A 144,179-nucleotide genomic window follows, 5' to 3' on the forward strand; every position below is an offset into this window, starting at 1 on the left:
ATGGTTTTACGTCGCCTTTAGCAATATTCCAGCAATACCACTGCGGGAAATGGGCTTCACACATTGTACCCATGTCGGGAATCGAACCCAGGTCTTCGGCGTGACGAGCGAACGAGTTAACCACGAGGGTACACGATCTTGTTTTGGCCTTTATGTATTAGTTCCTGATATTGATAATGATATGATATTGTATTGTATTTTTATATCAGTTTACAGATTCCGTGACCTGGAAATACTAGTTTATAAAGAAAACCCCATGGAGAACAAAAGTTCTCAGCCGATGACATGTGCACAAAAGAAAGGGAAACTATCAAGACCTGAAGTTCTGACCTGCAAACCTTCGACAACGGGTCGATTTGTGTTGTTGCGTTACATTCCACCAAGAGAGGAAATTTTCACAGTCTGCGAAGTTGAGGTCCGTGGAAAGCTCGCCAAAGGTAGGAATTGTAAACAACCCGTCACTTATATTGTTCTTTGTACAAACATTTGAATCATGTAAATGAGGCCACACACAAAGCTGTGCTGTAAATGTATATTGATGTGATATCAGAAATACATATCATCCAAACTTGTTTCCTTTCAGGTTAACTACCAAGCTGTGGCGACATTCAAAAAAGTGTCACATAATCTGATGTAATAAAAAGTCTATTGAGGTCCTGTGTCCTGTTATTCCATTATTCAAGGAACGAATGGTTAGGTTGTGTGACCAGTGGATATTATTGTTTCATCAGCCGTACCAAGTAGGAAACTAGCAAGAACTGTTAATAGTTAACATATTTTCTATTCAGTTTCTCTGAACGCAGTTCTTGATGACCTGACTAAAAGTGCCTTTGTCTCGTTTTTCGTCGCCCATCGTCCTGAAACATTTTCAACTCAAACGTTACCTTGTAATTGAAACTAAAATTTATCATCTTGTTCCCACATGAATGTCCATGTGCCTCGCAACATTCATGTTCTGTTCTTTGGTGATATTTAGAATAGTGACGTTTGATATTGTGACCATGCCCTTATAATTACATTCGCCAATCTTCGTCTCTAGGAACGTGACATCTCCAACTCAGAATCAGAGTCACGTCATCCGATCAAGTGATTGCTCGTTGCCTAAACATCATCATCTAGGTCACATGGGTATATATTCTATTTAGTTTATATTGTGAACATTTGCAAGAAACATATTTCATCAACCGCAATGAGGTGAGGTGAGGTGAGTGCGGTTTAACGTCGTGTCCAAGATTATTGCACTTATAAAGCGACGTGCATGTACATGTGTGTGCTTGTTTGGCTGCCTGTACTAGTCGGGACTGATGCCGATTTATAGTGCTAGCTCACTGAGATACCCTGCCGCAGTTTAACATGAATACCCCCAGTATACTGACTCCGAGTCGACCAGTCCTTGCTTTAGCCCCTTAATGCCGAGCGCCAGACAGGGTAACAATAAGTACTATTTTTTACGTCTTTTGGTATGATGCGGTCGGGGATCGAACCTCGGAACCTCCGCACTTGGGGCGGACGCTTTACCACCAGACCACGGAGGCGGTCTCAACTGCAGTGAAATGGCATGTGATACATAATAGGAAATGGCACATTTTCTTTTCTTCTAGGCATCATGATGGCGCATACAACTTCATTGCTGTGGACGATAACTAAGGACATATGTAACTAAGGACATATGCAACTAAGGACATGTAACTAAGGACATGTAACTGAGGACATAGAAGTTTTAGTTTTAGAAAGGCACCTAACTATGGAAGGTCAACACCATATAGTTGAAACCTTGTGTGAATTGAACAGTGTGTTTGATTGTTTTACAATATGACATACTACATTGATTAATACATTACTGCATTTGGTTGAAATGGTATTGCTTGTTCCATATATAACAGTTCATTTTTTTTCTATCTGACCATAAACTATTATTTCAGAAAATGCTTGAAAAAACAGTTATGCTTCAGGCAGCTGAAATATAAAGAACTTGTCTGTAAAAATGATGCCATTGCTGCAAGGTGTTCTTTAAACTAGTTATATTTAAACTCCAAGTTTTCATTAATAAATCTCAGGCCGTTTCCATTGCCTAATATCAAACTGTCAGCCCCTGAGGAGAAGTGGATGTTTTTGTAGACATTTTTAACTGTTGACTTAATTTCGAGATGTGCTACAGTGACGTAACAAATTCTGCATCTGTATATCTTGAGATATTGAAAATATCCATGAAATGGAGTGCAAAGGAAGACAAAAACTAATGTGTAAACGTTTTGTTTCTGTTACTTGTTTCTTAACGAATGAATGAATGACTTTATTTCGTAAGGGGGCCACCGGCCCATTTTACATTATTCATTAATCGGTATCCATTGTAACGATAGAGCACCAGATGATAACAGAGTATATAAAACTAACAATAGTAAAAATATAGAGCAGATCATACTAAAAAGATCATTTCTTGTCCACAGGGGTTTGTCCCAACCGATTACTTTATATGGAATTGTTTACAGTGCATAAATAAACAATGAAGCTTTGGAAAGTATCAGTACTTAAAGTACAAAAGAGTTTGTCACAGGAGATAGGTACATCAATTCTGTTAACAGTGTATATATGAGCAATACAGTTTGAAAAGTAGAGCAGAAAAGTAAATCCTACAAGAAGCATCAGTTCTTGTTTACAAAGCGTCTATTTCACCCGACCACTGGGGACTGCATTACTGAAAGCCATTATTAAATATGTAGTGAGTATCAACCCAAATACATGTGGTTTCCTCTTAATACGTGTTCATATTAATCATTGGTTAAGAACTTTTCCCTTTTCTTAAATGTAAGAAAAATGTTTCTTAACTGTAGGTTGGGTATCAAATTGGTCAAAGAATTCGCTCCTCCTGTCGAAGGCCCGGGCGTCGCCGTCGTGATATTGATGGAATATTGCAAATGGAGGTGTAAAACCATACTTACTCACACACTCACTCGTGGCTCTTATCTCGTGTTGGTGGACACCAAATTGCTCACTCGCTCAAAAACACTAGTTTTTAATGCAGTCGGCATGGGCTTAACAGATAAATTTACATGAGCAAGCATCAGTTCAAATATATTCATGATTCCTTTTCACGCTTTCGTTTGATGGTAGTTTTAGATTGTAACAGTTACTGGATGTCAAGGAATGTCTGGAAGTAGCTGCGTACTTCTTCTTCTTCTTCTTCTTCCTTCTCCTCTCTCATTCTCTCCATTCTTATCAAATGTTCTTAATTCACTCAATCCAATATCCCCACTGTTACGGTAAACCGCAAATATGTGTATATATGTACAAATTACTTAGAATAGATTTTATCTTTTGAAACACGGGATTGAAATTGGGTTTAACCTTGCCTCCAAGGTTATTGCACGTTTACACAGTATACTGACTCCGAGCTGACCAGACCTTGTTTGAGCCTAATAATTCCGAGCGCAAGGCGAGTAACAAGTCTTTTAACGTCAATTGGTATGACGCGGCCGGGTATCGAACCCCGGAGGTTCGGGTCACTGGGCGGGCGCTCTACCTCTAGACCGTGGAGGCAGTCACAACAGTAAGTGAGTGGGTTAAATTTAACGTCGCATTGTCATTATTTCAGCCATAAAGCGACGACAAGACCAAGTTGATACATATACAGTTTGTTCATGAATACAACGTTATATTTAACAACAAGTGAGTGAGTGAGTTGGGTTGTACGCCGCTTTTAACATTATTCCAGTTATATCACGGCGTGTCAGCTTAATGTGGGATGAAAGCCCGAAGTGATGCAGGTTTCAGACGTTTACCACTTCGGTGAAACCAACGAGCACGGGTATGGTGCTGACAAACCTAGAAACATAATCGGAGCGAACCGGGATTCGAACCCACAATCATAGGTTTCTGGCGTGCCGAAGGGACGCAACTTTAACTTTGCCCCTTAACAACAACAAAGTAGGCATAGACAGTACAACATTTGAGATCGTGTTTTCGGTATGTGACGTACTTTCGTGTTGCCGTTTAATAGAGATGTCCCAAAATGTCTCCTCGAGACAATGCAGTATGGGACAACATCACATTACCTGTAGGTTTAAGATACATGTTTATGACGGCTGTCTGTATATAGTCGTGTCTCGACCAGAAAAGCCAGTAAATGACAAGTCAGCGAGCCTGACCACCCGATCCGTTAGTCGCCTCTTACGACAAGCATAGTGGCCTTTTACGGCAAGCATGGGTTGCTGAAGACCTATTCTATCCCGGATCTTCACGGCACCCACGTGTGCAATTGGGAAACAATGACATACATCAACCAAGTCAGCAATCCTTACCACCCGATCCGTTTGTCACTTCTTACGACAAGCATAGTTGCCCTTTACGGCAAGCATGGGTTGCTGAACTTCACGGGTCTTTAAGGCGCATGTAGTCTTCACTTGCATATGTGTCCCCTTGCTGTCTAGGAAACGATATGGACGAAATGAATGGATACCAGTCATATCATGTATAATTATTTTATTGTTCACTTAGGCGTGGTTCAACATTTACAGAGGTATGAAATAATCTATTCCAGAAATTTGTTACTTTTCCTCTATCAATGGGGTAGGGCGGAAGGTCCGGGGTTCGATCGCCGGCCGTGTCATACCAAAAGACGTTAAAAGATGGTACTTGTTTTTACCCTGGCGCTCGGCATTAAGGGCTCAACAAGGACTGGTCGGCTCGGAGTCAGTATACTGTGTCTGTGTGGGGTATGGCATGGTATCTCAGTGGGCTAGCACTATAAATCGGCTTCAGTCCCGACCAGCACCAGCAGCCACACCCAGACACGTACATGCACTTCGCTATATAAGTGCAAAAATCTTGGACGTGACGTTAAACCCAATTTCACCTCACCTCTATATGACAGTATCCCCTTTATGTAAAATATAATGTGACACAATATTATCTCTTCCGAGACGTTATCTACAGCAACACTCATGACTTGCCACGGACCTTTCGCCCACATATGTCACCACCTGATCATGAACAATACAAGCATATTCGGTTGGTTCATCTGCAGAAGCAATACAAATTTACCACATTAACAGCATAGGCAATACCTGGCTTCAGGCGATTTAGTGGAAGAACTGTAGGCAACAAGAGAGCACAACATCCAGTGATATGCCCAGTTTTGCTTCCACATAACCGTCAGGTACGTCTTGTTTGGTCCAGCAAGGGCCTATCGCTGTCCAGGAGATCGTTTCAGCGAAGCTTGCGTCAATTTTGAGTTGGACGGGTAATATTTGTTTTCTTTGTTTGTTTGTTGTTTGACGCCACACTTAGCTGACGATGAGGTTCGTAATGAAGTAGTTGAATGTGTTATAGTATCAGTGACAAATTTCCCGGATCAAAATGATTACAAGGACATTCAAACCATTAGTCGGGAAACACGTACGATTCGGAAAAACGCACCCAGGGCATCAACAAAAGGGCCATGGAGCTGCACGTGCATCGGCATTATAAAAGGGATTAAAGTGCAGGGTTTGTGATTGCCTGGCTTCTGCGTCAATCGAACAGTGGCGGTTCAAACAACATCCCGATATTAACAGAAGTGCAAAGAAACCACATCATAGGCTGCTTGCAGGCAGGGGAATTACGCGTTATTGATGGTAGCTGGCTTTCACCTTGGACTTTTTCCTACGCACCGATAACAGAGATGACTACAATCACCAAGCGTTCTCTCCACAACATTTTGGCTCAATACCTTGTACGGTTCATCGTATAAATACCTCATACACATCTGGCTTTGCGTTTCTTTTTTTGAAGAGTATATATTCAGATATTTTTAATTTGTAACTTCAGGAGTTCAAGTAAAACAAAAAATGTAACTTCCAATAGGTAGTCTGATGTACGACACAATCTTCGAATTGGACTCCCTGTACTTCCCCAGTTGAAGTGTGATTCGAAGAGGTCTGCCAAAGAAAACAGCAGAGAGAAACCAAACTGTGGAATATGTACACCCATCAAATAGAAGTGTCTACTCAAATGACACACAAGACACAATCTCAATAAAATACACATCATCATGATTAAAACCCGGTACCTTTTGAATGGAATGATTTACTGTTTTGGTACCGTTGACAATGTATACATTTTTTTATGTGTGTGTACACATTCCAGAGTTTGAATGAGTCCAGAGTCTCTGCGGGTTTCTTTGATAGGCCAGTCTAATGAGTCGTTCAACATCAGTTCAGGAGACATGGAATATTGCACGCCTAAGCTCCACCGGAGAACTTGCCGATGAAGAGGTTGGCTTTGGAGACGTTGTCTCTGATGATGAACAGGAACGGATGATCACAGCGAATCTCAGGTGGTGGGTGGAGACTGGCGGATTCGATATCTAGAGTAAATAATTAAAAATGGTAGACTTTCTAACTGATGCTTTCGGCACGACATGTCACTGAAATGAAAAGCATGTCTTAAGACAGTTCATGAAAAATATTCTGTCTCCAACAAAATCCATACACTTTTTTGGAATAACAAGTGAGCGGTGATTAGCGGCAACTAAACATTTGAGCAAAAGAAAGTATTTACCCATGTTTGATGGTGGCCTAACACGAAATTATTTTCGGTGTTTTTTGATACGCGTATCATAGTTGTGTTTCTTAAGTTTGCCGTGTTTCGGTGACTGTACTGGGCCTTATGACGAACCAACAATAACTTGGGCGAATCTGGGATCAGACCCACATGTATGGTGTTAGTGATATTTGTGACGCCTTAACCAACTGAGTAGAGAACATACAAATATTTTCGAGCAGAACGTCACAAATGGATGGTGTAGGAATATAGTTAAACCTGTACAAGAGTGAAATTGTGAATATTGCTCTGCATGTCTTGTAAAGCACTGACGTACTGGAGCCGTGAAATCTGAAGGTGGTAACATGGTAAAGCTATGTTTAAGCCTATGATACAGTACACGAGATTAAGATACATCAGGATACACTGGAATGATTTTCACCGAATAAGGTCATTCTTCAATAGTAATGATGCCAAGAGTTCGTTCCACCGATAGTATCATCATAAACAAATGCAAAGGCAACTAAATTATATAATCAGCACATACTTATATTTTAAACAGAGTCGTAAAATGGACTCTGCTTTTAAATTTGTGTGACCATTTACACGTGGGTTTGTCGCTCTTATTGCATTAAATACTTACTAACAATAACTGCCGTGGCTCCTGCCGCCTCACTGCCTATTTCGTTGACGTCAACAACAGCTTTGTGAATGACATCAGAGATGTAAAGTTGGCCAGTGCTGACGATGCCGGTGAAGTCTGCTGTCCCTTCCATGAATGGCTTGGTCATCCCCATGTTTTGTAAAGATTCTTTTACCGACACTGATGTTTCCAGTTTGAATCTGGGAAGAAATACCTTTATGGTTGAGGCTACGACTGTGTCCAGCCTGCTGGTTAGAATATCTGCCGACAGACTGTTCTCCAATGTGGGTAGATTGTCGACGTCATCAGGAAGCAACACGAGCATACTGAAGCGCTCACCTTCGTATGCCAACTCTAATATTCTCGCACCCTGACCAGGGACAGTACCTACCTTGAACATCCCTTCTACTTGCATCATCTGAACGGGCACCTGCTCAGTACGTGACTTTCTGAACATCTGCTGAGTTGTGAGGTGTAGTGGAAATGGTGTCTTCCACGTTGCCTTGAAGTAGATTGCGTTGACTAGAATCAGAGCTGTCAAATCTGTGATGGTGTCAGGGGCCAGTAGGTCTGGGATGAGATTGTTCGTCTGTGCAGAGACCCATTCATTAATTGGACCTTCTGGGCCATCTGGGTGTTCCCAGTCAAACAAGGAGATATTAGCTTGGTAGAATACATCCAGTCTATCTGAGAAATCATCCACAATGTTCAATCCAGCTTTCACATATATGCCATTCGCCGTCTTTAGCGTAGCATTGCCAGATTGTCTGATGACTTCGTTCAGTTTCTTCGCTGCCCGGGCTGTACGTCTTCCTAGTCCCTGTAAAGCGAGTGTTCTCTTCATTTCATATGCAGTATCACCATTAGCCCCCATGTAGGTCATGGTCAACGCTTGATGGATGCTAAACGGAGAGTACACAACGTCTGTAACAGGTTGGCCTATTTCCCTGTGGAGGTTGACTGTGAAACTGTTCTGCGCACCAACCAACGCTGTGATGAGTCGCTGTGTTCTTTGAGGCATGTCGGATAAATCTGTAGCACTTCCTACCCTACGACATTGACCTCTTCTCCCGGGTCTCCCACCAGGTCGACGGCCTCGTCCAGGCCTGCCCCTGCGCCCGGGACGTCTTCCCCTACCATGCTGAAGGTTGTAATCTCTATCACTGCTTTCGTCATCCTCACCTCCTCTATGTCCCCTGTGGCGATGGTGACGGTTCCCTCTTAGCCCTCGTTTCTCTCTAATCATCTCCTTAGCCGCCTCGCTGTCGGGGTTGCCATTGGCCTCAAGTGTAGCATACACCACTGTAATATGTTTGGTAAAATATTTCAGTGAAGTAAACAAACATTATCCCGACAATGTCTACATTATATATTAATAGTGTACAAAATCACAATCAAGTCGAAATAATTAATATCTAATGAATGCTTATCTACGACAATGTACATCGTTGCAAAGTTTCTTTCGCCTGAGAGAGGGGCGGTCGGGTTGCCTAATGGTTAAAACGTCCGCTCGTCACGCCGGAGACCCGGGTTCGAATCCCGACATGGATACAATGTATATAGCCCATATCTGATGTCCGTCGGCGTGATATTGCTGGAATATTGCTAAAAGCGGCGTAAAACCATACTCACTCACTCACTCGCCTGAGAGAATATTGATTGTTTTCAAGATAGACAATCCCTCATACATATTGTGCACAATTGTCAGGCTCCCAACAACCTGCGTATCTGTGGTCTAGTGATCGAACAATATCCTGATAAACCACACTATGTTTCATTTGTTTGTTTTGTTTGTTTGTTGTTTAACGTCGCACTCAACAATATTCCAGCTATATCACGACGGTCTGTAAATAACCGAGTCTGGACCAGACAATCCAGTGATTGATATCATGAGCATCGATCCATGCAATTGGGATCGATGACATGCATCAACCAAGTCAGCAAGCCTGACCACCCGATCCCGTTAGTCGCCTCTTACGACAAGCATAGTCACTTTTTACGGCAAGCATGGGTTGCTGAAGACCTATTCTACCCCGGATCTTCACGGCCCAATATGTTTGAAGAATCTCGTTTTCAAGTACACATTTGCCAGCAAGAGATATTTTACGTCCGTGTCCTAAGGTTCATGGAAAGAGTGTTTGAAAGATGCAATTGTTGCTTTAGATTTTATTTTAGTTTATAAGTAAAACAAAACACTTCCTCTCGAGGTTTCATGAGATTAAAACCCCCGATCCTCGGGAAATACGTCGGGGTAACGCCCCTCGGATGATGGTTCTTACTCTCATCAATGGTACTTGGAAATGTTTCATCCTACACATATAACAACTCATCAATAGTACTTGGAAATGTTTCATCCTATACATATAACAACTCATCAATGGTACTTGGAAATGTTTCATCCTACACATATAACAACTCATCAATAGTACTTGGAAATGTTTCATCCTACACATATAACAACTCATCAATAGTACTTGGAAATGTTTCATCCAACACATATATCAACTCATCATATATATATGATATTGATTTTTTCCATCACAAGGGATAAATATTTCAGTGTAAAAACCGTGAAGGACCTTTTTAGTAAAGTTCATTCTCATTTAATACTATGTTTTTCAAAGGAAATAGACCTTATTCATGAATGTTGATGTATTTACTGTATTGTTTTAAACTTTGGTAGAGCAAAATTCATAACTTAGATTGTTTGTGGCTGTACCCTCGAGGGGGGTTGCAGTAGCGTAAAATTATTGTCCCCCCTAAGAGGGTATGTAAGTCCAATAACATTTGAAGTATTTTTCTGCATGCCAGGCTTTTAAGCGTAGAATATTCGTCTTTTTAATCTTTGGCTTAATTGGTACACTGTCGCCAGTGACTGAAGGGATGATATAAATCCTGCTGGGGTCCACACAGGAAGCAAAGGCACCGTAAGTAAGACCATGGTCCCTGGTATGGTGATCTCCCTTTAGTTACTGACGATCTCGAGCCCATTTTTATATTGTGTTGTTCACTAATACTCGTGACTGTTATATATTCTCAACTAGTTTTAAATCTAATCTGTGATATTCTAGTTATTTTACTGTCCATCGTTGACAGCTTTTTATATTGTCTAAAATATGTATTATTAATATACTTCTCGTCACGATTTGGCTGAAATATTACAGATGTGACGTTAAATCTTAACTCACTCACTCACTCCTACACATATAACAACTCATCAATAGTACTTGGAAATGTTTCATCCTACACATATAACAACTCATCAATAGTACTTGGAAATGTTTCATCCTACACATATAACAACTCATCAATAGTACTTGGAAACGTTTCATCCAACACATATAACAAAGTCAGTGAAACATATATACACATATATAACATACATACACACGCAATAAAGGGTATCTTACCAGCTAACAGCAGGGCACAAGAGCATATGATAAACATGGAACCAGACGTCATTCTGTCGTGTATGTTGTTTCTTGCACGGAGGAGTGGCACTGTCACTTGAAGGGATGCTCCTATGTTCCCCTGCTCCACTGCAGTGTTTGTGCGAATGTAACCGGTACAATGAGTTTGTCACTAGCAGACTTGCTTGTTTCGAACGGGGTTTGGTTTTTGCTTGTTGTTTGAGGCCGAACACAGCTATATTCGGATCACAGTATTCCAAATATATGACAGCGGCCTGTAAGTACATGAAGCCCTTTCAGACCAGCGATTGATATTGTAATCAATGATGCTGATTTAAAAACCGAAGCTAGTGAGTGAGTGAGTATGGTTTTACTCCGCTTTTAGCAATATCCCAGCAATATCACGGCGGGGGACACCAGAAATGGGCTTCACACATTGTACCCATGTCGGGATTCGAACCCGGGTCTCCGGCGTGACGAGCCAACGCTTTAACCACTAGGCTAGGAAAAGAAACCCATCTGATGCGGTAATATACCATGCCCAGTGAATAAATGAGGACGGGGACACGCCGTAAATATTACCAATTAAGTGAAAGACAAAAGGAACGCACAACTTGTCGGGGAACCTTAAACATGGCTCGCGAAAACACACCACTTTGTTCAGCATCACGAGATACGTTCCAAGATATCAGCCAGGGAGTGAGAGAGGGTCATGTGTCTTGTGATAGTTCTGGTGTGTAGAGGGAGATCGAATGTCATGTCTCACGAGGGCAGTCTTGTCACTTGAGCCATTCTCGTGATGTCATCTGATACATGTTACGATATGATCACAAACAGAGTGCTTAAAGAGAACGTATATGTGTATGTTTACTTCATCATTACTTAACGTGGAGGTGACACTGTTAATGATATGTCAATAATCATGTATCAGTCTGTTATAACATTAATGTTATGCACTATCTGCAACGTTTACTCTGTTTTCTGCTCTGATGATTAGTACAAAGGCGAACATGTGTTTATGTAAATATTTTCTTATCTAATTCTGTTTTTCAATATCGCTCTTATGTGCCATCTCTGTAGTACGTTTAGTATGTATTATAACGATGTACGGGTGGAAGATTACTGAGTTCAGCGTTCAACAACAAACTTCAATCAACGAATGTTTAAGAGTGTCATGTCCACCTGATCCGGATAACCTTCATTCCCGAAGAATGAAACAGTTGATACAATCTCACTAGCACCTGATGCACGCCGACACAATAAATCAAGCATTCATTCCTCGAAAATACCAGCGAGTTTTGAAAGTAGCAGTGACATCATTACGTTTGATATTTCCTTTTATATACAAAGGTGATATTGATATTTTGTGGTGATATTGCTAGAATATTGCTGAAATTGAGTGTTCACATATTGTACTCATGTGGGGAATCGAACCTGGGTTTTCGGCGTGACGAGCGAATGCTTTAACAACTAGACTACCCCACCGCCCCTGATGACGTTTGGGACAACAGGGATAATTTCCTCGATAATCGAGGACGGTGAAAGACAAGATCATACTGGAAACGAATGAATGATATTTTAAGGCTATATCTCTGATACCAGATATAATCTCTCTGGGTCAGCATGTTGTCTAATCAGTCACTACCTCCTGATCATCATAAGCACAGAGAGCAGGGGCCCCACGATGAAATGAGTGAGTGAGTGAGTATGGTTTTACGCCGTTTTTAGCAATATTCCAGCAATATCACGGCAGGGGACACCATAAATGGGCTTTACACATTGTACCCATGTCGGGAATCGAACCCGGGTCTTCAGCGTGAAGAGCGAACGCTTTAACCACTAGGCTACCCCACCGCCCCCATGATGAAATGAATGTAGGACATCAAACAGTCGTTCCACAGCATTGTTTGATAGGCAGTATTTATAAGTTGGCGGATGAAAAAGTAGACACAATATATGGATAACAACTTCTTTATTTAAGGTAAAGGCGACGTTTCGGTATAGATCATAATACCATTATCTCCCCTTTACGGTAAACAAAGAAGGTGTCATCCATCAAATGTGTCTATATTGTGATATTCCATAGAGGTGACCTTATAATACCAATATTACTTCAGTGACTGTTGTGTGGAATATAACAGGGGAAAAGGTTTCAAAAAATACCTTTATTGACATACGCACAACAGTGCCAACATGAATCACCAGGTATAAGTTGCCAAGATGACACAGATAATATTCTTGGTGGCAAGAGTTCCAAAACCGTGCAGTGTTACTGTAAAACAAAAGTTATAGTCCATGTGAGCGTATTTTTCTTCTATGTGAGTGAGTTTGTAATTTTGTGTTCCTGGCCCATTGAGATATATCTTCTTTCTAAACACTCCTCTGACTGCAACTCCTGATACTACAACTATTGATAATATGTCCATTTATATTGTGGTCGATTTCATTCCCCACGTGAATGCTCCAGGTGCTATTGATTATTACGGTCAGTCAATCTGTGAGCTCGATAGTCATTCTCGGCTCCATGGAGTGAAAACAAACCATGTTGCCTGTGAGTCCCTGGACGGTTAACAGTGACATTACCATCTTATTCCACGAACATTCACTGCTTGGAGACACTGATTGCCACATGTGCTTCATTGAGGGCAGGACCGAAGACCAAGAGTGAGTGAGTGAGTTAAAATTAAACGTCGCATCGGCATTATTTCAGCCATATAGCGACGAGACCAAGTTAATATATTTACAATTTAGTTTTGTTATGCAAAATGTTGTTAAACAACAAGTTGTGAAACAATTTATGAGCAATATTTGAGCATAACAATATTACACATAGAGTTTTAAAACACGGGTCATAGACCACCAGTAACCAAGCCGATGACCAAGAAACACAATCACAATCCAGTCATAATCCAGCTAATCTCCGCGAACAGCCTTGCTATGTTAACGGACCTGGTGTGTTACTCGGCGCTGGTGTCATCGACCCCAATTGCGTGGATCGAGGTTCATGTTGCCAATCACTGGATTGTACGGTCCAGACTCGATTATTTACATACCGCCGTCATATAGCTGGACTATTGCTGAGTGCAGCGTTAAATAAACAAACAAACAAACTCGGCGCTGGACACGGTACCACGTGCAGCCACATTGTCAGCTGCAGTTGAATGGCATCAACAGGCAATGTCTAGTTCTTTAAACTTCCCCGACCTTAAAAGACGTTAAAAGATGGTACTTGTTGTTACTTCTGTCTGGCGCTAAAACAAGGACTGGTCGGCCCGGAGTCAGTATACTGTGTCTGAGTGGGGTATTCATGTTAAACTGCGGCATGGTATCTCAGTGAGCTAGCACTATAACTCGGCGTCAGTCCGGACTAGTACAAGCAGCCACACAAACACACACACACGTGCATGCACATCGCATCATACAAGTGCAATAATCTTGGACGCGACGTTATACCCCATTTCACCTCACCTCACTCTAAAACTAGACCACCTCAAACAAGTCAGCTGCAATCCTTTAGGTATTTATGGCAATGCTGCCTTGTCACCTGCTTTTGAAAAAAGTGTCAGTACGAAAAGCCATCCTTTAGCAAAGTTTAGCACAAGGCTCTTCGTATTGTCGTGACCTACTGCACACATCACATCACTACCTACACTGGCGGTTGTACCCTAGGTAAACGTGAACACTTGATTAATGTCCTGCACAAGCAGTTGTAGATATAGTGACATGACTATTTTTAATAGACAATTCAGATATTTTCCAGAATATATAATCTCCGATCAATAGCTTTAAGCTGTTTCACAAACATGCAGTTGTAAGAACCTCAATTATATATTGGACACAGGTTGCTCAGTGATCTAAAAAGCGTGTATTCCCCCATGAACTGGGATATTTCTCGATTCTGATTGGTCACTCAGAGGCTATTGAATCACAATAAACCCTCTCCGATTGAAACAACTGGTATGGCGGCCGCATCACCGCGGAAGCTAGACATATCTAAATAATTATATTTACAATTACAGGTTAGAAAATGCTTTTTTTTCAGTCATATACACAGGATACAGATGTATTCGAAAAACAGTACAGATTCATGTATAAAGGTAATTCGCAAAAGGATGTGGTACGGAGGAGGCCTAAGGCATAATCCACAGCATAGTACAGATGAAGACATATTTATGTATACAATTAAGAAGATGCGGTATTTATGGTATTATGTTGCAAGCATCAAATGAATAAGTTAGTTTGTAGTTTGAGTTAACAAAGCCCATTTTCTATTAAAGGCAGAGAAGTAGTTACTTCTACGTGCAATATGATATTCAACGTCATAGATACTTCTTATTGTGTTCTTAAAAGCGACAAAGTCAACATTTTCAACCTTATACACTGGACAAAGATAATTATTTTAGCAGCTTCAATCAAATGGTTATTTAATACATCAGAGGTACCAAAGAGGAGCTCGTTGTCAGTTATATGGATTTTTCTATGCAAAATATGAGCCAAGTAAATACAGAAATCTGCCCAAAAATTCTTAACAACATGACATTCGATATAAACACGAAAAACGTTTTCTTTGTGAGTATGACACATAGAACACTCATCGTTATCAATAAGTTTCATTCTTAATAAATCACGTTTAGTAAATATTACTTCATGAACAAATCTAAACTGAAAATCCCTGAGTTTTGTGTCCCTTAACCCATGGCAATATACACTGAATATTTGTTTCTATGGAAAAGAACATCCTAGCTGATATTCCCATGTCAAACAAGATTTAGGGAGAGGGAGGGAATTCCCTATCAGTTTATTATTAAAAAAACTTTTGTTCCTTTAATAGAACGTGAAGATCATAAATCCAAGGAGATACTGTGAGGTTAGAGGAGGAATGTATATTTTTATCAATATTTTGTCTCCAACCTCTTGGAATATTAAAATACATACGGTTATAGTAGAGAAAAGTTCCTTTAAGATCATAAAGATGTTGTAAACGTGGGAAAGGGAAAGTCGTAGAAAAAGCACAGTTTCGGTTACTCCAATATTCAAAGGATGTGTGACAATACATTTAGACGATAGAAATCTACAAAGAGAATGTATTTACGTTTTGGAGACAACAGAGGGCTTGGAATTTGGCGCCTTTCTACATACGACTGTGACGTCATTTCCTTTGCGTCATAATGATCGTCTTTACGTCATAATGGAGACGTGCGGTGTAGAAGAAACGTCTTGGAAAGCTTGCTTAGTTTTCTTTGGGGATGCCCACCTCGTGTTAGCTTACCAAGTTGCCGTGCTTATATGCTTTCAATGACTGTCATATGTTCGAGTGAAGTATTACGGTGTAAACAAACTGCTTGAGCATATACAGCGCCACATTTTGCTTACAAGCTGTTGTCGTCGATTCCGTAATTCAGATCAACAACCCACTCAAGCACTTGCCCTATGCCGCTTCACTCAATATATTGTCTAACACCAAAGAGTTTGCTTTTTATTTAGTCATGGCAGAGTGGAGATAAACATACCGGTTCCAAATTCAATTTAGCGCCATGTCATTAAAATCAGATCTTAGTTCTCGCTACCGCTAAACAAAGATCTGGGGACATCCCATTAGGGTTCACGTCAGAACGACCTTTCATCCGACCAATCAGAGCGTCGCTTACTAGATCAAAGTGACGGTCGGAATGTGATTTCTAATCATGCAGCCTCGAAAACGTTAAAACAGGGTATTCCGAACGACAGTTACGGGCTTAACGACATAATCTATACAATCTAGACCATATATTAGCCATTCTAGAACTTTCTTTTGTTCAGGTTTCAAATTTGTAAGAGAGAATTTGTCACAATATGTTTCGAAGCGTAGTCGCCAATTTGAAATTTGTGCCGTAAAGCACGAGAAAGCTGCCTTCTGATTGGCTAATGTCGACTTCTTGTCAGTAATTCCATTGGTCAGTCAGAGTTTGCGAAAGGTCGGTCTGACGTGACCCGTAATGGGATGTCCTCAGATCTTTATTTAGCGGCAGCGAGAACTAAGATCTGATTTTAATGAGATTGAATTTAGCGCGGTTACACTGCGGGTAACCAAGCCCTACATTGAAAAACACAGTAAGTTTATTTCCTAATTAGCTGCGCTGAGATGCGACCCAGAATCAGGACTATCATAGATGCCGATCTGCAAATACCCGACACCCTAATCTAAAGTGCCGCTGGCAGTTCACTCCCCTGCGTGGTACAAGCCAAAGAAATTTGATGGCGGATATCGATAGACATATGACATGTTGCTGACAGTGACAGACACGTGATCATCCTGCCTCAGTCTGACTGTAGCGGACAGATAACTCGTGACGAACCTCTCGCTGACTTCCGGTAAGGTCTTCTTGGCCAGAAGAACAGTGCGCCCCAAATTCGGCAGATGGGCGTTGTCTCTTCTGATTGTATGTAAGACGTTGTCAGGATGTTGACGTGGTTGGTGAGTTTTGAACGTGAAGAAGGAGTAGACGTGATATAGGCCAGGTTTTGTAATGTGAAGATTCTGTCCATCACTTTTGATGTCGATGCCTTTGTAAGCTGAGCCATAGCCGTAGTCCTGATTCCATTGTAAGGACGGCGCTGCAAATGAAATGAGTGACGGAAATTGAATATAACATGTGCTACTTATACACATGACTTATATGAAATTTGGATTGTACTCGATCTGAAGAGTTAAAACGTTATACTAAATTACTATTGTGCTCTTCCGAGATTTACTCGTGGTGAATACCTGTAAAGATACAGGTTAGAATTGGTCTTCATCAACCCTTGATTGTCGTAAGAGTTAACAAACGGAACTTGTACTGAGTCTAATTATAAATTGGAATTTATTTTACACTCCCGATAAGTGGGCAATTTCAAACCCCCTATCAGTATTGCATTTGATTTACAGGCAACGGGTATAGTCTGAACTGAACATGGTAGTTTATCATCTAATTCACGGATATCCAAACATGTTAACGTACGTACAATCAGACTTCAGGGCATCGCTGTCCAGGTAAAGATGGGCTCCAGTGCCTTCGTCAATTCCTGGTTGTTTGTGCTTGTACAGCCTGTTCGTGAACTAAACCGATAAAAATTCTCAATAATTGGTTGCAGTTGGCCGATTACGGAAATGTGTTCCGTGTTTCCGCACACGTTTAAAATCTAGTCCAAGTCCAAGTTCATTATCTTAAACCTATTTACATATGTATATTAAGACACAGTCATTGTCCATAACATGCATATTAATAATAAAAGTCATTAGTGACGTCTGTGTGTTTATACGTGTAACTATGACGCAAGAAGACGTTTACCTGTTTTACAAACGCAAGGGGCGGTGGGGTAGGCTAGTGGTTAAAGCGTTCGCTCGTCACGCCGAAGACCCGGGTTCGATTCCTGACATGGGCACAATGTATGAAGCCCATTTCTGGTGTCCCCCGCTTGATATTGCTGGAATAATGCTAAAAGCAGGGTAAAACCATACTCACTGACTCACTACAAACGCAAATTTATATCATAGTTTCTGAATCATAAATATCAATTATAAGTAACAAAAAATGTATTTTTCCAGTTTATAGAGAGGACGATGGCAATAATAGCTAATATTATACAATTAAACGTAATTTCACTGACAAATAAACTATTGCTTCCACCACGTGCATGTTTCTCAGATCTTGGAAACCCATTAAAAGTGGGTTGTGATATCGATGTGATAACTGGATACGTAAACTTGTCATCACGATCTGGTAATTTCTGAATGGATGCCACACTAAGTAAGAACTACTTTAATATTCTCCATACAACGATGCAATGTCTATTTGTTCAATAATATTTGAGACGCTGATATAGCCTAATGTTTAAAGCGTTCGCTTGTCACGCCAAAGGCCCGGGTTCGCCTCCATTTCTGGTGCATACTGCCGTGATATTGCTGAAAAACGCTGAAAGCGGTGTAAAACCATACTTACTCACTCACTCACCTTTAGATTAGCTGTCCAATATGTGTAGCTTTATTTTCCGACCTGGGGACGGTTGCCTCAAGAATTTAAGCAGAGGATACCGTCAGAATTACCCGACATTGGGTTGTCATTACAGTAATATAATTTTAAAACGAGGCAGAAATAATCTTCTCTTAGTGTTGGTAATTAATCGCACTGAAAAGATACCAACTCCCAAAGATACAGGAACTTATCGCCATACTACATTTCTGTATTTATTTATTTCTGACACCCTTACCAATACTTCAATATAATACAATTGTTACTGGTATACAAAATTAACCCAAATGTATATATATTTAAAACAGAGTAGTTAATATAGATAGTTATTGATTCTTACGACAAAAATATATTTTTCTTAAATATGATGTTTTATGAGTAAGTGAGTGAGTTAGGTTTAACGCCGCTTTTAACAGTACTCCAGTTTCCGCACGGCGTGTCAGATTAATGTGGGAGGAAAGCCCGAAGTGGTGCAGGTCTTATGTATTTACCAGTTCGTTGAAACTCACCAGCACGGGTATGGTGCTGACAAGCCTTGAAACGTATTCAGGGAGAACCGGGATTCGAACCCACAATCATAGGTTTCTGGCGTGTCCGAGGGACGCAACTTTGCACAGCGAATTCCGGACCCTCAGACCAGTGGCCCACCCGTCCCTCCGATCTTGCATGAAACTTTACACTACTTTACAATATTGAAACAAAATTCAGACTTCAACATATTTTCAAACTTTTACAGGCCAGTGTAGCAACATCCGGTAAACAAAACGTGATTGCTGGTCTCGCTCCAAATTCCTGAAGGTTTTCATTTTGCAAAAACAATCAAATATAAACAAAAATATATAGAACCGTACCAATTACATTCTTGCAATATGTCTGTTTCAAATACACACCCCGAATCGTTCACAGTCTTTCTTGATTGTGTTCACTCACCACTGACGGGGCGGTCGGGTAGCCTAGTGGTTAAGCGTTGGCTCGTCACGCCGAAGACCCGGGTTCGATTCCCGACATGGGTACAATGTGTGAAGCCCATTTCTGGTGTTCCCCGCCGTGATAATGCTGGAATATTGCTAAAAGCGGCGTAGAAGCATACTCACTCACTCACTACTCACCACTGACGCGAGTCTCCATAATCCTTCCGCATTTTGTAAACAACACAAATAGGATAATCCCGTCACACGACGCACGTAAAGCCCGTGCAAGTCAGACTTGTAAGTGCCCGGCTGAACACCCAGTGACCCGCAGTCCGTGCAAACCGTGCCCTCATCGTGCAACAGCGACACAAGAGCCTCTGCTCGCGGGCTGTCATCCGTGTCGCGCCGAACAGCTCTCCAGAAGTACACTACGCCCATGATATTGACCGCCAGTGACACAAACAGCAGAGCTACACCGAAGTACAGCTTCGCCCTGCGTGAGTCTCCGTCGCAGTGTCCTGCAGTAGCGTCCCTTTGGTGTGGACGGTGTTCCACAACACAGCAACTGGTCCCCGAGTTTTCCAACGTACCAGATGCATCATCACACAGCTTGTATTTTGCCTTGCGAGGTTCAGTGTGCACGGTCAGAACCGCCATTTTAATCTTGCAAGGCTATCTTCTTCCTGGTAAGCTACGCTTTCCTGGAAATGTAGGTGAAAGGTCAACCAAGCTTGCTGATTGAGCCGACATGAAGGCGACAGGCGCACTCGCGCATTGTGCTTGGGTACAATCCGATTGTCGGGACCGCCATTGTAATTGGGCGACGCTATCTTCTTCCTGGTATGGGAGGCACGGGTGGCCCAGTCATCTAAGGCGCCGCGATTCGCTGTGCAGAGTTGCGTCCCTTGGGCACGCCAGAAACCTATGATTGTGGGTTCGAATCCCGGTTCGCCCCGATTATGTTTCTAGGTTTGTCAGCACCATACCCGTGCTCGTTGGTTTCACCGAAAAGGTAACGTCTGAGACCTGCATCACTTCGGGCTTACCTCCCACATTAAGCTGACACGCCGTGATATAACTGGAATAATGTTAAAAGCGGCGTAAAACCCAACTCACTCACTCACTCACTCTTTATTGTCAGTATTACTATGAAATATTAACAAAGGAAAGAAAGCATACACTGCACCCTGGAACTATGGAGACACGCTTGTGCAAAAATACGAACAAAATAACATATGTATGGCTGTTCGTGCCAGGACTCACTGCTGGTTGGTTTGAAATACCAGATTCGCCTTTGATAACACGTGATTATTTTTCTTTTATTGACCTGTCAAGTAATAAATATTGACTCTCGCCTTCTAGAAAACAAGATGGCGTCTGGTCGTAACGTTTCACGGTTCGCCGGTTACTATAATGAAACGAGGGCAGTTAAAACTTTTCATAATGTCCGGTCGGCCACCTCATGGGTCGGGGCCTCGGTTCTTGTTTTCGCATATTGGCCTCGTTAAGAGTAACATATTTATTCGAATCATATATATTCGGACCCCCTCCTTGTCTAGTGGACGGAGCATCTATCCAGAGAACACACAAACACAAACACCCTCTCACACGCACACCCGTACATACACACACACACGTGCATGTTTCACACATTGTACCTACAAAGGGAATCGAACTCGGGCTTTCAGCGTTTAACAACACGGCTCCCCACCGGTCTGATAGATGACAGAGGAAAATAGGGAGATGGAGCAACTTTCCAGCTATCTATTGCATGGCCTAAGAGGATACGCAATTGGACCTTGTGGTCAGGTTCGGTGATTTGACTGCTGTGTTTTATACCGATGTTATGAGACGTTGCTCATGATCTGAACCACTTGTATGCATTCATAAGATTCATTTATGTACAGGGCGCTGTAACATATTCATGACTGCGGCGTAAAACAACAAACAATCAAAAGCAAACGCACCGGAGGCACGACTTCTGCTATGTTATAGTGTTCACTGTAACTCTTGAGTGGCTAGGGTGGCCGAGTCGTCTGAGGCGCCGCGATTCGCTGTGCAGAGTTGCGTCCCTTGGGCACGCCAGAAACCTATGATTGTGGTTTCGAATCCCGGTTCGCCCCGATAATGTTTCTAGGTTTGTCAGCACCATACCCGTGCTCGTTGGTTTCACCGAAGTGGTAAACGTCTGAAACCTGCATCACTTCGGGCTTTCCTCCCACATTAAGTTGACATATATAACTGGAATACTGTTAAAAGCGGCGTTAAACCCAACTCACTTACTCACTGTAACTATGTACAGTGGTGACGTCAACAGACTGAAATGTCCACAATATGATTACAATACATTGTGCCACAACATTGCCTCATAATATAATATGTCTTCGCAATGTCTTTTCTGATCTTAGCAGGGTTTTATTCCGTAGTATAGATGACTTTTTTTAAAGCGTAGATTATCATGAAGTAACCAGATAGTTAATGTCTAAGACCTGCTTCTCCCAAGACTATCCTGCCATGCTCGATGTACCCTGTAATACACTCTTCAAAAAAAGAAACGCACAGGTAGTATGTTGTTGAACTTGACTACAAAAAAAAATCCGCTATATAAATTGGATATATGTCATTGGACATTGTTGGTGGCCTGATATTCGACAACCGGTGGGTCAGAACGCAGCCATTCTCGATTTGCAATGTCTTAAAGTGCATTGATTTTACACTTGTTAAAAATTGGAATGGAGTAAAACAGTAAAGCAAAATGCACGCGCAAGTTATGGCATTCGTTACTCGTGGTAGTTGCAAGCATGAGCCAGTAATTTGTCATTCAATTGTCAACGTCCACCACAGCACCATTTGCCGCCTTTGCGACCGATACACACAGTTCAATTCCACTGCAGCCCGTCCGAGAACCGTCCGACAAAGAGTTACCACCCCTGCACATGATCACTGCATTCGACTGTTCCACCTTCGTCATCGCAATGCCACAGCTACGGGGACTACAGGACGCATCCTTGGTTTGGGGAGTATATGGGACCAGACTGTCAGGAACCATCTTCGCGAGGCTGGAATCCGACCCGGAAAACCAGGATGTGAGTGAGTATGTGTGGTAACCCCAGACTACATACAATCATTTAATAAACAAGACAACCCGGTATTACAGGGATAGTCAAGATGTACATGTATTTACTCTTCTTGAGTGTTTACATTCATGGCGGAAACAGCCGTCACGAGGGTTCCCAGAATTCCCTGCTAAGGGAGCAGTTATTATGCTTAAGTGGAAATCACGGGGAGTGGCTTATTGTTTAAACTGTTACTCTATGACACTCCTCCCCCATAGTTTTGTTGCACTTTAAACATAACTACCATAATGAATCTACACATGTTGAAAGAACTGACAATTGCTCCAGAAGATGTAAAGTGTCTCTTCACACATCTCATTGGAACATTTTAAATGAAATTTAACCAATATTGATCCAGATGTTATTTAGAGTCTCTCATGTCACACAATAACTGGAACACTTTAACTGAATATGCACTTGCATTAATGATTAAAGATAACTGGATATGCATCTGCTTATGTCTGAATAAGGGAACCAATAACAAGATCCAAAACTATCAATCACTGATGGTTCACTTATGTGACAAATAGTGTGAAATACATCACATTCTCATTACAGTTCATAACTCAGCAGCAATCTTTAGATTAAGTCTATCCGGCGCTTTCCGGATTCTGGAAGAACGACGAAATTCTTGCGCACCACAAGAATCTGACTGAGTAGGAGATAGTGCCTCTGGTAAGACCTGCTGTGGCTCGGGCCTTGTAGAAGTAACTTCATCTTGCAAGTGAGGGGTACCCGGAAGTACTGGAATGTTGCCAGGTTCAGGCAACATAGGTAACTTGTCGGGTAGTTCTGGTAGAACTGATTGTTCATGTGTTGATGGAACTGATTTATCATGTTGGCTTTCATGCTTCAGAACATGGCGCAAACGCAGGTGATCAATATGGCGCTTGACAACACCACCATTGTCAAGACGAACATGGAACGACACTGGACCGGTTCTCTCTGTTATGATTCCTGACAACCATTTGTCACCAGGACGAAAGTTTAAAACATACACAAGATCTCCAACTTGCAAGTGACGGTCCTTTGCATGTGCATCATGTACTGACTTTTGCTGTTCTTGTTTGTTCCTAACTTTACAGCTCATATCTGGATGAAGAAGATTGAGATGAGACTTTGGTCTTCTTCGAAGAAGTAATTCTGCTGGAGATAACCCCGTTGTAGTCTGCGGGGTAAGTCTGTATCTGAACAAAAACCGTGCGAGTTTTGTGTCCAATGTGCCCCCTGTCATACGTTTAATGCCAGATTTAAAGGTTTGTACAGCTCGTTCTGCTAACCCATTAGAGGCAGGGTGATACGGTGCCACACATGTATGAGTGATGCCATTACGTTTCATAAAGACAGAGAATTCCTCACTTGTAAAACAAGTGCCATTGTCAGTGACCACTTGGTCTGACAGTCCATGAGTTGCAAACATATGTCTGAGACAATCAATTGTAGCAGTGGATGTGGCACTGTTCACTGGAAACACTTCCAACCATTTAGAATGTGCGTCAATACACACAAGGAACATTTTACCCAGGAAAGGTCCGGCATAGTCTAAATGCAAACGACTCCATGGATGTTCAGGCCATTCCCAAAAGTGAAGCGAAGCCTCGGCTTGTACTGGACGAGATGTTGACACACAGAACAGGTTTTCACCTTGAGTTCCAATTCATCATCCATCTTTGGCCACCATACGAATCCACGCGCTACAGACTTCATGCGCGAGATACCTGGATGAGCTTCATGCAACATGTTTAACAACAATCTCTCGACCTTGTGGCGGCACAACAATACGATTGCCCCACAAAACACAGCCATCAAGGACACTCAATTCATGTTTCCTTTTCACAAAAGGAGTGAAAGACTCCTCTAGATTTATGCTTGGCCATCCAGAAAGAAGGAAATTTCTTACTCTGGAAAGGGTTGGATCTCTGTCCGTCCATTGTTTAATTTGCCATGATTTCACAGGAGAAGCATCCATTGCTTCCAGTAAGAGGATTGTGTCCCCTGGTAGAGGTGGATTTGGTGGTGTGTATGGTAAGGGAAGACGACTCATGCAGTCGGCATTCGCAAGGGAAGTACCTTTTCTGTACTCGATTGTATAGTTATATGCAGAGAGGGTTAATGCCCAACGTTGAATTCTGCTGGATGCCATCTGTGAAATGCCCTTGTCCCGACTGAAGATGCTCTCGAGGGGTTTGTGATCTGACAACAGAGTAAAGGAACGCCCGTAGATATACTGATGGAACTTCTTAGTTCCGAAGATAATTGCTAGAGCTTCACGATCCAATTGAGAGTAATTCTTTTCTGCTTGCGACAGAGACCTGGATGCGCAAGCTATTGGTTTCTCTACACCATCATCAGACTGATGTGAGAGGACGGCACCTACCCCATAGGGAGATGCATCACACGCCAATACAAGTTTCTTATGGGGATCATAATGCGTCAAGAGATCACAGGAAGACAAATGTCCTTTCACCATGTTGAAAGCTTTTTTCTGTTGAGCTCCCCATGACCAGGTAACTTCTTTCCTGAGAAGCCGATGCAAGGGTGCCAAGGTAGTGGCGAGATTAGGCAAGAAACGCTGATAATACTGCACGAGTCCAAGGAAGGATTTAAGTTCAGCAACATTGCGTGGAGCTGGAGCCGACACTATAGCCTTCACCTTTTCGTCAAGGGGATGCAAACCCTGCGCATCTATTTTGTGACCCAAATACTCTACTGAGCCGACCATGAATTTGCACTTCTGTGCGTTCAATCTGAGACCAGCCTTGCTAAGTCTGGATAGGACTTCCTTCATGTTTTCCAAATGTTCCTGTTCAGAGGCCCCGGTGACGAGAATATCATCCAAGTAGACACAGACATGGGGAATGTCTTTGAGCAAGCACTCCATAGTTCGCTGGAATACAGCTGGAGCTGCCGATATGCCAAAGGGTAAGCGCTGGTACTGATAGAGGCCACGATGAGTGTATATAGTCGTGAGCTTTTGCGACTCCTCGTCAAGGGTTAACTGTTGGTAGGCTTGACTTAAATCCAGTTTCGTGAAAGTCTTTCCACCTGACAAAGATGCGAACAGATCTTCGATCCGTGGAATGGGGTAAACATTAGTACGAGCGACCTTGTTGACAGTTAATTTGTAGTCTCCGCAAATTCGTATGTTCCCATTGGATTTAACCACTGGTACGATTGGAGCAGCCCAATCAGAATACTGCACTGGCTTGATAATACCCTGTTTTTCAAGGCGTTCAAGTTCATCGTCAACTTTCTGACGAAGAGCATAAGCAACATTCCTGTGCTTATAAAATCTTGGCACATTTGAGGTGATCTCAATAGTGACCTTTTGATCCTTGAATTCCCCTATATCATCTTGGAACACATCAGAATAAGAGTTCAAAATGTCTTGTAACCCTTCATTTCTCACATTCAAAATTTTCCCCCAATCTAATCTGATGGCCTGAAGCCAATCTCTGCCAAGCAAGTTCTCGCCATCACCTTCCACCACTGTCAGCGGGAGAGTAGCGGACTGATTTCCATAATTTACTTGAACGTCTGTAGTGCCTACTATCGGTATTCTCTCTCTGTTGTAGGACCGAAGAATAGCATTGGTCTCACTTAACTTGGGCCTGTCATCACCCTCCTTCCACACTGAATGGAAAGTACTTGAACTGATCACGGAAGTTGCTGCGCCAGTGTCTATCTCCATAGTTAGCTTTTTACCATTAACTAACACTTCAATGAGATAGGGCTCCACTCTGTGTCGCTTACCACTTAATCCGTTTTGAGCATGTTGAGTTTCTACCTTAAAAAGTCCATATTCATTGTTCTCGTCTTCCTGAGATACATCGTCAATACGATTAGCATGATTAGTGGAAGATCTGTTGTCCTTGTAATGGGTACCACGACCATGACCACGGCCCGAGTCGCGACCACGACCACGGCTGTGACCACGACCTGAAGATCTATCATTCATGGCGCTTCGAGAGCGACAAGCACGCTGGATATGACCAATCTTATTACAATTGTTACACACAGCGTTTTTGTAATAGCACTGACTACTGACATGATTTGAGCCCCCACAGCGATCACACTTCCTGCCTGCATTATTTCTCCTGTTATCCTCTCTAATCTTGTGCACTGGCCTTGGCATCTGATCTCCCCCTTTAATATCACGCACTTCCTTAGCAGCCATTTCCATTCCTAAACACAAGGAGTAAGCCTTAGCAAAGTCCAATGTTTTCTCAGTTAACAGTCTTTTTTGCATTGCTTCATTGTTGATACCACACACTAGACGATCCCTTAACTGAGTCTCTAAATCAGTGTATTCACATGTCGATGCCAAACGACGTAGCTCAGCCACATATTCCGATACAGTTTCATTAGGCTGTCTATCACGCATATTGTACCTTCTCCTTTCCATCATAATAGTGGGTTTCGGGTGTAAATGTGACTTCATCAGGTGTACTAACGCATCATAAGAATGATCGCCAGGTTTCTGTGGCGTAGACAAGTTCCGTATTAACTTGTATGACTTCGCACCAATCACACTCAATAGAATAGCACGCTTCCTACCCTGATCTGTAATTTCGTTTGCTTCGAAATAATGTCCAAGTCTCTCGACATATTCATTCCAGTCATCAGTCTGAGAATCATATTCATCTATTTTGCCGAAGGTAGCCATGTTGTTTTGAATACCGGGCGAACGCACGTTGTCTGAACAAGATCGTTGTTACTACACGCCGGCACGACAAACGCACTAAATTGACCTCGTCGCCAATATATGTGGTAACCCCAGACTACAAACAATCATTTAATAAACAAGACAACCCGGTATTAGAGGGATAGTCAAGATGTACATGTATTTACTCTTCTTGAGTGTTTACATTCATGGCGGAAACAGCCGTCGCGAGGGTTCCCAGAATTCCCTGCTAAGGGAGCAGTTATTATGCTTAAGTGGAAATCACGGGGAGTGGCTTATTGTTTAAACTGTTACTCTATGACAGTATGATTTTATACCACACTATTATAAATACTCCAGCAATACAGTGCTTTGGACAACAGAAAAGGACTTTTCATTGTACTCATTCGGGAAATCGAGCCCGGAGATTCTTCGAACAGTATTTCAGTGGAAGGAAAGCCGGACATGACGCGGATATATGAGGGTCGTGTCGTTACAATGTTCGGCCAATCAAGCCCCAACGACTGCTCTAACCGCCTCAATTCCTGCCCGATATAACGGTACATGTTGCCTCACCACAGATGTAAGGCTTTTCCTGGGGAATCGTGACTATATTGACTTGGCCCCACGGTGTACTGTGTACATTTGGCTTCTCACGTTGTTATAGTCCAGTTCCTCGGGAATGAATATTACCTGGTTACAAAGTAATTTCCCGTTTGTCTCGGGTTACCAAATTGTATATAAACATCCGGTGATATCACAGGGTCATATTTAGAACATGATCACTGGAGAATAAATTGAATATTTCATTTGACCCGTGGAGATCCGGGTTAGAAAAGGTCTTCAGCAATTCATGCTTGCCGCAAAAGGCGAGTATGCTTGTCGTAAGGGGCGACTAACGGGATCGGGTGGTCAGGCTCGCTGACTTGGATGATGATGCATGTCATCGTATCGCAATTGTTTGGTCCAGACTCGATTATTTACAAACCGCCGTCATATAGCTGGAGTGAGTGAGTGAGTATGGTTTTACGCCGCTTTTAGCAATATTCCAGCAATATCACGGCGGGGGACACCAGAAATTGGCTTCACACATTGTACCCATGTCGGGAATCGAACCCGGGTCTTCGGCGTGACGAGCGAACGCTTTAACCACTACCCGACCGCCCCTCATATAGCTGGAATATTGCTGAGTGCGGCGTTAAACAACAAACAAACAAACAGCATATTTCATCTACAACGTAAGCCAAATCTTTGCATCCATTTTCGTGCATATGCTGACTTGACCATGGGTATGACACTAATGTAAATCTAAAGTAGAAGTTAGCAAGTAACGGTCATAGAGTTCTACCTCCAATCGACTATGATTTCAGCTTCTTTCATTCCTTTGTTGATATGTTTGTTAATTGTTCTCATCGCTATATATAGCTGTGACAGTGCTTATGTGACTTAATGTTATGTCTGTCCTTTTCCCTGTTATTTCCGTCATCAATCTCCACCTCAATATCATTTCAGCATTTGTGTGCAATAAACCCTCGCTAAAGAGGACAAATAGAGTGTCGGATTATGATTTTATTTCCATAATGTATAACAAAATATCCAGTAACCTTCCATGCATATACATATCTTAACTTAAGAATTTAGCAGCTGTAGTTTCAGTAGAGGAAAGTAAATATGTTGAAACAACTTCACAGCTGCTTGTAATTCAATCACTATTTACACCTCGGTTAGTTTTAGAAATGATTCCTATATACTCACCCACAATAGAAACGCGAATACCATTATGATGCATGCTGGTTAATTTTTGAAGATTTTCTCATATTCAAAGGATATTAGATTAGTTCGATGCAGAAACGAACATACTGGTATGTTGTGTGAACCGACGCTCATGAACGCATCACATGTGACGTCATAAATGCAGGACTCGAGATGCACCTTTTGTCTCGTGCAGGATGAGCGCGTAAAGTTTGGAAATCACGTGCAGCAGATCATGATAAGAATAAAGACACTTCGTGGTAACACTTTACTGATTGTTAGTTTTGTCATTAAGTTGTACGCATTGGAAACATCTCTTCTTAACCTACATTCTTCTCTATATGTTTCTATGGTTCGCGTTTCTTTTGGCAGTGAGTATATATAGTATATTTAGTGATATATATATATAACACTGCAAACACGAAAACGTCGTTTTTTTCCGTATATGGTCATTGGACGAAAAAACGACGTTATTTGGACGTTTTCAAACCATCGTTTTTCCGTCCAAATAACGTCGTTATTTGACATCGGAATTTACTGGGAGAGAACGATAGAGTTTAGCTCCTCCCTTTCTTGATTGACATTGTCAATCAAGCAACAGCGTCTACCGGTATTTCTACTTCTTAGATTTCATTGGTCAGTCCCCGCGTGTTAGATTACAGGCCCGCGTTTGACGCTGCACTCGAAGCGCTTAGCGGAAGTACTGAAATCAATCGTTCTGCGCATGCGGATTACTTAATGCCTTGACCAAATTTTCCGTTCTGTGCATGCACGATTTCGCGTATTGTTTCCTAGATTTAATGTCACCACTATTTGACAATGGTTCATAAACACAGTCACGTGAAGGTTCGGAATCGTAACGAGTAACTCCATTTAAATTGAAGAGGATCCCCAGTGATATGGGAGATTCCAAGATGAAACTATTCTATGGCTATCTAGGCTGCCACCCAAACCGATCTAAACGGGACCCGATAGCTTATTGTATGCTGTATAGTCATATGGAAGTGGACAAGAACTATACATTGTATTCCGGCCGATTGTTCTTGCATTTACTTATAAGTCAGGAAAATGGACTTAAAAGGGGAGTTGTTGAATGTAATTATTTTAATTATTAAATGTTGCCTATACACTAATCTGGACGAACTTCTCATTGTTCTGTTTATGTCATCCTATATACTATTAGTATGTTACCGTTCTAAAGTCAACCTCTCACATAACATTATATTGTTCATAGTATCAAATTTTAATCAACAATATCAAGAGCAGCGATTTAAACCACTGAAACACCCAAACACAAGGCTGTTATCAAGCGCTAGTGCAGACGTGATGCATCGTAAAAACTGTATCGTGATGTCTTCAGAAATTCGATTATACTACGAGATAGTACGGCTAACGCTGACTCACCGGTGGAACAAAGACAATATCGCTAATACAGATATAACGTATTTGAATGTTAATACTAAAGACAAACAATCATTATTTTTGCAGTGACGATATAACACGTATACACGTTTATTGTTAACTTTCATCAGTTTTGCTCTTCATTTTAATTACTTTGTTTTCACATATATATGTAGCAATACCCGACAAGCATGTCATACATAAATATGGGGCAGTTTTCAATCTTGTACTGACTTACTCTGGTGTTAATGAGCGAAGTTTATTGGCTTGTGTGTAAAACCCCGTTTTTCTGGTAATCCTATTATTACTTAGTTTATTTCTATCTAATGACACCCTTTTCTCTGGATCATGGCTCCGTGACTATCCATAACAATTAAGATGAACATTCAGTTCAAGTAAATGAATGAGTTTGTTTTGACGCTACATTCAGTCAAAAAACCAATGCTGTGAGGTTTGATAACACACTTCTACCAGGTCGAAGAACTCATTTTCTGCCTGAAGAGAATCATAGTTCATATGCTAATCCATCTGCGAATACCCTCCCACTCAAGATGACCTTACTTGTTGCTAAATCTATCATCTATCCCCCCAATCTCAACCCCCCCCCCCCCCCCGCCCCCACCCCCCACACGCACGCAAACACGCACACACGCACACACGCACACACGCACACGCACACACACACACACGCACACACACACAAACAACTGACCTTAATAACCTGGACAGGAAATGCTGCTGATAGCCTCTGGTCAACTCAGCCGCGCCACCGCAGAATGTTCGTCCAACTCTGCAGGGGGCATTCTCAGTGGCTTCAAACGCGCTGAAATGTTTTCGCCTTGCATCCAAGATGGTGGACAAGTGAAATCGTATGAAATTTGGCTATTTTAGGTCCTATCTCTTTTTTGATTACCCAATAAAGTCAATTCATAGTTACACGGTTGTGAAGAAGCTTACAACTTTATAAGACTTATTCATCTCATTCCAAAAAAGCTACTCGCGCTCACATAAAGTTGTAGTTATTATGTCACTGTTTTATTTCTTTAAAAATATATTACATGTTCAACAATAACAATTAAGATGAACATTCAATTTCCGATATAAGTAAATGAATAAGTGTGTTTTACGCCACAATCAGTCAAAGACCAACGTTGTCCGGTCTGATGACACACAATCTACCAGGTAGCACATTGTGTACACCCTATCCCCATTGAAGTCTCAACTGTGGGTATTCCTGGGGACGAAAAGGCCCCATGTACCTAGGAATTTCATCAATACATTCATGCGCGGCATTCTCTGCCTAAAGAAGATCATATAGTTAACATGCTAATCCAACTCGAACTACCATCCCGCTCAAGATGAATGTTTTATGTAACATCCAACAGGCCCACATTTACGCACGCACGCACGCACGCACGCGCACACACATATTTGGATTTACCAATCCCTGAATTGAGTAGACGTGCGTTACGAAGCTCCTCCAAGTCATCATCAATATCCGTATATGTCTGTGATATCATTACCCATCCAAAGCCGAATATACATTTATTGTGTTTTCTTGACAACAAATGTTATAATTGGGATAACACTTTCTGAGTAAAGTACAGATTCTCGTACTTTCTTGGGTTGAGTCCCGTCCGGGATTTGAACCCACACTGTGAGTGAGGCACCCAATCGCCAGAACACAAAGTTGGCGATCTAACCCAGCCACCGAACCAAAAATGTTAGTCCAGATGACGTATACTTTGTGTACTCCTCTGACAAGAGAAAAATGGCACGGCTTCTATGACCGAAAGCTTTGAACCAACAATGCCTCTAAGAAAGTGGTCAACAGTAACACACATTATATTTGGATACCACTTTCTCAGTAAACTACATATTTTTAGGGTTGAGATAATAGACGTTGATGGTTGATTATCAATGGACAAATTAAAGCCAAAACTTAACTTATGAATGATTGGTAATGGGAAATGGACAATGGGCAAACGGGAGGCGGGGTAATCAGCGCCATGCCAGTTATCTGTTGGCTTCCCTTGTTGCGTTCCCTTCTTTGCTATCTTTTTACTTTTGTTTTTCTTACAGGTACAAATATATGTTCTCTGCCTCATAGCATTAAATAATATGCACCTGATGAAGGAGAAAGTATATATTCCGAAACGCAGTGTTCCTCCGTTGACATCCATAAATATTTTTCCTTGTGTGTATCAGTTCTTAATGCCCTTCAAAGACTCAATCTAGCTTTGTTTTTAAATGTGGTGATATTTGCGTAGAATATAATATGGTCATGCCTATATACATTTGGGTCTTTGTCTACATAAGCATTTAGACTTACAATTTAAAGCGAAGGACATTGCTAATTCTGCAGGCATGAAGTACACGTCATAGCAAGCTGTGATCTTTATTCATACTTTAGATATTCGTAATGGAGATCTGTAACTGAAGTTTACCGTAATCTTCCGCAACTCTCACCTCCTGACCAGTTGAACGTCTTAGTGCATTCAGATGCCATTGTAAAATTCCAGGCTGCCCCTCTTTCTGTGATGTTTTGACGGATGAAATCTATTGCGTTATAATAATCTCTGTTTGCTGATATATAATATGTACATGTTGTAAAATATTTACGATATTTTAAACGTGTAATTCGATGCATATACAATGCAATGTGAACATAAGTGCGGATGCACGAAGGCGGTTATGGTCATAGTTGTACTGCGATCGATGTAGGGGAATGGTAGGGGGGGTGGAGGGGGGGGGGGGGGGGGGGAGGTGGGGGGGGGGGTGGTATGTATGTATGAAAACACGAATACCGATACATGAGGGCGGATATAGTTATAGTTCGATGGATGTTGGGGAATGGTGGGAGGATGGATTATGTATGAAAGCATGCGCATGGATCCATGATGGCTGACGTAGACATAATGGTGGGGAAAGAAGAATGTGATTAGTAGTTGAGGATGTGGCAGGTATGAGTATTGATACATGCAAACTTGGGGTTGGGGGACTGGGTGTGCCTGTACTGAGTTCTTTTGTTTCACTCACTTATAGTGTTTTCTTTCACTCAAATACTGTTTTACGCATTTTAATGACTGAAACTGTAGTGACTCAAAGGTCATACTGGCCGGGCATTCAACATATCTAACCCAACTACATACGTAGCCATTTTTATGGTGTACAATTCTTCTTCTACCTCACACACACACACACACACACACACACACACTCACTCACTCACACGCACGCACGCACGCACGCACGCACGCACGCACGCACGCACGCACGCACGCACGCACGCACGCACGCACGCACGCACGCACGCACGCACGCACGCACGCACGCACGCACGCACGCACGCACGCACGCACGCACGCACGCACGCACACACACACACACACACACACACACACACACACACACACACACACACACACACACACACACTCACACACACACACACACGCATTAATTGCTTTATTAAATGAATCTTTAAGAGTCGGTAAGAAACTAGAAATAACTGCCTTTGTTCTGTAAACCTCACCAAGTTTTAGCTTTCGCCTCTCCCTTTGTGGACTGAGGTTTCAAATTTGTAAAATGATCTCTCTTATCTGTCTGTACCATCAACTTAACTGCCCTCACCCCCTGCAGTTTTCCCGTCCCATATTGCCAAGCAGGTGACCCACAAGGAGGAATACCGCCCTTCCTCAGTCCAGTGATAGTGTGCCTAGCACAATATGTTGGGGATACGTAGCCTTGCTGTGGGCAAACATTTTGTAACAATTTGGCAAACTTTGATATGTAAACAGCAAATATTATTCAGTTTTATTTCAACAAAAACGGAAAAAAACGGATCCTACTTTTTTTTGTGGATACCATAACAATAAATCAAGCCAATAGATCGTTTGAGCTGGCATGAATATAAAAAAATAATTAGCAAGTCGATAGTCATAATTCCCTCTGTTGGTCCCACGTGAAATGTTCTTCATGAATAGAATAGATGGCTGATAGACGTTCGACCGAATAATATCATTTGCTAACTTCAACTGTTCATCTAACTTCCATGAATGTATGTTACATAGTTCATATGTTCATGGGCTTCTTCACTGAATGTATAGTGTGGAGGACTACTTCACTTGAGGATAAGTAACATAAATAATGATGATAATTATGATAGTATTGCCATTTATTTATTATTCCTTCTGATTATTAAAAAAAAAGTTATTATGTTTTCATAGAGAGAAAGAGGTATGGAGATTGTGAGATTATTTTTAGCATCGGAATTGTTAACATAATTCTTAAAGATATTATGTTTTGTTTGTTTGTTGTTAAATGCTGCACTCAGCAACGTAAGGATATTAAAACATTACATTTAGGTTCAGTTGTATTTTTATATTTGTATCATTTTGCAAATGTTACAGAGACCTGATAAGGGATATATAATAATGTATAGTCGCTATTCTTAAAGTAAGAATATGTTAGATTTATCAACCAGAAATATTGCACACAAGAGGATAATCATATTTCATGACACTATTCAACGTCGAAGTCAACGATATTTGTGTATGTTATTGCTACATGACACGGATACGTCATGATAAAGCAATTAGAAATTGGCATTTGATGATATAAGATAGCTACGCCATAAATCACAAAGAACAAAGAAGGACGCGATATTTATTTCACGATAAAACATTGTTCTATCATGACGTCATTTATTGAGATTCGAACATGCACTCGCAACTTGAAAAGTCAAATTTGTAAATTTAACCTTATTTTTGAGAGGTATGTGTCTAGTGAGTTGTTCCCAATAAATGTTGCTGGAGAATCCGAAAGTGAGAGTGATATGACAATCGGTATTGGGAGAAAAGGTACAGATGATTGACGAGAAAATTGTGAGAATATTCGGGACCAAACTCAAATCCTAAAATGGATTTATCTAGCATGGCCGCTGTCGGATTCTATTCAAGGAATCATCATTATTTAAGTACGGGTAAATATTGTAAAGCGTGTATTTTTTCCTAATTTAACACCCTAAAAGAGGCTGTACGTAATGTTGATATCTCATATAGAAATAAACGAGTCTCGGTCGTTGTTTATCGTACAATAAACAACTCCCACTCGTCGTTTGTTTCTTAATTACATGACCATATACACTAACATTATATCTTTTCATGTTTATCGGTCAACAAAAGCGACATAAGCATTTCCATTATCATGAGAAACCCTTGCCAAAAGTAGCGCCAACTGCACCATTGCGACAACATCAGGAGCATGTTTCATGATTCATCATAATAAATGATGACATTGGACGCTCGCAAAAACGTGAGCTCATTCCGATCCACTAGTGGCACCCGACACAAATACATCCAAAGGCAAGCCAATTGTTCACCCGAAAAGGCAGAGAATTGCTTCTGACATCATTTTTGTCATTGATACGTCAAACCTGGAAATGCCGTCTACACGTCCAACACAAAGCCCAAGCCAGGACCCAAATCCTTCAAACCCGGCCAAAGTTCTGTTAATTACATACATTTCCCCCTAACCTTAAATAATCTATACTAGTTCTGAAGTAAATCGCATTTACCCGTATGAATCGTCTTATGTTATTTATTGCCGATAAACAGAATATGCACACTTTCTGAAAGTACTGTGTGATAAGTCACGCACCAAACCTATACTCTCGATATGCATGCTGCTCTTACTTAAAAAAGAATATTGGGTCAACAAGATACGTATATTAAAGTACCATGCTTTCTTGATGTGCTCTCATTCGAATTTGAAATGATGGCATAAATAGTCACCACTCATCTTTCAATATTTTTCAAGGTTGGGTTAATCACGAACATATTTGAATATGTACAACATCTATACTTACTTATCTTTATACTTAAAGGCATCAGGTTTGTCTGTCATAAGACCCCAAAACAAATATGTCCAACACAGCCCAATATTTGGCTCTTGGCTCCTTGTTCTTATATTTTATAAGTATTGTTCAAACAACTGTTTTTTTTCTGTAAAATATGTTCATTTCAGAAATTAGATGTTATTCTAGCATTAGGTCTGTGGTACGTTTACTGCATCAGCATTACATTAAAACGATATTACATTATATAAATCCATACAGAGGAAATGCTTAACATTTATCTTTTAAGGAAGAGTGCAGGACGACTTGCTTTATACATATAAATGTGGACATATATGTATGGACATTTGGATGATACAGATATAACTCCTTAAAGATAGTACAGTGTTCGTAGATGACTGTAGAAAATGGAATAATTATGTGAGTAATCGGGTTAATACCACGTTCAGCAATATTTAGCCATATTGCGATATTGGTTTCCAACATACAAGACGGACCATGAAATTATGACTTGAATTTGGACCTGGCTTTCTGGTGTGATGTAACACCCCACAATCTCCGGTAGAAAAAGGGCTCAAAGAACGAATTAAGATCACGAGATGATACTGATGTATGCATCTGGACATATATTTGCGTAGTATTACTACCTTAATTCATCAGTATATATGTATTTTGCATAAAAGGATATTATAGGATCGACGCTGACATGCGCATATAACCTATTCACCAGTGCTGTAATATTTCATTTCTTCTGACACATATCGACACGAGAAATTATATTTAAATTTAAAAGGAGCCCAAGTGGAATAGAAATTTGAGTCTGAACCTGTTGAACAAGGCTTGTTTCATTTTGGGCTATAGCATTGCCGCAAGGCCTGGGCGGAAGGGAACACCTGTTTGCACCCATCAGATACCAATCACAATTTCTCTCTCCAAACGAAAACAAAATACGAAAAATGTCGGAAGTGTATCCTTCTAATTTTCTATTTAGATACATGTTTTAACTTTAAAGTAATTATATGTATCTCATGTATTATTGGTATCTATGATGCTGGTACCGTTTTGTTGCCATTATGTAGCTTTTGTGGAGTTATTATGAATATCAAATACATGCCTTGAAATATGGACTTGTGAAAGAACTCATCATTGAATCATTTGCATTTAAATTAATGCATATACCATTTACTTGGCGTGTATGGACATATTATCCATCTACTTATACACACTTATTATGGACATATACAGAATTTCATTGTACCTTATTATTTAAAAAAATACCCGTGAAGATCCGGGTTAGAATAGGCATTCAACAACCCATGCTTCTACGAAGGCGACTTGGCTCGCTGACTTGGTTGATGCATGTCATCGTATCCCAACTGCGTTGATCGGTGCTCTTGATGATAATGACTAAATTGTTTGGTCCAGACTGGATTATTTACGAACCACCGTCATATAGCTGGTATATTGCTGAGTGCGGCGTTAAACAACAAACAATCAAACAAAATCTATATAATTATTAGACACCTTCCAACAATGAGAAATTAAACTTATATTTTCTAAATATTCTGTTATATTTATAACATAATTTGATTCATAATTTAATTATTGCGTTGCTTTCTTCCCTGTCATTCAATGTGCATGTTCAAACCCCTAAACTTTTAATATTTCATTTTTCATAAATGGCTACGTTAGTGCGTTGCCTAGATCTCTCGTTACCTTCTCACAAGAATAGATTAAAATAATTTGTTTTACTATCATATTTCTGTTTATCTAATTCATAATACGAAATTGATAATTCATTTATAATAGTAAAGATCATATTCGTACGCGTGTATATCACTATCTGATGCTAAGGTTTTATTTCAGAAAATATAATTACAGTAAACTACGGTTATAACCAACTCAAAGGGACTACTATTTTTAGTTCGTTATAACCGTAGTTCGTTATAAGCATATATACAGCATAACTACAGCAAATAGTCGGGACTAAAAAGTTAGTTCGTTTTATCCGTCAGTTCGTTATAAGCGTGTTCGTTATAACCGTAGTTTACTGTAATTCAAAATGTAGAAAGATACACAATTTGCCATTATTTGACTTTTAAACTGTACAAAGTATGATATAATGATCAGAATGCCTGTAACGGGTAGTATTTAAGAAAGAAATATTTGTCGAGAAGTCCCATTTTTCAGATATGCCCTTCAGTAGTATTATTGCATATCTCCAGAGAGAGGTTTACATTGTAGTTCTCATTATTTGTGGATAATTCAAAAAGCAACATAGAAAATATATATGCTACCATGACGAAAGAATACAGAGTATACAAAACTCGCAATTCTATATATTCAGCAAACAGCCCAAAACCGAAACTCCACAACATATCCGATTACACTGATTAAGGCTGTCCCAGTTCTCCATGCGATACTGACGCCCGTTCGTCTCCCAGACCATACAGAATAAATTTTAAAGGAATCCAGCTCAAGTCTAGAACGATTTGGCAAGCCTAGATTGCCTTAATTCTATCCATGAAAGTAAGCATTAATAAAAAATATTGTTCTTGTCTGCTTCAGATTATATTTTGTAGATACTTATTTTAACTAGGAAAATTGTACTGACACCGGCGCTGTCCCTATTGAAGCTATCCATAAGAATTTCGAATTGCCGTCCATTGTTCGATGTCAATACATCGATGACAAGTGAGGATATCATAAAGTAATCGTTGATGCCGCGCTACACTTTGATAAAAATTATAATCAAGTTGACTGGTGTGTACATTACTACAGTGAACATGTACATGATCATGCCCTAATAATCAAATGCCGTAATGTCAAATACTAATTTATTATTGTGTGATGAATTTAACTGGATCAGTGGTAACATGTGATATTAATATTCCATCAATTTCTTTCCTGGTTGGTCCATCCATGTCTACAAAATGAAAATAATACAATTAAAATGGAGCATAGAACAATTCTTAATTTCAGGCTAAGCTGTGGAAATCTAGACTTTCCCAATCATTATAGACTTGAGTTGGTCTCATGTTTTACATTATTCTCTTGGGTCAACGTCACAGCTCATACCATACACTAACAAGACCAGCTTGCCCCCGCCGGAGCGCCTGGATTTTGGTTATATCATCTAACATGGCCAACTCTGCTCTTAAGTAAACAAGAACCTAATCAGCGAGGGGTCCTTTATCATCCCTATGTGGCTGCTTATACAAATCTGATATCTTTTCCCAAAGACTTGGTTAATAATATATTTTCTGCTGAATATTCGACACAAATAGAGTGAGTTGGTACTACATGTACATATGTATACGGTTCTATTTTAAATGACTGCAGCGCTCCATTATGAAAACAATTTGTTTTAACGCCGCTCTCAGCAGTATTCCAGTGATATATGACGGCGGTCGGTTGTATATGAAATATATGCAAATTGAATCTTGAATCTTGAAAGTTGTAACATGTCTGCAAATAAGTATCACATGCAGTATACAGTATATCAACTGCAATATACTGTATACATCAGTATACAGTGTGTCGCGAGCTCTGCGCTGGGCTGGAGCACACATATCCTACACCTCTCCCTTCGGCAAACACATCACGAGGGTTGCAACGAGGTCACAGGTCAGGCGTGCACTCGTCAGTTGTCTAATACGGTCAAGAGTAAGATCTTCCGGAAGACCACTGCACTGGAGGTATGTGGATTATTGAGGAGGTACTACGTGTTTGGAACTGGGAGTTGAACACTAAGCACTTTTAGAGAAGAGCTCACAATAAAACGTTATGGACTCGCGGACGGACTTGTGTTTTCATTTCAAGACGTACATTTATCAGGTTGAACTTCCTAACTGTAACAATAACTGAACTTTACGCCTTTTATACACATTTGAGATGGGGCGACAATGCGACAACGAGACATATTTTGACCTTGAAAATGTCGCGTTACGGCATCGTCGCCCTTTTGTAAAATAAAGAAAAGGATTATCAAAGAGCGACAATGTCAACACGCGACAATGCGACAAATGGCCAATTGTCGCGCTTTTGTTAATTTTGACACGTTTTGCTTGTTTTGTAAAGGCGTCAATGCGACAATGCGACAACGAGACAATGTCCCTTCCATAGTAATCCGTGCAAATAAAACTGAGTAATGAAATAGAAGTCTGACATGCCAGTTAAAAGATAGAGTGTTGCAGCTTCTGATTTCATAGATCTTCAATAAGGGTTATCAATAATGGGATGGGTGATGAGTTAAACTGCATACGCTGTGATTAACAATAATGCTCCGAGTCAATACATTTTGTCAAATGTATGACATGTATTACGTGAATGAACATATTGTTTATACTCGTCCATGTTTTTGACGGACAAAATAATTTACATGCTCGGTAAAACTGAGGACGGGCATCATTGTGTGTTTCCGTGCTTTGTTCAGGTGAACAATTGACTTGTCCTTGCATGTGTTTGTGACGGGTGCCACTTGTCTGGCAGGATAGTACGCTCACCTTTTCCCGAACACCCATTGGATGACCTGAACCACTTCGGATTTTTATCCCACATCAGTCTGATACACCATGATATAACTGAAATACTGAAATACTGTACAGTTGAAAATGATGTTTAATGCGATTACCGTAGTGTGTTACTGCAACTGCTCATATTTTGTGCAGTGATGTTATGTAATATGTAAAAGAAAGCATATTCAATTATCCAATTGATTTGAATAGAATATACTTGCGTCAGTGTATTTTATTAACGCCCCAAAACGTAATTTAAACACATAAAATAACAGATCACGCATGGTGCCTTGACTTACTACTAGATTTAATGGGCCACCCCGGAATAAAATAGTTCCCCCCAAAGCGAGGAACATATGTTTGAGTATGTTTACAAGAAATATATTCCAAACAATATCCTCATTAGATGAGAAGATCTTTTACAGAATTACCTCAGTAAGTCAATTACAATGACAGAGCGTCGTAATACATTTACATCAAGTACAATACGTCAAAATGGCCGACACGATAAACGTGACGGGAGATATTTTCGAAGTTGTTAATTAACCTGTGGCTATTTCAAGCCTTTGGCATCACTGATCAATTGGCCGATCATTGAAAGGTGATTGTGAAGATGTGTCAAATGGATACTAAGGTAAATTCATAGATTTCTGTAAATTGTCACTGCGACAGTTTGGATTTTTGTTCGTGTTTTTTCTCTCTGTGATGGGTTGTAGCGAGGGTATCCTTAAATGGGCTTGCAACCACGCTTCTGTATGAATTCGTACCAGGGAATTCCAAGGGTTTTCCCCAGGAATGTGGAAGTAGTCAGTGTTTACGCCTTTTCAAGAATACAGTCACGTGAAGAACGTCATGTGACCGACCTCGCGTCCAAGTCGTATATCTTGTAAACTTCACATTAAAAAATTAGTTATTGTCATAACCAAATGAAACACAACCCATTATTCGATAGGGGTAACTGTACATAGCCGTTACAACAATAAACTTAGTAACATTGTTTGGTTTGACTTCTTGGCGCGTGTCTGAATTCCATTAACATGTAACATATCCTAAAACTAGCTTATCAGCAAATCTCGCCGCACTGCGCGCGACAAATACTAGAGCAAGGCATGCCAGAAATACGAAACCTAAAGCTTCCGAAAGGAAGCCTTGGACATCACGTGCGTCGGGGGACCAGCGCCATCTGATTGGCCGTTAACAGTTGTACAAGGCGGAGCAAAAAGCATCGTTTTTCCGTCGATTTTACGCTTGAAAAACTCGACCCTTTTCTGGACACTTTCTAGACGCTGACCAATTAATCAATTTTAATGAATTTTTAGTCGTTTTTCCGTCCAATGACCATATACGGAAAAAAACGACGTTTTCGTGTTTGCAGTGTAATGATTACGATTTTGTTGCGAATACCAATTTTCCTAGATACATTTAGTCAAATTTAACACCATTCGCTTGAGGCGACTTGGGGGTTCGGGAGTCAGGCTCGCTGACTTGGTTGAAGCATGTCATCGTATCCCAATTGCGTGGACCGATGCTCATGATATCAATCGCTGGATTGTCTGGGACACATTCGATTATTTACAGGCCGCAGTCATATATCTTTTGGAATATTGCTAGGTGCGGCGTTAAACAACAAACAAAGAAAGTAATTTCCCGTTTGTCTCGGGTTACAAAATTGTATATAAACATCCGGTGATGTCACAGGGTCATATTTAGAACATGATCACTGGAGAATCGGTTGCATATTTCTTCTGACCCGTTGTCAGGCTCGCTGACTTGGTTGATGATGCATGTCCAGACCAGGCAAGTTCCGGTTCCGCCGCTGTATGACGTGTATGAATGTATCTTCAGAGGCTGGCTGTGTGGTGAACGTGAGGTGAGAGTACACCAGGTAAATGCCGGCCGCTGGAACGACAATACCCCCATCACCACACACCACGTTGAAGCAGTAGGAGGTGTTGTAGATGTCGCTTGATGTCCATGATGGCGGCGAATCTGCCAAGAGAAGTCACTGTTTGCAAGTTTCGTTACAAATAAAACCGAAAAACTACATCTGAACATAATACTTTCTGATATAGAATAGACCCGTGAAGATCCGGGGTAGAATAGATCTTTAGCAACTCATGCTTGCCGTAAAAGGTGACTAACGGGATTGAGTGGTCAGGCTCGCTGACTTGGTTGATGCATGTCATCGTATCGCAATTGTTTGGTCTAGACTCGATTATTTACAAACCGCCGTCATATAACTGGAATAACACAGGGACACTCCTCTCCCGAGTGGGAACGTCGGTTTCACACACACAGGGACACTCCTCTACCCGAGTGGGAACGTCGGTCTCACATACACAGGGACACTCCTCTACCCGAGTGGGAACGTCGGTCTCACACACACAGGGACGCTCCTCTACCCGAGTGGGAACGTCGGTCTCACACACACAGAGACACCCTTCTACCCAAGTGGGAACGTCGATCTCACACACACAGGGACACTCCGCTACCCGAGTGGGAACGTCGATCACACACACACAGGGACACTCCTCTACTCGAGTGGGAACGTCGGTCTCACACAAACGGGGACACTCCGCTACCCGAGTGGGAACGTCGATCTCACACACACAGGGACGCTCCTCTATTCGAGTGGGAACGTCGGTCTCACACACACAGATACCCCTCTACCCGAGTGGGAACGTCGGTCTCACACACACAGAGACGCTCCTCTATCCGAGTGGGAACGTCGATCTCATAAACACAGGAACACTCCTCTACCCCAGTGGGAACGTCGATCTCACACACACAGGGACGCTCCTCTACCCGAGTGGGAACGTCGGTCTCACACACACAGGGACGCTCCTCTCCCTGAGTGGGAACGTCGATCTCACACACACAGAGACGCTCCTCTACCTGAGTGGGAACGTCGGTCTCACACACACAGGGACGCTCCTCTACCTGAGTGGGAACGTCGGTCTCACACACACAGGGACGCTCCTCTCCCTGAGTGGGAACGTCGATCTCACACACACAGAGACGCTCCTCTACCCGAGTGGGAACGTCGGTCTCACACACACAGAGACACCCCTCTACCCGAGTGGGAACGTCGGTCTCACACACACAGGGGCACTCCTCTACCCGAATGGGAACGTCGGTCTCACACACACAGGGACACTCCTCTACCCGAGTGGGAACGTCGGTCTCACACACACAGGGACACACCTCTACCCTAGTGGGAACGTCGATCTGACACACACAGGGACGCTCCTCTACTCGAGTGGGAACGTCGGTCTCACACACACAGATACCCCTCTACCCGAGTGGGAACGTCGATCTCACACACACAGGGACACTCCTCTACCCGAGTGGGAACGTCGGTCTCACACACACAGGGACTCTCCTCTACCCGAGTGGGAACGTCGATCTGACACACACAGGGACACTCCTCTACCCGAGTGGGAACGTCAATCTCACACACACAGGGACGCTCCTCTACCCGATTGGGAACGTCGGTCTGACACACACAGGGACGCTCCTCTACCCGAGTGGGAACGTCGATCTCATAAACACAGGGACACTCCTCTACCCGAGTGGGAACGTCGATCTCACACACACAGGGACACTCCTAAACCCGAGTGGGAACGTCGATCTCACACACGCAGGGACACTCCTCTACCCGAGTGGGAACGTCGATCTCACACATACAGGGACACTCTTCAACCCGAGTGGGAACGTCGATCTCACACACACAGGGACGCTCCTCTACCCGAGTGGGAACGTCGGTCTAACACACACAGGGACGCTCCTCTACACGAGTGGGAACGTCGGTCTCACACACACAGAGACACCCCTCTACCCGAGTGGGAACGTCGGTCTCACACACACAGGGGCACTCCTCTACCCGAGTGGGAACGTCGGTCTCACACACACAGGGACACTCCTCTACTCGAGTGGGAACGTCGGTCTCACACACACAGATACCCCTCTACCCGAGTGGGAACGTCGATCTCACACACACAGGGACGCTCCTCTACCCGAGTGGGAACGTCGGTCTAACACACACAGGGACGCTCCTCTACCCGAGTGGGAACGTCGGTCTCACACACACAGAGACACCCCTCTACCCGAGTGGGAACGTCGGTCTCACACACACAGAGGCACTCCTCTACTCGAGTGGGAACATCGGTCTCACACACACAGGGACACTCCTCTACTCGAGTGGGAACGTCGGTCTCACACACACAGGGACACTCCTCTACCCGAGTGGGAACGTCGGTCTCACACACACAGGGACACTCCTCTACCCGAGTCGGAACGTCGATCTCACACATACAGGGACGCTCCTCTACTCGAGTTGGAACGTCGATCTCACACACACAGATACCCCTCTACCCGAGTGGGAACGTCGATCTCACACACACAGGGACGCTCCTCTACCCGAGTGGGAACGTCGGTCTAACACACACAGGGACGCTCCTCTACCCGAGTGGGAACGTCGGTCTCACACACACAGGGACACTCTTCTACCCGAGTGGGAACGTCGGTCTGACACACACAGGGACGCTCCTCTACCCGAGTGGGAACGTCGGTCTCACACACACAGAGAAACCCCTCTACCCGAGTGGGAACGTCGGTCTCACACACACAGGGGCACTCCTCTACCTGAGTGGGAACGTCGAACTCACACACACAGGGACGCTCCTCTACCAGAGTGGGAACGTCGGTCTCACACAGACAGGGACGCTCCTCTACACGAGTGGGAACGTCGGTCTCACACACACAGAGACACCCCTCTACCCGAGTTGGAACGTCGGTCTCACACACACAGGGACAACCCTCTACTCGAAGGGGAACGTCGGTCTCACACACACAGGGACACTCCTCTACCCGAGTGGGAACGTCAGTCTCACACACACAGGGACACTCCTCTACCCGAGTGGGAACGTCGATCACACACACACAGGGACACGCCTCTACACGAGTGGGAACGTCGGTCTCACACACACAGGGACGCTCCTCTACCCGAGTGGGAACGTCGATCTCATAAACACAGGGACACTCCTCTACCCGAGTGGGAACGTCGATCTCACACACACAGGGATACTCCTCTACCCGAGTGGGAACGTCGATCTCACACACACAGGGACGCTCCTCTACCCGAGTGGGAACGTCGGTCTCACACACACAGGGACGCTTCTCTACCCGCGTGGGAACGTCTGTCTCACACACACACAGAGACACCCCTCTACCCGAGTGGGAACATCGATCTCACACACACAGGGGCACTCCTCTACCCGAATCGGAACGTCGGTCTCACACACACAGGGACACTCCTCTACTCGAGTGGGAACGTCGGTCTCACACACACAGGGACACTCCTCTACCCGAGTGGGAACGTCGGTCTCACACACACAGGGACACTCCTCTACCCGAGTGGGAACGTCGATCTCACACACACAGGGACGCTCCTCTACTCGAGAGGGAACGTCGGTCTCACACACACAGATACCCCTCTACCCGAGTGGGAACGTCGATCTCACACACACAGGGACACTCCTCTACCCGAGTGGGAACGTCGGTCTCACACACACAGGGACACTCCTCTACCCGAGTGGGAACGTCGATCTCACACACACAGGGACACTCCTCTACCCGAGTGGGAACGTCGATCTCACACACACAGGGACGCTCCTCTACCTGAGTGGGAACGTCGGTCTCACACACACAGGGACACACCTCTACCCGAGTGGGAACGTCGGTCTCACACACACAGGGACACTCCTCTACCCGAGTGGGAACGTCGATCTCATAAACACAGGGACACTCCTCTACCCGAGTGGGAACGTCGATCTCACACACACAGGGACACTCCTCTACTCGAGTGGGAACGTCGATCTCACACACACAGGGACAATCCTCTACCCGAGTGGGAACGTCGATCTCACACACACAGGGACACTCCTCTACCTGAGTGGGAACGTCGATCTCACACACACAGGGACGCTCCTCTATCCGAGTGGGAACGTCGATCTCACACACACAGGGACGCTCCTCTACCCGAGTGGGAACGTCGGTCTCACATACACAGGGACGCTCCTCTATCCGAGTGGGAACGTCGATCTCATAAACACAGGGACACTCCTCTACCCCTGTGGGAACGTCGATCTCACACACACAGGGACACGCCTCTACCCGAGTGGGAACGTCGGTCTCACACACACAGGGACGCTCCTCTATCCGAGTGGGAACGTCGATCTCATAAACACAGGGACAATCCTCTACCTGAGCGGGAACGTCGATCTCACACACACAGGGACGCTCCTCTACCCGAGTGGGAACGTCGGTCTCACACACACAGGGACGCTCCTCTCCCTGAGTGGGAACGTCGGTCTCACACACACAGAGACGCTCCTCTACCCGAGTGGGAACGTCGGTCTCACACACACAGAGACACCCCTCTACCCGAGTGGGAACGTCGGTCTCACACACACAGGGGCACTCCTCCTCGAATGGGAACGTCGGTCTCACACAGACAGGGACGCTCCTCTACTCGAGTGGGAACGTCGGTCTCACACACACAGATACCCCTCTACCCGAGTGGGAACGTCGGTCTCACACACACAGAGACGCTCCTCTATCTGAGTGGGAACGTCGATCTCATAAACACAGGAACACTCCTCTACCCCAGTGGGAACGTCGATCTCACACACACAGGGACGCTCCTCTACCCGAGTGGGAACGTCGGTCTCACACACACAGGGACACTCCTCTACCTGAGTGGGAACGTCGGAATCACACACACAGGGACGCTCCTCTCCCTGAGTGGGAACGTCGATCTCACACACACAGAGACGCTCCTCTACCCGAGTGGGAACGTCGGTCTCACACACACAGAGACACCCCTCTACCCGAGTGGGAACGTCGGTCTCACACACACAGGGGCACTCCTCTACCCGAGTGGGAACGTCGGCCTCACACACACAGGGACACACCTCTACCCGAGTGGGAACGTCGATCTCACACACACAGGGACGCTCCTCTACTCGAGTGGGAACGTCGGTCTCACACACACAGATACCCCTCTACCCGAGTGGGAACGTCGATCTCACACACACAGGGACACTCCTCTACCCGAGTGGGAACGTCGGTCTCACACACAGAGGGACTCTCCTCTACCCGAGTGGGAACGTCGATCTCACACACACAGGGACACTCCTCTACCCGAGTGGGAACGTCAATCTCACACACACAGGGACGCTCCTCTACCCGAGTGGGAACGTCGGTCTGACACACACAGGGACGCTCCTCTACCCGAGTGGGAACGTCGATCTCATAAACACAGGGACACTCCTCTACCCGAGTGGGAACGTCGATCTCACACACACAGGGACACTCCTAAACCCGAGTGGGAACGTCGATCTCACACACACAGGGACACTCCTCTACCCGAGTGGGAACGTCGATCTCACACATACAGGGACACTCTTCAACCCGAGTGGGAACGTCGATCTCACACACACAGGGACGCTCCTCTACCCGAGTGGGAACGTCGGTCTAACACACACAGGGACGCTCCTCTACACGAGTGGGAACGTCGGTCTCACACACACAGAGACACCCCTCTACCCGAGTGGGAACGTCGGTCTCACACACACAGGGGCACTGCTCTACCCGAGTGGGAACGTCGGTCTCAAACACACAGGGACACTCCTCTACTCGAGTGGGAACGTCGGTCTCACACACACAGGGACACTCCTCTACCCGAGTGGGAACGTCGGTCTCACACACACAGGGACACTCCTCTACCCGAGTCGGAACGTCGATCTCACACACACAGGGACGCTCCTCCACTCGAGTGGGAACGTCGGTCTCACACACACAGGGACGCTCCTCTACCCGAGTGGGAACGTCGGTCTAACACACACAGGGACGCTCCTCTACCCGAGTGGGAACGTCGGTCTCACACACACAGGGACACTCTTCTACCCGAGTGGGAACGTCGGTCTGACACACACAGGGACGCTCCTCTACCCGAGTGGGAACGTCGGTCTCACACACACAGAGAAACCCCTCTACCCGAGTGGGAACGTCGGTCTCACACACACAGGGGCACTCCTCTACCTGAGTGGGAACGTCGAACTCACACACACAGGGACGCTCCTCTACCAGAGTGGGAACGTCGGTCTCACACACACAGGGACGCTCCTCTACACGAGTGGGAACGTCGGTCTCACACACACAGAGACACCCCTCTACCCGAGTTGGAACGTCGGTCTCACACACACAGGGACAACCCTCTACTCGAAGGGGAACGTCGGTCTCACACACACAGGGACACTCCTCTACCCGAGTGGGAACGTCAGTCTCACACACACAGGGACACTCCTCTACCCGAGTGGGAACGTCGATCACACACACACAGGGACACGCCTCTACACGAGTGGGAACGTCGGTCTCACACACACAGGGACGCTCCTCTACCCGAGTGGGAACGTCGATCTCATAAACACAGGGACACTCCTCTACCCGAGTGGGAACGTCGATCTCACACACACAGGGATACTCCTCTACCCGAGTGGGAACGTCGATCTCACACACACAGGGACGCTCCTCTACCCGAGTGGGAACGTCGGTCTCACACACACAGGGACGCTTCTCTACCCGCGTGGGAACGTCTGTCTCACACACACACAGAGACACCCCTCTACCCGAGTGGGAACATCGATCTCACACACACAGGGGCACTCCTCTACCCGAATCGGAACGTCGGTCTCACACACACAGGGACACTCCTCTACTCGAGTGGGAACGTCGGTCTCACACACACAGGGACACTCCTCTACCCGAGTGGGAACGTCGGTCTCACACACACAGGGACACTCCTCTACCCGAGTGGGAACGTCGATCTCACACACACAGGGACGCTCCTCTACTCGAGAGGGAACGTCGGTCTCACACACACAGATACCCCTCTACCCGAGTGGGAACGTCGATCTCACACACACAGGGACACTCCTCTACCCGAGTGGGAACGTCGGTCTCACACACACAGGGACACTCCTCTACCCGAGTGGGAACGTCGATCTCACACACACAGGGACACTCCTCTACCCGAGTGGGAACGTCGATCTCACACACACAGGGACGCTCCTCTACCCGAGTGGGAACGTCGGTCTCACACACACAGGGACACACCTCTACCCGAGTGGGAACGTCGGTCTCACACACACAGGGACGCTCCTCTCCCTGAGTGGGAACGTCGGTCTCACACACACAGAGACGCTCCTCTACCCGAGTGGGAACGTCGGTCTCACACACACAGAGACACCCCTCTACCCGAGTGGGAACGTCGGTCTCACACACACAGGGGCACTCCTCCTCGAATGGGAACGTCGGTCTCACACAGACAGGGACGCTCCTCTACTCGAGTGGGAACGTCGGTCTCACACACACAGATACCCCTCTACCCGAGTGGGAACGTCGGTCTCACACACACAGAGACGCTCCTCTATCTGAGTGGGAACGTCGATCTCATAAACACAGGAACACTCCTCTACCCCAGTGGGAACGTCGATCTCACACACACAGGGACGCTCCTCTACCCGAGTGGGAACGTCAGTCTCACACACACAGGGACACTCCTCTACCTGAGTGGGAACGTCGGTCTCACACACACAGGGACGCTCCTCTCCCTGAGTGGGAACGTCGATCTCACACACACAGAGACGCTCCTCTACCCGAGTGGGAACGTCGGTCTCACACACACAGAGACACCCCTCTACCCGAGTGGGAACGTCGGTCTCACACACACAGGGGCACTCCTCTACCCGAGTGGGAACGTCGGCCTCACACACACAGGGACACACCTCTACCCGAGTGGGAACGTCGATCTCACACACACAGGGACGCTCCTCTACTCGAGTGGGAACGTCGGTCTCACACACACAGATACCCCTCTACCCGAGTGGGAACGTCGATCTCACACACACAGGGACACTCCTCTACCCGAGTGGGAACGTCGGTCTCACACACAGAGGGACTCTCCTCTACCCGAGTGGGAACGTCGATCTCACACACACAGGGACACTCCTCTACCCGAGTGGGAACGTCAATCTCACACACACAGGGACGCTCCTCTACCCGAGTGGGAACGTCGGTCTGACACACACAGGGACGCTCCTCTACCCGAGTGGGAACGTCGATCTCATAAACACAGGGACACTCCTCTACCCGAGTGGGAACGTCGATCTCACACACACAGGGACACTCCTAAACCCGAGTGGGAACGTCGATCTCACACACACAGGGACACTCCTCTACCCGAGTGGGAACGTCGATCTCACACATACAGGGACACTCTTCAACCCGAGTGGGAACGTCGATCTCACACACACAGGGACGCTCCTCTACCCGAGTGGGAACGTCGGTCTAACACACACAGGGACGCTCCTCTACACGAGTGGGAACGTCGGTCTCACACACACAGAGACACCCCTCTACCCGAGTGGGAACGTCGGTCTCACACACACAGGGGCACTGCTCTACCCGAGTGGGAACGTCGGTCTCACACACACAGGGACACTCCTCTACTCGAGTGGGAACGTCGGTCTCACACACACAGGGACACTCCTCTACCCGAGTGGGAACGTCGGTCTCACACACACAGGGACACTCCTCTACCCGAGTCGGAACGTCGATCTCACACACACAGGGACGCTCCTCCACTCGAGTGGGAACGTCGGTCTCACACACACAGGGACGCTCCTCTACCCGAGTGGGAACGTCGGTCTAACACACACAGGGACGCTCCTCTACCCGAGTGGGAACGTCGGTCTCACACACACAGGGACACTCTTCTACCCGAGTGGGAACGTCGGTCTGACACACACAGGGACGCTCCTCTACCCGAGTGGGAACGTCGGTCTCACACACACAGAGAAACCCCTCTACCCGAGTGGGAACGTCGGTCTCACACACACAGGGGCACTCCTCTACCTGAGTGGGAACGTCGAACTCACACACACAGGGACGCTCCTCTACCAGAGTGGGAACGTCGGTCTCACACACACAGGGACGCTCCTCTACACGAGTGGGAACGTCGGTCTCACACACACAGAGACACCCCTCTACCCGAGTTGGAACGTCGGTCTCACACACACAGGGACAACCCTCTACTCGAAGGGGAACGTCGGTCTCACACACACAGGGACACTCCTCTACCCGAGTGGGAACGTCAGTCTCACACACACAGGGACACTCCTCTACCCGAGTGGGAACGTCGATCACACACACACAGGGACACGCCTCTACACGAGTGGGAACGTCGGTCTCACACACACAGGGACGCTCCTCTACCCGAGTGGGAACGTCGATCTCATAAACACAGGGACACTCCTCTACCCGAGTGGGAACGTCGATCTCACACACACAGGGATACTCCTCTACCCGAGTGGGAACGTCGATCTCACACACACAGGGACGCTCCTCTACCCGAGTGGGAACGTCGGTCTCACACACACAGGGACGCTTCTCTACCCGCGTGGGAACGTCTGTCTCACACACACACAGAGACACCCCTCTACCCGAGTGGGAACATCGATCTCACACACACAGGGGCACTCCTCTACCCGAATCGGAACGTCGGTCTCACACACACAGGGACACTCCTCTACTCGAGTGGGAACGTCGGTCTCACACACACAGGGACACTCCTCTACCCGAGTGGGAACGTCGGTCTCACACACACAGGGACACTCCTCTACCCGAGTGGGAACGTCGATCTCACACACACAGGGACGCTCCTCTACTCGAGAGGGAACGTCGGTCTCACACACACAGATACCCCTCTACCCGAGTGGGAACGTCGATCTCACACACACAGGGACACTCCTCTACCCGAGTGGGAACGTCGGTCTCACACACACAGGGACACTCCTCTACCCGAGTGGGAACGTCGATCTCACACACACAGGGACACTCCTCTACCCGAGTGGGAACGTCGATCTCACACACACAGGGACGCTCCTCTACCCGAGTGGGAACGTCGGTCTCACACACACAGGGACACACCTCTACCCGAGTGGGAACGTCGGTCTCACACACACAGGGACACTCCTCTACCCGAGTGGGAACGTCGATCTCATAAACACAGGGACACTCCTCTACCCGAGTGGGAACGTCGATCTCACACACACAGGGACACTCCTCTACCCGAGTGGGAACGTCGATCTCACACACACAGGGACACTCCTCTACCCGAGTGGGAACGTCGATCTCACACACACAGGGACACTCCTCTACCTGAGTGGGAACGTCGATCTCACACACACATGGACGCTCCTCTATCCGAGTGGGAAGGTCGATCTCACACACACAGGGACGCTCCTCTACCCGAGTGGGAACGTCGGTCTCACATACACAGGGACGCTCCTCTATCCGAGTGGGAACGTCGATCTCATAAACACAGGGACACTCCTCTACCCCAGTGGGAACGTCGATCTCACACACACAGGGACACGCCTCTACCCGAGTGGGAACGTCGGTCTCACACACACAGGGACGCTCCTCTCCCTGAGTGGGAACGTCGATCTCACACACACAGAGACGCTCCTCTACCCGAGTGGGAACGTCGGTCTCACACACACAGAGACACCCCTCTACCCGAGTGGGAACGTCGGTCTCACACACACAGGGGCACTCCTCTACCCGAATGGGAACGTCGGTCTCACACACACAGGGACACTCCTCTACCCGAGTGGGAACGTCGGTCTCACACACACAGGGACACACCTCTACCCGAGTGGGAACGTCGATCTCACACACACAGGGACGCTCCTCTACTCGAGTGGGAACGTCGGTCTCACACACACAGATACCCCTCTACCCGAGTGGGAACGTCGATCTCACACACACAGGGACACTCCTCTACCCGAGTGGGAACGTCGGTCTCACACACACAGGGACTCTCCTCTACCCGAGTGGGAACGTCGATCTCACACACACAGGGACACACCTCTACCCGAGTGGGAACGTCAATCTCACACACACAGGGACGCTCCTCTACCCGAGTGGGAACGTCGGTCTCACACACACAGGGACGCTCCTCTACCCGAGTGGGAACGTCGATCTCATAAACACAGGGACACTCCTCTACCCGAGTGGGAACGTCGATCTCACACACACAGGGACACTCCTAAACCCGAGTGGGAACGTCGATCTCACACACACAGGGACACTCCTCTACCCGAGTGGGAACGTCGATCTCACACATACAGGGACACTCTTCAACCCGAGTGGGAACGTCGATCTCACACACACAGGGACGCTCCTCTACCCGAGTGGGAACGTCGGTCTAACACACACAGGGACGCTCCTCTACACGAGTGGGAACGTCGGTCTCACACACACAGAGACACCCCTCTACCCGAGTGGGAACGTCGGTCTCACACACACAGGGGCACTGCTCTACCCGAGTGGGAACGTCGGTCTCACACACACAGGGACACTCCTCTACTCGAGTGGGAACGTCAATCTCACACACACAGGGACACTCCTCTACCCGAGTGGGAACGTCGGTCTCACACACACAGGGACACTCCTCTACCCGAGTCGGAACGTCGATCTCACACACACAGGGACGCTCCTCCACTCGAGTGGGAACGTCGGTCTCACACACACAGATACCCCTCTACCCGAGTGGGAACGTCGATCTCACACACACAGGGACGCTCCTCTACCCGAGTGGGAACGTCGGTCTAACACACACAGGGACGCTCCTCTACCCGAGTGGGAACGTCGGTCTCACACGCACAGAGACACCCCTCTACCCGAGTGGGAACGTCGGTCTCACACACACAGGGGCACTCCTCTACTCGAGTGGGAACGTCGGTCTCACACACACAGGGACACTCCTCTACTCGAGTGGGAACGTCGGTCTCACACACACAGGGACACTCCTCTACCCGAGTGGGAACGTCGGTCTCACACACACAGGGACACTCCTCTACCCGAGTCGGAACGTCGATCTCATACATACAGGGACGCTCCTCTACTCGAGTTGGAACGTCGGTCTCACACACACAGATACCCCTCTATCCGAGTGGGAACGTCGATCTCACACACACAGGGACGCTCCTCTACCCGAGTGGGAACGTCGGTCTAACACACACAGGGACGCTCCTCTACCCGAGTGGGAACGTCGGTCTCACACACACAGGGACACTCTTCTACCCGAGTGGGAACGTCGGTCTGACACACACAGGGACGCTCCTCTACCCGAGTGGGAACGTCGGTCTCACACACACAGAGAAACCCCTCTACCCGAGTGGGAACGTCGGTCTCACACACACAGGGGCACTCCTCTACCTGAGTGGGAACGTCGAACTCACACACACAGGGACGCTCCTCTACCAGAGTGGGAACGTCGGTCTCACACACACAGGGACGCTCCTCTACACGAGTGGGAACGTCGGTCTCACACACACAGAGACACCCCTCTACCCGAGTTGGAACGTCGGTCTCACACACACAGGGACAACCCTCTACTCGAAGGGGAACGTCGGTCTCACACACACAGGGACACTCCTCTACCCGAGTGGGAACGTCAGTCTCACACACACAGGGACACTCCTCTACCCGAGTGGGAACGTCGATCACACACACACAGGGACACGCCTCTACACGAGTGGGAACGTCGATCTCATAAACACAGGGACGCTCCTCTACCCGCGTGGGAACGTCTGTCTCATAAACACAGGGACACTCCTCTACCCGCGTGGGAACGTCTGTCTCACACACACACAGAGACACCCCTCTACCCGAGTGGGAACATCGATCTCACACACACAGGGGCACTCCTCTACCCGAATCGGAACGTCGGTCTCACACACACAGGGACGCTACTCTACTCGAGTGGGAACGTCGGTCTCACACACACAGGGACACTCCTCTACCCGAGTGGGAACGTCGGTCTCACACACACAGGGACACTCCTCTACCCGAGTGGGAACGTCGATCTCACACACACAGGGACGCTCCTCTACTCGAGAGGGAACGTCGGTCTCACACACACAGATACCCCTCTACCCGAGTGGGAACGTCGATCTCACACACACAGGGACACTCCTCTACCCGAGTGGGAACGTCGGTCTCACACACACAGGGACACTCCTCTACCCGAGTGGGAACGTCGATCTCACACACACAGGGACACTCCTCTACCCGAGTGGGAACGTCGATCTCACACACACAGGGACGCTCCTCTACCCGAGTGGGAACGTCGGTCTCACACACACAGGGACACACCTCTACCCGAGTGGGAACGTCGGTCTGACACACACAGGGACACTCCTCTACCCGAGTGGGAACGTCGATCTCATAAACACAGGGACACTCCTCTACCCGAGTGGGAACGTCGATCTCACACACACAGGGACACTCCTCTACCCGAGTGGGAACGTCGATCTCACACACACAGGGACACTCCTCTACCCGAGTGGGAACGTCGATCTCACACACACAGGGACACTCCTCTACCTGAGTGGGAACCTCGATCTCACACACACAGGGACGCTCCTCTATCCGAGTGGGAACGTCGATCTCACACACACAGGGACGCTCCTCTACCCGAGTGGGAACGTCGGTCTCACATACACAGGGACGCTCCTCTATCCGAGTGGGAACGTCGATCTCATAAACACAGGGACACTCCTCTACCCCAGTGGGAACGTCGATCTCACACACACAGGGACACGCCTCTACCCCAGTGGGAACGTCGGTCTCACACACACAGGGACGCTCCTCTATCCGAGTGGGAACGTCGATCTCATAAACACAGGGACACTCCTCTACCTGAGTGGGAACGTCGATCTCACACACACAGGGACGCTCCTCTACCCGAGTGGGAACGTCGGTCTCACACACACAGGGACGCTCCTCTCCCTGAGTGGGAACGTCGGTCTCACACACACAGAGACGCTCCTCTACCCGAGTGGGAACGTCGGTCTCACACACACAGAGACACCCCTCTACCCGAGTGGGAACGTCGGTCTCACACACACAGGGGCACTCCTCCTCGAATGGGAACGTCGGTCTCACACAGACAGGGACGCTCCTCTACCCGATTGGGAACGTCGGTCTCACACACACAGGGACACACCTCTACCCGAGTGGGAACGTCGATCTCACACACACAGGGACGCTCCTCTACTCGAGTGGGAACGTCGATCTCACACACACAGGGACACTCCTCTACCCGAGTGGGAACGTCGATCTCACACACACAGGGACACTCCTCTACCCGAATGGGAACGTCGATCTCACACACACAGGGACTCTCCTCTACCCGAGTGGGAACGTCGATCTCACACACACAGGGACACTCCTCTACCCGAGTGGGAACGTCAATCTCACACACACAGGGACGCTCCTCTACCCGAGTGGGAACGTCGGTCTGACAAACACAGGGACGCTCCTCTACCCGAGTGGGAACGTCGATCTCATAAACACAGGGACACTCCTCTACCCGAGTGGGAACGTCGATCTCACACACACAGGGACACTCCTAAACCCGATTGGGAACGTCGATCTCACACACACAGGGACACTCCTCTACCCGAGTGGGAACGTCGATCTCACACATACAGGGACACTCTTCAACCCGAGTGGGAACGTCGATCTCACACACACAGGGACGCTCCTCTACCCGAGTGGGAACGTCGGTCTAACACACACAGGGACGCTCCTCTACCCGAGTGGGAACGTCGGTCTCACACACACAGAGACTCCCCTCTACCCGAGTGGGAACGTCGGTCTCACACACACAGGGACACTCCTCTACTCGAGTGGGAACGTCGGTCTCACACACACAGGGACACTCCTCTACCCGAGTGGGAACGTCGGTCTCACACTCGCAGGGACACTCCTCTACCCGAGTCGGAACGTCGATCTCACACACACAGGGACGCTCCTCCACTCGAGTGGGAACGTCGGTCTCACACACACAGATACCCCTCTACCCGAGTGGGAACGTCGGTCTCACACACACAGGGGCACTCCTCTACTCGAGTTGGAACGTCGGTCTCACACACACAGGGACACTCCTCTACTCGAGTGGGAACGTCGGTCTCACACACACAGGGACACTCCTCTACCCGAGTGGGAACGTCGGTCTCACACACACAGGGACACTCCTCTACCCGAGTGGGAACGTCGATCTCACACATATAGGGACGCTCCTCTACTCGAGTGGGAACGTCGGTCTCACACACACAGATACCCTTCTACCCGAGTGGGAACGTCGATCTCACACACACAGGGACACTCCTCTACCCGAGTGGGAACGTCGGTCTCACACACACAGGGACACTCCTCTACCCGAGTGGAAACGTCGATCTCACACACACAGGGACACTCCTCTACCCGAGTGGGAACGTCGGTCTGACACACACAGGGACGCTCCTCTACCCGAGTGGGAACGTCGGTCTGACACACACAGGGACACTCCTCTACCCGAGTGGGAACGTCGATCTGACACACACAGGGACGCTCCTCTACCCGAGTGGGAACGTCGGTCTGACACACACAGGGACGCTCCTCTACCCGAGTGGGAACGTCGATCTCACACACACAGGGACACTCCTCTACCCGAGTGGGAACGTCGGTCTCACACACACAGGGACACTCCTCTACCCGAGTGGAAACGTCGATCTCACACACACAGGGACACTCCTCTACCCGAGTGGGAACGTCGGTCTGACACACACAGGGGCACTCCTCTACCTGAGTGGGAACGTCGAACTCACACACACAGGGACGCTCCTCTACCAGAGTGGGAACGTCGGTCTCAAACACACAGGGACACTCCTCTACCCGAGTGGGAACGTCGGTCTCACACACACAGAGATACCCCTCTACCCGAGTTGGAACGTCGGTCTCACACACACAGGGACAACCCTCTACTCGAAGGGGAACGTCGGTCTCACACACACAGGGACACTCCTCTACCCGAGTGGGAACGTCGATCACACACACACAGGGACACGCCTCTACAAGAGTGGGAACGTCGGTCTCACACACACAGGGACGCTCCTCTACCCGAGTGGGAACGTCGATCTCATAAACACTGGGACGCTCCTCTACCCGAGTGGGAACGTCGATCTCACACGCACAGGGACGCTCCTCTACCCGAGTGGGAACGTCGATCTCACACACACAGGGACGCTTCTCTACCCGAGTGGGAACGTCTGTCTCACACACACACAGAGACACCCCTCTACCCGAGTGGGAACATCGATCTCACACACACAGGGGCACTCCTCTACCCGAATCGGAACGTCGGTCTGACACACACAGGGACACTCCTCTACTCGAGTGGGAACGTCGGTCTCACACACACAGGGACACTCCTCTACCCGAGTGGGAATGTCGGTCTCACACACACAGGGACACTCCTCTACCCGAGTGGGAACGTCGATCTCACACACACAGGGACGCTCCTCTACTCGAGAGGGAACGTCGGTCTCACACACACAGATACCCCTCTACCCGAGTGGGAACGTCGATCTCACACACACAGGGACACTCCTCTACCCGAGTGGGAACGTCGGTCTCACACACACAGGGACACTCCTCTACCCGAGTGGGAACGTCGGTCTCACACACACAGGGGCACTCCTCTACTCGAGTTGGAACGTCGGTCTCACACACACAGGGACACTCCTCTACTCGAGTGGGAACGTCGGTCTCACACACACAGGGACTCTCCTCTACCCGAGTGGGAACGTCGGTCTCACACACACAGGGACACTCCTCTATCCGAGTGGGAACGTCGATCTCACACATATAGGGACGCTCCTCTACTCGAGTGGGAACGTCGGTCTCACACACACAGATACCCCTCTACCCGAGTGGGAACGTCGATCTCACACACACAGGGACACTCCTCTACCCGAGTGGGAACGTCGGTCTCACACACACAGGGACACTCCTCTACCCGAGTGGAAACGTCGATCTCACACACACAGGGACGCTCCTCTACCCGAGTGGGAACGTCGGTCTGACACACACAGGGACGCTCCTCTACCCGAGTGGGAACGTCGGTCTGACACACACAGGGACACTCCTCTACCCGAGTGGGAACGTCGATCTGACACACACAGGGACGCTCCTATACCCGAGTGGGAACGTCGGTCTGACACACACAGGGACACTCCTCTACCCGAGTGGGAACGTCGATCTCACACACACAGGGACACTCCTCTACCCGAGTGGGAACGTCGGTCTCACACACACAGGGACACTCCTCTACCCGAGTGGAAACGTCGATCTCACACACACAGGGACACTCCTCTACCCGAGTGGGAACGTCGGTCTGACACACACAGGGGCACTCCTCTACCTGAGTGGGAACGTCGAACTCACACACACAGGGACGCTCCTCTACCAGAGTGGGAACGTCGGTCTCAAACACACAGGGACGCTCCTCTACCCGAGTGGGAACGTCGGTCTCACACACACAGAGATACCCCTCTACCCGAGTTGGAACGTCGGTGTCACACACACAGGGACAACCCTCTACTCGAAGGGGAACGTCGGTCTCACACACACAGGGACACTCCTCTACCCGAGTGGGAACGTCGATCACACACACACAGGGACACGCCTCTACACGAGTGGGAACGTCGGTCTCACACACACAGGGACGCTCCTCTACCCGAGTGGGAACGTCGATCTCATAAACACAGGGACGCTCCTCTACCCGAGTGGGAACGTCGATCTCACACACACAGGGACGCTCCTCTACCCGAGTGGGAACGTCTGTCTCACACACACAGGGACGCTTCTCTACCCGAGTGGGAACGTCTGTCTCACACAAACACAGAGACACCCCTCTACCCGAGTGGGAACATCGATCTCACACACACAGGGGCACTCCTCTACCCGAATCGGAACGTCGGTCTGACACACACAGGGACACTCCTCTACTCGAGTGGGAACGTCGGTCTCACACACACAGGGACACTCCTCTACCCGAGTGGGAACGTCGGTCTCACACACACAGGGACACTCCTCTACCCGAGTGGGAACGTCGATCTCACACACACAGGGACGCTCCTCTACTCGAGAGGGAACGTCGGTCTCACACACACAGATACCCCTCTACCCGAGTGGGAACGTCGATCTCACACACACAGGGACACTCCTCTACCCGAGTGGGAACGTCGGTCTCACACACACAGGGACACTCCTCTACCCGAGTGGGAACGTCGATCTCACACACACAGAGACACTCCTCTACCCGAGTGGGAACGTCGATCTCACACACACAGGGACGCTCCTCTACCCGAGTGGGAACGTCGGTCTCACACACACAGGGACGCTCCTCTACCCGAGTGGGAACGTCGGTCTGACACACACAGGGACACTCCTCTACCCGAGTGGGAACGTCGATCTCATAAACACAGGGACACTCCTCTACCCGAGTGGGAACGTCGATCTCACACACACAGGGACACTCCTCTACCCGAGTGGGAACGTCGATCTCACACACACAGGGACACTCCTCTACTCGAGTGGAAACGATGATCTCACACACACAGGGACACTCCTCTACCTGAGTGGGAACGTCGATCTCACACACACAGGGACGCTCCTCTACCCGAGTGGGAACGTCGGTCTCACACACACAGGGACGCTCCTCTACCCGAGTGGGAACGTCGATCTCACACACACAGAGACACCCCTCTACCCGAGTGGGAACGTCGGTCTCACACACACAGGGGCACTCCTCTACCCGAGTGGGAACGTCGATCTCACACACACAGGGACACTCCTTTACCCGTGTGGGAACGTCGATCTCACACACACAGGGACGCTCCTCTACCCGAGTGGGAACGTCGGTCTGACACACACAGGGACTCTCCTCTACCCGAGTGGGAACGTCGGTCTCACACACACAGAGACACCCCTCTACCCGAGTGGGAACGTCGGTCTCACACACACAGGGGCACTCCTCTACCCGAGTGGGAACGTCGATCTCACACACACAGGGACGCTCCTCTACCCGAGTGGGAACGTCGGTCTCACACACACAGGGACACTCCTCTACCCGAGTGGGAACGTCGATCTCACACACACAGAGACACCCCTCTACCCGAGTGGGAACGTCGGTCTCAAACACACAGGGGCACTGCTCTACCCGAGTGGGAACGTCGGTCTCACACACAGAGGGACACTCCTCTACTCGAGTGGGAACGTCGGTCTCACACACACAGGGACACTCCTCTACCCGAGTGGGAATGTCGGTCTCACACACACAGGTACACTCCTCTACCCGAGTGGGAACGTCGATCACACACACACAGGGACGCTCCTCTACCCGAGTGGGAACGTCGATCTCACACACACAGAGACACCCCTCTACCCGAGTGGGAACGTCGGTCTCACACACACAGGGGCACTCCTCTACCCGAGTGGGAACGTCGATCTCACACACACAGGAACACTCCTTTACCCGTGTGGGAACGTCGATCTCACACACACAGGGACGCTCCTCTACCCGAGTGGGAACGTCGGTCTGACACACACAGGGACGCTCCTCTACCCGAGTGGGAACGTCGGTCTCACACACACAGAGACACCCCTCTACCCGAGTGGGAACGTCGGTCTCACACACACAGGGGCACTCCTCTACCCGAGTGGGAACGTCGATCTCACACACACAGGGACGCTCCTCTACCCGAGTGGGAACGTCGGTCTCACACACACAGGGACACTCCTCTACCCGAGTGGGAACGTCGATCTCACACACACAGAGACACCCCTCTACCCGAGTGGGAACGTCGGTCTCAAACACACAGGGGCACTGCTCTACCCGAGTGGGAACGTCGGTCTCACACACACAGGGACACTCCTCTACTCGAGTGGGAACGTCGGTCTCACACACACAGGGACACTCCTCTACCCGAGTGGGAATGTCGGTCTCACACACACAGGTACACTCCTCTACCCGAGTGGGAACGTCGATCACACACACACAGGGACGCTCCTCTACTCGATTGGGAACGTCGGTCTCACACACACAGATACCCCTCTACCTGAGTGGGAACGTCGATCTCACACACACACAGGGACACTCCTCTACCCGAGTGGGAACGTCGGTCTCACACACACAGGGACACTCCTCTACCCGAGTGGGAACGTCGGTCTCACACACACAGGGACGCTCCTCTACTCGAGTGGGAACGTCGGTCTCACACACACAGATACCCCTCTACCCGAGTGGGAACGTCGATCTCACACACACACAGGGACACTCCTCTACCCGAGTGGGAACGTCGGTCTCACACACACAGGGACACTCCTCTACCCGAGTGGGAACGTCGGTCTCACGCACACAGGGACACTCCTCTACTCGAGTGGGAACGTCGGTCTCACACACACAGGGACACTCCTCTACCCGAGTGGGAACGTCGGTCTCACACACACAGGGACACTCCTCTACCCGAGTGGGAACGTCGGTCTCACACACACAGGGACACTCCTCTACCCGAGTTGGAACGTCGATCTCACACACACAGGGACGTTCCTCTACTCGAGTGGGAACGTCGGTCTCACACACACAGATACCCCTCTACCCGAGTGGGAACGTCGATCTCACACACACAGGGACACTCCTCTACCCGAGTGGGAACGTCGGTCTCACGCACACAGGGACACTCGTCTACCCGAGTGGGAACGTCGATCTCACACACACAGGGACACTCCTCTACCCGAGTGGGAATGTCGATCTCACACACACAGGGGCACTCCTCTACCCGAGTGGGAACGTCGATCTCACACACACAGGGGCACTCCTCTACCCGAGTTGGAACGTCGATCTCACACACACATGGACGCTCCTCTACTCGAGTGGGAACGTCGGTCTCACACACACAGATACCCCTCTACCCGAGTGGGAACGTCGATCTCACACACACAGGGACACTCCTCTACCCGAGTGGGAACGTCGGTCTCACGCACACAGGGACACTCGTCTACCCGAGTGGGAACGTCGATCTCACACACACAGGGACACTCCTCTACCCGAGTGGGAATGTCGATCTCACACACACAGGGGCACTCCTCTACCCGAGTGGGAACGTCGATCTCACACACACAGGGGCACTCCTCTACCCGAGTGGGAACGTCGGTCTCGCACACACAGGGACGCTCCTCTACCCGAGTGGGAACGTCGGTCTCACACACACAGAGACACCCCTCTACCCGAGTGGGAACGTCGGTCTCACACACACAGGGACACTCCTCTACCCGAGTGGGAACGTCGGTCTCGCACACTCAGGGACGCTCCTCTACCCGAGTGGGAACGTCGATCTCACACACACAGGGACACTCCTGTACCCGAGTGGGAACGTCGATCTCACACACACAGGGACACTCCTCTACCCGAGTGGAAACGTCGATCTGACACACACAGGGACCCTCCTCTACCCGAGTGGGAACGTCGATCTCACACACACAGGGACGCTCCTCTACCCGAATGGGAACGTCGGTCTCACACACACACAGGAACACTCCTCTACCCAAGTGTGAACGTCGGTCTCACACACACAGGGACACACCTCTACCCGAGTGCGAACGTTGGTCTCACACACACAGGGACGCTCCTCTACCTGAGTGGGAACGTCGATCTCACACACACACAGGGACACTCCTCCACCCGAACGGGAACGTCGGTCTGACACACACAGGGACGCTCCTCTACCCGAGTGGGAACGTCGATCTCACACACACAGAGACACCCCTCTACCAGAGTGGGAACGTCGGTCTCACACACACAGGGGCACTCCTCTACCCGAGTGGGAACGTCGATCTCACACACAAAGGGACGCTCCTCTACTCGAGTGGGAACGTCGGTCTCACACACACAGGGACGCTCCTCTACCCGAGTTGGAACGTCGGTTTCACACACACAGAGACACCCCTCTACCTGAGTGGGAACGTCGGTCTCACACACACAGGGGCACTCCTCTACTCGAGTGGGAACGTCGGTCTCACACACACAGGGACACTCCTCTACCCGAGTGGGAACGTCGATCTCACACACACAGGGACACTCCTCTACCCGAGTGGGAACGTCGGTCTCACACACACAGGGACACTCCTCTACCCGAGTGGGAACGTCGGTCTCACACACACAGGGACACTCCTCTACTCGAGTGGGAACGTCGGTCTCACACACACACGGGGACACACCGCTACCCGAGTGGGAACGTCGATCTCACACACACACGGACACTCCTCTACCCGAGTGGGAACGTCGGTCTCACACACACAGGGACACTCCTCTACCCGAGTGGGAACGACGATCTCACACACACAGGGACGCTCCTCTACCCGAGTGGGAACGTCGGTCTCACACACACAGAGGGACACTCCTATACCCGAGTGGGAACGTCGATCTCACACACACACAGGGACACTCCTCCACCCGAGCGGGAACGTCGGTCTGACACACACAGGGACGCTCCTCTACTCGAGTGGGAACGTCGATCTCACACACACAGAGACACCCCTCTACCAGAGTGGGAACGTCGGTCTCACACACACAGGGGCACTCCTCTACCCGAGTGGGAACGTCGATCTCACACACAAAGGGACGCTCCTCTACTCGAGTGGGAACGTCGGTCTCACACACACAGGGACACTCCTCTACCCGAGTTGGAACGTCGGTCTCACACACACAGAGACACCCCTCTACCTGAGTGGGAACGTCGGTCTCACACACACAGGGGCACTCCTCTACTCGAGTGGGAACGTCGGTCTCACACACACAGGGACACTCCTCTACCCGAGTGGGAACGTCGGTCTCATACACACAGGGACACTCCTCTACCCGAGTGGGAACGTCGGTCTCACACACACAGGGACACTACTCTACCCGAGTGGGAACGTCGGTCTCACACACACAGGGACACTCCTCTACTCGAGTGGGAACGTCGGTCTCACACACACACGGGGACACACCGCTACCCGAGTGGGAACGTCGATCTCACACAGACAGGGACACTCCTCTACCCGAGTGGGAACGTCGATCTCACACACACAGGGACACTCCTCTACCCGAGTGGGAACGTCGATCTCACACACACAGGGACGCTCCTCTACCCGAGTGGGAACGTCGGTCTCACACACACAGAGGGACACTCCTCTACCCGAGTGGGAAAGTCGATCTCACACACACAGGGGCACCCCTTTACCCGAGTTGGAACGGCGATCTCACACACACAGGAACACTCCTCTACCCAAGTGCGAACGTCGGTCCCACACACACAGGGACACACCTCTACCCGAGTGCGAACGTTGGTCTCACACACACAGGGGCACCCCTTTACCAGAGTTGGAACGTCGATCTCACACACATACAGGGACTCTCCTCTACCCGAGTGGGAACGTCGGTCTGACACAGACAGGGACGCTCCTCTACCCGAGTGGGAACGTCGACCTCACACACACAGGGACACTCCACTACCCGAGTGGGAACGTCGGTCTCACACACACAGGGACACTCCTCTACCCGAGTGGGAACGTCGGTCTCACACACACAGGGACACTCCTCTACCCGAGTTGGAACGTCGGTCTCACACACACAGAGACACCCCTCTACCTGAGTGGGAACGTCGGTCTCACACACACAGGGACACTCCTCTACTCGAGTGGGAACGTCGGTCTCACACACACAGGGACACTCCTCTACCCGAGTGGGAACGTCGGTCTCACACACACAGGGACACTCCTCTACCCGAGTGGGAACGTCGGTCTCACACACACAGGGACACTACTCTACCCGAGTGGGAACGTCGGTCTCACACACACAGGGACACTCCTCTACTCGAGTGGGAACGTCGGTCTCACACACACACGGGGACACACCGCTACCCGAGTGGGAACGTCGATCTCACACAGACAGGGACACTCCTCTACCCGAGTGGGAACGTCGATCTCACACACACAGGGACACTCCTCTACCCGAGTGGGAACGTCGATCTCACACACACAGGGACGCTCCTCTACCCGAGTGGGAACGTCGGTCTCACACACACAGAGGGACACTCCTCTACCCGAGTGGGAAAGTCGATCTCACACACACAGGGGCACCCCTTTACCCGAGTTGGAACGGCGATCTCACACACACAGGAACACTCCTCTACCCAAGTGCGAACGTCGGTCTCACACACACAGGGACACACCTCTACCCGAGTGCGAACGTTGGTCTCACACACACAGGGGCACCCCTTTACCAGAGTTGGAACGTCGATCTCACACACATACAGGGACTCTCCTCTACCCGAGTGGGAACGTCGGTCTGACACAGACAGGGACGCTCCTCTACCCGAGTGGGAACGTCGACCTCACACACACAGGGACACTCCACTACCCGAGTGGGAACGTCGGTCTCACACACACAGGGACACTCCTCTACCCGAGTGGGAACGTCGGTCTCACACACACAGGGACACTCCTCTACCCGAGTGGGAACGTCGATCTCATACACACAGGGACACTCCTCTACCCGAGTGGGAACGTCGATCTCACATACACAGGGACGCTCCTCTACTCGAGTGGGAACGTCGGTCTGACAAACACAGGGACGCTCCTCTACCCGAGTGGGAACGTCGGTCTCACAAACACAGAGACACCCCTCTACCCGAGTGGGAACGTCGGTCTCACACACACAGGGGCACTCCTCTACCCGAGTGGGAACGTCGATCTCACACACACAGGGACGCTCCTCTACCCGAGTGGGAACGTCGGTCTCACACACACAGGGACACTCCTCTACTCGAGTGGGAACGTCGGTCTCACACACACAGGGACACTCCTCTACCCGAGTGGGAACGTCGGTCTCACACACACAGGGACACTCCTCTACCCGAGTGGGAACGTCGATCACACACACACAGGGACACTCCTCTACTCGAGTGGGAACGTCGGTCTCACACACAGAGATACCCCTCTACCCGAGTGGGAACGTCGATCTCACACACACAGGGACACTCCTCTACCCGAGTGGGAACGCCGGTCTCACACACACAGAGGGACTCTTCTCTACCCGAGTGGGAACGTCGGTCTCACACACACAGGGGCACCCCTTTACCCGAGTTGGAACGGCGATCTCACACACACAGGGACACTCCTCTACCCAAGTGCGAACGTCGGTCTCACACACACAGGGACACACCTCTACCCGAGTGCGAACGTTGGTCTCACACACACAGGGACGCTCCTCTACCTGAGTGGGAATGTCGATCTCACACACACACAGGGACACTCCTCTACCCGAGTGGGAACGTCGGTCTGACACAGACAGGGACGCTCCTCTACCCGAGTTGGAACGTCGATCTCACACACACAGGGACGCTCCTCTACTCGAGTGGGAACGTCGGTCTCACACACACAGATACCCCTCTACCCGAGTGGGAACGTCGATCTCACACACACAGGGACACTCCTCTACCCGAGTGGGAACGTCGGTCTCACACACACAGGGACACTCCTCTAGCCGAGTGGGAACGTCGATCTCATACACACAGGGACACTCCTCTACCCGAGTGGGAACGTCGATCTCACACACACAGGGACGCTCCTCTACCCGAGTGGGAACGTCTTTCTGACAAACACAGGGACGCTCCTCTACCCGAGTGGGAAAGTCGGTCTCACACACACAGAGACACCCCTCTACCCGAGTGGGAACGTCGGTCTCACACACACAGGGGCACTCCTCTACCCGAGTGGGAACGTCGATCTCACACACACAGGGACGCTCCTCTACCCGAGTGGGAACGTCGGTCTCACACACACAGGGACGCTCCTCTACCCGAGTGGGAACGTCGGTCTCACACACACAGAGACACCCCTCTACCCCAGTGGGAACGTCGGTCTCACACACACAGGGGCACTCCTCTACCCGAGTGGGAACGTCGGTCTCACACACACAGGGACACTCCTCTACCCGAGTGGGAACGTCGGTCTCACACACACAGATACCCCTCTACCCGAGTGGGAACGTCGATCTCACACACACAGGGACACTCCTCTACCCGAGTGGGAACGTCGGTCTCACACACACAGGGACACTCCTCTAGCCGAGTGGGAACGTCGATCTCATACACACAGGGACACTCCTCTACCCGAGTGGGAACGTCGATCTCACACACACAGGGACGCTCCTCTACCCGAGTGGGAACGTCTTTCTGACAAACACAGGGACGCTCCTCTACCCGAGTGGGAAAGTCGGTCTCACACACACAGAGACACCCCTCTACCCGAGTGGGAACGTCGGTCTCACACACACAGGGGCACTCCTCTACCCGAGTGGGAACGTCGATCTCACACACACAGGGACGCTCCTCTACCCGAGTGGGAACGTCGGTCTCACACACACAGGGACGCTCCTCTACCCGAGTGGGAACGTCGGTCTCACACACACAGAGACACCCCTCTACCCCAGTGGGAACGTCGGTCTCACACACACAGGGGCACTCCTCTACCCGAGTGGGAACGTCGGTCTCACACACACAGGGACACTCCTCTACCCGAGTGGGAACGTCGGTCTCACACACACAGGGACACTCCTCTACCCGAGTGGGAACGTCGGTCTCACACACACAGATACCCCTCTACCCGAGTGGGAACGTCGATCTCACAGACACAGGGACACTCCTCTACCCGAGTGGCAACGTCGGTCTCACACACACACAGAGGGACACTCCTCTACCCGAGTGGGAACGTCGGTCTCACACACACAGGGGCACCTCTTTACCCGAGTTGGAACGGTGATCTCACACACACAGGAACACTCCTCTACAAAAGTGCGAACGTCGGTCTCACACACACAGGGACACACCTCTACCCGAGTGGGAACGTTGGTCTCACACACACAGGGACGCTCCTCTACCCGAGTGGGAACGTCGGTCTCACACACACAGGGACGCTCCTCTACCCGAGTGGGAACGTCGGTCTCACACACACAGAGACACCCCTCTACCCGAGTGGGAACGTCGGTCTCACACACACAGGGGCACTCCTCTACCCGAGTGGGAACGTCGGTCTCACACACACAGGGACACTCCTCTACCCGAGTGGGAACGTCGGTCTCACACACACAGGGACACTCCTCTACCCGAGTGGGAACGTCGGTCTCACACACACAGGGACACTCCTCTACCCGAGTGGGAACGTCGATCACACACACACAGGGACACTCCTCTACTCGAGTGGGAACGTCGGTCTCACACACAGAGATACGCCTCTACCCGAGTGGGAACGTCGATCTCACACACACAGGGACACTCCTCTACCCGAGTGGGAACGCCGGTCTCACACACACAGAGGGACTCTCCTCTACCCGAGTGGGAACGTCGGTCTCACACACACAGGGGCACCCCTTTACCCGAGTTGGAACGGCGATCTCACACACACAGGGACACTCCTCTACCCAAGTGCGAACGTCGGTCTCACACACACAGGGACACACCTCTACCCGAGTGCGAACGTTGGTCTCACACACACAGGGACGCTCCTCTACCTGAGTGGAAACGTCGATCTAACACACACAGGGACACGCCTCTACCCGAGCGGGAACGTCGGTCTGACACACACAGGGACGCTGCTCTACCCGACTGGGAACGTCGATCTCACACACACAGTGACGCTCCTCTACTCGAGTGGGAACGTCGGTCTCACACACACAGATACCCCTCTACCCGAGTGGGAACGTCGATCTCACACACACAGGGACACTCCTCTACCCGAGTGGGAACGTCGGTCTCACACACACAGGGACACTCCTATACCCGAGTGGGAACGTCGATCTCACACACACAGGGACACTCCTATACCCGAGTGGGAACGTCGATCTCATACACACAGGGACACTCCTATACCCGAGTGGGAACGTCGATCTCACACACACAGGGACGCTCCTCTACCCGAGTGGGAACGTCGGTCTCACACACACAGGGACGCTCCTCTACCCGAGTGGGAACGTCGGTCTCACACACACAGGGACGCTCCTCTACCCGAGTGGGAACGTCGGTCTCACACACACAGAGACACCCCTCTACCCGAGTTGGAACGTCGGTCTCACACACGCAGGGGCACTCCTCTACTCGAGTGGGAACGTTGGTCTCAAACACACAGGGACACTCCTCTACCCGAGTGGGAACGTCGGTCTCACACACACAGGGACGCTCCTCTACCCGAGTGGGAACGTCGATCACACACACACAGGGACGCTCCTCTACTCGAGTGGGAACGTCGGTCTCACACACACAGATACCCCTCTACCCGAGTGGGAACGTCGATCTCACACACACAGGGACACTCCTCTACCCGAGTGGGAACGTCGGTCTCACACACACAGGGACACTCCTCTACCCGAGTGGGAACGTCGGTCTCACACACACAGGGACACTCCTCTACTCGAGTGGGAACGTCGATCTCACACACACAGGGACACTCCTCTACCCGAGTGGGAACGACGATCTCACACACACAGGGACACTCCTCTACCCGAGTGGGAACGTCGGTCTCACACACACAGGGACACGCCTCTACCCGAGTGGGAACGTCGATCTCATTCACACAGGGACACTCCTCTACCCGAGTGGGACCGTCGATCTCACACACACAGGGACGCTCCTCTACCCGAGTGGGAACGTCGGTCTGACAAACACAGGGACGCTCCTCTACCCGAGTGGGAACGTCGGACACACACACACAGAGACACCCCTCTACCCGAGTTGGAACGTCGGTCTCACACACACAGGGGCACTCCTCTACCCGAGTGGGAACATCGATCTCACACACACAGGGACGCCCCTCTACCCGAGTGGGAACGTCGGTCTCACGCACACAGGGACGCTCCTCTATCCGAGTGGGAACGTCGGTCTCACACACACAGAGACACCCCTCTACCCGAGTGGGAACGTCGGTCTCACACACACAGGGGCACTCCTCTACCCGAGTGGGAACGTCTGTCTCACACACACAGGGACACTCCTCTACCCGAGTGGGAACGTCGGTCTCACACACACAGGGACACTCCTCTACCCGAGTGGGAACGTCGGTCTCACACACACAGGGACACTCCTCTACCCGAGTGGGAACGTCGGTCTCACACACACAGATACCCCTCTACACGAGTGGGAACGTCGATCTCACACACACAGGGACACTCGTCTACCCGAGTGGGAACGTCGGTGTCACACACACAGAGGGACACTCCTCTACCCGAGTGGGAACGTCGGTCTCACACACACAGGGGCACCCCTTTACCCGAGTTGGAACGGCGATCTCACACACACAGGAACACTCCTCTACCCAAGTGCGAACGTCGGTCTCACACACACAGGGACACACCTCTACCCGAGTGGGAACGTTGGTCTCACACACACAGGGACGCTCCTCTACCTCAGTGGGAACGTCGATCTAACACACACAGGGACACTCCTCTACCCGAGCGGGAACGTCAGTCTGATACACACAGGGACGCTGCTCTACCCGAGTGGGAACGTCGATCTCACACACACAGGGACGCTCCTCTACTCGAGTGGGAACGTCGGTCTCACACACACAGATACCCCTCTACCCGAGTGGGAACGTCGATCTCACACACACAGGGACACTCCTCTACCCGAGTGGTAACGTCGGTCTCACACACACAGGGACACTCCTCTACCCGAGTGGGAACGTCGATCTCATACACACAGGGACACTCCTCTACCCGAGTGGGAACGTCGATCTCACACACACAGGGACGCTCCTCTACCCGAGTGGGAACGTCGGTCTCACACACACAGGGACGCTCCTCTACCCGAGTGGGAACGTCGGTCTCACACACACAGGGACGCTCCTCTACCCGAGTGGGAACGTCGGTCTCACACACACAGAGACACCACTCTACCCGAGTTGGAACGTCGGTCTCACACACACAGGGGCACTCCTCTACTCGAGTGGGAACGTCGGTCTCACACACACAGGGACACTCCTCTACCCGAGTGGGAACGTCGGTCTCACACACACAGGGACACTCCTCTACCCGAGTGGGAACGTCGGTCTCACACACACAGGGACACTCCTCTACTCGAGTGGGAACGTCGATCTCACACACACAGGGACACTCCTCTACCCGAGTGGGAACGACGATCTCACACACACACGGACACTCCTCTACCCGAGTGGGAACGTCGGTCTCACACACACAGGGACACTCCTCTACTCAAGTGGGAACGACGATCTCACACACACAAGGACGCTCCTCTACCCGAGTGGGAACGTCGATCTCACACACACAGGGACGCTCCTCTACCCGAGTGGGAACGTCCGTCTCACACACACAGAGGGACACTCCTCTACCCGAGTGGGAACGTCGGTCTCACACACACAGGGGCACCCCTTTACCCGAGTTGGAACATCGATCTCACACACACAGGAACACTCCTCTACCCAAGTGCGAACGTCGGTCTCACACACACAGGGACACACCTCTACCCGAGTGGGAACGTTGGTCTCACACACACAGGGACGCTCCTCTACCTCAGTGGGAACGTCGATCTAACACACACAGGGACACTCCTCTACCCGAGCGGGAACGTCAGTCTGATACACACAGGGACGCTGCTCTACCCGAGTGGGAACGTCGATCTCACACACACAGGGACGCTCCTCTACTCGAGTGGGAACGTCGGTCTCACACACACAGATACCCCTCTACCCGAGTGGGAACGTCGATCTCACACACACAGGGACACTCCTCTACCCGAGTGGTAACGTCGGTCTCACACACACAGGGACACTCCTCTACCCGAGTGGGAACGTCGATCTCATACACACAGGGACACTCCTCTACCCGAGTGGGAACGTCGATCTCACACACACAGGGACGCTCCTCTACCCGAGTGGGAACGTCGGTCTCACACACACAGGGACGCTCCTCTACCCGAGTGGGAACGTCGGTCTCACACACACAGGGACGCTCCTCTACCCGAGTGGGAACGTCGGTCTCACACACACAGAGACACCACTCTACCCGAGTTGGAACGTCGGTCTCACACACACAGGGGCACTCCTCTACTCGAGTGGGAACGTCGGTCTCACACACACAGGGACACTCCTCTACCCGAGTGGGAACGTCGGTCTCACACACACAGGGACACTCCTCTACCCGAGTGGGAACGTCGGTCTCACACACACAGGGACACTCCTCTACTCGAGTGGGAACGTCGATCTCACACACACAGGGACACTCCTCTACCCGAGTGGGAACGACGATCTCGCACACACACGGACACTCCTCTACCCGAGTGGGAACGTCGGTCTCACACACACAGGGACACTCCTCTACTCAAGTGGGAACGACGATCTCACACACACAAGGACGCTCCTCTACCCGAGTGGGAACGTCGATCTCACACAAACAGGGACGCTCCTCTACCCGAGTGGGAACGTCCGTCTCACACACACAGAGGGACACTCCTCTACCCGAGTGGGAACGTCGGTCTCACACACACAGGGGCACCCCTTTACCCGAGTTGGAACATCGATCTCACACACACAGGAACACTCCTCTACCCAAGTGCGAACGTCGGTCTCACACACACAGGGACACACCTCTACCCGAGTGCGAACGTTGGTCTCACACACACAGGGACGCTCCTCTACCTGAGTGGGAACGTCGATCTCACACACACACAGGGACACTCCTCTACCCGAGTGGGAACGTCGGTCTGACACACACAGGGACGCTCCTCTACTCGAGTGGGAACGTCGGTCTCACACACACAGTTACCCCTCTACCCGAGTGGGAACGTCGATCTCACACACACAGGGGCACTCCTCTACCCCAGTGGGAACGTCGGTCTCACACACACAGGGACACTCCTCTACCCGAGTGGGAACGTCGATCTCATACACACAGGGACACTCCTCTACCCGAGTGGGAACGTCGATCTCACACACACAGGGACGCTCCTCTACCCGAGTGGGAACGTCGGTCTGAGAAACACAGGGACGCTCCTCTACCCGAGTGGGAACGTCGGTCTCACACACACAGAGACACACCTCTACCCGAGTGGGAACGTCGGTCTCACACACACAGGGGCACTCCTCTACCCGAGTGGGAACGTCGGTCTCACACACACAGGGACGCTCCTCTACCCGAGTGGGAACGTCGGTCTCACACACACAGGGACGCTCCTCTACCCGAGTGGGAACGTCGGTCTCACACACACAGAGACACCCCTCTACCCGAGTGGGAACGTCGGTCTCACACACACAGGGGCACTCCTCTACCCGAGTGGGAACGTCGGTCTCACACACACAGGGACACTCCTCTACCCGAGTGGGAACGTCGGTCTCACACACACAGGGACACTCCTCTACCCGAGTGGGAACGTCGGTCTCACACACACAGGGACACTGCTCTACCCGAGTGGGAACGTCGATCACACACACACAGGGACGCTCCTCTACTCAAGTGGGAACGTCGGTCTCACACACACAGATACCCCTCTACCCGAGTGGGAACGTCGATCTTACACACACAGGGACACTCCTCTACCTGAGTGGGAACGTCGGTCTCACACACACACAGGGACACTCCTCTACCCCAGTGGGAACGTTGGTCTCACACACACAGGGGCACCCTTTACCCGAGTGGGAACGGCGATCTCACACACACAGGAACACTCCTCTACCCAAGTGCGAACGTCGGTCTCACACACACAGGGACACTCCTCTACCCGAGTGGGAACGTCGGTCTCACACACACAGGGACACTCCTCTACCCGAGTGGGAACGTCGATCACACACACACAGGGACGCTCCTCTACTCGAGTGGGAACGTCGGTCTCACACACACAGAGACACCCCTCTACCCGAGTGGGAACGTCGGTCTCACACACATAGGGGCACTCCTCTACCAGAGTGGGAACGTCGGTCTCACACACATAGGGACGCTCCTCTACCAGAGTGGGAACGTCGGTCTCACACACACAGATACCCCTCTACCCGAGTGGGAACGTCGATCTCACACACACAGGGACACTCCTCTACCCGAGTGGGAACGTCGGTCTCACACACACACAGGGACACTCCTCTACCCCAGTGGGAACGTCGGTCTCACACACACAGGGGCACCCTTTACCCGAGTGGGAACGGCGATCTCACACACACAGGAACACTCCTCTACCCAAGTGAGAACGTCGGTCTCACACACACAGGGACACACCTCTACCCGAGTGGGAACGTTGGTCTCACACACACAGGGACGCTCCTCTACCTGAGTGGGAACGTCGATCTCACACACACAGGGACGCTCCTCTACTCGAGTGGGAACGTCGGTCTCACACACACAGATACCCCTCTACCCGAGTGGGAACGTCGATCTCACACACACAGGGACACTCCTCTACCCGAGTGGGAACGTCGGTCTCACACACACAGGGACACTCCTCTACCCGAGTGGGAACGTCGATCTCATACACACAGAGACACTCCTCTACCCGAGTGGGAACGTCGATCTCACACACACAGGGACGCTCCTCTACCCGAGTGGGGACGTCGGTCTCACACACACAGGGACGCTCCTCTACCCGAGTGGGAACGTCGGTCTCACACACACAGAGACACCCCTCTACCCGAGTGGGAACGTCGGTCTCACACACACAGGGGCACTCCTCTACCTGAGTGGGAACGTCGATCTCACACACACAGGGACGCTCCTCTACCCGAGTGGGAACCTCGGTCTCACACACACAGGGACGCTCCTCTACCCGAGTGGGAACGTCGGTCTGACAAACACAGGGACGCTCCTCTACCCGAGTGGGAACGTCGGTCTCACACACACAGAGACACCCCTCTACCCGAGTGGGAACGTCGGTCTCACACACACAGGGGCACTCCTCTACCCGAGTGGGAACGTCGGTCTCACACACACAGGGACGCTCCTCTACCCGAGTGGGAACGTCGGTCTCACACACACAGGGACGCTCCTCTACCCGAGTGGGAACGTCGGTCTCACACACTAGAGACACCCCTCTACCCGAGTGGGAACGTCGGTCTCACACACATAGGGGCACTCCTCTACCAGAGTGGGAACGTCGGTCTCACACACACAGGGACACTCCTTTACCCGAGTGGGAACGTCGGTCTCACACACACAGGGACACTCCTCTACCCGAGTGGGAACGTCGATCTCACACACACAGGGACGCTCCTCTACCCGAGTGGGAACGTCGGTCTCACACACACAGAGGGACACTCCTCTACCCGAGTGGGAACGTCGGTCTCACACACACAGGGGCACCCCTTTACCCGAGTTGGAACGGCGATCTCACACACACAGGAACACTCCTCTACCCAAGTGCGAACGTCGGTCTCACACACACAGGGACACACCTCTACCCGAGTGGGAACGTTGGTCTCACACACACAGGGACGCTCCTCTACCTGAGTGGGAACGTCGATCTCACACACACACAGGGACACTCCTCTACCCGAGCGGGAACGTCGGTCTGACACACACAGGGACGCCCCTCTACCCGAGTGGGAACGTCGATCTCACACACACAGGGACGCTCCTCTACTCGAGTGGGAACGTCGGTCTCACACACACAGGGACACTCCTCTACCCGAGTGGGAACGTCGGTCTCACACACACAGGGACACTCCTCTACCCGAGTGAGAACGTCGATCACACACACACAGGGACGCTCCTCTACTCAAGTGGGAACGTCGGTCTCACACACACAGAGACACCCCTCTACCCGAGTGGGAACGTCGATCTCACACACACAGGGACACCCCTCTACCCGAGTGGGAACGTCGATCTCACACACACAGGGACACTCCTCTACCCGAGTGGGAACGTCGGTCTCACACACACAGAGACACCCCTCTACCCGAGTGGGAACGTCGATCTCACACACACAGGGACACTCCTCTACCCGAGTGGGAACGTCGATCTCACACACACAGGGACACTCCTCTACTCAAGTGGGAACGTCGGTCTCACACACACAGAGACCCCCCTCTACCCGAGTGGGAACGTCGATCTCACACACACAGGGACACCCCTCTACCCGAGTGGGAACGTCGGTCTCACAAGCACACAGAGACACCCCTCTACCCGAGTGGGAACGTCGGTCTCACAGACACAGGAACACTCCTCTACCCAAGTGCGAACGTCGGTCTCACACATACAGGGACACACCTCTACCCGAGTGGGAACGTTGGTCTCACACACACAGGGGCGCTCCTCTACCTGAGTGGGAACGTCGATCTCACACACACACAGGGACACTCCTCTACCCGAGCGGGAACGTCGGTCTGACACACACAGGGACGCTCCTCTACCCGAGTGGGAACGTCGATCTCACACACAAAGGGACGCTCCTCTACTCGAGTGGGAACGTCCGTCTCACACACACAGATACCCCTCTACCCGAGTGGGAACGTCGATCTCACACACACAGGGACACTCCTCTACCCGAGTGGGAACGTCGGTCTCACACACACAGGGACACTCCTCTACCCGAGTGGGAACGTCGATCTCATACACACAGGGACACTCCTCTACCCGAGTGGGAACGTCGATCTCACACACACAGGGACGCTCCTCTACCCGAGTGGGGACGTCGGTCTCACACACACAGGGACGCTCCTCTACCCGAGTGGGAACGTCGGTCTCACACACACAGAGACACCCTTCTACCCGAGTGGGAACGTCGGTCTCACACACATAGGGGCACTCCTCTACCAGAGTGGGAACGTCGGTCTCACACACACAGGGACACTCCTTTACCCGAGTGGGAACGTCGGTCTCACACACACAGGGACACTCCTCTACCCGAGTGGGAACGTCGATCTCACACACACAGGGAAACTCCTCTACCCGAGTGGGAACGTCGGTCTCACACACACAGAGGGACACTCCTCTACCCGAGTGGGAACGTCGGTCTCACACACACAGGGGCACCCCTTTACCCGAGTTGGAACGGCGATCTCACACACACAGGAACACTCCTCTACCCAAGTGCGAACGTCGGTCTCACACACACAGGGACACACCTCTACCCGAGTGGGAACGTTGGTCTCACACACACAGGGACGCTCCTCTACCTGAGTGGGAACGTCGATCTCACACACACACAGGGACGCTCCTCTACCCGAGCGGGAACGTCGGTCTGACACACACAGGGACGCTCCTCTACCCGAGTGGGAACGTCGATCTCACACACACAGGGACGCTCCTCTACTCGAGTGGGAACGTCGGTCTCACACACACAGATACCCCTCTACCCGAGTGGGAACGTCGATCTCACACACACAGGGACACTCCTCTACCCGAGTGGGAACGTCGGTCTCACACACACAGGGACACTCCTCTACCCGAGTGGGAACGTCGATCTCATACACACAGGGACACTCCTCTACCCGAGTGGGAACGTCGATCTCACACACACAGGGACGCTCCTCTACCCGAGTGGGAACGTCGGTCTCACACACACAGGGACGCTCCTCTACCCGAGTGGGAACGTCGGTCTCACACACACAGAGACACCCCTCTACCCGAGTGGGAACGTCGGTCTCTCACACACAGGGGCACTCCTCTACCCGAGTGGGAACGTCGATCTCACACACACAGGGACGCTCCTCTACCCGAGTGGGAACGTCGGTCTCACACACACAGGGACGCTCCTCTACCCGAGTGGGAACGTCGGTCTCACACACACAGAGACACCCCTCTACCCGAGTTGGAACGTCGGTCTCACACACAGAGGGGCACTCCTCTACTCGAGTGGGAACGTCGATCACACACCCACAGGGACGCTCCTCTACTCGAGCGGGAACGTCGGTCTCACACACACAGATACCCCTCTACCCGAGTGGGAACGTCGATCTCACACACACAGGGACACTCCTCTACCCGAGTGGGAACGTCGGTCTCACACACACAGGGACACTCCTCTACTCGAGTGGGAACGTCGGTCTCAGACACACACGGGGACACACCGCTACCCGAGTGGGAACGTCGGTCTCACACACACAGGGACACTCCTCTACCCGAGTGGGAACATCGATCTCATACCCACAGGGACACTCCTCTACCCGAGTGGGAACGTCGATCTCACACACACAGGGACACTCCTCTACCCGAGTGGGAACGTCGGTCTCACACACACACAGGGACACTCCTCTACCCGAGTGGGAACGTCGATCTCATACACACAGGGACACTCCTCTACCCGAGTGGGAACGTCGATCTCACACACACAGGGACGCTCCTCTACCCGAGTGGGAACGTCGGTCTCACACACACAGGGACGCTCCTCTACCCGAGTGGGAACGTCGGTCTCACACATACAGGGACGCTCCTCTACCCGAGTGGGAACGTCGGTCTCACACACGCAGAGACACCCCTCTACCCGAGTTGGAACGTCGGTCTCACACACAGAGGGGCACTCCTCTACTCGAGTGGGAACGTCGATTTCACACACACAGGGACACTCCTCTACCCGAGTGGGAACGACGGTCTCACACACACAGGGACACTCCTCTACCCGAGTGGGAACGTCGGTCTCACACACACAGGGACACTCCTCTACCCGAGTGGGAACGTCGATCACACACACACAGGGACGCTCCTCTACTCGAGTGGGAACGACGATCTCACACACACAGGGACACTCCTCTACCCGAGTGGGAACGTCGATCTCACACACACAGGGACGCTCCTCTACCCGAGTGGGAACGTCGGTCTCACACACACAGAGGGACACTCCTCTACCCGAGTGGGAACGTCGGTCTCACACACACAGGGGCACCCCTTTACCCGAGTTGGAACGGCGATCTCACACACACAGGAACACTCCTCTACCCAAGTGCGAACGTCGGTCTCACACACACAGGGACGCTCCTCTACCTGAGTGGGAACGTCGATCTCACACACACAGGGACACTCCTCTACCCGAGTGCGAACGTCGGTCTCACACACACAGGAACACTCCTCTACCCAAGTGCGAACGTCGGTCTCACACACACAGGGACACTCCTCTACCCGAGTGGGAACGACGATCTCACACACACAGGGACACTCCTCTACCCGAGTGGGAACGTCGATCTCACACACACAGGGACGCTCCTCTACCCGAGTGGGAACGTCGGTCTCACACACACAGAGGGACACTCCTCTACCCGAGTGGGAACGTCGGTCTCACACACACAGGGGCACCCCTTTACCCGAGTTGGAACGGCGATCTCACACACACAGGAACACTCCTCTACCCAAGTGCGAACGTCGGTCTCACACACACAGGGACGCTCCTCTACCTGAGTGGGAACGTCGATCTCACACACACACAGGGACACTCCTCTACCCGAGTGGGAACGTCGGTCTGACAAACACAGGGACCCTCCTCTACCCGAGTGGGAACGTCGATCTCACACACACAGGGACGCTCCTCTACTCGAGTGGGAACGTCGGTCTCACACACACAGATACCCCTCTACCCGAGTGGGAACGTCGATCTCACACACACAGGGACACTCCTCTACCCGAGTGGGAACGTCGGTCTCACACACACAGGGACACTCCTCTACCCGAGTGGGAACGTCGATCTCATACACACAGGGACACTCCTCTACCCGAGTGGGAACGTCGATCTCACACACACAGGGACGCTCCTCTACCCGAGTGGGAACGTCGGTCTCACATACACAGAGGGACACTCCTCTACCCGAGTGGGAACGTCGGTCTCACACACACAGGGACACTCCTCTACCCGAGTGGGAACGTCGATCTCATACACACAGGGACACTCCTCTACCCGAGTGGGAACGTCGATCTCACACACACAGGGACGCTCCTCTACCCGAGTGGGAACGTCGGTCTCACATACACAGAGGGACACTCCTCTACCCGAGTGGGAACGTCGGTCTCACACACACAGGGGCACCCCTTTACCCGAGTTGGAACGGCGATCTCACACACACAGGAACACTCCTCTACCCAAGTGCGAACGTCGGTCTCACACACACAGGGACACACCTCTACCCGAGTGCGAACGTTGGTCTCACACACACAGGGACGCTCCTGTACCTTAGTGGGAACGTCGATCTCACACACACAGGGACACTCCTCTACCCGAGTGGGAACGTCGGTCTCACACACACACAGGGACGCTCCTCTACCCGAGTGGGATTGTCAATCTCACACACACAGAGGGACGCTCTTCTACCCATATGGGAACATCGATCTCACACACACACAGGGACACTCCTCTACTCGAGTGCGAACGTCGGTCTCACACACCCAGGGACACTCCTCTACTCGAGTGGGAACGTCGGTCTCACACACACAGAGGGACACTCCTCTACCCGAGCGGGAACGTCGGTCTCACACACACAGGGACACTCTTCTACTCGAGTGCGAACGTCGGTCTCACACACCCAGGGACACTCCTCTACTCGAGTGGGAACGTCGGTCTCACACACACAGAGGGACACTCCTCTACCCGAGCGGGAACGTCGGTCTCACACACACAGGGACACTCCTCTACTCGAGTGGGAACGTCGATCTCACACACACACACAAGGACACTCCTCTACTCGAGTGCGAACGTCGGTCTCACACACACAGGGACGCTCCTGGACCCGAGTGGGAACGTCGGTCTCACACACACAGGGACACTCCTCTACCCGTGTGGGAACGTCGGTCTCACACACACAAGGACACTCCCCTACTCGAGTGGGAACGTCGGTCTCACACACACAGAGGGACACTCCTCTACCCTAGGGGAACGTCGGTCTCACACACACAGGGGCACCCCTTTACCCGAGTTGGAACGGCGATCTCACACACACAGAGATAACCCTCTAACCGAGTGGGAACGTCGGTCTCACACACACAGGGACACTCCTCTACCCGAGTGGGAACGTCGATCTCACACACACAGGGACGCTCTTCTACCCATATGGGAACATCGATCTCACACATTCGGGAACACCCCTTTAGCCGTTTGTACACCCCTTTATTATTATATATTTTGTACGTCAGTATATTTTCAAAAGCGTATTTCTACGTTCACATTATACGTTAATCTGTAATGAAATTTCCGCCGACTTCACTGGGAAGGCTACACTCTGGGAGGCCGTTCTTCGGCCATACGTTACCTGCTTGAGGGACCATATAAAGATGAGCTCCTGTTGACCCTTTGTTGATATTCAGCCCGTGTCTCCTATCCCTATCTGACTTGGGTGGCTCGCGTCCTGAAATAGACCAAGTGGTATAATCGTTTTCAAGATATACTAAACATACCTGTTTCAAATAATACAGGTAAAATGTGCATCTATGATATTTGAGCATCTGCTGAAAACGAAAAGGATTCGTTGAGTGAGTGAGTCATGTCTCTGTCTTTGCTATATTGAGTGAGTAAGGGGGTTTGATTTCATGCCGCATGGAACTAAGTTTCAGTTATATATATACGTTGGCTTAATGTGGGGGGAAAGCCCGAAGTGATGCAGGTCTCAGATATTTACCACCTTGGTAAAACCCAAGAGGACGACAAGGGTGCTGACAAACCTAGAAACATAATCAGGGTAAATATGGGGTTCGAACCCACGATCACAGGTTTGTGATACGCCTAAGGGGCTATATTATAATCATAAACATTAAACTTCTGAACCATTTGAGCTCCAAGTGTTAATGATATATTTGATATGACAATATGAACAAAATTTCAGGTGCGCAAATTAAAACACCAGATAGCATCACATCACATATTTCAGTTTAACATTTGCATGTAGGATACTGCTTCCCACAACTTACCTGTCAATCGCCTCAGATATTCGTCCGATACGATCTGAAAGTAAGATAATTTAGAGCTTGTGAAACATATCATGAAGTCTCATTTCGTATGGGATCAATGCTGCCTAGATAACCTTTTTGAGAGACGATTGTGACTCTGGCGCAAGTAAATCAACACTAATGGTCGACAGCATGAGCAGTAATCCACGCTGTCGAAATATGATGACGCATTTTACAGAGTAAACGCTGCAGAAACCAATGATAAAAACTGAAACGAAACGTTGACTCCACCAAGCGTCCGGTTTCAGTAATATTATGGCGGGGACCACAAGAATAGGGCTTCACACATTGTACCCAAGTCAGGAATCGAACCCGGGCCTTCCTCGTAACGAGCGAACGCTTTGACTATTAGGCTACCCCAAGATCCAATGGATTCTTGTATATGTACTCCGTATTACGTTGATGGTATGAAAAGGTAAATTACCCTAACCAAAGATAACATTCATGTTTCCAAAGCTATTATCCTTTAGTGAATGTTCCATCTGAAATGCGCATTGTTTGCATTGATACCCGTGATGACCTGGGTCTTCAGAATTGGTCTTCAGCAACCCATGCTTGTCATGAAAGGCGACTAACAAGATCAGGCTCGGTGACTTGGTTGATGCATGTCATCGTATCCCAATTGTGTAGATCGATGCTCATGATGTCATTCACTGGATTGTCTGGTCCAAACTCGATCATTTACAGACCACCGTCGTTTAGCTGGAATATTGGTGAGAACGGCGTTAAACAACAAACATACAGTGTGTATTGAACAAATCACTGAATCCTATATACATGTTACAAGAGCCCTAATTGATCTTAACTAGCACAAGCGCTCATTGCAGAACACGCATGATACTTGCTTAACAAATTGTCATATGTTATATCATACGGATCTATACCAACTCAAGCAATCAGCATAAACCAGCACATGTAATCAGCGTCCGGAACATGATATCTAGGTCGCAGATGCGTCAACTCTACTACAGCGACTACTACTACGACTACAAATATTACTACTGCTACTACTGCTACTACAACTGATTGTAGGTAGCCTGGTCGTTTTACCATTCTCTCATCACGTCAAGACACGGGTCCGCCTCCTCATATTGGTCGATTGTGTGAAGGACATTTCTACCGTCCCTCTTAAATGATCTACACGAAGATGATGTCATTCCTTCAGCTGAAGACGAAACTAAAGATGATGATACAGTTCTGGATCAAGTTCCTTCAGCTGAAGCAGAACATGTTGACGAGATGGATGTCACAGGTGATGCTGTTCCAGATACAGACGGAGCTGATGTTGTTCCACGAAGGTCAATACGTGAACGACACCCTCCAAGTTAGATGCATTCAGGGCAGTATGCGCTTAGTCAGGCAGCAGTAGAGCCAGATTGGATGGTTAGGGTTCGTTATCTGGAGCATTTAACGAGCGCTGGAACATTGGAACAGACTACACCGGACATCACGAAAGCATTTATATCTATTTTAACACGCCAAAACTCAGAATGACGAAGACGTCATTTCCGTGGGGAGGGAAGAATGTAGTAGTATGTAATTATGTATATATCATCAAGTGTATTTGAAGGTCACCTCTTATTTTAATACCTAAGTTTTAGTCTACACTCGAATCTAACCTGCTTCACTAATACAATAGCACAGTCACCCTTGCGCTTGCCTTCTCTATTGTTTCTCTGGTTTCTATTGTTTAGCCCCAGCCCCTTACTTTCAGTGACAGGGTGCATTATGGGACTTGGTCAGTTTAAATTCACACTTGTAGTTGATTATGTATGGAGTAGTCGGTTCATCGCTGATATAATTGAGTCAATTGTCACAGGTTAGTTTGGTTGAATTGTATATTTATGTGTTCTTATTTAGTGCTTTGAAGAGTTTGTTAAGGTGCATATGTATGGTTTCTTAACTTCTTTTAATAGTACTTATATTGTTAGGTGTGATAAATATATACCATATCAGTCATCGTATTCAGGTAAATGTAGTTAGGCTAAATTTGCTTAAATACCTTATGTAAGTATGTTTATAATAGATAATCTTAACCAGCATTTTCATGTTGATATTACTTAACTTATTGTGTAACTAAGCATAATGAGTACATTTACTGATAGACTGGAGCTATTTACCTGTAAATTAAAGTTCTGCACCTAGCTGCACATGTATGAATGTATGTCTGTATGTCTGTATGATGAGGTGAGTGATTAGAATATATATTTTAGGGTTATTGTATATACCTAAGGATGTAAACATATTGATGTAATATGTTACACTGTAATTATGTTATATATATTTATGTTCAGGTGTGTCCCTGTAAAGCAAATGTCTGATGTTGTGACATCATAGGGCACAGTGCCATACACCTGGTGAGGACATTTATATTTTGTATGTATTTATAGTGATATGTACTTTAATTGTGTGTTATGTATTAATGCATTTATCATCATTCACCTATTATTGATAAACTATGTTTGTCAATTTATTATATGAGAAATCTCCTGTAATATTTACAGTACAGTAAGACAAAACTAATCATGCTAACTATGATTGATCATAACAATGTATATAATCATATTTAAGATTCTAATGTTTGTCAATAAGTTAAAATGTAATGATTTATTTGTATGTGTACGTATTGTGCATATTGTAACTCTGTGTATTTATTTTCACAGGGCCGTTTTATTTTGTATTAAAACAACTGGCATCAACAAATCAACCTGCGTTTGGTGATTCATTCACATAAACCACTCCGGTTAACCAGGTGTTAGTAGATCAAGGTGAATGTCCATGACCTTGACGACAGGTGAAAACAGGGGCTTGAAACCCACGTGCATGTGATTTGTCAGTGGTTAGTGTTTGTGAGTGGCATTGTGGGATAGTGAATTATCGTCAAAATATCAGAACGTAAAAGTAACATATTCTCTTCTCAAACAACAAATTACATGTCATTATTATTATGTACATAAACATAGCTGTTATTTTTATTGTTGTTTTGATAACTTTTTTCCAGGCTAATTTGTATAATGCCTATAGTCTGTTTTTGCCATGTCAATTTGGACTTAGTTTTATTTTTTAATGTTGAAAGTGCCTACACAATACCTCCTGTAAAGTACATTTTGTATTGAGCACTGAGATAAAACTAGCAAATTTAGACTAGTACTCTTCCAGTTGTTTTGTTATTTCGTATTTACATCTACGTAATGCTTTGTGTCGATTATTAAATCCAGGTAACAGTTTTTTTCATTTCCATGAGTACTTTTTTAAGTGTCAGTCAACGCAGTGTGACCTGAAAAAGATATCAAGGTAAAACGTCCTGCTTACATCACAACTGGATCATGGCGCATGTTACTCAATAATCATTAACACCTTGTTCGCACTACAGTGTCTGTGCACATGTATCATGCTCTGATGCGTCATGTTGGCAGGAGTTTGATAAGAGGGATCTGGAAGTAGCGCGTATATAATTGAAGCTGACTGACGACCAGGTCACCTGGCCTTGACACAGATGTTTAGGTAGAGTGTAAACACAGCCTTGCTTTGTTAAGGCTCCATGTGATACGCGGCTGATGTTTCTGAATTCGAGTCAAAGTGTGTCACTGTGTGTGTTTACAAACATCACGTGAAAAAAAATGAAACTGGGTCACAGTTAGATTTGAAATTGTTATACAATTGACTTTACTCGATGTATTACAGCTGCTACTACCACAACGACTACTACTGCTACTACTACTACTACTACAACTACTACTACTACTACTACAACTACCACAACGACTACTACTGCTACTACTACAACTACTACTACTACTACTACTACTACTACATCTACTACTACTACTACTACTACTACTACTACTACTACTACTACTACTACAGCTACTACTACTACTACTACAACTATAACTACTATTACTACAACAACTACTACTACTACTATTATTATTATTACCACAGCTGCTACTGTTACTACTGTAACTACTACGACTGTTACTACAGCTACTACTACTGCTACTACTACTACTGCTACTATTATTACTACTGCTATCACTACTACTACCACTACTACTACTATTACTACTTCTATTACTTTTTCAACTACTACTACTTCAACTACTACTGCTACCACTGTAACTACTGCTATTACAGCTACTACTAATAATACTGCTACTACTTCAACTACTACTACTTCTCCTTCAACTACTACAACTGCTGATTTAGCTACCGCTACTACTACTGTAACTACTGCTATTACAGCTACTACTAGTACTTATAATACTCCTACTTCTACTTCAACTACTACTGATGATTAAACAACTGCTACTACAACTTCCACCATTACTAATAATACTACTACTTCAACAGCTACTACTACAACAACTACTACTACTATTATTATTACTACTACTACTCCTCCTCTAAATACTACGACTGTTGCTACTACTACTACCAATACTACTACTACTCTAAATACTACTACCGTTACTACTACTACTACTACTACTACTACTACTACCAATACTACTACTACTACCAATACTACTTCTACTACCACTGCTTTATCTACTGCTATACTACTACTACAACAACTACTACTATTACTACTACTACTACTACTACTACTACTACTACTACTCTAAAAACTACTACCGTTACTACTACTTCTACCACTTCTACCACTGCTTTATCTACTGCTATACTACTACTACAACAACTACTACTACTACTACTTCTTCTACTACTACCACTACTGCTACTGCTTTATCTACTACTATACTACTACTATCACTAATACTACTAATACTAATACTACTACAACTACTACTATTAATAACTACTACAACTGCTTCTATTACTGCTTTAGCTAAAGCTATACTACTACTACGACTACCACAGTACTACAGCTGTTCGCGGGTGACAGGCAGTTTCGCGGTTTCGTTGTTCGCCGAAAACATGGGTTCGATTACAACAATGCCCCACCCATACCCCTCCATTAATCAGCATGGCATTGTTCAAGAAACAGACAAAAACACCCATTTTCCAAAATGATATAAATGTGTCCACACAGACACGCGTGAATCGGGCACACTCTTGTGTGTCTCGCGTTGCTCAATAACATTGATCCATCCAAGCTGTGCAATCACGTGGTGTAAAATTATTGCTGTGTTCGGGGAACAGACATGAATAAGATTTCAAGGAACCCAAGTCCGTTATTGGCAGCAGTCGCACATGAATATGAGTGAGTGAGTATGGTTTTACGCCGCTTTTAGCAATATTCCAGCAATATCACGGCGAGGGACACCAGAAATGGGCTTCACAATCGTACCCATGTCGGGACTCGAACTCGGGTCTTCGGCGTGACGAGCGAACGCTTTAACCACTAGGCTACCCGACCGCCCCACGTGAATATGAAGACACACGAGAGCATTGCTTACTTAGCTCCACACATCGTGTAGTCATTGTCAATATATCACAGATGCAAACAAAGCATTATTCTCATCACCACAACAATAAAGCAGGCTAATTTAAAGTACATTAAAGTACATTTTGTTCAGATAAAATAACATGTTGCCATCGGTGGAGTAGGACACCCTTATCTTTTCGCGAACACATGGTACCATCACTGTGCAGTAGTGATTCCTAAACCAATGATCATTGTACAGTCGGAATCGTACAATGAACTCGCTTTGTCGCCTTTCTTATAACATAAATGGATCCGAGAGTGGCTTGAGTCTCCAGCATCCCTGCTTGCCGTAAAAGGCGACTATGCTTGTAGAAAGAGGTGAGTCTTCGAATTCGGGATCGGGTGGACAGGCTCGCTGACTTGGTTGATGCACTAGATTGTCTGTTCCAAACTCGATCATTTACAGACCGACGTCATATAGCTGGAATATTGCTGAGTGCGTCGTTAAACAATAAATAAACAGACAGACAACTATACCACATATGTTAACCTGCAGTCATTGTATCCCATAATTATTCAATTTCAGGAGTCAATGAGTTCTACACACATGACATGCTTTGTGCATTTGCTCTAAATATTTAAACGCAATGCTATTAAACATTGTAAACAGATTTCTAGTTAAAGATAATTACCTTTCTGAAAAGCTTGGTGACGTCATTATTCTGTCTCTGACAACAAAACGTGTGACCAGAAGAGAGTCGTATGACGTCATAGAGAGTGTCCTTGGATTCGATCAGCGGGCCCAGGTGGTCACAGGTGAAACAGACTTAAGCGGCGGTGTCCACGTGGCTAAGCGAATTTGAGAATCCCTCTACACTCACCTTGTGCGAGTCACGTGACGCCATCATTGTCTGGACGGTGACCGCGACAACAAGAAGAACGTTTGCAGTAAGGGACACAGTGATGACAGTATAGAATAAAACTCCCGGGCGGCGTCGTTGACGTGACGGGGATGACGGTGACGTTGTGTCCAAAGGCAGCAACGTTGATTCTGGTTCACTCATTGTCTGGGGATTATATGTGTCCATTGTGAGCATATTTCTAATCTACATCTGCATGTAAGCTTATATTGATGATTACATTGTATCCCAAAGTGTCGTATATTCTCATAACTCCAGGAATTAATCACAATGAATGTATGTTGATTGCATATGTCACAACAGGGACGTTACGTACGTCGAGGTATTTCACTGACTGGCTCCCAAAATCAATGATTCGAACACAGCTGCAGTGTTGACATTACCCACTCTGCAGACTAACAGCTCGCACGACCAGGTACTGCGTTTCGCTTACGGCGCCTCTCTATTTCCAAGAAGCGACGAGGCCAAAGCGTTTTCTCACCGACCTACTTTCTCTTTCATTACACGACTGCAGAAAAGGAGACATATGAGTTATACGTCGATTCACGTTTTTAAATAACCCGATTTCACTACTCATGACAGCGGTTTTCACTACTCTGGTGTGCTGGCTGAAATTCCTTCTTCACCTGTCCCTTGGCTATCTTTTATTGGGAGTAGTCTCTTGTGTCATTGTCCTAATGCATACACATTCAGATATGCAACAACCTGCATGGCGACAACCTCGATGCCGCAATTTCGGTCATTAATATAAGTAAAGTAAACTACGTTTATAACGAACACGCTTATAACGAACTTATTTTAAGTCCCGACCATTTATTGTATATATGCTGTGTGTATGCCTATAACAAACTACGGTTATTACAAACCAAAATTGGAGTCCACTCGAGTTAGCTATAACCGTAGTCTACTGTATTTATTGAATGGCACTCTTCTTCTTTATTTTCGTGTCTGAATCACATATCTCTGAAACAAACATATTTATTCCTTACGTATTTCTCAATACCTGTGTTAGCTCAACCATCTCGCATGGTCTGTGAAAACACTTACCCTTGGGCATGTGATCCTTATTCACATTACATCTTACAATTCGCTCGGTGAACCAGTTCAGTGAGTCATCAGAATATACATGATACATCACTGCGATTTTACTGCAATAAATATATCAGTGTATTGAGAGACTTGTAAGCCAAGCTCATGTCATGCCCGGCTGACCAGAGATGCATGTCTTTAATAAGTCAGACATACACGCATGTGAAGTTGAATCTCCAACACTGTTGGTTTTGAATATTATGCAGGCATGTGTGACACGCACTGATTTGCACGGTTCAGACTTACTCTTACCGTGATCTCATATACGATGTTTCACATGTAGTGAGTGAGTGAGTGAGTATGGTTTTACGCCGCTTTTAGCAATATTCCAGCAATATCACGGCGGGGGACACCAGAAATGGGCTTCACACATTGTACCCATGTCGGGAATCGAACCCGGGTCTTCGACGCGACGAGGTAACGCTTTAACCACTAGGCTACCTGACCACCCCTTTCACATTGGATGGTTGTGCAACGTTCAGACAAATATGTCTGTGTGATGTCTGGGGCGGTTGTGTAGCCTAGTGGTTAAAGCGTTCGCTCGTCACGCCGAAGACCCGGGTTCGATTGGGTACAATGTGTCGCCCATTTCTGGTGTCCCCTGCCGTGAATATTGCTAAAAGTGGCTTAAAATCAAACTCACTCACTCACTCACTATGTGAGGTCTAACGTTTGCACCGTTAATGTTTTTGTCTTCCTCCTGATGTGTCTGAAGTTGGCACCGAACAGGTCCATTTTACTTTAAAATTGACAATGGACCTTTTTCGGTTCATTGAAGTATGAATCGATACAACGATGTGCAAATTGTGTGAATCCGCGTAGGAGCTGCAAATCAGGCCGAGGGGCGAAGGGAACTGCAACAGTCATTCTGTTACGAACCGGAAAAAATATATCTGGGAGAAGCTAGGCGGCTGTTTCAAATGACATGGTCAGTTCCAAACAGATTCAAACACTAGTTCCCTGAGAACGGAAAGACACATTTGGAGAAATGCGGATTGGAAAGGAAACCCGAAGACATGACATTTGTGGTACTGAGGTGAGCGAGAAAAAAAACAGGCGAGCGAGCCTGCCCGTTTGCTGTTTCATTCTTTCTTGGCCTTCGGTCTCAAAGGGTAGTTTGGACAGTGAATCTGCATGAATTATGCAAAATGACCTGTGCACAATGATACAGGTAAACGGAAAGGGAATTTTCTAATCTTCTAATCTTTCTAACTCTAATCTTTGGATTCTTAATCTTTTTACATTCATTGGGAAATGAATGCAATAATAGGTGATAGCTAATCAGAATGCAGGAATTACAATGAACACAACTAAAATATGATTATAACTTTATGAGTCTAACAAATCTTTGCACATGTCAGACCTTTTTGCTACTCGACGCATGTATTTTTTGGACAGCCGTGATCCATTTTACTACCTGATGTGTCTTAATTTGCACAGTTCAGTTCCATGTTACTACCTTATGTGTCTCATATTTGCACAGTCCAGTTCCATGCTGCTACCTTATGTGTCTCATATTTGCATAGTTCAGTTCCATGCTGCTACCTTATGTGTCTCATATTTGCACAGTCTATAGTCCCATGTTACTACCTTATGTGTCTCATATTTGCACAGTCCAGTTCCATGCTGCTACCTTATGTGTCTCATATTTGCATAGTTCAGTTCCATGCTGCTACCTTATGTGTCTCATATTTGCACAGTTCAGTTCCATGTTACTACCTTATGTGTCTCATATTTGCATAGTCCAGTTCCATGTTACTACCCTATGTGTCTCATATTTGCACAGTTCAGTTCCATGCTGCTACCTTATGTGTCTCATATTTGCACAGTTCAGTTCCATGCTGCTACCTTATGTGTCTCATATTTGCACAGTACAGTTCCAAGTTACTACCTTATGTGTCTCATATTTGCACAGTTCAGTTCCATGTTACTACCTTATGTGTCTCATATTTGCACAGTTCAGTTCCATGCTGCTACCTTATGTGTCTTATATTTGCACAGTCCAGTTCCATGCTGCTACCTTATGTGTCTCATATTTGCACAGTTCAGTTCCATGTTACTACCCTATGTGTCTCATATTTGCACAGTTCAGTTCCATGTTATTACCTTATGTGTCTCATATTTGCACAGTTCAGTTCCATGTTATTACCTTATGTGTCTCATATTTGCACAGTTCAGTTCCATGTTATTGCCTTATGTGTCTCATATTTGCACAGTTCAGTTCCATGTTATTACCTTATGTGTCTCATATTTGCACAGTTCAGTTCCATGTTACTACCCTATGTGTATCATATTTGCACAGTTCAGTTCCATGTTATTACCTTATGTGTCTCATATTTGCACAGTTCAGTTCCATGGTATTACCTTATGTGTCTCATATTTGCACAGTCCAGTTCCATGTTACTACCCTATGTATCTTATATTTGCACAGTTCAGTTCCATGTTATTACTTTGTGTGTCTCATATTTACAGAGTTCAGGTCAATTTTACTGCCTGAAGTGTCTCATACTCGTTCACTGCCGGTCCATTTTCAAATCTGATACATCAGATGTAAGAACCAGTCAGTTTTATAGTACAATATGACACATACATGTACACTACTGCCTAAAAGTTCATTTCCCTAACACGCGTTGAGAACGCGTGTAACATGCATGTGACACGGGTGCTCAACGGGTTGCACACGGGGTGAGCACGGGACCGGGTTCCAGTTGAAGTTGACAAAATTATCAAATGAATAGTGAGATAAAACAAAACAGTGAGATGTGAAATTTGAGTTAAAGAGCGGCCATTGAGCTGTGTTCACCAGACCGTAAATACAAGGTCGGTCCGTCTTAATTAGTGTTCGGTTGTTAGACTTTTATGGTATGAACCATTCCACTAGGGTCCCGTCTAGCCACTGTGGCTAGCCGACAGTAGAACAGTAGTGAATTTAGATGCTAATTTTATTGCTAGGGGAACCCCCGTGTTGACACGATTGTCGCGGGTTGGTAAATGTTCGCCATTAATAAAATTATTGTTTGTGGATTGCGAACATATTCATTTGCCCACACGAGTCATTCCATTTGATTGCAAATATAACGTTTTTCGTTCGCCAAATGTATGCTTTCGACAGTACAATTATGATATAGCCGTCACCACTACTAATGACTCATTATTTCACGTAGGAATATGTCCCATTTCCCCACACCTCACTTTCTGTTTTGTATTTTGAAAGAATAAATAAAAGAAGGTTTTGTGTGGGACACTTTTATACTAATTATAAGAGGATGTTGTAAATGAATATGAACAGCCATGCTGTCTGACTGTTGATAGAATTTGAGATCTTCACAATCACCGGGTGTGACCATGTAGACAGAATCGTTAGGGTTTGTGATTTTTACATTTGCCCAATGACCATAGTGAGTATTGCTGGGGATACCAAACGTAACAGTTTATTATTAGAGGTTGTGAGTACCTATACCACGTAGATTTATTGGTGACTTTAATCCTTTCTTTCTCTGTGGGTAATCCTTTCACGTTGATTGGAGGAAGTCACTCAACCAGGTCATGACAGGTCGTGAGTTTACTCAGTAACTACTGTGAGCGTTTTGGCATAACATCTTTTCTTGTATAAACATAGAAACGATGCTCACTCACTCACTGTTAATCTTCTGCAGTTTGCTGGCAAAGTGGGGATAAACCTCAGTGTCAAAGACGATCAAACTTAGTTCGAATCCTTGTTTATATGTGACATCTCCAAAATGGGGACATTTTCATAAACTTGGCAAGTGATGATGAATTTTAATATTAATATTATTATAGTTTATGAAATTGTTAATAAAACTTTAATAAAATTGTGCTTCACTCTCACAAAAATACAACACATGGAACACATGCCCATGGGATCCCCACCTTAAGACTTGTTGGTTGCTTGTTTTACGTCACTCTTAGCAATATTCCAGCTAAATAAAGGTGATCTGTAAATAACTAACTCAGGATAAGACAGCCCAATAAAACCATTATGAGACTCGATCAGAGCAATACGATCCCTTGTAATCAACCATGTGACTTAGCATGACCATCAGATCAATTACGGTTAGAACAGATGTTTGGCAGATAGATGGGCACTGACATGCATAGACGTACAGACTTTCCTGGAATCCCTACGGGTTACTGGGGAAAGAAGTCGATGGGTGCGCTTTTAATGTGCTGTACAAACCAAACTCAGACAGAAATATATCATGAGTGAGAAAGTTGAAAGTCATCCACACTATCCCAGGTAAACGTCTTAACGAAAACTATAACAGTTGTGAAACTGGTTATTGATTATATGCATTGTGATACAGATTTAAACATGTTTTTCTTCATAAATATCACATGATGCTTTAATTCGGGTAGATCAAGATGGCATTGTGCTGTCTGGAGACCTCAAATGAAGCCATTTTGTCCCTTTCTCAACCTACCCGTCAAGATTCCGGGGTAGAATAGGTCTTCAACAACCCATGCTTGCCGTAAAAGGTGACTATGCTTGTCGTAAAAGGCGACTGACGGGATCGGGTGGTCAGGCTCGCTGACTTGGTTGATCCATGTCATCGATCCCAATTGCGTGGATCGATGCTCATGAAATTAATCACTGGATTATCTGGTCCAGACTGGACTATTTACAGACCGCCGTCATATAGCTGGAATATTGCTGAGTGCGGCGTTAAACAACAAACCAACCAACCTTTCTCATCCGTTTCTTTCAAAATATAACAAGAATACTTCTGTTACATTGTATCATCACGGCGACAAACACTTTGTTCATCAGATTAAATATCAATTCAATAGTTTCCGTAAACACTGGCATATTTAGACATGATTAATAATTTGTAGTTTAACGCCGCACCCAGCAATATTCCAGCTATATGACGGGTATCTGTAAATAATCGAGTCTGGACCGGAAAATCCAGTGATTGGCATCATGAGCATCGATCCATGCAATTGGGATACGATGACATGCATCAACCATTGTAGGTTCCCCCACACAACTGGACCAATGAAGCTTAAACCTCACTTGTTTGTTTCCATCAATTATGACATCTGTATTTCTCCATGAGGCTCGAATCTGACACAAAATTGAATGCTTATTGTTGTGTAGTTGGAGTCAAGAGCCATTTTCCGGTTTTATTTATTACTAATATTTTACCTTGTTTTTAGCCATGCTTTAAGGTGGTCTCACAATTCATGTTTCTTCCGATCTGACATTTCCAGACAGACATCCTCTCTGCGGTGATATTATATTTTAAGGAAGAGAATTTATGGATGTCAACTTCTTTATCATGAGGAACACGTTTGATGTCTTCACCTGATGAAGGAGTAAGCATAGACTCCGAAACGTTGTGTTCCTCATAATAAAGAAGTTGACATCCATATATTCTCTTCCTTATGTGAATCACTTCTAAATGCCTTTCAAGGACCTGATTTTTTATTTTACTCCAATCATCAGACATTACAGTGTTTTTTTCAGAGGATTCATGCAGGGAATATTAAAATAGCAAGGCTAGCACCATTTTTTTGTTAAATGCCTGTCTTTGTTGACGTTTACGTTATTACTGTACACTATATCCAGATGGGTTACAGGGCCGCAGTACTATTGGTTATTGTTAATGTTCATCGTGACCTCAGTCCTGATTTAATTTACAAGCACACATGCACTTGAAAGACATTTTACTTAGATTGATAAAAAACACCCGTTCTAATTACTTTTTACATGCAATTGACACTGTGACGCATTCAACCAAATACCATGGGAGATGTTATCAGACACTTTCCCATTGTTAAGAAAACAATACTTTGACATAACCTCAGTCGTGATTTAGTGTACATGCACACGAAGAAAATACTCGAAAGTCCCGTTATGATTACTTTTCCACATGGAATTGATAGTGTGATTATTTTATCAATAGTCCATGTGAGATGTTATCTAACAATATTTCATTATTAAGAAGCCTTTGAAATCACCAATATAACAAACTTTGGAACTCGGCATGCAAAACAAATCAATCATGCATTCAAGAAGTTGTAAAATGAATAAAAATACAACTTTATGAATAATAACTTCTGGTTTTATTGCATTTAGCATTTTTTATGTAGTTTCTTACACCGGTATCAAGCTTGGGTGAAAACACAACATTTTAAGCCCAATTTGGGGTTTCCCTCCGTGATATTGCTAAAAGCAGCGTCAAGTGTAATTGCTGACCATCTTCATTTCATTCCCATTCCGGGACACTTCTTTGTGTTGTTGTGTAGAGGAAGGTGATATCTACAGACATATATTTATAGACCGCCTCCGTGGTCTACTGGTAGAGCGTCCGCCCGGAGAGCGGAAGGTCCGGGGTTCCATCCCCGGCCGCGTCATACCAAAGACGTTAAAAGATGGTACTTGTTGTTACCCTGTCTGGCGCTCTGCAATAAGGGGCTAAAACAAGGACTGGTCGGCTCGGAGTCAGTATATATACTGTGTCTGAGTGGGGTATTCATGTTAAACTGCGGCATGGTATCTCAGTGAGCTAGCACTATAAATCGGCATCAGTCCGGACTAGTACAAGCAGCCACACAAACACACACACGTACATGCACGTCGCTATATAAGTGCAATAATCTTGGACGCGACGTTAAACCCCATTTCACCTCACCTTACCAGTTCATGTTGTATACTGTGCCTTTCAGCATAAATATTGGATTCCAAAATCCTCAATACATTTTGTCAATCTGTTATTCAACCATGTGTGGTACCACATTAATAGTAATTGCTTTTATCGTACACATATTATGCCTCTTGTAGTGCTTACGTAAGACCGGGTATCATGGTCCTCACCACAGATGACTTTAAACCTAGACAGCTATGCTAGCAGTGTTGCAAGAAATGTAAGAAAATATAAATTCTCTATACACGTCTGTGGCACAGTGCTTTCTGGCATATTTTTCGTTTGCATTTCTTAGAATTTGAGGCAAACAGAAAGTACATGAAGATGGCTTGTTTCGTAACCACAGCCTTTGCAAATACACATAGATCAATAACGGGTTTTCAACTCTGTGAACACGAGACATTAATTTGAAAATACACTGCATAACATTTGACCATATTCGAATGGCGATGTATTGTGTCGCATTCACACTAGCTGAAATATTTATTCGACGTCATCTCCTCTTTCGTTGGTAAGAGTTGATACAGTGAGGAGATATACCGACATATAGAAGAAAGAATTGGCTTTGTTCCAACATGGATGAGAGACAGGCTGTTAGATATGTACTTTGGTACTAACATGACTAACTGAAACAATGTGTTTTGGACACGTCACAATCATGAATGACAATGATCTGAATCAGGAAGGAAGGACTATTTTAAGGAAGTAGGATAGTTTATAAATAGGTGACATTCGCGTTCCTTTGTCCTTGTCAAACACAATTCACACGCTATGAATATCTGGTAGTTGTTCAGGAAACATGAAACAGGCTCGCTGACTTGATTGATGCATGTCATCGATCCCAACTGCTTTGATCGATGCTTATGACATCAATAACTGGATTGTCTGGTCAAGACTCGATTAAGTGCGGACCGCCGTCATAGAGCTGGAATATTGCTGAGTGCGGCGCACAACAACAAACATTGTGAAATTGTAGGACTGACTGTCCGTGGGAAAACACTGTAGGATGGTACAACTGACTGTCAGTGGGATAACACTGTAGGATGGCACAACTGACTGTCAGTGGGATAACACTAGGATGGTACAACTGACTGTCAGTGGGATAACACTAGGATGGTACAACTGACTGTCAGTGGGATAACACTAGGATGGTACAACTGACTGTCAGTGGGATAACACTGTAGGATGGCACAACTGACTGTCAGTGCGACAACACTGTAGGATGGTACAACTGACTGTCAGTGGGATAACACTGTAGGATGGTACAACTGACTGTCAGTGGGATAACACTGTAGGATGGTACAACTGACTGTCAGTGGGATAACACTGTAGGATGGTACAACTGACTGTCAGTGGGATAACACTGTAGGATGGTACAACTGACTGTCAGTGAGATAACACTAGGATGGTACAACTGACTGTCAGTGGGATAACACTGTAGGATGGTACAACTGACTGTCAGTGGGATAACACTGTAGGATGGTACAACTGACTGTCAGTGGGATAACACTGTAGGATGGCACAACTGACTGTCAGTGGGATAACACTGTAGGATGGTACAACTGACTGTCAGTGGGATAACACTGTAGGATGGTACAACTGACTGTCAGTGGGATAACACTGTAGGATGGCACAACTGACTGTCAGTGGGATAACACTGTAGGATGGTACAACTGACTGTCAGTGGGATAACACTGTAGGATGGCACAACTGACTGTCAGTGGGATAACACTGTATGGTGGTGTCACTGGTCAGTGGTATGTGTCTGGGGGCTGGTATGGCCATATGTTGGTGTAATGTGCATGGGGATGGTATTATTGCTACCTGTCCGTATGGTATACCTGTTGGACGGTAGTTTGTGCTACATGTTGTAGCACTGCAGTTTGGTACTCTTGCTAAAAGGGTTGATCCTTTGTGATGTCACGCCTCCCTGAGAGTAGGGTTATCTACAATGTTGATATTAGTAACTCCAGTTATTATGATTGATTTGTTTGATTGCTGTCTACCGCTGCGGCCATTTTCGAGCTATCTATCGCAGCGTTCTGTAAATAACCGAATCTGGGCCAGAGGAACCTGTGACTGATGTCATTTGAAGCCTCAACCAAGTCGCCAAGCCACAATTGGACCTATTCTATTCTTGGAACTATTCGTATCTAATCCGAGTCCCGGGGCGGTCGGGTAGCCTAGTGGTTGACATGTGAAGCCCATTCGTGGTGTCCCCCGCCGTGATATGGCTGGAATATTGCTAAAAGCGGAATAAAACATCACTCACTCACTCACTAATCCGGGGGGGCGGTCGGGTAGCCTAGTGGTTAAAGCGTTCGCTCGTCACGCCGAAAACCCGTCGAATCCCGACATGGGTACAATGTGTGAAGCCCATTTCTGGTGTCCCCCGCCGTGATATTGCTGGAATATTGCTAAAAGCGGCGTAAAACCCCACTCACTCACTCACTCACTCACTAATCCGGGTCTGTGTGGAAAACCTGTGGACGCTGTGGACGTTTAACCCTACGTCGACGGGTTCAGAAAGCAAACCATCAGTTAAAATTACATTTGATTGACATTTTGTTCAATGACACATTACATTTGGGAGTAATATTCCCTGGTTGTTAACAATGTGGATATTCAAATTATCATGATCACTCAAAACATATAGAGGCTAAAGAATAACAATAATAACTTGGCTGTGCAAAACCACGATTTACCGTCAGACTGTGATTGAAACATTTGTCGGCACTACAGTAGTAATATATAGTTATTTATGTATCCATAAGAAACATATACAAAATAACTTCATTCATTGGCATGCCTATTCATCACATTCACAATCTGAAGGGGCGGTCGGGTAGCCTAGTGCACGTGGTTAAAGCGTTCGCTCGTCACGCCAAAGACCCGGGTTCGATTCCCGACATTGGTACAATGTGTGAAACCCATTTCTGGTGTCCCCCGCCGTGATGTTGCTGGAATATTGCTAAAAGCGGCGTAAAACCATACTCACTCGCTCACTCACAATCTGAAGACAGCCTCCGGTGGTGAGATCCACGGGTTCAGCATATTATGCCTAAGTAGAGATGTCAAACTGCGGAACGATATCTCCATGGTCTAGCACTATAAAACAGGCATACGTCCGGACCAGAAGGCACACACATACCACACACACAGACACATATATACGTACATGTCCACATGTATGTATATATGTTACAGGGAATATGTATAATCAGGGAATATGTATAATCCCTGAAATTTTCAGGGAATATATTTAATGTCTGATTCACTCAGGGAATATACATAATCCCTACAATTTTCAGGTATTACACATATTCCCTGATTTGACATCAAGTTTTTTAGACACATTCCCTGAAATTACTTTTGAGGTTCTTACATAGTCAAATTTGATATAAAAAAGCCAAATTATTTATAAGGAGACAAATTTATTTGACATGATAACAAATACCTTTCACTTAACTTAACAATTAGTCTTCACTGTAATCAAAACAATGCTACATCAAACATAGGATAGACCTAACAAACAATAGCTCTTGTCAATGTTTTTTCGGAATTTCTCCTCTTACTCCATCTTGAAAATGTGAGGTAATTCTGTACTGTACTGGACCGCCTCCGTGGACCTGTGGTAGAGCGTCCGCCCGGAGAGCGGAAGGTCCGGGGTTCGATCCCCGGCCGCGTCATACCAAAAGACGTTAAAAGATGGTACTTGTTGTTACCCTGTCTGGCGCTCGGCATTAAGGGGCTAAAACAAGGACTGGTCGGCTCGACGCATTGTACCCATGTCGGCAATCGAACCCGGGTCTTCGGCGTGATAATGCTTAAACCGCTAGGCTACCCGACCGCCCCAAGCTATACTAGAAGAAGAAAAGGTAAAGCATAGTGTGTGTGTGTGTGTGTGTGTGTGTGTGTGTGTGTGTGTGAGCAGTTTTATACCTTGAATTTCGCATATTGTTGCAGCTGCAAACATGTTTTTTACTTCATAGTCTAACATTGATTCTTTGATGGCAGTATATATATGTATGGAAGAAAATAAATGCGAACCATTTGTAGCAACATATAGAGAAGTATGTACGTTAAGAAAAGATATGTCCAATGTGTACCACTTAATGTTTTTTGTGGGTTATGTTATTTCTTTTTGGAGTACACAATCAATAAGTTTACAGAATATAGTTCACATGCAATCTTAAATACATACAAAATGTATCCATTGAAAAACAACAACAAAGCTATACCTGTGTCAGGATGGCAAGACATCCATGTTGAACATTCTCACGTTGCTATAAAAGTGCAATAATAGTCTTTATTCCTCAATTCCCCACCTCACCTCACAATTTGAATATACCCATGAAGTTTGAAAACCCACCCTTCTCGACCAGATCAGTGTTTTGATCAGGTATATAGACGCCGATGGCATCGCGTTCTTCGAGTTTCAAAACGGCGGAGAGAAAAGAGTTTCGCTTTGGAGATGCTGTTCGTGTGAATGAGGTCTTACTCATCAGAAGCTGTTTAGGAGGCATGTTCCGTCTGGTAAGGTGCATTCTGTGTGTGAAGATGGTGTATGTGGAGCCACGTGTCACGTTAAGTGTGATGTGCGAGTACACGAGGTAGATCCCAGCGTCTCGTACCCAGATCGTTCCGTTATCGCATGCGACATTGGCACAGAAGGTCACGTGGTAGTCATCGTGGGCTGTCCATGCTGGCGGCGACCCTGGGAAAGGACAAATACGTTAGAATAGTCTTTGACAAAGTGGTTAGATTTGTCCTTGTTACAGGCGTTAAATGAATGCTCATAGTGAAGGCATTAACGTGAGTCAGCAGGATTTTAAGTTGTATTACCGATGTCAAACATAACAGATACACATGCATCTCCTTACGTTATTCAATCGCGATCAACATTGAATACATGGTCTGAAATATATATTTACAAATTCTTACTTGAATGATGGCTGCTCCTCTAAGGGCTTAACGTGCGGCAAGTGAATAAGACTACAAATAGACACGACTGGTTGAGAAGTTGGGTTTAACGCTGCTATGAACAATATTCCAGTTTTATCACGACGTGTCAGCTGAACGTGAAAGGAAAGCCCGAAGTCAAGCAGGTCTAAGACGTTTACCACTTTGGTGAAACCAGCTAGCACTGGTATGGCGCAGACAAACCTAGAAACCTATAATCTGGACGAACCGGGATTCGAACCTACGATCACAGATGTTTGGCATGTCTTAGGGACGCAATTCTACCGACGAATTGTGGCGCCTCAGATGAGCGGCAACACGTGCTCCTCTAGGCAAGCGGTATGACTGTTCCTAGTATGAGCGGGCAACACGTGCCCCTCTAGACAAGCGGTATGACTATACCTAGGATGAGCCCGCAACACGTGCCCTCTAGACAAGCGGTATGACTATACCTAGGATGAGCGGGCAACACGTGCACCTCTAGACAAGCGGTATGACTGTACCTAGGATGAGCGGGCAACACGTGCACCTCTAGACAAGCGGTATGACTGTACCTAGGATGAGCGGGCAACACGTGCCCCTCTAGACAAGCGGTATGACTGTACCTAGGATGAGCGGGCAACACGTGCCCCTCTAGACAAGCGGTATGACTGTACCTAGGATGAGCGGGCAACACGTGCCCCTTTAGACAAGCGGTATGACTGTACCTAGGGTCAGCGGGCAACACGTGCCCCTCTAGACAAGAGGTATGACTGTACCTATGATGAGCGGGCAACACGTGCCCCTCTAGACAAGCGGCATGATTGTACCTAGGATGAGCGGGCAACACGTGCCCCTCTGGACAAGCTGTATGACTGTACCTGGTATGAGCGGGCAACACGTGCCCCTCTAGTTAAACGGCATGATTGTACCTAGGATGAGCGGGCAACACGTGCCCCTCAAGACAAGCGGTATGACTGTACCAAGGATGAGCGGGCAACACGTGCCCCTCTAGACAAGCGGTATGACTGTACCTAGGATGAGCGGGCAACACGTGCCCCTCTAGACAAGCGGTATGACTGTACCTAGAATGAGCGGGCAACACGTGCCCCTCTAGACAAGCGGTATGACTGTACTTAGGATGAGCGCGCAACACGTGCCCCTCTAGACAAGCGGTATGACTGTACCTATGATGAGCGGGCAACACGTGCCCCTCAAGACAAGCGGTATGACTGTACATAGGATGAGCGCGCAACACGTGCCCCTCTAGACAAGCTGTATGACTGTACATAGGATGAGCGGGCAACACGTGCCCCCTCTAGACAAGAGGTATGACTGTACCTAGGATGAGCGGGCAACACGTGCCCCTCAAGACAAGCTATATGACTGTATCTAGGATGAGCGGGCAACACGTGCCCCTCTAGACAAGAGGTATGACTGTACCTATGATGAGCGGGCAACACGTGCCCCTCTGGACAAGCTGTATGACTGTACCTGGTATGAGCGGGCAACACGTGCCCCTCTGGACAAGCTGTATGACTGTACCTGGTATGAGCGGGCAACACGTGCCCCTCTAGTTAAACGGCATGATTGTACCTAGGATGAGCGGGCAACACGTGCCCCTCAAGACAAGCGGTATGACTGTACCAAGGATGAGCGGGCAACACGTGCCCCTCTAGACAAGCGGTATGACTGTACCTAGGATGAGCGGGCAACACGTGCCCCTCTAGACAAGCGGTATGACTGTACCTAGAATGAGCGGGCAACACGTGCCCCTCTAGACAAGCGGTATGACTGTACTTAGGATGAGCGCGCAACACGTGCCCCTCTAGACAAGCGGTATGACTGTACCTATGATGAGCGGGCAACACGTGCCCCTCAAGACAAGCGGTATGACTGTACATAGGATGAGCGCGCAACACGTGCCCCTCTAGACAAGCTGTATGACTGTACATAGGATGAGCGGGCAACACGTGCCCCCTCTAGACAAGAGGTATGACTGTACCTAGGATGAGCGGGCAACACGTGCCCCTCAAGACAAGCTATATGACTGTATCTAGGATGAGCGGGCAACACGTGCCCCTCTAGACAAACAGTATTACTGTACCTAGGATGAGCGGGCAACACGTGCCCCTCTAGACAAGAGGTATGACTGTACCTAGGATGGGCGGGCAACACGTGCCCCTCTAGACAAGAGGTATGACTGTACCTAGGATGGGCGGGCAACACGTGCCCCCTCTAGACAAGCGGTATGACTGTACCTAGGATGGGCGGGCAACACGTGCCCCCTCTAGACAAGCGGTATGACTGTACCTAGGATGGGCGGGCAACACGTGCCCCCTCTAGACAAGCGGTATGACTGTACCTAGGATGGGCGGGCAACACGTGCCCCCTCTAGACAAGCGGTATGGCTGTACCTAGGATGAGCGGGCAACACGTGCCCCTCTAGACAAGCGGTATGGCTGTACCTAGTATAAGAAGGCAACACGTGCCCCTCTAGACAAGCGGTATGACTGTACCTAGGATGAGCGGGCAACACGTGCCCCCCTAGAAAGGCGGTATGACTGTACCTTTGATTGGAACCATGACTAGATGTGCCCCTGTGGATCCTGAGTGAATGACGTCACGGTTGCCCGTCTTTATGGCATGAGGGTCCAATTGGTCCGACCCTGATAACAGAACCCATCAAAAAATATATCCAACAGTTTTCGAGTTGATAACGCAAAACATAATATTTATGGCTGATATACTTCTCAAAATATGTTAAAGAACACCAACATCCCACCACACATGACAAACTAACTATAGTCATATGACGAAGGCGGGTGTTATGTAATTTATTTTAAGAAGAATATTTACTTTCTCTATAATTTTGCGTAAATGGCATGTTAAGTCAGTTTTCCTTTTTAAAAATGCATGTTCTGATTGCAAGTGAATGGCTGGCCCAGAATCAACTGCAGCAACAATGTGTTTGTTTGTTTGTTTACTGTTTGATGCCGCACTTAGCAATATTCCAGCTATATGACGGCGGTCTGTAAATAATCGAGTCTGGACCAGACAATCCAGTGATTGACCTAATGAACATCGATCCCCGTAATTGGGATACGATGACATGCATCAACCAAATCCGCGAGCCTGACCACCCGATCCCGTTAGTCGCCTCTTACGACAAGCATAGTCGCCTTTTGCAGCAAGCATCGGTTGCTGAAGACCTATTCTAACCCGGATCTTCACGGGTCTGCAGCAACAATAGCGTGACGCCATCATACTGTGATTTAATCACGGCACAGGCACATGCTACTTATCATGGGTATTGGGCGGTGGGTAGCCCAGTAGTTAAAGCGTTCGACATCCCGGGTTCGATTCCCGGCATGGGTACAATGTGTGAAGCCCATTTCTGGTGTCCCCCGCCGTGATACTGCTTTTAAGTGCTACAAGTGGCGTAAAACCATACTCACTCACTCACTCACTTTCATGGTTATTTTATTATTTATTTTAATTATCACGAATTGATGTCAAAGATTCAATTCAGCAGAAATAACAAGAGACGGGGAATTGATTATCACACTCTCATTAGAATGTACTGGGGAAGGAATATTTAAATGTATGGTACTAAATTTATAAAGGTCGCTTAGTGTCTTGAAAACTACACAAAGACACATTGGAATATGACATGACGACTTGACATAGCTACAATTAACAGGGTTGATGTATTAATTTTACAAACCTGATGTTCGTCTGGAGAACTCGTCTACGATCATCGGAAATATAGTGTACTGCAATTCACTATTTAATATAAAACCTCAAAGCCAGACAATAACCATGCTGTATCGTCCGACGAAACAGTTTCCATTGGCAGATACCATGAGAGAGAGAGAGAGAGAGATAGAGAGAGAGAGAGAGAGAGAGAGGGATAGAGAGAGACAGAGAGAGAATGAGAGAGAGACAGACAGACAGAGACAGAGAGACAGAGAGACAGAGAGAGACAGAGAGAGCGAGAGAGAGAGATTTCAGCAAATCCTTGATTACCGTAACAGGCGACTAACGGGAATGTGGTGGTCAGACTAGCTGACTCGGTTGGTGCATGTTATCCTATCCTAATTGTATAGATCGATGCTCTTGATGTCAGTCACTGGGACAGACAAGGAATACTTTCGAGATAAGTAAGTTATTGATTTCCTCAGTTACGCTTCCTTGAAATTCTCAATTTAAACACGGAAGGAAGAACATGTATGTTTGTTACAAAAATAGCACACTTCGCTGATAAATAGAACCAGTTATATCAGACAGGATTGATTGATCGATGAATTTACTGTTGATGGAAGATTGGAAAACATGTTTTTTTACAAATTAAATAAGATGAGAGATGCTGATGACCACCCGCCTTCCGTCAAAGGGGAACATTAAATATATCAACTCGACTATTCTCCACTAACTGATATTATCAATAAACATACAACCAGCAAAGGGTGTAATAAGACGGTATAAGTTGTGTATTTATAGAATTACCTTCTTGAACATTTCTGTGACGTCTTTCTTTGACAGCATAAATGATGCGCAGAGGTTCGAATGACGTCATAGGGAGTGTCCTGAGATTCGACCAGTGGACCCAGCTGACCACAAGTAAAACACACATCAGCATTTGACCCCACATGGTCAGGCTGAACAGAAGATGCGTCCGTGTTCCTTTGGTGAGACAATCTTGGCTTCAGCGTGTGGATGCCGAAGGTGACAGATAAAACAACATTGAAGATCAGTGAGACGGCAAAGATGATATAGAGCAACGCTCTTGAACGATGTCGTCGTGAAGGTGGCGGCTCCGACGTTGTTGTGGTGTTGTGGATGCAGCTAGATTCAGACCCAGACATTCTTGTATGATATGTACGTTTATAGGTTTGAAATAAATAAAAAAATAAATATTTTTATATTTTCGAATGTCCAGTTGAGACAGTTGTTAACTTTAACCAAAATCTCCTAGGGCGAGCCTGCTAGTGTCTGATGTCGCTTATGGTGAAGCTACAGTGACTGAAACATTTGCTGACAAGTGATTGTTGGAATCACCCAGATGATCTCATCACCCGGGTTTTCCTTGACTGCTCTGTACTACAACGTGGTGGGAATCCCTCAGGGTTATTTTCTGTTCCTCGTCATGGGATTAATATAGACCGCACCGGTTTAGCGTCCTCTCTTGCTCCCTTCTCTGTCGGGGCAGTCGGGTAGCCTAGTAGTTAAAGCGTTCGCTCGTCACGCCGAAGACCAGAGTTCGATTCCCGACATGGGTACAATGTGTGAAGCCCATTTCTGGTGTCCCCTGCCCTGATATTGCTGGAATACTGCTAAAAGCGGCGTAAAACCATACTCGCTCCTTCTGTGGCGCTGCTATTCTCTGAATGTCTGCATGAGTAGTCCGGGTTAATATTCGTCCCCAGGAACCTTTGCTGGCCGTAGGAAGTGACCAGGCTCGAGTGGTAATGCCTGGTGACCTGGCTGACTTGTGTGTCATCGTACCCCGACACATTATCAATCACCGGATTGTCTAGTCCAAGATATTTACAGGCCGCTGTCATATAGCTGGAATATTGCTAATTGCAGTGTTAAACAACAAGCAAAACATACTCTGAATGTGTCTCTATTTAGGGACGCGTGTTCGAGCCAATATTTTACAATATTTGATAACAGGAACACTTCTTTTAGACGGCAGGTCAAGTTCAATAAGCAGTTGTTCCCGGCTATCTCGCTCTTTGTGACGTAGCAAACTGGACAACGCCCAAACCTGTCAAAACGACCCAAGGCCAAGATATATCAATGACAAGGTCAAGGTCCATATGCGGAAGAAAACGTATTGTTTGTGGATCACACTTTCAGTCGAAACTGAGGCGGCTAAAGAAGAGAGAGAGAGAGAGAGAGAGAGAGAGAGAGAGAGAGAGAGAGAGAGAGAGAGAGAGAGAGAGAGACTGTGCTTGTACTAGTCAGGACTACTTCCGGGTTCATTGTGACAGACCACGGAGATGCCATGCCGTATTTATTTACATCTCACATCTGTACGTTAACATTGACATTTGGCTAGTATACGTGTTATAAATCTAAAAATCATTCAGTTTATTTTGTGAGACAAAAATAATTAAACCAGATTAAAATGCTACAATGTTCTACAATTGCCTTCATTCGGCAAAGATAAAAATAGCAGTTACATCATTAAAAATTAAGCGAGTTTGAGATGGCTACTAACTTTTAGGCTTAAATGTGTCATCAAACAGTGACACGTGTTTATTCATATCCTCGTCACTTGACCTAATGTGTATTATTGTTCATAGTGTAGTTCGAATAGTAAAGGATTTCCTTGTTTCCGTATATGTTAACTAAATGCTGACTGCATTTACTGCTTCGTGACTACTCATCAAGGTGTTGACGCTTTAGGTATAGAGTGAACTTTGCCTCATATTGCAAGTTACATTTATTTAAAAACTAATCGTTATTTACTGCCTTCGTGATCTAGCGGATGGAGCGTCTGTCCTAGTAAAGAAGTCTAACGGTGGCACACCGGAACAGTATACTGAATTGTGCATCCATGTTTAACTACATCATTGTGTACACACACACACACACACACACACACACACACACACACACACACACACACACACACAAACACACACACAGCAGAGAGAAAGAATAAAAATTGTAAGTGGAGTTTGTTTCAGGGGCGACTCTTTCAAAAACAAGTATTATACATGAGGCAGTTTTTCCTAGTGCTTGAATGGCGACGGTGTTGCTCTGTTCGGTTTACGGAAAAAATACAACATACACCTACAAATATCATACACAAGAAACTATTATAACTTAAAAATGCATGATGAAATGCATTGTATATAATATTTGATCACTGCAAATCTCCCACAGGTGAGAGAGAAAAAACCCTAAAAAGAGACCGATCATCTGATATTCTAAGGGTTGGGGTGTTTGAACCTGGGATTATCTAAAAAAAAGGTTGCCACCGAAAACTCTTGAAAAAGATGTTTTTACTTCAGGTTGTTCAAAAAAAGAGAAATTATCAATCACAAATATTATATAGTTGCATGTTTTGTGTACAACAATATTTAGGTTCATAGATCAAATGATCCCTAGGTAACCTAAGCAACGTACGCACCTCTCGTTTGCCCATTGTCCATTGTCCAGTGCCCATTACCAATCTATGATAATATGAGGGTTGGCTTCCATTTGTCCATAACCATCAGCGCTAATTACTGTAAAGTGTTGGCTTCTATTGTCTTTAATCACATATCTGCGGCAATTATCTGTTGGCCCCCATTGTTGGTTTCCACCTTTTGTTATCTTACTACTTGTGTTGTCCTTACATGTACATCTATATGCTCTCTGCCTCACAGCACCCATTCACCTGGTGAAGGAGTAAGCATAGACTCCGGAACGTTGTGTTCCCCATAATGAAGGAGTTGACATCCATACATTCTCTTCCTTATGTGTATCACTTCGAAATACTTTTCAAAGACTTGGTATTTTCTTATTCTCCATGTCATGCACATTGCAGGTTTTGGTATACACTGTGTGTGTTTTTTAGCAAAGCGATTCGTTTGTAAAGGTGGACCGTTCTGCACCAACACATTAGGACTACTATCTAGATGTTATCGCATGACGGACAATATAGGAGATTTACACAGTGAGAGAAATTGGATATTTATATCGGGTCCTATCCGGTTTTGCTTATCATTGCGGATGTAAAATATAGCCTGAAATCCAAGGTAAAACGCTGAACTGTGACATGTCAGAAGGCAGGCCCGTAGCTTAAAATCAACGTCTTCTCTGTGCGTGAAGTCCAACTGAAAAGATATTGAAAAGAACTATCTCTAAGCATCAACCAGGTTCCACGGATCCGAAAGACACAGACACTCAAAAAGTAAGTACCATTTGACAGGCATACCTTATGAAATTCAGTTAATGTGGATGATTGCTAGAACGAGTAGTGGCAATGTTGCGGAATTCATCGCTTAGAGTTACGTCCCTTTGGGCGTGCCAGTAACCTGGTCCTGATTTGCATTGGTTATGTTGCTAGGTTTGTTGTCACCATACGCGTGCTTGTTGCTTTCACTGAAGTAAGTTTAAGGCCTGTATCACTTTGGGCTTTTATATTTTGCCGGCGTGCTGTGATATAGCAGGAATGATGTTTTTGTGTTATAATAGTGGTATGCTGGCAATTAACGGTAAAGAAAGGAAGTTAGTCTGTTATGGTCGTGATATTTTTAGATCAATGCAAATTTCGTAATATATTACTCAGCATTTTCGATACATTTAATTTAGATAGATCTGGCATGTTTGTCTGTTCCAAATGAACGACCGTTTTGTTCCTTAGTGTCTGGTTACATGCATTTGGAACTAGAACCAGTTAACTCACATACTGTATTTCTGTTATTACTTATATATATTTTGTTTGTTCCTAAAATATATTGAATATACCAACATAATATGATTGATACATGATTTTGTTTCAGTATCCTTAAGCTGTCATACATACATATACATATGCACACATATATACAAAACTTTCAATACTTATTTAACAGTTACTTATCAAAAGTAAAGTATTCGTAGATATAATCGTATACTCAAACAGTACAGAATCATGCATGCATCAATGCATAAAAAATTCTAGTTCATATCTTGCAATCTAAGTGTGAGTTATTTCATATTTATGTAGCTATCATGAACGTGTGGACCACCATCATTGGAATATGTGTGCTGCTTGAAACGGACGGAGGCAACACGGTCTGTTTTTTTATCTTTCATCTCGACTAAAACCGAAATTAATGACAAACGTCATATGGTCCTATTCGTGTCATATCTATGTACTTGTCCATACAGAATGTGAAGTATAGATGTAAAAATGCTTACATTTTTTACTATTCTACCATGAATTTGGAATTTACTCAATTCTGATGGGTCAATCAGAGGCTATTAAATCACAATAAACCCCCTCTGATTTAAACTGCTGGTTTGACGGCCGCATCACAGCGGAAGTTAATATTCATAGAATAGTATTATTTTCAGTCATTGTCGGCAGGCATATTTAAATAATTATATATACAATTACAGGTTACAAAATGCACAGATGCGGTTACTACAATATTCAAAGGATGTGTGGCAATACAATTCGTGCAGAAAAACACGACAGAAATCAACAAAGGGAATGTATTTACATTTTGGAGTCAACAGAGAGCTTGGAATTTTTGCGCTTTTCTATATACGACTGTGATGTCATATATTTTGCGTCACAGTGAGCGATATGACGTCATAATGGTGACGCGCGATGTGGAGCGAAAGCCTTGCAAAGCTTGCTTTGTTTTCTTTAGGGATGCCCACCTCATGTTAGCTTACCAAGTTGCCGTGCTTGAATGCTTTCAATGCCTTGTCATATGTTCGAGTGAAGTATTACGGTGTAAACAAACTGCTTGAGTATATACAGCACCATAATTTGTTCGGTGATTCCGTAATTCAGATCGTTAACCCACTCAAAACACTGAACTTAACCCGGGCCGCTTCACTCTGTATATTTGCTAACACCAAAGAGTTCGCGTTTTATTGAGTCATGGTAGAATGGAGATAAACGTACTGTTTTTTTCAATGTAGAGCTAGGTTACCTGTAGATTTAAACGCGCTAAATTTAACATTTGAAACCTCACGCTGCGCGTTCGGTTCCAAATTAAATTTAGCGGGGTTAAATCTACAGGTAACCTAGCTCTACATTGAAAAGACAGTTTGTTTATCTCCTAAGTATACCTTGAGGATCTTGAGGCTTGGCTCTCGCAAATCAAAATCAGCAGTTGTCTTGACTTTGGGAAAAAACAGCACTTTTCATGAGAATAGTGTAACTGTGATAACCACTCACATAATTTGTGGGAAAAGTAAAGTTTGTTTGTTGCCTAACGCCGCACGATGGTATAACGACCATAATATAATCGGGTGACTTAATCACTAACAGAACAAAACACATGTATTAGCGAATTTACTCAAATAACACTTTTGGATTATAAATATATGTATTGCTCCACCGTATAGTAAAGCCACTGTTCTTCTATACTGATTGTAACAAACACGCATTCTATTCCTAAAAGACGTTCTACCTTATTCTGCTTTGTCATCATCCTTAACAAACTTGGACCGCAACAGTTTGAATGTGTTTAAGACACATAATGGTGATAGTGGTAATGTTATTAATAACTTCAGGCAACTATTTCAAAACATGAAGAGGCTATTCATCAAAATAATAAAACTCTAATTTTCTATGGACGTAAATTCTCTTTGAGAGTATATCTGCCTTTGTCTTTCCCTCATTGGCTTAATCAAGAATATTTTTAATTCAGCCACAATATGAGAACAACCTGTCAGGATTCGGCAGGAAAAGGGCTCTTTTCGCAAATACAATCTGCATCATAGACTTGAGCAAAATAGTTGGAAATTGTTATGAATGTTATCAGATGTGTTCATTTGAACGACAATGATTTTGTTCAGTTCAACAATAAGCTGTTGGGACTTATGACAACACAACATGTGTATTTGATCAGGTCACAAGTTCAAAACTTCCAAATGTAAAAGAAAAGGTAGTTGTCAGCCAGTTGTATGATATTTTTACAATGGGCCAAAAGGTGTCTTTTCCTGCATCGTCTTTTATTCTTTGAATTTGATACAGATAATATGATAGTTATCTAGTGTTTCGAGCATACATTGCGGATGTAGTTATGCGCTTTTCAAACCTACTATTAATCTCTTCCTCGCTGCCGCCGATTGCCGTTAAAATTTGGCCACCACAGCACTCTCCCTTGTCATTTTAATCTATTCTTGTCACTAACAAATACTACAAACATATAACAGCAGTCTCTACTGCCACATCACACATATTTATTTACTCAACACGTGAGTGTGATATAGTCGGCGTAATAGACTTATAGCAGACATCTCTTTTGATATTGGAAAAGGTTTCTTGCTGTTACTAACTGTGGTGCCATCATTGACTGAATGGACCAGCACTTGTTTAGTCACGTCTATTATAATAGTGTACCCATTTTTAAATCCCTTTATTTCAAACATTTAGAAAACAATAAGGCACGGCGACGTGGAATGCAAATATGCTGAAGTTGGAAAACCTGGACGCGGACTGCGTCTCTTTTCGTGTAAGGAGAAATGGGATCAACATGGAGCCTGACTGCACTTACTATGGAGGGAATCCCCACAACTGCGGGAGATATAAACCAAGTTGCATGCCAGCATTGAGAAATACTACACACGACTGGCAGAAAGTGCCCTTAACAAAGGCAAACCGTGCTCACGACAGACCATTACTGAAAATATCTGCGGTATAGACTACCCTTGTGAAAGAGGGAGCTGTGAACACCAGGAGCTATAACATCAAATACAAGCAGAGCGTTTGTACTGTAATGTTGAGATGAACGTGACACAAAACTAATTACGAGTTGAGGTCTCTGTAAACAACATTGTTGAGTGACTTCAGTACTTCAGTTGCTTCAGGAATCTTAAGCTTGACGTGGGAGTACCATCTACAGAATATCAGCACTGAATGACAGTGTTATATGTTGCTACATATTCAACGGGTGAATGTTTCTACACTCAGTCATAGTGTTGAATATTGCATCATCATCACTTGGAGAGTGTTTCAGCACTCAAAGAGTGTGTTGAATGTTGCATCATCATCACTTGGAGAGTGTTTCAGCACTCAATCAGTGTCTTGAATGTTGCAGCAGCATCATTGGGAGAGTGAGTAAGTGAGTATGGTTTTACGCAATATTCCAGCAATATCACGTCGGGGGACACCAGAAATGGGCTTCACACATTGTACCCAATTCGGGAATCGAGCCCGAGTCTTCGGCGTGACGAGCGAACGCTTTAACCCGAGTGTTTCAGCACTCAATCTCAGTGTTGAATGTTGCGATAGCTTCACTGGGAGAATGGATCAGCGCTGGATCATCTAACAATAGTTATCATTGTGTATAATTATAAGAATACTACCTCTATTACATCAAAGACATATATTCCTGTTATGCTGAGAACCACACTAAGTCTGAGGGTCGTAATATTAAGTGTTGGTCTGGCTCTGAAGACTCCCATGAATTCACTTTCGGCGGTAGTACGTACATTATACATCCAGGATTATCATGAAGGTACCATATGCCACTTTATCCCTCGATCTATGATTTCAGTGACTTGTGTTTACTACGTTAGAAAGAACAACATATAAAGGTCAGCTTACCCTGAGGTATTCTGAAATCACTACCTGGGCTACCACCAAGGGCCCCAGACTGTATAGTCCATGCAGATCGGTCTGTATGTCTCGTCAGTAAAATATTGAAAACGTGTTATTAGACTTCCATTGGCTGCTAGCAACGACCTGTTCGATGATATGAGTTCCTGAATTGTTGTCCAAGGGACAGGCAGAATCGATAGAGTCTGTAGATATCTGTAGACATTCAGTGAAGTCATTTTCGGCGAGGTCCGCCTCTGGAGCTTGCTCTGTCTCTACCTCTTCCTCTTTGTGAAGTGGAATAATCTTATTTGGAGGTCTTGTTCCTTGGGCGAAAATATCTGTCCTTCCATGTAGAGGGTGGAAAAGAATCCCGACCAGAGTTGGTATGACGTAACTTGGAGTAATGATGATGATACTGGAAGTCTGGTCGCTTTGGGATCTGATATGGTTTGGTTTGTCACCCAAGAATTCTCATTATTTGATGATACATCGGACTGAATCACTCTCCCTTTTGTACAGGAGGCAGATGAATATGACTTCTTATCTGACGCTGAAGTGATCTTGTAACAGTCAGGCTCATCTTACCATGCCTTTGAAAGTTTTTATAACTTCTTCTTGGACATGGATTTACAACAACCACACCTTGATTTTTGCGTGCAAGTGTTTTTCTTGCACGATTGGCACCTAGGATGAGGGTCACCAGTACTTTGTTGTTGCCCACAACCTGAACAACCAGGAGCCTGTTTTGGGGCTGAAGGCTTCACCCCTAAGCATGTTATCTCACTAATTACTTACTAGAGACTGTTATCGTATACCCCTGTATACTGCTGTGGAACTGCTCACTGCTTGTCTCTTAGTTGAACTTGAAATGATCTTGTGACCTGTAATAGTGTGGAACACAGGAAAGAAGTGATGTTTTCCCGCCCTTCGCATGCGCAGTTGCGTTTCCTGCGAGGGATAAAGTTTCCCTCACAGCTATTAGATATGTTGGCAGTAGAGAGGACGTCTGTTGAAATTATATTTATAATTTTAGTGTGGTTCTCGGCATAAACAGGAATTCAAGGTTATGATGTAATAGAGGTAGGGTATTCACAAGAATTATGAATTATGTTTCGACATTGGGCTCGCAGGTATGGATAACTGTGATAAACGTCCCAGCGGCGTTCCTATTGTTTTTTTAGTGACGACTTGCATACTGAAGACACGGACGGTACTGGCAGTGGACAAAACAAGATTGTAATGACTTTCTCTTGTAATAATCATTCAACCAAATTACATTCTAAAAAGAGAAACAAGTTTTGCAAATTAACTTCGATATTGAATAATGAGTGAGAGTAGGATATAATGACAAAGTCTGGCAATATCACGACAGGGGAACACTATGAACAGACTTCACAAGTTTACACATAAAAGGAATCGAACCCGGACAGGGCGTGTCAAACTAACGCTTTAACTCATGGGCTGCCCTACCTCCTCTAAAACAGATAGCAGATTTGGGATGAGAATCACTTTATTACAGACTGTATGCTATACAATTGAGCAATCTGTCTTGCAAGGAGTAAACGTGTAATTCAAATGACATACAAAGTTATAAACGACGTACCATTATATCAACGTTAACAACATCGTTGTTAATAAATGCTGACAAGCCAATCAGGTGACGAGGTACATCATCATATTTTCTACGTCCAGTTTGTTTGGAGTAACGAAATCAAATAACGTGTAGTATAAGCAATATGCCATCACCACATGCACGCAGTCATGCATATCCATTTTATCCACAATTAACATTTACAAGTGGATCAGACAGGCGATCGCGAGTGACCGATTTAATCAGTTGGCTGTGACCATCTCACATCATTTTAAGCAAGTGGGATAAATAGTTCTTCATGTTTCTCAAACACACTAGCGCATGGTGTTAATACATGTGTTTCTGGCGTCTGTAGCGGTATCAACCAAATTTGAGTGGACACCCGGTACCCGAGGGGGTCTCATTTTAGAATTAATCCCAAGCATTGTTTTTATTTTGTTTTTAAAAACTCGGCTGGTCGTATGAGACGACTTAGTAGATCAGTTGGCCAGAAAGTGACTGTATGTCAACGTATGTCGATATTAAGGACCGTTATTAATGATACCAGTCACTAGGTTGTTGATCACAAAGTCGACAACTGGATTGTCTGGTCCAGACTCAACAATATAAAGGCCCACGCCATCTAGCAAGGATATTGCTGAGAGCGGCGTTACACAACAACACACAAGCACATGCACACGCACACGCACGCACACATCCACACACACACACACACACACACACACACACACACACACACACACACACACACACACACACACACACACACACACACCTCCAGCACCAGAGCTCTTTCTTTAGGCTATGAGGGAATTGATAGATATTCCACACAGAGTACGATTCCTCTGCAAAAACTGCGACGAGTTTGTGTATCAGTCATGGCTATTACCAGGAATATTTTGCCCCGGTCAGACAGGAGTACTTACTTAAGAAATAAACGAATCGTGGTGATTGTTTATTGCACAATGAAACAGTGCAGTGAGAAAAAACCATGACCTCACGCGTCACCATCTGCCAGGGAGAAGAAGTCGGTAAGGTGATATTATATCTAAATCTGTTTTAGCTGCAGTGATGTGTGGTTGAATTCTGAACCAAGTTTCATAAATTTCGAAACAGGCTTTCATAAAGAGTGTTGAAGACAATCATATGCCTGATTTGACTGATTTCAATGTAACTAAGTGATATTTAGTGCGTGATTGTTCAAGGTAAGGTTCATCAGCCTCAACACACAGACTACCCACAGGAGAGGTCCTGAAAGCTCCCAAACAGAGCCTTTGGCCTTAGTGGTGCATAGTGTGTAATTTCTCTAAGCTGCTTTTGCAGGCTTCACCATAAACAATGGAGTCGTAATCTAGCTTGGAGCGTATGAACCTGAACATGTGTAAGACAGTTATTGATGGTATTGATGACCTGTAAACAGGACTTCTATTGTATCACTTTATATTGCTTATTCTAGGAAGAAGGTCGAATTTATTTAGGTCGCAGACAAATTAAGGGTCGTTCTTAGGGCAAATACGGGATTTGGACCTACTATCAGCGGAATCTGGCACAACAAAGGGACACAAACTGTACACTTTGGCTACCAGGTGCATATAGAAATGAATCTCAATTTTGTCTTTGAAATATGCATTTTATTTCATTGGATATACTCCACAAAAAATATTAAGATGGTCATATATCATAGACGTTGTATTTTATGTTGATTGTATTTTGGACATTCTCAATGTCAGGTAACAAAAACAAGGAGTATTCCATGTTGACGATTGGACAGAAATTAATTCAGTAACAAATGTAAGTAATCATTATGAATAAATGTCGAAAGTAATGAGCAATTCAGTGCAAAGATGTCTGCTTCATCCCACTATGCTGACTGTAGGTCCAGACGCCATCCACTGGCCAATCAGTCGTTGGATCTTTGCCCTGGCCAATGTGACCTCAGCACTATCCACGGAGGAAGGGGCTGCCATGTCCTGTATGTGGCCACCTCCTACAAGACACAAGATTACACCAAATACACGAGTCTCTTCCTACAGCTCACATTTAAACTATCAAAAAGGTTTCTAATATTCATTTATCAAGAATTCTTTACAGTATAAGGTCCATGTAACAATACTATTCTCAGCGTACTTCAAGATGACATTTTATCATTCCATACTGCTTGTCAGGAGTAATTATAACCGTATGATATATTTTTCTACATTTGCAGCCTTTGTGTACGCGATCGTTGGACTAGCATTGACAGGAAATACTTGAAGTGAGTTTTTTTCTAATGTTGATTTTTTAACCTTCCTGCGCGGTTATTACTAAAGACACAAAGCCGTTTCTTCTTACCTTTTGACTACCTTGTGGATACATTGTGTATATGCAAATTGCACTGAACAAAAACATGTAATTCGTGTTGTAATACTTTAGCACCGCAAACAAGAAGTTTCTGATCATTCTTTACTGACTGATTGGCATTTTATATTGATATATATATAAACACTTCACAAGGGTTGTTATGTTTGTAAAAAAACTTGGACTTTGTCTATGAATCGGCATATTGGAATACAAAATTCGTTATTCGATTATATGCTTTGCAAGTGTTCAATGTCACTATTAATATTATTTGGCCTCCCTGGCAACCGCTTCCTCTGCTTCTCATTGGACAACGTGCCTGCGTCCATTGGGAGTCGCATGTGACTCCATGCCTGCATCCATTGGGAGTCTCATATGACTCCGTGCATGCGACCTTTGGGAGTCTCATATGACTCCGTGCATGCGTCCATTTGGAGCCTCATCTGACTCCGTGCATGCGTCAATATGGAGTCTCATATGACTCCGTGCATGCGTCCATTTGGAGCCTCATCTGACTCCGTGCATGCGTCCATTTGGAGCCTCATCTGACTCCGTGCATGCGTCCATATGGAGTCTCATATGACTCCGTGCATGCGACCTTTGGGAGCCTCATGTGACTCCGTGCATGCGTCCATTTGGAGTCTCATATGACTCCGTGCATGCGACCTTTGGGAGTCTCATGTGACTCCGTGCATGCGTCCATTTGGAGTCTCATATGACTCCGTGCATGCGTCCATTTGGAGCCTCATCTGACTCCGTGCATGCGTCCATATGGAGTCTCATATGACTCCGTGCATGCGTCCATTTGGAGCCTCATCTGACTCCGTGCATGCGTCCATTTGGAGCCTCATCTGACTCCGTGCATGCGTCCATATGGAGTCTCATATGACTCCGTGCATGCGACCTTTGGGAGCCTCATGTGACTCCGTGCATGCGTCCATTTGGAGTCTCATATGACTCCGTGCATGCGACCTTTGGGAGTCTCATGTGACTCCGTGCATGCGTCCATTTGGAGTCTCATATGACTCCGTGCATGCGTCCATTTGTAGAAACATACAATGGTCTTGTACCTCTTTATCAGTGGTTATCGGCCGTATATCAGCCAGTTATCAAACTTACATCAATGTTCGATTGCAGAGATTTTAGAAACATGAATATGTGCTTAACTTCGTTTTCAGCTGTATAGTACAAAAATAAATGACGGCAATATGTTATTCCATCAATGACGACTGAAACTTACCATTGATTAGTATTACATAGGCTTCTGGGTGCGGGTCATGGGTAAATCCATACTTGGTTGGTAACTTAAATATCAAGTCTCGCCATAGCTTGCAATTAATTCGTCATGTCCTTTCATGATCAAAGATCTGTTGAATGATGGGCCGAAATAGCCTTCACAGAGTTTGAGAAAATAGCTGGAAAAGAAGGATTCACACGATTAACGTTAACCTTTTTAACATCAAATTGTTGTTAGCGCAGACACATTCAGTGAGCTTTTGTTCATGCCCCAGTCAGCACTGATACATATATTCGCGAAATCTGTATTTTCCAGTTTGTTGTTTATATCCCCATACATGTATAATCCCCATTATCGTGGACTCTCAAGAACAAACGTCTGGTTCTTGGTATCTGTTCTGGCCACAACTCCCAAACTTACAGATTGTTAGAAGTATTAGTTGATTTGACATGTGCGATATCAGATCCCACCATGTTGGCACTTACATGTACTCTTCACTCACAGCTTCTCCGAAGGGCTGATTGCTTCCAGACGAAGGGGTGAACAAACCCATGTGAGTGCACTTTTGATACATCCACTGACGTGCTGCAAAATGATGAACGGCTTAGGCAATGATAGACGCACATATATGAACATCTTTCCTTGAACACTCATGTATAACAACATTGTCTTACATAATATTCTATGAAAAATACCAAAGTACAACACAATGTATTCACGTGCTAATACTCTACTCATCAATATTGATACAACACTGACTTATTTGAAAACGTTGAAAACCTTCCCACATTTTATGGGTTTCATACTTAATTATACAGAATGCACTTCCAAAATCTTAACATTCTGGGGGTAGGTTTCCGGAATGTTTCGAGACCGGATTTGAAGTTGGAGGGTTTCCGGAAGTCAGCATTTTTCACTCATGTATTTCATCATGAGAGAAGTCCCCAGTTTGGAAGAAAGAAAGAAAGAAAGAAAGGAAAGGCCAAGTGTTAGCCATTGGAGTGGATTTCCGTAATTTCCAACTTTTACATTTCCAGTCGACAAAAGAGGGCCCTTATCCTTTCTTGTCTCTCGATTAGATAGGCTCATAGTTACTTCACTGCAAGTGTCTCATCATAAGGCATTTTTTGATTTGACAGAAACGTTTAACGTTTAGAATATTGAACTTTGAATGCCCTCTTCTAAACAAATTGACAATAATAAATTTACTTAGCATATGCTATACGAATGGATGGACACTCGATTGAAAATAAAACACTATAAAAATGAATATTTTGGTGTAAAACAAATCGTTGACTTTTACTAAAGAGTTATGTTTGTGCTGAGAGAACAATGCTTTCTCAAGCATTGGGGAAGATCCGCATTATAAACGTAGATGCAGATCGGTTTTATTAATGCCATCAACCATTTTATAAATTGTTGTGAACATAATCTGCCTCTGTTTGTCAAGAAGAACACATGAAAGATCTCGCAGGGTGAACCACATTCGACATTTAAAATAGGCCTTGAAAAAATATGGATCTTGAGATCATAATAACCTGTCTGAACTGAGCTATCGAGATCATGCCGTGGACGTGTGTTTATGAATCACTCTAAGTTAGTGATCATACAAGTTGTATTGATTATGAACTGCCTCCTTGAACTAAAAATCGAGACTGTCTACTACTGACCAGACTTCACTTGCACCAAGTGATCACAGCGGACTGCTTTCTAATCATGTATGTTTTCGGATACCTGTCTGGGGTTGCGGGTAGCTTTGGCGTCCTAGCTGCCCCAACCTTCTGTTTTAAAGCGGCATTAAAACCAACCCCACGCTTACCTGGAGCGGTGAGCTTGACAAGATGTTAACGCCGGAGATTCAGGCCCCATCCCCACATGACTACAAGTTCCTTTTGGATGCCCCCCGCCGTGATATTGCCGGAGTATTACAAAAAGCGGCAAAAAACCAAATTCGCTCACTCATTCTTAATGATTGAATTCATTGTACATTATTGAACCTAAGATTTGCTAGAAAACCGACAATACCTGACAATACGTTTTTGCCGTATTTCACATCGTTGCCGTATTTCACATCCCTGCCCAAGTTCAGTCTTGCCTCAAATGTCATGTTTCGATATTGACAGTTCATGGATGTATAATCATGATAAATGACCTCACCAGAGCGTGCCAATCGTTCTAGCGGCGTCCCTATGGTTTTGTCAGTGAGCACTTTACACACTGAAGACACGTGTCTTATTGGCACTGGCCTCAAATCAAATTACACTCTGGAAAAAGAAAACAATTTTTGCCATTACATATTGAATAATGAGTGAGTGTAGGATATGACGACACTTTCCAGCAATATCAGGTATGGACGTCACACGTTTACATATAAAGGGAATCAACCTCGGACAGGGTGTGTCACACGAACGGTTAAACGCATGGGCTACCCAACCCCCAACCCCCCCTCAAATCAGGTAAAATATTTGGGATAAGAGTAACAGTATTACAGACTGTATTCTATAAATATGAGCATTCAGCCTTGCAAGGAGTAGAGTAGAGTACAGTTTTAAACCACGTACCATGACGATAGCGTCCGTGTTGAGTATTGCTGACCAGCCAATCAGATCACGCAGGTACATCATCATATTTTCTACGTCCAGTTTGTTGGAAGCATCAAAGTCACACAACCTGTAGTATAAACAATATGCCATCACCACATGCACGTATTCATGCATATTTATACTAAGCATAATTAACATTGTTAGTTCATGGAACTAAAACATGGAACTAATACATGAGGTTGTAGCGTCTGCGGCGCCATCGTAGCGGTACCGACCAAATTAGTGTCTTGTTAGAATTCATCCCCAGCAATATTTATTTCTTTTTAAAATCTACGCTGGTCGTAAGAGACGCCTTTGTGGATCAGGTGGTCAGGACGTGACAGTGTGAATGTTGCTCACAATATCGTTCACTGGATTGTCTAGTCCCGAGTCAACTTATCAAGAGGCCCATGTCATCTAGCTAGGCTATTACTGATAGCGGCATTAAACACCACACAAACAGACATACATACAGACAGACACAGACACACACACACACACACACACACACACACACACATACCTCCAGCACCAGAGCTAGTTCTTTAGGATATGAGGGAATTGATAGAGATTCCACACAGAGTACGATTCCTCTGCGAAATGTTTGTGTATCAGTCATGGCTATTACCAGGAATATTTTCCCCGGTCAGACAGGAGTACTTACTAAAGAAATAAACGAGTCGTGGTCGTTGTTTATTGCACAATAAAACACTGCAGGGAGAATATCAACAATATTTACATCCTTGGGGATGATGCAGGATAAGCTGAACAACCTTCAGAAATATTTTCCCTATTTAAATCACAATCCCCCAATAGTATCCGACCTCGACAATGTCGCAAGTAGTAACACGTATGGTGCCTCAATAGGGACATCAACTCACCTGAAGAGCGACTGCAGTTTCTTGACACCAGCATCAGTCTTGAGACTAGCCCTTATGTCATCAAAAATAGCAGATGTGGCCTCCTAGCATCCTGATGCTGTGCGGAGATCCTCTCCGATAACAATACTATACTCTGAAATCGTTGACAAAAGATATTTGGGGCTGATGATAACAGATTCCTTCATTCTACGCAAGCCCACTTTATACTTGTATTTTCACCGGATGTGCCCCGTCAATATTCTTGCGCCGCAACTAGGGTTAGGCTACAGCTAAACTGGTCTTAGCTAGGGTTAGAGTCGAAAATGGAGCCAATGGGTATGGTTAGGGCTAACCCTAGAGGGTTAGGGGGTTAGCTAGGGTTAGCTCGATTTTCCTTCTTTTTTTATGTTTCCATGGATTTTTGGAGGTCGCGCGGCAGGGTCGGGACGTTGCAGAGCGTTGGTGGTGTTTTTGATGTCTGCAGTTCCCCGTTGCCGTGAGCGCGCCTGCGTTTATGGCGTTTTTTTAGCGTTTTGTTTGTGCCGCAACTAGGGTTAGATAGTGCAATTTATATTTGTCAATCTTATTTAATTACTTGGGGATTTGTTATTGTTTGCTGTGATTGCTATGGTCTTTGTGCTGTGTTTGTTTTGTTGTTGGAGTGGTTTGTGTTCTGTTGTGGTTGGTTTTGTTTGGAACTCTTTTGTGTCATTTTGAGGCACTTCTCCATATGTGAAATTATTTCGTAATAAGGAGGTTTGGAAAGAGGTAGATATGGCCTTTGTTGCCCCTAGGAGTGTGCGTTTGGAGGTTGGAGGTTTAAAAAGACGTTTTTTCACCCTAGTTTGGCTCGTTTGGGGTCATTTTGATCTAAACTGCTCTTAGCTAGGGTTAGAGTCGAAAATGGAGCTAACGGGTATGGTTAGGGCTAACCCTAGAGGGTTAGGGGGTTAGCTAGGGTTAGCTCGATTTTGCTTCTTTTTTAATGTTTCCGTGGATTTTTGGAGGTTGCGCGGCAGGGTCGGGAAGTTGCAGAGCGTTGGTGGTGTTTTTATGTCTGCAGTTCCCCGTTGTCGTGGGCGCGCCTGCGTTTATGGCGTTTTTTTAACGTTTTGTTTGTGCCGCAACAAGGGTTAGATAGTGCAATTTATTTTTGTCAATCTTATTGAATTATTTTGGGATTTGTTATTGTTTGCTGTGATTGCTATGGTCTTTGTGCTGTGTTTGTTTTGTTGTGGGAGTGTTTTCTGTTCTGTTGTGGTTGGTTTTCTTTGGAACTCTTTTGTGTCATTTTGAGGCATTTCTCCATATGTGAACTTATTACGTAATAAGGAGTATTCTAAGGAGGTAGATATGGCCTTTGTTGCCCCTAGGAGTGTGCGTGTGGAGGTTGGAGGTTTAAAAAGACGTTTTTTCACCCTAGTTTGGCTCGTTTGGGGTCATTTTGATCTATACTGGTCTTAGCTAGGATTAGAGTCGAAAATGGAGCTAACGGGTATGGTTAGGGCTAACCCTAGAGGGTTAGGGGGTTAGCTAGGGTTAGCTCGATTTTGCTTTTTTTATGTTTCCATGGATTTTTGGAGGTCGCGCGGCAGGGTCGGGACGCTCCAGAGCGTTGGTGGTGTTTTTGATGTCTGCAGTTCCCCGTTGTCGTGGGCACGCCTGCGTTTATGGCTTTTTTTGAGCGTTTTCTTTGTGCCGCAACTAGGGTTAGATAGTGCAATTTATTTTTGTCAATCTTATTTAATTATTTTGGGATTTGTTATTGTTTGCTGTGATTGCTATGGTCTTTGTGCGTTGTTTGTTTTGTTGTGGGAGTGGTTTGTGTTCTGTTGTGGTTAGTTTTGTTTGGAACTCTTTTGTGTCATTTTGAGGAATTTCTCCATATGTGAAATTATTTCGTAATAAGGAGGTTTGGAAAAAGGTAGATATGGCCTTTGTTGCCCCTAGGAGTGTGCGTTTGGAAGTTGGAGGTTTAAAAAGACGTTTCTTCACCCTAGTTTGGCTCGTTTGGGGTCATTTTGACCTAAACTGGTCTTAGCTAGGGTTAGAGTCGAAAATAGAGCTAACGGGTATGGTTAGGGCTAACCCTAGAGGGTTAGGGGGTTAGCTAGGGTTAGCTCGATTTTCCTTCTTTTTTTATGTTTCCATGGATTTTTGGAGGTCGCGCGGCAGGGTCGGGACGTTGCAGAGCGTTGGTGGTGTTTTTGATGTCTGCAGTTCCCCGTTGCCGTGAGCGCGCCTGCGTTTAAGGCGTTTTTTTAACGTTTTGTTTGTGCCGCAACTAGGGTTAGATAGTGCAATTTATATTTGTCAATCTTATTTAATTATTTTGGGATTTGTTATTGTTTGCTGTGATTGCTATGGTCTTTGTGCTGTGTTTGTTTTGTTGTGGGAGTGGTTTGTGTTCTGTTGTGGTTGGTTTTGTTTGGAACTCTTTTGTGTCATTTTGAGGCACTTCTCCATATGTGAAATTATTTCGTAATAAGGAGGTTTGGAAAGAGGTAGATATGGCCTTTGTTGCCCCTAGGAGTGTGCGTTTGGAGGTTGGAGGTTTAAAAAGACGTTTTTTCACCCTAGTTTGGCTCGTTTGGGGTCATTTTGATCTAAACTGCTCTTAGCTAGGGTTAGAGTCGAAAATGGAGCTAACGGGTATGGTTAGGGCTAACCCTAGAGGGTTAGGGGGTTAGCTAGGGTTAGCTCAATTTTGCTTCTTTTTTAATGTTTCCGTGGATTTTTGGAGGTCGCGCGGCAGGGTCGGGAAGTTGCAGAGCGTTGGTGGTGTTTTTATGTCTGCAGTTCCCCGTTGTCGTGGGCGCGCCTGCGTTTATGGCGTTTTTTTAACGTTTTGTTTGTGCCGCAACTAGGGTTAGATAGTGCAATTTATTTTTGTCAATCTTATTTAATTATTTTGGGATTTTGTTATTGTTTGCTGTGATTGCTATGGTCTTTGTGCTGTGTTTGTTTTGTTGTGGGAGTGTTTTCTGTTCTGTTGTGGTTGGTTTTCTTTGGAACTCTTTTGTGTCATTTTGAGGCATTTCTCCATATGTGAACTTATTACGTAATAAGGAGTATTCTAAGGAGGTAGATATGGCCTTTGTTGCCCCTAGGAGTGTGCGTGTGGAGGTTGGAGGTTTAAAAAGACGTTTTTTCACCCTAGTTTGGCTCGTTTGGGGTCATTTTGATCTATACTGGTCTTAGCTAGGATTAGAGTCGAAAATGGAGCTAACGGGTATGGTTAGGGCTAACCCTAGAGGGTTAGGGGGTTAGCTAGGGTTAGCTCGATTTTGCTTTTTTTATGTTTCCATGGATTTTTGGAGGTCGCGCGGCAGGGTCGGGACGCTCCAGAGCATTGGTGGTGTTTTTGATGTCTGCAGTTCCCCGTTGTCGTGGGCACGCCTGCGTTTATGGCTTTTTTTGAGCGTTTTCTTTGTGCCGCAACTAGGGTTAGATAGTGCAATTTATTTTTGTCAATCTTATTTAATTATTTTGGGATTTGTTATTGTTTGCTGTGATTGCTATGGTCTTTGTGCGTTGTTTGTTTTGTTGTGGGAGTGGTTTGTGTTCTGTTGTGGTTAGTTTTGTTTGGAACTCTTTTGTGTCATTTTGAGGAATTTCTCCATATGTGAAATTATTTCGTAATAAGGAGGTTTGGAAAAAGGTAGATATGGCCTTTGTTGCCCCTAGGAGTGTGCGTTTGGAGGTTGGAGGTTTAAAAAGACGTTTCTTCACCCTAGTTTGGCTCGTTTGGGGTCATTTTGACCTAAACTGGTCTTAGCTAGGGTTAGAGTCGAAAATGGAGCTAACGGGTATGGTTAGGGCTAACCCTAGAGGGTTACGGGCTGAGCTAGGGTTAGCTCGATATTGATTCTTTTTTGTTGTTGTTTCGATGCATTTTTGGAGGTCGCGCGGCAGGGTCGGGACGTTGCAGAGCGTTGGTGGTGTTTTTGATGTCTGCAGTTTCCCGTTGTCGTGATCAGCGCGCCTGCGTTTATGGCGTTTTTTTAACGTTTTGTTTGTGCCGCAACTAGGGTTAGATAGTGCAATTTATTTTTGTCAATCTTATTTAATTATTTTGGGATTTGGTATTTTTTGCTGTGATTGCTATGGTCTTTGTGCTCTGTTTGTTTTGTTATGGGAGTGGTTTGTGTTCTGTTGTGATTGGTTTTGTTTGAAACTTTTTTGTGTCATTTTGAGGCACTTTTCCATATGTGAAATTATTTCGTAATAAGGAGGTTTGGAAAGAGGTAGATATGGCCTTTGTTGCCCCTAGGAGTGTGCGTTTGGAGGTTGGAGGTTTAAAAAGTCGTTTTTTCTCCCTAGTTTGGCTCGTTTCGGGTCATTTTGATCTATACTGGTCTTAGCTAGGGTTAGAGTCGAAAATGGAGCTAACGGGTATGGTTAGGGCTAACCCTAGAGGGTTAGGGGGTTAGCTAGGGTTAGCTCGATTTTGCTTTTCTTTGGATGTTTCCATGGATTTTTGGAGGTCCCGCGGCAGGGTCGGGACGTTGCAGAGCGTTGGTGGTGTTTTTATGTCTGCAGTTCCCCGTTGTCGTGGGCGCGCCTGCGTTTATGGCGTTTTTTTAGCGTTTTGTTTGTGCCGCAACTAGGGTTAGATAGTGCAATTTATTTTTGTCAATCTTATTTAATTATTTTGGAATTTTGTTATTGTTTGCTGTGATTGCTATGGTCTTTGTGCTCTGTTTGTTTTGTTGTGTGAGTGGTTTGTGTTCTGTTGTGGTTGGTTTTGTTTGGAACTCTTTTGTGTCATTTTGAGGCATTTCTCCATATGTGAACTTATTACGTAATAAGGAGTATTGTAAAGAGGTAGATATGGCCTTTGTTGCCCCTAGGAGTGTGCGTTTGGAGGTTGGAGGTTTAAAAAGACGTTTTTTCACCCTAGTTTGGCTCGTTTGGGGTCATTTTGATCTATACTGGTCTTAGCTAGGGTTAGAGTCGAAAATGGAGCTAACGGGTATGGTTAGGGCTAACCCTAGAGGGTTAGGGGGTTAGCTAGGGTTAGCTCGATTTTGCTTTTTTTTATGTTTCCATGGATTTTTGGAGGTCCCGCTGCAGGGTCGGGACGCTCCAGAGCATTGGTGGTGTTTTTGATGTCTGCAGTTCCCCGTTGTCGTGAGCGCGCCTGCGTTTATGGCGTTTTTTGAGCTTTTTGTTTGTGCCGCAACAAGGGTTAGATAGTGCAATTTATTTTTGTCAATCTTATTGAATTATTTTGGGATTTGTTATTGTTTGCTGTGATTGCTATGGTCTTTGTGCGTTGTTTGTTTTGTTGTGTGAGTGGTTTGTGTTCTGTTGTGGTTGGTTTTGTTTGGAACTCTTTTGTGTCATTTTGAGGCATTTCTCCATATGTGAAATTATTTCGTAATAAGGAGGTTTGGAAAAAGGTAGATATGGCCTTTGTTGCCCCTAGGAGTGTGCGTTTGGAGGTTGGAGGTTTAAAAAGACGTTTCTTCACCCTAGTTTGGCTCGTTTGGGGTCATTTTGACCTAAACTGGTCTTAGCTAGGGTTAGAGTCGAAAATAGAGCTAACGGGTATGGTTAGGGCTAACCCTAGAGGGTTAGGGGGTTAGCTAGGGTTAGCTCGATTTTGCTTCTTTTTTGATGTTTCCATGGATTTTTGGAGGTCGCGCGGCAGGGTCGGGACGTTGCAGAGCGTTGGTGGTGTTTTTGATGTCTGCAGTTCCCCGTTGCCGTGAGCACGACTGCGTTTATGGCGTTTTTTTAACGTTTTGTTTGTGCCGCAACTAGGGTTAGATAGTGCAATTTATTTTTGTCAATCTTATTGAATTATTTTGGGATTTGTTATTGTTTGCTGTGATTGCTATGGTCTTTGTGCGTTGTTTTTGTTGTTGTGGGAGTGTTTGTGTTCTGTTGTGGTTGGTTTTGTTTGGAACTCTTTTGTGTCATTTTGAGGCATTTCTCCATATGTGAAATTATTTCGTAATAAGGAGGTTTGGAAAAAGGTAGATATGGCCTTTGTTGCCCCTAGGAGTGTGCGTTTGGAGGTTGGAGGTTTAAAAAGACGTTTCTTCACCCTAGTTTGGCTCGTTTGGGCTCATTTTGACCTAAACTGGTCTTAGCTAGGGTTAGAGTCGAAAATGGAGCTAACGGGTATGGTTAGGGCTAACCCTAGAGGGTTAGGGGGTTAGCTAGGGTTAGCTCGATTTTGCTTCTTTTTTAATGTTTCCATGGATTTTTGGAGGTCGCGCGGCATGGTCGGGACGTTGCAGAGCGTCGGTGGTGTTTTTGATGTCTGCAGTTCCCCGTTGCCGTGAGCGCGCCTGCGTTTATGGCGTTTTTTTAACGTTTTGTTTGTGCCGCAACTAGGGTTAGATAGTGCAATTTATTTTTGTCAATCTTATTGAATTATTTTGGGATTTGTTATTGTTTGCTGTGATTGCTATGGTCTTTGTGCGTTGTTTTTGTTGTTGTGGGAGTGTTTGTGTTCTGTTGTGGTTGGTTTTGTTTGGAACTCTTTTGTGTCATTTTCAGGCAATTCTCCATATGTGAAATTATTTCGCAATAAGGAGGTTTGGAAAGAGGTAGATATGGCCTTTGTTGCCCCTAGGAGTGTGCGTTTGGAGGTTGGAGGTTTAAAAAGACGTTTTTTCACCTAGTTTGGCTCGTTTGGGGTCATTTTGACCTAAACTGGTCTTAGCTAGGGTTAGCTCGATATTGATTCTTTTTTGTTGGTGTTTCCATGGATTTTTGGAGGTCGCGCGGCAGGGTCGGGACGTTGCAGAGCGTTGGTGGTGTTTTTAATGTCTGCAGTTTCCCGTTGTCGTGAGCGCGCCTGCGTTTATGGCATGGTTTGTGCGTTTTGTTTGTGCCGCAACTAGGGTTAGATAGTGCAATTTATATTTGTCAATCTTATTTAATTATTTTGGGATTTGGTATTGTTTGCTGTGATTGCTATGGTCTTTGTGCGTTGTTTGTTTTGTTGTGGGAGTGGTTTGTGTTCTGTTGTGGTTGGTTTTGTTTGGAACTCTTTTGTGTCATTTTGAGGCATTTCTCCATATGTGAAATTATTTCGTAATAAGGAGGTTTGGAAAAAGGTAGATATGGCCTTTGTTGCCCCTAGGAGTGTGCGTTTGGAGGTTGGAGGTTTAAAAAGACGTTTCTTCACCCTAGTTTGGCTCGTTTGGGGTCATTTTGATCTATACTGGTCTTAGCTAGGGTTAGAGTCGAAAATGGAGCTAACGGGTATGGTTAGGGCTAACCCTAGAGGGTTAGGGGGTTAGCTAGGGTTAGCTCGATTTTGCTTTTTTTTATGTTTCCATGGATTTTTGGAGGTCCCGCTGCAGGGTCGGGACGTTGCAGAGTGTTGGTGGTGTTTTTGATGTCTGCAGTTCCCCGTTGTCGTGAGCTCGCCTGCGTTCATGGCGCTTTTTTTAACGTTTTGTTTGTGCCGCAACTAGGGTTAGATAGTGCAATTTATTTTTGTCAATCTTATTTAATTATTTTGGGATTTGGTATTTTTTGCTGTGATTGCTATGGTCTTTGTGCTCTGTTTGTTTTGTTATGGGAGTGGTTTGTGTTCTGTTGTGATTGGTTTTGTTTGAAACTTTTTTGTGTCATTTTGAGGCACTTTTCCATATGTGAAATTATTTCGTAATAAGGAGGTTTGGAAAGAGGTAGATATGGCCTTTGTTGCCCCTAGGAGTGTGCGTTTGGAGGTTGGAGGTTTAAAAAGTCGTTTTTTCTCCCTAGTTTGGCTCGTTTCGGGTCATTTTGATCTATACTGGTCTTAGCTAGGGTTAGAGTCGAAAATGGAGCTAACGGGTATGGTTAGGGCTAACCCTAGAGGGTTAGGGGGTTAGCTAGGGTTAGCTCGATTTTGCTTTTCTTTGGATGTTTCCATGGATTTTTGGAGGTCCCGCGGCAGGGTCGGGACGTTGCAGAGCGTTGGTGGTGTTTTTATGTCTGCAGTTCCCCGTTGTCGTGGGCGCGCCTGCGTTTATGGCGTTTTTTTAGCGTTTTGTTTGTGCCGCAACTAGGGTTAGATAGTGCAATTTATTTTTGTCAATCTTATTTAATTATTTTGGAATTTTGTTATTGTTTGCTGTGATTGCTATGGTCTTTGTGCTGTGTTTGTTTTGTTGTGTGAGTGGTTTGTGTTCTGTTGTGGTTGGTTTTGTTTGGAACTCTTTTGTGTCAATTTGAGGCATTTCTCCATATGTGAACTTATTACGTAATAAGGAGTATTGTAAAGAGGTAGATATGGCCTTTGTTGCCCCTAGGAGTGTGCGTTTGGAGGTTGGAGGTTTAAAAAGACGTTTTTTCACCCTAGTTTGGCTCGTTTGGGGTCATTTTGATCTATACTGGTCTTAGCTAGGGTTAGAGTCGAAAATGGAGCTAACGGGTATGGTTAGGGCTAACCCTAGAGGGTTAGGGGGTTAGCTAGGGTTAGCTCGATTTTGCTTTTTTTTATGTTTCCATGGATTTTTGGAGGTCCCGCTGCAGGGTCGGGACGCTCCAGAGCATTGGTGGTGTTTTTGATGTCTGCAGTTCCCCGTTGTCGTGAGCGCGCCTGCGTTTATGGCGTTTTTTGAGCTTTTTGTTTGTGCCGCAACAAGGGTTAGATAGTGCAATTTATTTTTGTCAATCTTATTGAATTATTTTGGGATTTGTTATTGTTTGCTGTGATTGCTATGGTCTTTGTGCGTTGTTTGTTTTGTTGTGTGAGTGGTTTGTGTTCTGTTGTGGTTGGTTTTGTTTGGAACTCTTTTGTGTCATTTTGAGGCATTTCTCCATATGTGAAATTATTTCGTAATAAGGAGGTTTGGAAAAAGGTAGATATGGCCTTTGTTGCCCCTAGGAGTGTGCGTTTGGAGGTTGGAGGTTTAAAAAGACGTTTCTTCACCCTAGTTTGGCTCGTTTGGGGTCATTTTGACCTAAACTGGTCTTAGCTAGGGTTAGAGTCGAAAATGGAGCTAACGGGTATGGTTAGGGCTAACCCTAGAGGGTTAGGGGGTTAGCTAGGGTTAGCTCGATTTTGCTTCTTTTTTGATGTTTCCATGGATTTTTGGAGGTCGCGCGGCAGGGTCGGGACGTTGCAGAGCGTTGGTGGTGTTTTTGATGTCTGCAGTTCCCCGTTGCCGTGAGCACGACTGCGTTTATGGCGTTTTTTTAACGTTTTGTTTGTGCCGCAACTAGGGTTAGATAGTGCAATTTATTTTTGTCAATCTTATTGAATTATTTTGGGATTTGTTATTGTTTGCTGTGATTGCTATGGTCTTTGTGCGTTGTTTTTGTTGTTGTGGGAGTGTTTGTGTTCTGTTGTGGTTGGTTTTGTTTGGAACTCTTTTGTGTCATTTTGAGGCATTTCTCCATATGTGAAATTATTTCGTAATAAGGAGGTTTGGAAAAAGGTAGATATGGCCTTTGTTGCCCCTAGGAGTGTGCGTTTGGAGGTTGGAGGTTTAAAAAGACGTTTCTTCACCCTAGTTTGGCTCGTTTGGGCTCATTTTGACCTAAACTGGTCTTAGCTAGGGTTAGAGTCGAAAATGGAGCTAACGGGTATGGTTAGGGCTAACCCTAGAGGGTTAGGGGGTTAGCTAGGGTTAGCTCGATTTTGCTTCTTTTTTGATGTTTCCATGGATTTTTGGAGGTCGCGCGGCATGGTCGGGACGTTGCAGAGCGTCGGTGGTGTTTTTGATGTCTGCAGTTCCCCGTTGCCGTGAGCGCGCCTGCGTTTATGGCGTTTTTTTAACGTTTTGTTTGTGCCGCAACTAGGGTTAGATAGTGCAATTTATTTTTGTCAATCTTATTGAATTATTTTGGGATTTGTTATTGTTTGCTGTGATTGCTATGGTCTTTGTGCGTTGTTTTTGTTGTTGTGGGAGTGTTTGTGTTCTGTTGTGGTTGGTTTTGTTTGGAACTCTTTTGTGTCATTTTGAGGCAATTCTCCATATGTGAAATTATTTCGTAATAAGGAGGTTTGGAAAGAGGTAGATATGGCCTTTGTTGCCCCTAGGAGTGTGCGTTTGGAGGTTGGAGGTTTAAAAAGACGTTTTTTCACCTAGTTTGGCTCGTTTGGGGTCATTTTGACCTAAACTGGTCTTAGCTAGGGTTAGCTCGATATTGATTCTTTTTTGTTGGTGTTTCCATGGATTTTTGGAGGTCGCGCGGCAGGGTCGGGACGTTGCAGAGCGTTGGTGGTGTTTTTAATGTCTGCAGTTTCCCGTTGTCGTGAGCGCGCCTGCGTTTATGGCATGGTTTGTGCGTTTTGTTTGTGCCGCAACTAGGGTTAGATAGTGCAATTTATATTTGTCAATCTTATTTAATTATTTTGGGATTTGGTATTGTTTGCTGTGATTGCTATGGTCTTTGTGCGTTGTTTGTTTTGTTGTGGGAGTGGTTTGTGTTCTGTTGTGGTTGGTTTTGTTTGGAACTCTTTTGTGTCATTTTGAGGCATTTCTCCATATGTGAAATTATTTCGTAATAAGGAGGTTTGGAAAAAGGTAGATATGGCCTTTGTTGCCCCTAGGAGTGTGCGTTTGGAGGTTGGAGGTTTAAAAAGACGTTTCTTCACCCTAGTTTGGCTCGTTTGGGGTCATTTTGATCTATACTGGTCTTAGCTAGGGTTAGAGTCGAAAATGGAGCTAACGGGTATGGTTAGGGCTAACCCTAGAGGGTTACGGGCTGAGCTAGGGTTAGCTCGATTTTGCTTCTTTGGATGTTTCAATGGATTTTTGGAGGTCGCGCGGCAGGGTCGGGACGTTGCAGAGCGTTGGTGGTGTTTTTATGTCTGCAGTTCCCCGTTGTCGTGGGCGCGCCTGCGTTTATGGCGTTTTTTTAGCGTTTTGTTTGTGCCGCAACTAGGGTTAGATAGTGCAATTTATTTTTGTCAATCTTATTGAATTATTTTGGGATTTGTTATTGTTTGCTGTGATTGCTATGGTCTTTGTGCGTTGTTTTTGTTGTTGTGGGAGTGTTTGTGTTCTGTTGTGGTTGGTTTTGTTTGGAACTCTTTTGTGTCATTTTCAGGCAATTCTCCATATGTGAAATTATTTCGCAATAAGGAGGTTTGGAAAGAGGTAGATATGGCCTTTGTTGCCCCTAGGAGTGTGCGTTTGGAGGTTGGAGGTTTAAAAAGACGTTTTTTCACCTAGTTTGGCTCGTTTGGGGTCATTTTGACCTAAACTGGTCTTAGCTAGGGTTAGCTCGATATTGATTCTTTTTTGTTGGTGTTTCCATGGATTTTTGGAGGTCGCGCGGCAGGGTCGGGACGTTGCAGAGCGTTGGTGGTGTTTTTAATGTCTGCAGTTTCCCGTTGTCGTGAGCGCGCCTGCGTTTATGGCATGGTTTGTGCGTTTTGTTTGTGCCGCAACTAGGGTTAGATAGTGCAATTTATATTTGTCAATCTTATTTAATTATTTTGGGATTTGGTATTGTTTGCTGTGATTGCTATGGTCTTTGTGCGTTGTTTGTTTTGTTGTGGGAGTGGTTTGTGTTCTGTTGTGGTTGGTTTTGTTTGGAACTCTTTTGTGTCATTTTGAGGCATTTCTCCATATGTGAAATTATTTCGTAATAAGGAGGTTTGGAAAAAGGTAGATATGGCCTTTGTTGCCCCTAGGAGTGTGCGTTTGGAGGTTGGAGGTTTAAAAAGACGTTTCTTCACCCTAGTTTGGCTCGTTTGGGGTCATTTTGATCTATACTGGTCTTAGCTAGGGTTAGAGTCGAAAATGGAGCTAACGGGTATGGTTAGGGCTAACCCTAGAGGGTTACGGGCTGAGCTAGGGTTAGCTCGATTTTGCTTCTTTGGATGTTTCAATGGATTTTTGGAGGTCGCGCGGCAGGGTCGGGACGTTGCAGAGCGTTGGTGGTGTTTTTATGTCTGCAGTTCCCCGTTGTCGTGGGCGCGCCTGCGTTTATGGCGTTTTTTTAGCGTTTTGTTTGTGCCGCAACTAGGGTTAGATAGTGCAATTTATTTTTGTCAATCTTATTTAATTATTTTGGGATTTTGTTATTGTTTGCTGTGATTGCTATGGTCTTTGTGCTGTGTTTGTTTTGTTGTGGGAGTGGTTTGTGTTCTGTTGTGGTTGGTTTTGTTTGGAACTCTTTTGTGACATTTTGAGGCATTTCTCCATATGTGAACTTATTACGTAATAAGGAGTATTGTAAAGAGGTAGATATGGCCTTTGTTGACCCTAGGAGTGTGCGTTTGGAGGTTGGAGGTTTAAAAAGAGGTTTCTTCACCCTAGTTTGGCTCGTTTGGGGTCATTTTGACCTAAACTGGTCTTAGCTAGGGTTAGAGTCGAAAATAGAGCTAACGGGTATGGTTAGGGCTAACCCTAGAGGGTAAGGGGGTTAGCTAGGGTTAGCTCGATTTTGCTTCTTTTTTTATGTTTCCATGGATTTTTGGAGGTCGCGCGGCAGGGTCGGGACGTTGCAGAGCGTTGGTGGTGTTTTTGATGTCTGCAGTTCCCCGTTGCCGTGAGCGCGCCTGCGTTTATGGCGTTTTTTGAGCTTTTTGTTTGTGCCGCAACTAGGGTTAGATAGTGCAATTTATTTTTGTCAATCTTATTGAATTATTTTGGGATTTGTTATTGTTTGCTGTGATTGCTATGGTCTTTGTGCGTTGTTTGTTTTGTTGTGTGAGTGGTTTGTGTTCTGTTGTGGTTGGTTTTGTTTGGAACTCTTTTTTGTCATTTTGAGGCATTTCTCCATATGTGAAATTATTTCGTAATAAGGAGGTTTGGAAAAAGGTAGATATGGCCTTTGTTGCCCCTAGGAGTGTGCGTTTGGAGGTTGGAGGTTTAAAAAGACGTTTCTTCACCCTAGTTTGGCTCGTTTGGGGTCAATTTGACCTAAACTGGTCTTAGCTAGGGTTAGAGTCGAAAATAGAGCTAACGGGTATGGTTAGGGCTAACCCTAGAGGGTTAGGGGGTTAGCTAGGGTTAGCTCGATTTTGCTTCTTTTTTGATGTTTCGATGCATTTTTGGAGGTCGCGCGGCAGGGTCGGGACGTTGCAGAGCGTCGGTGGTGTTTTTGATGTCTGCAGTTCCCCGTTGCCGTGAGCGCGCCTGCGTTTATGGCGTTTTTTTAACGTTTTGTTTGTGCCGCAACTAGGGTTAGATAGTGCAATTTATTTTTGTCAATCTTATTGAATTATTTTGGGATTTGTTATTGTTTGCTGTGATTGCTTTGGTCTTTGTGCGTTGTTTTTGTTGTTGTGGGAGTGTTTGTGTTCTGTTGTGGTTGGTTTTGTTTGGAACTCTTTTGTGTCATTTTCAGGCAATTCTCCATATGTGAAATTATTTCGTAATAAGGAGGTTTGGAAAGAGGTAGATATGGCCTTTGTTGCCCCTAGGAGTGTGCGTTTGGAGGTTGGAGGTTTAAAAAGACGTTTTTTCACCTAGTTTGGCTCGTTTGGGGTCATTTTGATCTAAACTGGTCTTAGCTAGGGTTAGCTCGATATTGATTCTTTTTTGTTGGTGTTTCGATGCATTGGAGGTCGCGCGGCAGGGTCGGGACGTTGCAGAGCGTTGGTGGTGTTTTTAATGTCTGCAGTTTCCCGTTGTCGTGAGCGCGCCTGCGTTTATGGCATGGTTTGTGCGTTTTGTTTGTGCCGCAACTAGGGTTAGATAGTGCAATTTATATTTGTCAATCTTATTTAATTATTTTGGGATTTGGTATTGTTTGCTGTGATTGCTATGGTCTTTGTGCGTTGTTTGTTTTGTTGTGGGAGTGGTTTGTGTTCTGTTGTGGTTGGTTTTGTTTGGAACTCTTTTGTGTCATTTTGAGGCATTTCTCCATATGTGAAATTATTTCGTAATAAGGAGGTTTGGAAAAAGGTAGATATGGCCTTTGTTGCCCCCAGGAGTGTGCGTTTGGAGGTTGGAGGTTTAAAAAGACGTTTCTTCACCCTAGTTTGGCTCGTTTGGGGTCATTTTGATCTATACTGGTCTTAGCTAGGATTAGAGTCGAAAATGGAGCTAACGGGTATGGTTAGGGCTAACCCTAGAGGGTTAGGGGGTTAGCTAGGGTTAGCTCGATTTTGCTTTTTTTATGTTTCCATGGATTTTTGGAGGTCGCGCGGCAGGGTCGGGACGTTGCAGAGCGTTGGTGGTGTTTTTATGTCTGCAGTTCCCCGTTGTCGTGGGCGCGCCTGCGTTTATGGCGTTTTTTTAGCGTTTTGTTTGTGCCGCAACTAGGGTTAGATAGTGCAATTTATTTTTGTCAATCTTATTTAATTATTTTGGGATTTTGTTATTGTTTGCTGTGATTGCTATGGTCTTTGTGCTGTGTTTGTTTTGTTGTGGGAGTGGTTTGTGTTCTGTTGTGGTTGGTTTTGTTTGGAACTCTTTTGTGACATTTTGAGGCATTTCTCCATATGTGAACTTATTACGTAATAAGGAGTATTGTAAAGAGGTAGATATGGCCTTTGTTGCCCCTAGGATTGCGCGTTTGGAGGTTGGAGGTTTAAAAAGACGTTTTTTCACCCTAGTTTGGCTCGTCTTGGGTCATTTTGATCTATACTGGTCTTAGCTAGGGTTAGAGTCGAAAATGGAGCTAACGGGTATGGTTAGGGCTAACCCTAGAGGGTTAGCTAGGGTTAGCTCGATTTTGCTTTTTTTTATGTTTCCATGGATTTTTGGAGGTCCCGCTGCAGGGTCGGGACGCTCCAGAGCATTGGTGGTGTTTTTTATGTCTGCAGTTCCCCGTTGTCGTGAGCGCGCCTGCGTTTATGGCGTTTTTTTAACGTTTTGTTTGTGCCGCAACTAGGGTTAGATAGTGCAATTTATTTTTGTCAATCTTATTTAATTATTTTGGGATTTGTTATTGTTTGCTGTGATTGCTATGGTCTTTGTGCGTTGTTTTTGTTGTTGTGGGAGTGTTTGTGTTCTGTTGTGGTTGGTTTTCTTTGCAACTCTTTTGTGTCATTTTGAGGCAATTCTCCATATGTGAAATTATTTCGTAATAAGGAGGTTTGGAAAGAGGTAGATATGGCCTTTGTTGCCCCTAGGAGTGTGCGTTTGGAGGTTGGAGGTTTAAAAAGACGTTTTTTCACCCTAGTTTGGCTCGTTTGGGGTCATTTTGACCTAAAATGGTCTTAGCTAGGGTTAGAGTCGAAAATGGAGCTAACGGGTATGGTGAGGGCTAACCCTAGAGGGTTAGCTAGGGCTGAGCTAGGGTTAGCTCGATATTGATTCTTTTTTGTTGGTGTTTCGATGCATTGGAGGTCGCGCGGCAGGGTCGGGACGTTGCAGAGCGTTGGTGGTGTTTTTAATGTCTGCAGTTTCCCGTTGTCGTGAGCGCGCCTGCGTTTATGGCATGGTTTGTGCGTTTTGTTTGTGCCGCAACTAGGGTTAGATAGTGCAATTTATATTTGTCAATCTTATTTAATTATTTTGGGATTTGGTATTGTTTGCTGTGATTGCTATGGTCTTTGTGCGTTGTTTGTTTTGTTGTGGGAGTGGTTTGTGTTCTGTTGTGGTTGGTTTTGTTTGGAACTCTTTTGTGTCATTTTGAGGCATTTCTCCATATGTGAAATTATTTCGTAATAAGGAGGTTTGGAAAAAGGTAGATATGGCCTTTGTTGCCCCCAGGAGTGTGCGTTTGGAGGTTGGAGGTTTAAAAAGACGTTTCTTCACCCTAGTTTGGCTCGTTTGGGGTCATTTTGATCTATACTGGTCTTAGCTAGGGTTAGAGTCGAAAATGGAGCTAACGGGTATGGTTAGGGCTAACCCTAGAGGGTTAGGGGCTGAGCTAGGGTTAGCTCGATTTTGCTTCTTTGGATGTTTCAATGGATTTTTGGAGGTCGCGCGGCAGGGTCGGGACGTTGCAGAGCGTTGGTGGTGTTTTTATGTCTGCAGTTCCCCGTTGTCGTGGGCGCGCCTGCGTTTATGGCGTTTTTTTAGCGTTTTGTTTGTGCCGCAACTAGGGTTAGATAGTGCAATTTATTTTTGTCAATCTTATTTAATTATTTTGGGATTTTGTTATTGTTTGCTGTGATTGCTATGGTCTTTGTGCTGTGTTTGTTTTGTTGTGGGAGTGGTTTGTGTTCTGTTGTGGTTGGTTTTGTTTGGAACTCTTTTGTGACATTTTGAGGCATTTCTCCATATGTGAACTTATTACGTAATAAGGAGTATTGTAAAGAGGTAGATATGGCCTTTGTTGCCCCTAGGATTGCGCGTTTGGAGGTTGGAGGTTTAAAAAGACGTTTTTTCACCCTAGTTTGGCTCGTCTTGGGTCATTTTGATCTATACTGGTCTTAGCTAGGGTTAGAGTCGAAAATGGAGCTAACGGGTATGGTTAGGGCTAACCCTAGAGGGTTAGCTAGGGTTAGCTCGATTTTGCTTTTTTTTATGTTTCCATGGATTTTTGGAGGTCCCGCTGCAGGGTCGGGACGCTCCAGAGCATTGGTGGTGTTTTTTATGTCTGCAGTTCCCCGTTGTCGTGAGCGCGCCTGCGTTTATGGCGTTTTTTTAACGTTTTGTTTGTGCCGCAACTAGGGTTAGATAGTGCAATTTATTTTTGTCAATCTTATTTAATTATTTTGGGATTTGTTATTGTTTGCTGTGATTGCTATGGTCTTTGTGCGTTGTTTTTGTTGTTGTGGGAGTGTTTGTGTTCTGTTGTGGTTGGTTTTCTTTGCAACTCTTTTGTGTCATTTTGAGGCAATTCTCCATATGTGAAATTATTTCGTAATAAGGAGGTTTGGAAAGAGGTAGATATGGCCTTTGTTGCCCCTAGGAGTGTGCGTTTGGAGGTTGGAGGTTTAAAAAGACGTTTTTTCACCCTAGTTTGGCTCGTTTGGGGTCATTTTGACCTAAAATGGTCTTAGCTAGGGTTAGAGTCGAAAATGGAGCTAACGGGTATGGTGAGGGCTAACCCTAGAGGGTTAGCTAGGGCTGAGCTAGGGTTAGCTCGATATTGATTCTTTTTTGTTGGTGTTTCGATGCATTGGAGGTCGCGCGGCAGGGTCGGGACGTTGCAGAGCGTTGGTGGTGTTTTTAATGTCTGCAGTTTCCCGTTGTCGTGAGCGCGCCTGCGTTTATGGCATGGTTTGTGCGTTTTGTTTGTGCCGCAACTAGGGTTAGATAGTGCAATTTATATTTGTCAATCTTATTTAATTACTTGGGGATTTGTTATTGTTTGCTGTGATTGCTATGGTCTTTGTGCTGTGTTTGTTTTGTTGTGGGAGTGGTTTGTGTTCTGTTGTGGTTGGTTTTGTTTGGAACTCTTTTGTGTCATTTTGAGGCACTTTTCCATATGTGAAATTATTTCGTAATAAGGAGGTTTGGAAAGAGGTAGATATGGCCTTTGTTGCCCCTAGGAGTGTGCGTTTGGAGGTTGGAGGTTTAAAAAGACGTTTCTTCACCCTAGTTTGGCTCGTTTGGGGTCATTTTGACCTAAACTGGTCTTAGCTAGGGTTAGAGTCGAAAAAAGAGCTAACGGGTATGGTTAGGGCTAACCCTAGAGGGTTAGGGGGTTAGCTAGGGTTAGCTCGATTTTGCTTCTTTGGATGTTTCAATGGATTTTTGGAGGTCGCGCGGCAGGGTCGGGACGCTGCAGAGCGTTGGTGGTGTTTTTATGTCTGCAGTTCCCCGTTGTCGTGGGCGCGCCTGCGTTTATGGCGTTTTTTTAGCGTTTTGTTTGTGCCGCAACTGGGGTTAGATAGTGCAATTTATTTTTGTCAATCTTATTTAATTATTTTGGGATTTTGTTATTGTTTGCTGTGATTGCTATGGTCTTTGTGCTGTGTTTGTTTTGTTGTGGGAGTGGTTTGTGTTCTGTTGTGGTTGGTTTTGTTTGGAACTCTTTTGTGTCATTTTGAGGCATTTCTCCATATGTGAACTTATTACGTAATAAGGAGTATTGTAAAGAGGTAGATATGGCCTTTGTTGCCCCTAGGATTGTGCGTTTGGAGGTTGGAGGTTTAAAAAGACGTTTTTTCACCCTAGTTTGGCTCGTCTTGGGTCATTTTGATCTATACTGGTCTTAGCTAGGGTTAGAGTCGAAAATGGAGCTAACGGGGATGGTTAGGGCTAACCCTAGAGGGTTAGCTAGGGTTAGCTCGATTTTGCTTTTTTTTATGTTTCCATGGATTTTTGGAGGTCCCGCTGCAGGGTCGGGACGCTCCAGAGCATTGGTGGTGTTTTTGATGTCTGCAGTTCCCCGTTGTCGTGAGCGCGCCTGCGTTTATGGCGTTAGCTAGGGTTAGCTCGATTTTGCTTCTTTTTTGATGTTTCCATGGATTTTTGGAGGTCGCGCGGCAGGGTCGGGACGTTGCAGAGCGTCGGTGGTGTTTTTGATGTCTGCAGTTCCCCGTTGCCGTGAGCGCGCCTGCGTTTATGGCGTTTTTTTAACGTTTTGTTTGTGCCGCAACTAGGGTTAGATAGTGCAATTTATTTTTGTCAATGTTATTGAATTATTTTGGGATTTGTTATTGTTTGCTGTGATTGCTATGGTCTTTGTGCGTTGTTTTTGTTGTTGTGGGAGTGTTTGTGTTCTGTTGTGGTTGGTTTTGTTTGGAACTCTTTTGTGTCATTTTCAGGCAATTCTCCATATGTGAAATTATTTCGTAATAAGGAGGTTTGGAAAGAGGTAGATATGGCCTTTGTTGCCCCTAGGAGTGTGCGTTTGGAGGTTGGAGGTTTAAAAAGACGTTTTTTCACCTAGTTTGGCTCGTTTGGGGTCATTTTGACCTAAACTGGTCTTAGCAAGGGTTAGCTCGATATTGATTCTTTTTTGTTGGTGTTTCCATGGATTTTTGGAGGTCGCGCGGCAGGGTCGGGACGTTGCAGAACGTTGGTGGTGTTTTTAATGTCTGCAGTTTCCCGTTGTCGTGAGCGCGCCTGCGTTTATGGCATGGTTTGTGCGTTTTGTTTGTGCCGCAACTAGGGTTAGATAGTGCAATTTATATTTGTCAATCTTATTTAATTATTTTGGGATTTGGTATTGTTTGCTGTGATTGCTATGGTCTTTGTGCTGTGTTTGTTTTGTTGTGGGAGTGGTTTGTGTTCTGTTGTGGTTGGTTTTGTTTGGAACTCTTTTGTGTCATTTTGAGGCATTTCTCCATATGTGAAATTATTTCGTAATAAGGAGGTTTGGAAAAAGGTAGATATGGCCTTTGTTGCCCCTAGGAGTGTGCGTTTGGAGGTTGGAGGTTTAAAAAGACGTTTCTTCACCCTAGTTTGGCTCGTTTGGGGTCATTTTGATCTATACTGGTCTTAGCTAGGGTTAGAGTCGAAAATGGAGCTAACGGGTATGGTTAGGGCTAACCCTAGAGGGTTAGGGGCTGAGCTAGGGTTAGCTCGATTTTGCTTCTTTGGATGTTTCAATGGATTTTTGGAGGTCGCGCTGCAGGGTCGGGACGTTGCAGAGCGTTGGTGGTGTTTTTATGTCTGCAGTTCCCCGTTGTCGTGAGCGCGCCTGCGTTTATGGCGTTTTTTTAGCGTTTTGTTTGTGCCGCAACTAGGGTTAGATAGTGCAATTTATTTTTGTCAATCTTATTTAATTATTTTGGGATTTTGTTATTGTTTGCTGTGATTGCTATGGTCTTTGTGCGTTGTTTTTGTTGTTGTGGGAGTGTTTGTGTTCTGTTGTGGTTGGTTTTCTTTGGAACTCTTTTGTGTCATTTTCAGGCAATTCTCCATATGTGAAATTATTTCGTAATAAGGAGGTTTGGAAAGAGGTAGATATGGCCTTTGTTGCCCCTAGGAGTGTGCGTTTGGAGGTTGGAGGTTTAAAAAGACGTTTTTTCACCCTAGTTTGGCTCGTTTGGGGTCATTTTGACCTAAAATGGTCTTAGCTAGGGTTAGAGTCGAAAATGGAGCTAACGGGTATGGTTAGGGCTAACCCTAGAGGGTTAGCTAGGGCTGAGCTAGGGTTAGCTCGATATTGATTCTTTTTTGTTGGTGTTTCGATGCATTGGAGGTCGCGCGGCAGGGTCGGGACGTTGCAGAGCGTTGGTGGTGTTTTTAATGTCTGCAGTTTCCCGTTGTCGTGAGCGCGCCTGCGTTTATGGCATGGTTTGTGCGTTTTGTTTGTGCTGCAACTAGGGTTAGATAGTGCAATTTATATTTGTCAATCTTATTTAATTATTTTGGGATTTGGTATTGTTTGCTGTGATTGCTATGGTCTTTGTGCTGTGTTTGTTTTGTTGTGGGAGTGGTTTGTGTTCTGTTGTGGTTGGTTTTGTTTGGAACTCTTTTGTGTCATTTTGAGGCATTTCTCTATATGTGAACTTATTACGTAATAAGGAGTATTGTAAAGAGGTAGATATGGCCTTTGTTGCCCCTAGGATTGTGCGTTTGGAGGTTGGAGGTTTAAAAAGACGTTTTTTCACCCTAGTTTGGCTCGTCTTGGGTCATTTTGATCTATACTGGTCTTAGCTAGGGTTAGAGTCGAAAATGGAGCTAACGGGTATGGTTAGGGCTAACCCTAGAGGGTTAGCTAGGGTTAGCTCGATTTTGCTTTTTTTTATGTTTCCATGGATTTTTAGAGGTCCCGCTGCAGGGTCGGGACGCTCCAGAGCATTGGTGGTGTTTTTGATGTCTGCAGTTACCCGTTGTCGTGAGCGCGCCTGCGTTTATGGCGTTTTTTTAACGTTTTGTTTGTGCCGCAACTAGGGTT

General features: G+C 46.2%; 4 protein-coding genes and 2 long non-coding RNA genes across 7 annotated transcripts in view; 2 read left to right on the forward strand and 4 right to left on the reverse strand.

Moving 5' to 3' along the window:
• The window catches only part of LOC124125175, a 7,076-nt gene extending 6,423 nt beyond the window's left edge, over positions 1-653 (forward strand). The window contains exons 6-7 of the mRNA XM_048402349.1: positions 210-437; positions 584-653. Coding sequence (XP_048258306.1) covers positions 210-437; positions 584-588 — 233 coding nt within the window. The 3' untranslated portion in view covers positions 589-653. The remainder of the gene's footprint in view (positions 1-209; positions 438-583) is intronic.
• Positions 654-4,464: 3,811 nt separating this feature from the next.
• LOC125383636 (serpin B6-like) lies at positions 4,465-10,675 on the reverse strand. The gene is made up of 3 exons (XM_048402264.1): positions 10,573-10,675; positions 7,163-8,464; positions 4,465-6,343 (listed from the first exon to the last, which is right to left on the reverse strand). The coding sequence occupies exons 1-3, from the start codon at positions 10,622-10,624 to the stop codon at positions 6,219-6,221; spliced, it is 1,479 nt and encodes a 492-aa protein (XP_048258221.1). The 5' UTR covers positions 10,625-10,675; the 3' UTR covers positions 4,465-6,218.
• Positions 10,676-16,771: 6,096 nt separating this feature from the next.
• LOC125383602 lies at positions 16,772-20,155 on the reverse strand. Its single transcript, XM_048402186.1, has 3 exons — positions 19,673-20,155; positions 17,557-17,650; positions 16,772-17,166 (listed from the first exon to the last, which is right to left on the reverse strand). The coding sequence occupies exons 1-3, from the start codon at positions 20,129-20,131 to the stop codon at positions 16,772-16,774; spliced, it is 948 nt and encodes a 315-aa protein (XP_048258143.1). The 5' UTR covers positions 20,132-20,155.
• A 22,243-nt stretch (positions 20,156-42,398) lies between these two features.
• LOC125383637 lies at positions 42,399-90,429 on the reverse strand. 2 transcript variants are annotated; one of them, XR_007222849.1, is made up of 5 exons: positions 90,316-90,429; positions 89,772-90,146; positions 83,649-83,682; positions 82,994-83,089; positions 42,399-42,769 (listed from the first exon to the last, which is right to left on the reverse strand). It is a non-coding gene; the product is annotated as an uncharacterized LOC125383637 (long non-coding RNA). The 2 variants fall into 2 exon arrangements; XR_007222848.1 differs by having other exon boundaries at positions 89,772-90,426.
• An 11,661-nt stretch (positions 90,430-102,090) lies between these two features.
• Positions 102,091-107,591, reverse strand: LOC124127145. Its single transcript, XM_048402187.1, has 3 exons — positions 107,207-107,591; positions 105,268-105,366; positions 102,091-102,473 (listed from the first exon to the last, which is right to left on the reverse strand). The coding sequence occupies exons 1-3, from the start codon at positions 107,349-107,351 to the stop codon at positions 102,091-102,093; spliced, it is 627 nt and encodes a 208-aa protein (XP_048258144.1). The 5' UTR covers positions 107,352-107,591.
• Positions 107,592-110,530: 2,939 nt separating this feature from the next.
• Positions 110,531-111,475, forward strand: LOC125383628. The gene is made up of 2 exons (XR_007222838.1): positions 110,531-110,609; positions 111,408-111,475. It is a non-coding gene; the product is annotated as an uncharacterized LOC125383628 (long non-coding RNA).
• The last annotated feature ends 32,704 nt before the right edge of the window (positions 111,476-144,179 follow it).

This window comes from Haliotis rufescens, unplaced genomic scaffold (assembly GCF_023055435.1).
Source record: "Haliotis rufescens isolate VD_foot unplaced genomic scaffold, xgHalRufe1.0.p SCAF_25, whole genome shotgun sequence".
Lineage (NCBI taxonomy): Eukaryota > Metazoa > Mollusca > Gastropoda > Lepetellida > Haliotidae > Haliotis > Haliotis rufescens.

Excerpts from the sequence above, each read along its gene's own strand:
- LOC125383636 (XM_048402264.1), bottom strand. The coding sequence starts at position 10,624 with ATGACGTCTGGTTCCATGTTTATCATATGCTCTTGTGCCCTGCTGTTA. Across the intron at positions 8,465-10,572 it reads TTGTGCCCTGCTGTTAGCTG|TGGTGTATGCTACACTTGAG; the intron begins GTAAGATACCCT and ends AACATATTACAG. Across the intron at positions 6,344-7,162 it reads AGCCACGGCAGTTATTGTTA|ATATCGAATCCGCCAGTCTC; the intron begins GTAAGTATTTAA and ends TATTTACTCTAG.
- LOC125383602 (XM_048402186.1), bottom strand. The coding sequence starts at position 20,131 with ATGGCGGTTCTGACCGTGCACACTGAACCTCGCAAGGCAAAATACAAG. Across the intron at positions 17,651-19,672 it reads TATGGAGACTCGCGTCAGTG|TTCACGAACAGGCTGTACAA; the intron begins GTGAGTAGTGAG and ends TTATCGGTTTAG. Across the intron at positions 17,167-17,556 it reads CGATGCCCTGAAGTCTGATT|CGCCGTCCTTACAATGGAAT; the intron begins GTACGTACGTTA and ends TTTCATTTGCAG.
- LOC124127145 (XM_048402187.1), bottom strand. The coding sequence starts at position 107,351 with ATGTGGGGTCAAATGCTGATGTGTGTTTTACTTGTGGTCAGCTGGGTC. Across the intron at positions 105,367-107,206 it reads TCACAGAAATGTTCAAGAAG|GGTCGGACCAATTGGACCCT; the intron begins GTAATTCTATAA and ends TTCTGTTATCAG. Across the intron at positions 102,474-105,267 it reads AGTCATGGTTCCAATCAAAG|GGTCGCCGCCAGCATGGACA; the intron begins GTACAGTCATAC and ends GTCCTTTCCCAG.